At 45.9% G+C, this 121,896-nt stretch overlaps 2 protein-coding genes and 1 pseudogene across 7 annotated transcripts; 1 reads left to right on the forward strand and 2 right to left on the reverse strand.

Annotated features, from left to right (window-relative positions):
- The first annotated feature begins 41,526 nt into the window (after window positions 1–41,526).
- PDIA6 (protein disulfide isomerase family A member 6) lies at window positions 41,527–63,734 on the forward strand. Its single transcript, XM_033124605.1, has 13 exons — window positions 41,527–41,662; window positions 47,126–47,267; window positions 50,449–50,506; window positions 50,960–51,086; window positions 53,572–53,678; window positions 54,898–55,028; window positions 55,575–55,689; window positions 56,194–56,334; window positions 57,098–57,182; window positions 57,316–57,388; window positions 58,417–58,575; window positions 62,127–62,223; window positions 62,811–63,734. Exons 1-13 carry the CDS (start codon window positions 41,644–41,646, stop codon window positions 62,877–62,879), a joined length of 1,323 nt encoding a protein of 440 aa, XP_032980496.1. The 5' UTR covers window positions 41,527–41,643; the 3' UTR covers window positions 62,880–63,734.
- ATP6V1C2 (ATPase H+ transporting V1 subunit C2) lies at window positions 63,733–109,872 on the reverse strand. Of its 6 annotated transcripts, XM_033124608.1 has the most exons (15): window positions 109,495–109,865; window positions 109,244–109,392; window positions 108,143–108,297; window positions 106,317–106,384; window positions 86,238–86,323; window positions 81,390–81,484; window positions 76,952–77,043; window positions 74,448–74,546; window positions 73,844–73,912; window positions 71,752–71,844; window positions 71,575–71,668; window positions 68,997–69,134; window positions 68,046–68,143; window positions 64,262–64,394; window positions 63,866–64,007 (listed from the first exon to the last, which is right to left on the reverse strand). In XM_033124608.1, the coding sequence occupies exons 3-15, from the start codon at window positions 108,269–108,271 to the stop codon at window positions 63,918–63,920; spliced, it is 1,284 nt and encodes a 427-aa protein (XP_032980499.1). In that variant the 5' UTR covers window positions 108,272–108,297; window positions 109,244–109,392; window positions 109,495–109,865; the 3' UTR covers window positions 63,866–63,917. The 6 variants fall into 6 exon arrangements, with proteins under 6 accessions (XP_032980500.1, XP_032980499.1, XP_032980497.1 ...); XM_033124606.1 differs by lacking the exon at window positions 109,244–109,392 and having other exon boundaries at window positions 109,495–109,862; XM_033124607.1 differs by lacking the exon at window positions 109,495–109,865 and having other exon boundaries at window positions 109,244–109,481.
- LOC117033486 (uncharacterized) lies at window positions 89,446–89,557 on the reverse strand (annotated as a pseudogene).
- Window positions 109,873–121,896: the final 12,024 nt, after the last annotated feature.

Genomic DNA, 121,896 nt, shown 5'->3' on the forward strand with positions numbered 1-121,896 from the left:
GATTGAGAACTTGGAGCGGTGGTCCCAGCCTGTGGCCTGGGGACTCGGGGGGACAAAGACTGCTGGCAGGACTCTTTATGTAGGATGCTGATCACTTTATCCACCCATCTGCCCACTCATCACAGCTCCACCAAACATCTCACAAGCCCCTCCCACAACCACCTCATAACTGTGCTAGATGCTATCGTCCTGGCTCTGATGGGTACACACACACACACACACACACACACACACACACACACAACTAATGTAACCCCCACAAAGCAGTCTGTTGGAAACTTGTGGCTGGACCACTGGCTCCGAAGCCTATGATGTCAGACAGACCCGGGTTCAAAGACGAGCTCTGCCACTCACTGGCTTTTCCCCCTGAGCCTCAGGTTTCTCCCTGGCAAACTTCCAAGTCAAGTAAACGAAACTGAGCACTGTCCTGTGTATGAAGTCTCTGAGTACACAGCAGGTACTCAGTAAATGTTAGTTCCCATTCTCCTTCCTGTTAGATGATTACTGCGAGCCTAATACTGGCCTACAGGAGATGCGCACATAACAAACCATGACGAAAATTGGGAAGACCTTGGATGCCGTACCTAAGGATTTCGTTCTCCTACTGTGTACAAGGGGCCGCGGACCCGCTCCTGCGCAAAGCACTCAGCTTCCTGTTCTCCGCGGAGTCTTGGCCATGTATCCCCAGGACCCAGACACATAGCGGGCATCAGTAGGGTGTCGTCAAATAAGGTTCTGCTGGCATTTCCCGTCCATTCTGGGAACTATATGGCTGTGTTTCTCGGCCATCCCCATGTATTATTTAGCATATAGACTCAGCTGCTATAAACATGAAGGAAATAAACTTCCATCATGTAGACCGTCCAGGGAAGCTGTGATCTTTTATGGGGGACCTAGTTTCCCCATGGCCTCGTGCTAACAGTTGTATGCAGTATCTAATTTAATGCTCCTCATAACAACAGAACATATGACACTATGGGCTCAATGTTTGCATCATCCCAAAATTCATATGTTAAAACCCTAACTTACGTGGCTGCATTTGAATATGGGGCTTGTAAGGAAGTGATTAAGGTTAAATGATGTCATAGGGTGAAGCTCTGACCCGATACAATTAGTGTCCTTAGAAGAGGAGACACCAGAGGCTTCTCTCTCTCTCCCCCCACTGCCCACGCACGCGCACACACGTGCGCGCTTCACCACATGGGAACACAGTGAGAAAGCCTCAGATTGCAAGCCAGGAAGAGAGCCTTCAGCAGAAATCAAACCAGCTAGCTCCTTGATCTTGGACTTACAGCCTCCAGAACTGGGAGAAAATAAATTTCTGTTGTTTAAGCCACCAGATGGTATTTTGTTAAGGCAGCCTGAGCAGACAAAGACAGATGACAATTATTCTAGTATTACAGGTAATAAAAATAAGTTCAGAAAGGTGACATGACGTGCCCAAGGTCACACGGCGACTACGTGGTAAAGCCAGGATTTGGGCCCGAGTTTGCCAGATCCCCCTAGGTCAGTGCTGCTTGCACTGTTCCACAGCTGCCTCTTTTGATGGCTACATGTGGTGTGGTGAGTATGTGGACAGAACCCGCAGTCCTGTCTCTAGGGCAGCGTTTCCCAAAGAGTGTCCTGGGGAACCCTAACTCTTTGGGATGTGTGATGGACCAAATTGTGTCCTCCAGATAAGATATGCTGACGTCCTAAACCCAATACCTTAGAATATTCAGAAGCAGGTCTTTACAGGCACGAAAAAGCTACTGTATGATTTCATTTGTATGCCACTCAGAAAAGGGAAAAAACATATGGACAGAAATCCAGTCTGAGGTTGCCAGAGCCTGAGGGTGGGCGGAGGGACTGATTCCAAAAGGGGCAAGAGGGAACTTTGGGGGAAGATGCGAATGGTCTGCCTTGATCAGGATGGTGTTTACACAGCTACGCACATCTGGCAAATCGCACAAAACTGTACACCTAAATCTTACGAGTTCCATTACACCTTAATAAACCTGATTTAACAATTTTTTTATTATTATTACCATACTCAGAGAGTGTGTTTCCTTTTTTCTGCAAAAGTTTGTCATTAAAAGAAAGAAAGGAAGCATGATTTATGTTAATTCTTCCGACTAGTACATGACTAAATGCCATATTTTGTATAGAAAGAGCTATAAATAAAGTACATATCACACTCACATGATCCCTTATATACATGGCACCTGACAAGGAACTTTCAGAGTCGCTGCTTCCGTACTAGAGGCTGAAACAGAATGAAGAGGAAGAAAGTGGTAGTTAGCATTCTGTTCTGCTTCTCAGCACAGCCAGGGGAGGCAGGCAGGGCCAGCTGTTAGTATTGTTTCCATTTTATAAGTGCACAGATGAAGTTACAGAGCTGCCGAAGGTCATACAGCAGCTTGGGGGCAAGCCCTGCACTTGAGTCCATGTCTCTTCACAACCAGAGATAATCATGTTTTCCCTAATCTTCTCCCCAGAAGCAACAAAGTGAAAAGAATGAGGCAGGAACTAGTACATAATTGTAACCCCAGTTGAGGAGAAAAATCCATGAGCAGAAAGAAAACTTGTTTACAGACCTGTGGTCTATTTTGGGTGCTTTCCACAAGCCAGCTGGGTAGCCATGAAAACACCGCCCACGTCCCAGTACTGGGAGCCTGTGAGGTGGCGCCGGCCCAGGTGTGACAGGAGCTGGGCCACACCAGATGCCGCATTTATACAGCTTCTTTGCTGTGATGGGTTATGCAGTGGGAAAAGCTCCTCTGGAGACAGATGACGTGGACCCAAAGTCTGTTCCATCCCACAGTCGCTGGGGTGTCTCAGCCAGTCAGGTGAGCTTAGTGGGGTATAGGGGGATCCCAAGACAGCATGCACTTGGCTCCTGGGACAGCCGGGAGCCCCTTCCACCCCTAGGGCAGACCTGAAGAATCTCCTCTTGTGCAGCCCTGGGGAACACTGACTCCTGTGTCCCCATCTTGTGGCCCTTCCTTTTCCTCCCAGAGTATCAGAGGGGCATCGGCCTGCGAGGCCTTCTCTGTGGTTAGCTCTCCCTTATGTTGGCCCCATCTTGTCCATCCCAAAGTGAGTGCTCTCACCACCGAGGGATTATCAGAGGACATTTTCAAAAGAGTTCTGGGTGGGCGGGGGGGCGGAAAGTGCTGTGGAAATTCTGGGCTAAACTAAGAGTCATGGGTTGAATTGTGTCCTCCACCACAATATATGTCAAAGTCCTAACGCCCAGGACCTCAGAACATGACCGTATTTAGACGCGGGCTTGCTGTAGATGTAAGTAGTTAAGGTGAGATCATACTGGAGTGGGACGGGTCATTAATCCAATAGGACTGAGTGGTGTCCTTATACGAAGCGGACGGCTGCCATGTGACAATGCCACGAGGCAGAGACTGAGGTGTGGCGGCTGTGAACCAGAGCACCTAAGGACTGCCGGCAACGCCAGAGGTTGGAAGAGGCCGGAACACATCCTCCCCCGGATTTCACCAGGAGTACAGCCCAGCTGACCCCTAGATGTTGGCTTCCAACCTTCAGCTCTGTGAGAGGACAAATTTCTGTTTTTTAAACCACCCAGTTTGTGGCACTTGGTTACGGCAGCCTTGGGAAACTAATACACAAAGTTAAAAAATAATTCTTCACCTCTCAGAAACTTTACTAAGCTAACCTGTAACAATTTCCAGGAAGGAGGAAATAAGCTCCATTTCCTCAATTTATTTTACCAAATTCTTTTCCTCAAAAAAAAAAAAAAAAAAAAAAAAAAAAAATCAGTCTTCCATGAAAGGATCTTTGGGAAATGGGGCTTTTCAGGACTCATCTGTGGTACCCCAGGGGGATGAGAGAATGAGGGGCCCATCAGGGTCCATACGGCCTGGGTGCCCCTCCCTGGAGGGTGCTCCCTCCCACCGGCCCACCTTCAGGCCCCACAGAGAGCCCCACTCCTGTTCAGTGAAAGAACGAATGATCGGCAGTGATGCCATCCCATTGACAGATGACTGACCCACTGCCCTCAGGGGCTCATCCCAAAGGGAGGCTCCACAGGACAATTGCTAGCCTCTCTGGCCTCCCCTCCCACCCGTCTCTCACGCTTTGCACACACAGAACTTTAGTCACGTCTAACTAAGGTGTGCCATGCTTCCTCTCCTCTGGGCTTTGCACATGCTGCCCCTGCTTTCCACAGTAAGCCCCACTTCCACCCCACCCATACTTTCTCCTCTTTGTTGATTACCACTCATTCTTTTTTTTTTTTTTTATTTTAAGGAGGGTGCAGCTCATAGTGGCCCATGCAGGGATCGAACCAGCAACCTTGGTGTTATTAGCACCACGCTATAACCAGCTGAGCTAACCAGCCACCCCTACCACTCATTCTTTAAGGCCAAGTTCAAAGCGTACGGAAGCCCCTTGCAGACCACAGCCTTTCCCCTAGGACCGTACAGAGGACCCTATTACAGGGCTCACACCTGTTCTCCAGCCAGGACGGCCCCAACTGCAGACATAGTAAAGAGAGATGGGCCTCAGTGGCCAGCTTAGTCAGGCCTCCTCACTGACCTTGGGCAGTTTGCTTTGCCTTTTCCAGTTTCCGTTTGCTCCTCTATAAACTATCTATTTAAAAGATATTTGTGAAAATAAAATAATGTATAAAAGGTGCCAGACATCTAATATTATAGATGTAAATAAAATTGTGTCATTAGTACTGTTTTTATTATGGCATTTGTTTAGGGGCATATCTTGCCAGCTGGACTGTGAACCCCTTGAGGGCAGGGCCGGTTTGTGTCCTTCCTCTCGAAGTCCCAGCCCCCAGCACAACACGGAATCACAGAAGTGTTTGCTGACTGAACCAGAGAGGCTCCCCTGGGGCACAACAGGCTGCCCGTGTGCTGTCAGCCCTTCCTCCTTGTGTTTCACAACCTTCCCCATGACTCAGGTACCCTGGCAGCATTACTGCTCCCACAATGCTCTGGCTCTGCCAGTTCCTCAGCCATCTTTTTCACCTTTCCCCACTGCCTGAGCATGACAGCTCAGGATGATGGTGAGTCACGGGGAATCATCATGCAGGGGTCTCCCCCAAGCACTCCATTTAATACCCACACCCACCTCAGCACTTAACAGCACGGCAGACAGCATTTCCTACCTCAGAAAGTCCTTGTCAATTACTGAAGCAAGCTGAAAACTGCTGTAGCCAATCCCACTCAAAGGAAGTACCTGGGGAGTAGGTGGGTTAAGAAGCTGCGTAATCACTTCAGGGTTCCACGCTGTGGGGGAAGAGGTTCCCTCCCTTTGTGTGCTGTAACTCCTTCTGTTTTCCAAATTTATTGATTCTGGATGTCCTAATACACTGATAAAAACCATACGCAAAGACATACATTCATTAAACAGATATTGAGCATCTTCTAATCAGCAAGCTCTATGGAGATAATGGAGACAACATAAAAAATAAAAATTTCTACATTTAAGAAATATATTCATTAAGGTACAAGCTAAATGGCTAAAACAGAAACTCCCCAATTACAATAGCTCAAACTATAAAAGAGTTTATCTTTCTCTTTTGCAACAGTCCGGGGTGAATTCTACTCCACAAGGTCATTCAGGAAACCAGGTTCCTTCTACCTTTTTTTTTCTTTTTGTGGTATAACATGTATATAATAAAGTACAGAAATATTAAGAGGGTAGCTCAATTAATTTTTATGTACTGAGGGTGCCGAAAAATGTATATACATTTTAAGAAAGGAAAACACTGTATTAAAATGGTAATACTCAATATATACCGATAACAAAAGCTGAATACAAGTCATGTGTATACATTTTTTTGGCAGCCCCAGTATGTATACACCTGTATAATCACCACCCAGATCAAGGTACAGAACATTTCCAGCACCCAAGGACCTCCTGTCTTATTGCTCTGTCATACCCTAGGATGTTATCTTCATACCATGGTCAAAATTCACTCATCATCTCTATGTTCCAGCCCACAGGAGGAAGGTGGGAGAGGCATGTGATTTCCTAATAAAAAATGTGTTCTGGAATTGTACACATCACTCCCCTCCACCCCTCCACTGACTAACACTTAATCATATGGCCATATGGGCTGCAAGGGTAGCTGAGGGAAATTGCCTCTAGTGGAGCAACCACATGTGCCAAAAAACAAACAACAACAACAACAAAAAACCCTCATGAGGTTCTACACCCAAAAGGAAGAAGCATAGGATGGATCTCAGGGAAGTCAGATAAGCAGGGCGAATAGCCAGACAGCACACATAGTCGTTCCTCTGGAGCCTGTTTATTGAGGAGATTCATGGAGCAGTGGCGGGTAGGCATCAGAGTCTGGGAGAGACATGGACTCTAGCCCTTTGGCCACGAGGCTTTTTAACTGCATAATTAGAGGGTCTTCAGCTCCTCCCTTAGCCTGATCAGTGGCTAGGATCCGACATCAGTGTGACATGGTGGGTTTTGACTCCAACTCAGCCCTGCCATCTCAGCATCCATGGTTAGGAGACCACCAGCCCCTCCCATATTGTTATTGGGCTGGAGTTGGAGCCCTGCTATTACAGCTTGTATGACCATGCCATGATGTGGCCACCTCAGGAATCTACCAGAATTGATTGCCTCAAGCTCTTGGCTTTAGCCAGTCTCCATGGAACTTTGAAGGAGACCAAGTTATAGGGAATCAGGTTTGGACAAATTCACCATTACCTGTAAATGGGACAATTGGTAGTGAGGGTCACAATAGGCTCACACTATAGCAGTGATACCAACCAGCTATAGCAAATTCAGTGTGATAGATGCTCTAATAGAAATCCAGAAGGAGTGCTCTCTAGGGAAGGCCATCAACACAGAGAGAAAACACTTAAATTGAGTCAAAGGCAAAAAGGGGCTCTTCAGTGCATAGGAGTAAAGGACACAGATGGCAACGAAATAGCATGGGCCGGGCACCAAGGGGTGTGACAGTAGATGCAATGAGTCCCTTAACAAACAAACAAACAAACAAAATTAAATATACACAGGGAAGAAACACAATAACAAGAAACCTATGGCAATGTAAGCTTATTATAGTAAGCACTAAATATGCCTGGCCCTAACTTTCCTGGAAGTCAAAGAAGAAAGGAAACACATCAGAGTATATAATTTTCACTGCCTAATATAAATAAGTACTAAAGTTTGTCAAGACTGATATCTTCCCAAAGTGCTACCTGGCATATACTTGGTTTTAAAATGAAAGGACTTCAAAACTTTTTAAAAATTCAAAATTATAAGCAAGATTGGTAAAATATGTCTACTATAATATCCTAGAAAGTCTTAGCAACCTATGTAATATTAAAGGTAGCAGAAAATAACATAATTCTAAATAGAATCCAGCATAGAATCATAGTACAGACAACCAGATACCTAACCACACCTTATGTCTGCTAACATACCATTACTTAGGATTTAGGCTAAACTGCTGTGTCAGAGGCCCCCAAATACAATGACTTAAAATACAAATGTGTTTCTCTTGCACATAACAACCTGAATGTATGCAGTGGGCCAAGGCTGGCAGGTGTCTCCGCTCGATGGGGTCACTTAGGGACCCAAGTTCCTTCTCTTTGTTGCTTTGCTATCCCCTACGCTGTCATCACTGTCCACATGGTGGACACTGGCTCCTCAAAACCACTTCCACATCCCAGCCCAGGAAAAGTGGAAAGAGGAAGCAGGGCAAGCATTTTATGTACTTAAAAAAATAATTTGGAAATTGCATGTCCCACTTCCTCTCACACCCTATTCGCCAAAAGTTAGTCATATGGACAGTTAGCTGCAAGGGAGGCTGCGCAATGTGGCCGATAGTAGTTGATTATGTGCCTGGCTAGAGCTCAGGGGCTCCTATTGCCATAAGGAAGAAGGGCAGTGAGACGTCTCTGTCTCACCATCTAAATAGAGCTCTTCTTCACACAGATGAACCAACTGAACGTCAAAGGCCTAAGGAGTCAATAAGGCACTGAGCTCACCAGGCAAGGCTTTACATTTCTTTTTTTAAAAATTCCATTTGCTGCTGACTCTCAATTACTGGTAAAGAGCAGAGAGTATTAGAACAATTTAGGAACGCCTTTGATAAACTCTCCAGGCAACAGGTTCGGATTTCTACTCCATTAAACCCTCTGCCAAGATAAAGGTCCACTTAAGCAGGTAGTTAAGATGACAAGCTGATGTTCCCTCTTCTAACTTCTGCTAAATCTGGGTGATATTTAAACCCAGTCAGGCCGCCTCACACCACCTAACCCACTGCATGCATTTTTCAGGTTATGAAACACTCAATACCACTGACAGGGCAGACACTTGCCTGCACCAGCCAGCAAATCCCCAGCAAAGCTGGGCCAGAATGGAGGAGAGCAGCAGACCCAGGGCCCGGTCCAGAGTACCTGTAATCACTGTGCAGAGATAGTATCAACAAATGAAGCGACCAGATTCCTGGGAACTTGTCTGTTCTAAATGGAATTCTCTTCCCCCCACGAGCAGGACCAGGGGTTAAGAAGTGGTGCTCTGACTCATGGAGACTGTGAGTGGTTGCCTGAGGACACCAAAACAGGAGATGGTTGAGAGGGAGTGCATAGCTGCAAGCTGAGCTGGCGTTTGATGAGGTGCCATGGACTTAGGGCAGGAATTCCAGCACTCTCCCACACGGGGCACCTCTCCCACAGGCCATGAGCTTGTGAGGCCTAAGGGAGGCCCCTCCTGAGGACCCCTTCCATGCAGCAGCAGGAGGCCCCAGTCATGTGGGCGTGAACCCAAGGCCACAGAACATGAGCCTTCATAATATTCTAACTAATGTCTCCCTTCTCCCAAAAGACTTGAAGTGTCCTTGACTGTTCTATCCCTAGTACCTGCCACACAGTAGGTGTTCAATAAATCTTTATTGACTGACATCCTCCCAACTCAGGCCTAGTCTGGAGCCATGGTACAAGAACGTTTCTTGAGCATCACTACCCGCCAAGATGTGAATCAGGTATTTCCCCATATGTGGTGCCTTAGTTCATCTTAATAACTTTGACAATTAGGTATTATTATCCTCGTTGGGGCCAAGGACAGAGCCCAGTGGCCTCTCTTAGACACTATGCTCTCGTCTCAAGATTAAGACTTCCAGGATGGAGGAGCAGACCCTAAAGACAGCTGAAACTCCTCAGCATGCAAAGAGCAAAATTCCAAGGGCTTGCATCTCAAGAGAGGGCAGAAAAGGAAGGGATTGACTCTCACTGAGCACTGCAAAGCAACAGGTGGAGTTCTCGGTACCTTACATTCTCTCACCTAATCCTTATACAACCCTGGGAGCTGTGATCATGTTATCCCCATTTTACAGAAGAGGCTAAAAACTTGCCCAAGTCCCTCAGCTGTAGGTAGCAGAGCAGGCTTTGAACCCAGGTCAGCCTGATGGCTAAGCCCCAGCTCCTTCCATTTCTGCGGACTCAACACTTGAGGTTTGCTGTAGACTACACTGTGTCTCCCAAATATCCATGTTTTGAAGCCCTAACCCCCATGTGACTGTACTGGAGATGGGGGTCTTTAAGGAAGCGATTAAGGTTAAATGAGGTCATAAGACCGGTGCCCTTGTAAGAAGAGGAAGAGACACCAACATACTGTCTCCATGACGTGAGGACACAGTGAGACGGCAGCCATGTCTTCACCAGAAACTGACCATGCTGATCTTGGACTTCCAGCCTCTAGAACTGTGAGTAAATAAAATCCCTGTTGTTGAAGCCCCCCAGTTGATGGGATTTTGTGATGGCAGCCCAAGCAGACTCATAGAAGACTTTTCAAATACCCAATAGCTCAGCATTAAGTGAAACAACCTCTAAGGACTCCTTTCCTTGTTGTTCAATATTTTAGGGGGGAAAATAGCTTGAATATCTCCCAAGAGGAACTGGGAATTGCCATAGGGCTGGGGCCTGCTGGTTCAACTTCCTCAAAAGAATTCAGGGGCACAAGGACTTCCCCAGAACTCCAGAATCCCTTAAAGCAGTTCTTCGCAGTGTGAAGATCCTGCCTTACGAGTCCCTGGCCCTCATCACCCCTCCCTGGAGGGCAACTGCCTGTTCTCTTCAGAAGGCATCTGTTCTGCAAAGAATCCTGCATGCCTTCCTGGTTAACACAGAGCGTTCACACACATGGCAGCTGTGCCAGAACACTTGAGGAAGGACTTGTCATCTCCCCAACTTCCCAGATAGGGAAAATGGGGCTCAGGGGGGTCCCCTGACTTGCTGAGTAACAGCAGTCTTTGAACTCCAACCCTCGTCTTCCAATGTGAAAACCAAGGTTCCCGTGTCAAAGTACAAGGTAAGGAAGTAAATCTGAATACATTTTGTTCAATAAGTGAGTCAATTCATGGCAAACAATTGGGATGACAATGAAATGATTCGAGCTGTTTGAACATCTCGCCAGCCAGGGAGAAAAATTACACAAAAACAAGGAGAAGGAGGAGTGGGAGAGGGAAAGGGGGGAGGGAGAAAGAGAGGAGTGCATTTTCCTCTTTCTTGTTCACCTAGGCTCCTACCGACCACCACCCAATCCATTCTGTCTGGCAGCCAGACATCAGCCTGACAGAGACCATCAGCCAGGCACCGGGCGAGGCGCTGACACTCAGAGGGGACTGGGCAAAGCCCCCTTGAAGCTCACTCCCCCTTGTCACATCTCCGCCAAATTATGCTGAGCAAAGCAGACCCAGGATGGAAGGCGTATTTGTCTCCAGGCCAAGCCAATGGTTCTGTCACCGTGAACACCTGACATGACCTCAGGGTCCTCTAATGCTCTGATCACACACTCCCTGGGACACACTGGGTTTGCTGGTAAATTCAAATTAGTGCGTTTACAGGACGTTTCCTCATTTACAAAGAGATTCCAAGCTCCACATTTCACGTATGCCTCACAATACCCTTGAGAAGAAGGTAGTGTAACCAACTCCATTAGACTGAAAAAGAAAATGAGGCTCAAAGAGGCTAATTCACTGGCCCACGGTCAGTGACTAGTAAGTGACCAAGCCAAGGTTTGAACTCAGATCTTCCTGGCTCCAAACCCAGTGCTCTTTCCACCCTTCCAAGTTGCCTCCTGGCCCTGTGCCCAGCTCCTCGTTTATATACACATATGTGCACCTAACCTGGTGCAGAGAGTCTAGACAGATTTGGAGCTGGGCACAACTCAAATTCACCTTGACTCTGAGTGTGCAAGTGATATGTGCCCTTTCAAGGAAACTATTTGCACCTATTTCCAAGAGGGATCTGAAGCCAGTGAAGTAATGCCTGCCATGAGCCTTGTAAATCCCTGAGCCATACCCATGTGGGTTGGTGCCAAGGTTAAGGTTACTTACTGTAAATCTGCAGGCAGGAGATAGGCCTGGGAGCCCAAGTTCATGCCACAAGGCCTCCGTGCGCTCTCTCCAGACTCCACCCAGCTGAGTCCCCCACCCCTGTCCCTTCCACATCCTCACCATATCTTAAAGCATCCACTTCTCCATCGATAAGACTATAACTTAAAATATATTTGAAGATTCACCACAAAGAACAGACTGGCACCCCAGCATCTTAGCAGGTATGAGTTTGGCCAAAGCAAATCCTCATGGCTTTCAGCAGCATCACACGCTTTTTCAAAAGTGAAAAGTGATTCTAGCCTTCTGGGTGATGTGAAACCAGAACCAGAGTTTCAGATCTACATTCCAAAGTGTTTTGTACAGCATTCTACTGGAAATAGAAATGCTTTTGCTTTTCACCAAAACACATGAAGTAGCTCATTTCTGAGTGCTTTGAGTGATCCTTTTTTATCCCCAGGGGTGTGGTACAAAGGGGTGATACACGAGATTAGCATGTAATTCTCTTACAAATGTTTTCCCTCTAATATCTAATTATCCCATTCAAATCCAAGCACATTGTCTTCTAAATTTCTAAGTGACTTAATCATAGAACTGCTTCATTAACTTGGATACATGCTTGGGAATCAAGCAAAAAAAATTCAAGAAGAGCTAGAAAAGCCAGCGATGTCAGACATGGGTATTCCTGAGTTCTAAACACTTGTGGACTTGGGAGCTGAGGTGCTTCTATGTAAAAGCCACTAGTGGAGTCTTTTGGCTCTGGCAGGTCACCCAGAAGGATTGTCCTAAAGTCTCTGCTCCTCCCAAGCCAGTCCCCTCACTTCCTTACAGAGAGGGAGGCCATCTTGTCATTGCCATCGTTCTCTCCTGCTCTCTTTGCACCGTGAGTGGGAAGTGGGGTCCCTCCTGCTGTTTCAAACATTGCCATCTCCTGGCTCATATGAGGGACTTCCACTTATCTCCCAGCGACAGCTCTAGCCTCACCTCACTTTACTCCTCCTTCCTTCTGGAGAAGATCTGTGAAGACCCCAACCCATAGAGTTAGCCCTGCTTCCAGATGGTATGCACTCCACAGGAGGAAAGCACCACCTTCACCGACCACGTCCCAGTCAGCTAACACAGGCCAAGGAGCAGGTCCTTCCTCGCACCCCTCTTGCTGAAATGTCCCCCGATCTTGCTGGCGAGCGGTCTCCCTCCTTGTGAGGTTGTGAACCCAGTGTGGCTCAGCCTGGCGGTCTTTGGCTGGACGGCATTGACTACACACAGGTTTATTTACTGAAGGGGCTCCATGGCACACCTGCTACAGGGTAATCAGGTTTCTCCCCACCCTACGATAGTAAGATTCTTCTCATGTCCTTTAGTTGTAACCACTCCACCCCCCACGATCTCCTCTCCTGGCTCCTGTCACGCTCACTGAGCTGCCCCTCCCTCTATAGCTCCTGCACGTTCTCATCTTGTTCTGGATGCTTCTTCCTTCATCCCTGGATTAGAGATGCAGTCGAAGGGGACCCAACAAGATGCTACCAGATGGGGGGGGGCCGATTCCGAGGGAGAGGTGGCCTCTCAGAGCTGGATCCAAGGGTTTGACCCGTCCACTCAGCCATCATCAACAACGTACCCCCTTGTGGCCATCAGGCCATCAAACAGGCTCTGTCACATGCAAAGGGAAGCCAGTCGTGGGGTGGGTGGGGGGAGTTCCTCTTGGTAATTCTTTCCTTAGAGAGAAACGCTTTCCCAGAACTACTGCCCCTGAAGACTCACCCACTTCCAAGGGCCAGGATTGGATCTCATTCCACATTTAAACCATCACTAACAAGGGGAATAGAACTGTCACAGCTAGTCAACCTTTACCCTCTGGGGTATGGGGGGCCCAAGAAGCAAAGAGCCCCACATAACTGAATAAAAATGGGGTTCTGTGGGCAAGGAAGAAGGGGGGCAGTGGCAGTATCAGCTACTAACCCCAACACACTGAAACCTTCTAGCTGACTGCTGACCGGCACACCCTCTCCTGTGACGTAACAAAACGTTAGCAGTGAGGCAGTGTCTGGGCATAGGGAGGGTGCTCATCAATGGCCTCCCCAGAGCTGGGTTTTCCATTCAGTGCTGATACCTGTGAGTCATCTGGCTTCAGGCAAGTCACTTAACATCTCCCAGCCTGTTTTCTCATCTGAAAAACGGGTGTTACCTTCACCCAGGTACGGTAAAGATGAGATGAGGAATGGTCGTGCTCTGTGTAACCTTATTCCATGTAAAGGGGCCTACTTGTCTTCTCAAAACAGTGTAAAAGATGATCATGATATAGGAGCAGTTTGCTGGCTTGGCACCAATGGAGGCTATTTTGGGAGGAGTGGTTACTAAGAAACCCGAGGCTCTGGTAACCTTGACAACCATAGGTAAGGCAGAATGATGGTGCATCCACTTTCTGCATTCCATTCTTACTTCCTCCTCACAAAGCTTGGTATCTGGTGATTTATTTGTCAAATGAGGCATCTCCTAGCGCCGAGCAGGGCCTGGAATTGGCCTTGCTAAACTACTCTTAGACAAAGTGGTCCAGATGGACTCTAGAAGGACACAGACGACTCCCTGCCTCTGACGTCACTGTGGAAAGTGCAGAGCGCCCTCCTGGAGAGCCCATTTTCTGCCTCCCTCCTTTTGTGGTCTTTGGCACCACTCCAGCCTCACTCCAGCTGGCCAGGGTACCCCAAACACTGTGTGCAGTAGTCAGGATTGTATATAGTAGACCCTCATTAGCAATTACAAGGATGCAGAGCAGCTATCAGGTACAGGCAGGGCTACCCATAGAGATGCAACAGTTATGCTGCCTTGTAAACCCAAAGTGTGTGAACCATCGTTTTTGAGTAGATGTAGAAGATGTTAGTAGATGCAAGTAAATATAGGAGGATATTTATAACCAGTATGTAGGGTATAAAGACTACCAGTGCTACAAATACCCACATACCCACAACCCAGTTTAAGAACCAGAACTCGGCTGGCACCTTTGTAGCCACGGGCATGCTTCCCCATCACACCCCCTCCCCCACATAGAGGTGCCTCTACCATGAACTGTGTGTTTACATTTCCCTGCTGTGCATACATAGTTTTACCACGTTTGTATCCCTTAAAATGCATTTAGTTCTGCATATTTTTGAACTTTACATAAATGGAATAATGTAGGCTCATTTTCTTACGGCCTTTTTTTTCTTGTCCCATCATATATTCCTGAAATCCATCTTTTTTTTCCTTTTCTTTCTTTTTTTTTTTTTTTTTTTAGTGGTTAGACATTTATATAATTTACAAAGTGGAGAGCCCACTTTCTGCCTCCCTGACTAGTACCCACCTGGCACTATACATACCGTGTTGCTCCGAAAAAAAAACCTAGCCGGAAATCAGTTCTAATGCGACTTTTGGAGCAAAAATTAATATAAGATCCAGTATTATATTATATTTATTATATTATATTATATTATATTATATTATATTATATTATATTATATTATATTATATTATATTACATTATAAAGACCAGGTCTCATATTATAGTAAAATAAGACAGGGTCTTACATTAATTTTTGCTCCAAAAGATGCATTAGAGCTGATTGTCTGGCTAGGTCCTATTTTCGGGAAAACACGGTAGTTACTACCATATCATTGACTATATTCCCTATGCTTTACTTTACAATCCCTGTGACTATTTTGTGACTACCAATACATATTTCTTAATCCCTTCACCTTTCTCACCCTACCCCCCAACCCCCTCCCACCTATCACCCCATAGATCTAATGCCCATCTGACACTATACATAGTTATTTCAATATTATTGACTCTATTCCTTATGCTATACCCTACATCCCCATGACTACTGTGTAACAGTCAATTTGTACTTCTTAATCCCTTCCCCTTTTTCACTCACCCCCAACCCCCCTTCCATCTGACAACCATCAAAATGTTTTCTGTATCTATGAGTTTGTTTCTGTTTCATTTGTTTGTTTACTTTGTTCCTTAGATTCCACGTATAAGTGAAACCATATGACATTTGTCTTTTGCTGTCTGACTCACTACACTCAGCACAATATCCTATAGGTCCATCCTTCTTGTCGCAGATGGAAAGACTTCATTCTTTTTTATGGCTGAGTAATATTCCATTGTATATATGCACCACCTCTTCTTTATCCAGTCATCCAGTCAGGGACACCCAAGTTGCCTTCGTATCTTGGCCATTTTAAGTAATGCTGCAATGAACATATGGATGAGCACATCCTCTCAAAGTAGCATTTTTGGTTTGTTCGGTTGAATACCCAGAAGTGGGATTCTTAGGTGCTTCTTTGTCTCTTGTTTAGTCTTTGTTTTAAAGTCTATTTTATCTGGTACAAGTACTGCTACCTCAGTTTTTTGTTTGTTTGTTTCCATTTTCATGAAATATCTTTTCCCACCCCTTATTTTCAGTCTGTGTGTGTCTTTCAATCTGCAGTAAGTCTCTTGTAAGCAGCATATGTAAGGGTCTTGTTTTATTATACATTATCCCCACTATGTTTTGATTAGAACATTTAATTCATTTACATTGAAAGTAATTGTTGGTATGTAATTGTTGCCATTTTATTATTCATAGTTTTGATTTATTTTTCATCTTAAAGAAGTCTCTCTAAGACTCCTTGTAATATTGTTTTGGTGGTGATAAACTCCTTTAGCTTTTTCTCATCTGAGAAGCTCTTTATCTGTCCTTAGATTCTAAATGATAGCTTTGCTGGGTAGAGTAATCTTAATTGTAGATCCTTGCTTTTCATCACTTTGAATATTTCCTACCAATCCCTTCTGGCCTGCAAAGTTTCTATTGGAAAATCAGCTTATAGTCATGTGGGAGCTCCCTTGTAGGTAACTAACTGCTCTTCTCTTGCTGCTTTTAAGATTCTCTATTTGTGTTTAACCTTTGGCATTTTAATTATGACGTGTCTTGGTGTGGGCATCTTTGGGCTCATCTTGTTTGGGACTCTCTGTGCTTCCTGGGCTTGTATATCTATTTCCTTCACCAGGTTAGGAAAGTTTTCAGTCATTATTTCTTCAAATAGGTTTTCAATTCCTTGTTTTCTCTCTTCTTCTTCTGGTACCCCTATAATGCGAATGTTGGTATGCTTGATGTCGTCCCAGAGGCCCCTTAAACTCTTCTCATTTTTTTGGATTCTTTTTTCTTGTTGCTGTTCTGGTTGGGTGTTTCCTGCTACCTTATCTTCCACATCGCTGATTCAATCCTCTGTTTCATCTAATCTACTCTTGATTCCCTCTAATGTATTCTTTATTTCAGTTATTGTAGTCTTCATTTCTGACCGGTTCTTTTTTATGTTTTCTATCTCCATTTTTATGTTTCCTATCTCTTTGTTGAAGTTCTCCCTGAGATCACTGAGCATACTTATAACCAGTGTTTTAAACTCTGAGTCTGGCAGATTGCTTGTCTCCATTTTGTTTAGTTCTTTTTCTGGAGCTTTGTTCTGTTTTTTTATTTGGGACCTGTATCTCTGTCTCCCCATTTTGGCTGCCTCCCTGTGTTTGTTTCTATGTGTTAGGTAGGGCTGGTATGTCTACTGGTTTCAGTAGAGTGGCTTTATGTAGTAGGTGTGCTATGGGGCCGAGTGGCACCGTCTTCCTGGTCACCTGAGCTGCACACTCCAGGTATATCTTTTGTGTGAGTTGTGTGTGCACTCCTGTTGTAGTTGAGGCTTGGTTGCTGTTTGCACATCAATGGTAGGATTTGACCCTTGGGCTCATTACAAAGAATAGCCATGACTACAGTGGAGGAGCTGTGGTGCAAGGGCTGACCCTACAGAGCAGGAGCTGCCTCAACAGGGCTCTAGTGCCTGCCCAACCTGCCCCTTGGGTGTGTGTCATCCTTGGAGGAAGCTGGGTAATGCTCCAGCTCGTTTCAAAGCTGGCTACTGGGCATGACAACCCCAGGCCACCTGGAAGGGAACCCACTGCAGGTCAAGTTCAGCCACAGCCCATGCGCCACTTGGGGCCACCTGGCAGGAGTCACAAAACAATCTGCAGATGGCGGCCACCTGTGCTGTGCTTGGAAATGCCTCGAGAGGCCAAGCTGCAAACTCAGGCAGCTGCTGCTAGTGCCAGGCTTAGGATTGCTCAGCCAGAGGTACAGAATATGTTAAGCCAGATGCTGCTTATCTGGGTTCCATGAACCTTTGAGAGACTTTAGGAAAGTCTGTAGCATGAGCCAAGGCAGGCAGTTGGTATGAAAAAGCCACTGGAAGTGGTTTGGCTGTGCCCAAAATTTAGGCTGGGTCTCAGAATCACCAGGGCATGGTGAACAAATGGTGTCAGCCAGCTTGGTGGAGACTCAGATATTGCGGCCACCTGTGTCTTCACACAGGGAGGGGGCGGGCTCAACAAAGAAACAACGGCCTCCGCCAGCTCTTCCGTCTGGGAGAAAGCTGCCGCTCCAGACCTTGTGCTAAAGCTAGAAAACTTAGTTTCCCCTCCCTCCATATGTCCCTGTCACCTCTCCAGCTGCTGCCCCAGCCCTGGAGCTCAGAGCCAGGGATTCTGTAGGTAAGTCCACGTGTGGGCTCTTTAAGAGGAGCTGCTGGGACTTCAGATTCCCTCTGTCTCAGCCACAATTTCCGCTGGTTTTCACAACCAGAAATTATGGGGACTTCTCTCCCTGGCACTGGAACCCTGGGCTAGGGAGCCTGGTGGGCTGGGACACTGCTCCTTTGGGGGGGACCTCTGCAGCTGAGATATCCCTCCCAATTTTTAATGGTCACACACAGGTGTGGGACCAGCCCATTCCGTGTCTCTGCCCCTCCTACCAGTCTTGAGGTGGCTTCTTCTGTGTGTCCTTAGTTGTAGGACTTCGGTTCCACCAGACTTCAGACGGTTCTCAATGATGGTTGTTTTGTAGTTCAGTTGTGATTTTTGATGTGGTTGTGAGAGAAGGGAAGCACAGCGTTTACCTACTGCGCCATCTTCACCGGAACTCTGAAATTCATCCTTTTTAATGCACACATTTGTAGCGCATTTGTTTTTGCTTCTGTAGAGCATTTCGTTGTGTAAATATACCAGGAACTTGGGCCAGCCCAGTGGCTCAGGAGGTTGGAGCTCCCTGCTCCTAAAGCCAAGGTCACCAGTTCATTTTCCACATGGGCCAGGGAGCTGCGCCCTCTACAGCTAAGATTGTGAACAACAGCTCTCCCTGGAGCTGGGCTGCTGTGAGCAGCCAGAGGTTGGCGTGTGCTGCTGCGGGCTACAGTGTGCTGCTATGGGCGACCATGTGATGCCATGAGCGGCCAGCAGCCTGTGAGAGTTGCCGACCGATGACCAGCAACAGACTGCCTCAGCCGGGGGGAACACAAGGCTCATAGAACCAGCATGGGCCAGGGACTTGTGTCCTACACAACTAGACTGAGAAACAACAGCTTGAACCTGTGTGGGGCGGGGAGGAGGGGGAAGAAGGGGGAAAAACAGAAAACAGGGATTTATTTATCCCTCCTCCAGTCAATGGACTCCAGTCAATGAACACTTAGGCTATTTCCAATTTTATGCCACTAAGAACAATGCTGCTGTGAGCATTCTTGGTAAGACTTTCTCTAGATACGGCCTAGGAGTGTAACTCTGCTTGGTACTAAGGTGTAGGCATTTTCAGCTTTACTAGGTAAAGCCAACTTGGTTTCCCAAGTACTTGTGCCAATTTACATTCCCACCAGCAATGGACAGGTTCATGAATTATCTTCGGGTCTCTTTAATGAACAGAAATTCTTAATTTCAATGTTACCAAAATCTATCTATCCATTTTTACCTTTATGATCTATACTTCTTTGTATCTTGTTTAAGCAATTCTTACTTAACTACAGGCCATAAAGATAAATAGTATCATCTTAAAGGGTTATAATTTTGACTTTCATAGCTGGGTCTTTAATCTGTCTGGAATTGATTTTTGTAAATGGCATCAGGAAGAATTCTATTTCCTTTTTTTTCTATATGGTTATTTTTATCTCAGCACCATTAATGAAAAGTACATCTCCCCACTAGTCTACACTGCTTTGTTTTAAGTCAGGCTTCTGTGTTTGCCTGATCTGTTTCTGGACCTACATTTTGTTCCATTGGTTTATTTTTATATTTAGAGTATGCGTCGTCAATACGTACACCTTTATTTTTATAAATTTTATAAGTGATAATATGACTCAACTACCACATTGTACACACTCTAACCAGTAAACCAAAAATAGAACATTAGAACAGATAAAAAATAAATATAAATAGGGGTTCTAATATTTGTCCCAGTCCCCAATGGACCATCTTATGCACTCCCACTTTAGAGACTGTGACCTTGAACCCCACAAGCCCATGTGACGCTGCAGGAGAGTACTGCATGAGAAGTCTAAGGATATCGGGGTGGGTGCTGTGTGAACTCAGGGCCTAGGAAGAAGAAGCATCACTGTTGGGGGAGCAGCAGCCTGGCCGGGCATCTCTTCCAAGGGACAGGACTGCAAGGTGGTGGTCCTAGGTCAGAGTTCTCTCTCCTAGGCAATGCCTCCCCCTTACCTGCAGTTCTAAACTTTTTTGCCAAGCTCCTCCTTTGACTAGGTCCACATGGATCCCTCCCACATTAACACACAGTGACACTCAGGCTGTGCCCTTCCTGCTGGGCTAAGGACATTTTTTCTCTTTTTAAGGACTAGAAGTGATCCATATTCAAATTCCACCAACTTTTCCCCATCGTGGTCTCTTTTTTTTTTTTTTTTTTTTAACGAACCAATGCCCTTCCTTCTGTTTTGAAGGATCTGTTCAGCTTTGTATATATGGGATAAGCTGGGGGAGGAAAGACACCCAACTTGGTGGTGTAGAGTTTGATATGGTAACTCCGAAAATCTAAAAGGACATCCACTTCAGACAAGCAAAGAACAATAGCCAACATTGCCCTGACAATCCTAGGAGACAAATATTTTCATTACATCTGAGGAACCCAAGAATCAGGAAGGTCACAGCCTTGATCTACACCACACCTCGTGAGTGATGCGGGCAGGACTTGAATGCAGGTCTGTCTGGCTTCACATCCACGTGTGCTCTTCTCACTGCACTCATTGTCTTTCCCCATTGTCAGGGGCGACTAAGTGAAGACAGGAGCTTTGTAGGAGTGGCATCAGCAGTGCTATCGCACTCAGTAATTATAAGCTGACTTCAATGCCATATTTAATTTTTGTAAATACTTGGATTTTTTATTATAGATGAATAAAAATGCCCATTACACTAACCAGATACCTAGAATTAGAAAATAAGAAATGATTAAACCACTGAAATATCTACCGGTATATAATTATTCACTGCCAAGAGACTTTATATTTTTAAAATAGTCACAAAGAGCAGGAATAATTAAGCTGGCATTGTTCCTCCATTATTAGATCACCACTGTGTTGTAGTCACACAATTAACAAATTTCCTTCCTGATTGAAACTGAAATGCCGATGAAGATTAGTTGGACTTCGGGGTCAATCATGGGAAACCATAAAATGTCGTGGGAGTTTTCACTCAACAAACCCAGAAACTGGCAGTGCACGATGTAAGAAGCTGGCATGCTGTCCTGGACAAACTGCCCGGTAACAATGTGACTTCCCTTTGATGCAATTGATTTGATGCAATTGGAAGAAAGTCATGTCGAGGTGACAAGCTGTGACTGCTGACGCTTCTTCCCCTAAAATTGACCTGGACAAATGACAGAGCCAGAGGAACACAGATCAGAGGAACGAACTACAAGAACAAGGAGAGCCAAAAAATCTAGAAAATCAAAGACTGGCTTAAGTGGTGCCTGGTGTTGAAAGCTGGCTCCCAAACATTACCCACAGAGCCTGTTGAGACGAAGTTGAGTGTCTTGCTCACCGAGGTAAAGGGGAACGTCACCTCCCAAAGGTTTGCAGCATCTCAGAGGGGAGAAGGCACCATCAAATTTTACTGAACACAAGACCCTACTGTGCCTATAACCTGAGCGCCCCTGGGAAGATGCACGTTTCCCCTGGAAGGTCTGCCTCAGGCCCTGGGACTACAGGGATGGACCATTGACCGAGAAGAGGTACCAGAGAACTTTGGGAACTGGTGAAAATGTTAAATATCTGATTGTGGTAATGTACAAGAATGTCTACACTTGTCTAAATGCATCAAAAGGTACATTTAGGAGCATTATTTGTCTGCAAATTATACCTTAATAAAGTTGGCATTTTTAAAGGGGATGGATGAAACAAGATTGGCCAAATGCGTTAAGTGGTGATGAGTACACGGAAAATTATTATTTTATTCTATTTTCATTGGTATTTCAAAATTACCATAATAAAAAGATTTTTTTTTTTTAATCTAAAGATACATCATTCAACTTCCCACACCACCATCCACAAAGACCCGCCCCCGTGGGATTGAAAAGTAAGGGCAGGAACCCCTGACATTTGCATGTTATTTACAAAATATGTTTCATAAGTGTTAACGCTTATTCCCACCAGAACCCTGGGCAACCATAGGTTGTCATCCACTCTCAGATGGGAAGTCTATGGGATCTATGGGAAGTGACTTGCCCAAGACCACACAGGTGGGGCACAGGCTGGGACCCGAGCCCAAGGCTCCTGACAGAAGGCAAGTGTTCCTCCCACAGCACTTGCCTCGAGGTCTCAGGGCCACAGGCACAGCCCCCACGTGGCCAGACTTCTGCCTGGCCCAGCACCTTTCCAGGCTCTCCAGACCTTCTAGCAGGGCAATTCTAACCCAGTGCTTAGCAACTGGGGCTGGAGTGAGTTGCCTGTTAGTTCCCATGGTTATGTCTTACTCAGTTCCCCTTGAGCCCCAACCAAGAAGCTAACAGAGAGAGGTGAAGTCCAGGGTCAGAAATGCCCGGCTGCTCGCAGAACATGACGATTGTCTCCAGTTTCTGAGAAGGACTTTACTCGGACATGGTTAGCTACCTATGTGTCAAAGGAACACCGTTTTCTGGCGTCCTGAGCCCCAGCCACGTGTCTCAAGGTGTCGCTCTTTAAGAAAGAAACCAGCAGCTGTCTGGCCATCTCTCCAGCTGGATCTCATGAAGTGGCTACAAGGATGACACGATGTGCCTTCAATAAGCATAGTAGCGAGTTCCTGCCATCCCATAGGACAAACCAAAAGCATAAAACAAAGAAACTGATAAAAACAAAGAAACTCATCAGAAAAAACCTGGGCTTGACCCCACCCAATGCCATTTTGTATTAATTTGTACACCTAATAAGAGAACCTGAGGAACGGTCCTGTCACCCCCCTTCCATCCTCAAGGACCTCTGAGAATGAGAGGTCCTTGTTCTAAACTTTCCTAAAGCTCTCCCAGGCCCCAGGGCTGAGCCTCTCCATGTCCTTCAATGCTCTCATCCCACAGCCAGGCTGAGAGGCCACATTCTGTAATCACCAGGGACATGGGGACTGACGTGACAGGATGATACCATTGCACTTCACACGGATTTGCTCAGGAACCCCCTCCCCCCACCCTTGCCTGAAGGAAGTCCTGGTCCCTGTCATGTTGTTCTTTATGGCACAGCAATTGCTAGGTCTCCCCTGTGCCAGGTGCAATGGCAGGGGTACTGTATTTCTAGACTTTCAGCCCCAGCATTGCCAAAACACTGTACTTGTCGTTCCCCAAACATGCTGTGTTTGCAGAAGCTGCTTCAAGGGTCAGAAACATGTTTCCACAGCTTCCAGAAGGCTGACTCCTTGTGAAACACGACCTGGCTCAGACATCTCCTCCTCCAGGAAGTCTCTGCTGATTGCCCAGCGCTGGGTTAGGCAGCCCTCAATCTGGCTTCTTCCCTCTAGTTTGGTGCACTTCCCCCAAGGAAACTGTTTGCTAGGTTATCTCCTCCGCTCAAGCATGAGAGCACAGAGGAGCAGACTGGAACCTTACTCATCCTTGCATCTCCGAAGCCTGGCACACAGTAGTCCCTCAGTACTTACCCAGAGAAGAGAATTCCACAAAGAGAGGCCTACCAGCAACCTCTGCCTCAGAGACAGCTCACCATTTATCTACTGGAAGCGGGTGTTAGTAGAACTAAATCATGCAGCAGGTGGGCTAAGAGCTCTCCCTGAGGCATGTGAGGTGCCAGGAGGCAGTGCCCAACAAGGGATGGCAGCCTTGGAGGTCTAATACCTTCCCCCATTTTCTGTACGTCATTAAAAGCTGCTGAAAGTGAGCTACAGGTCGAACCAGCCAACACTGATGCGGGAGCCGCAGGGGGAGGGAAAGGAAGGCACTGGCAGTGTTCTCTTGGGAGAACATATGACCCCGCAGTGATGTCTTAAGAACATTTAGTGATGTTTGATTTAAAAGGTAGCAAAGTACAATTTCCAGCTCATTTTCCCTGCTGGGAACCCGCTCTTACCCTGTTCCCCTCCAGTTAACTCTGAATTCCGGGAGGTGACCCCGGCAAAGCGTTTCAGTTCTTTTACTGTAATAAAAGCCTTTTATTGACTACCTGGAAATTTAGAGAAAAAGGAGGTAATTTTTACCAATCTCCTGAGTAGCTTTAAGTAGGAAATTGGCTGACAAAACCCTGCAGACATTCTAGAACACCGTGTTCCTGTATAATTTGGTCTCCTGTTCTAGAACACTTACCTCTGTTGAAAAGACGCTGTTGCTAGGATACGACCAATGAGTAAACACCCTGATTTCTATTATTGTTTCATAGAATCCCAGCCTCTGTCGTGTAAGTAAAACAGCTCCACTAAGGGTGCCTCCGACCTCCTAATCAGTTTATCTAAAGGACACTCTCGTCCCTCCGCAGACCTGTCACGCACTAACTCAGGAGTTTATCTCTGTGGCCTCTAGAATATTCCTTGTCTCTTTGCTCCTTCCCGTGTGCCTCTCCCCTCAGCCTACCCCTTGAATACGGCTCACCCCCAGGTTTCTCCCCCAGGGCTGGGATAAGGTGAGGCAAGGAGAGAACCAGGCAGCTACATTAGGGAGGCCCTAACCCTCAAGACAGGCCCGTGCTTAGAGGGAGGGCCTCCTGCAGTTCTGCATCTCGGGCCCCTGGCTTGTGTCTTCCCTCCATGCTATCTCCCCAGGCAGAGCAGCTCAGGCCGCCCCATTAGCTCACAGGCCTTCCCTCCTACACACATGGGGCTCCCCCTAGAGCTTCTCCCCAGCCGCGGGCCCATGTGGCCACCTTCCTTCTGGATGTCTCCACTTGGATGCCCCAAGCTCCTCCACAGCAAAACCCACGTATCTTCCCAGCAAACTGCATCCCCTACCTCAGTTAATAAGGTCACCTTCATCCCTCAGTTACCCAAGGCAGATAAGTGGTGTTACCCCCCCCACACCTGATCAGGCTGACTTTACCTCCTAAGATATTGCTCTCTATCATCGCTTCCTTGCCACCTCCACCGTGACCGCCTGCCATTAGACCCTCGTATCTCTCCTGGACTGCTGCAATCATCACCTGTTCCCTCTCCCTGCCTCCAGTTGCATAACCCACCGGGGCCATTCACTAGGACTCGCGTTCCTCCTGCGGTTAAACTCCACGTGCACGGGAATCTGTGCGTAGAATGGGTTCTCTTCCATGGAGGACGACTTGGAAATACTGATAACATTATAAACGTATATGCCCTTTGACTCAACAATTCCACGTCAGGAAACTCCTCCTACGTACACATTTCTATCAATTGCAGCATCATTTGGAATGGCAAGAAATTGGAAGCAACCACAGTGCCATCCAACAGGGCAAATGTTGAAAACAACATGCTGCACCATGGAATGTCTTAAAGCCAACAAAAGGCCTGCGGCTGCTCTCTGTGTACTAATTAGGATGACTTACAAGCATAGAAATAAAAAGCCAGGGCCCCCCCAGTTGTATCATGTGCTGCCGCTGTGCCAACAGGGAAAGGTGTACATACACGTCTTATCTTCAGACTCTCCGGAGGAAAACACTAAAATGGGGAAGAGTGACTGCTCTCCAGAAGAGGAACTCAGGGTAAGGGCAAGGGGGACTTACTTGTCACTGTATACTTTTTGTACCATCTGATTTCTTTACGTTGAGCGTGTTTGATGTTTTCAAATAAAAATATGTTCCACCTGTCTTGGGTACCGCAGCCAAGTGGTACTTTCTGAAGTGTAAATGTGATCACGTCACACCCTGTACTTGAAATTCTTCAGGGCTCTCTAGGACAGGGTATCTGGGACAGTCACCGTTTATGCTCGTTATAGAGCAATTAACACCTGGTAATTATTTTTAGCATCTGTTCACTCTCAAAAATATCCTGGGATGGACCATAAATCGTATCCAGTGACCCTAGAGATACAGTCTACTCTAAGCTTCATTTAAAACTTCAGAGTCTGAAACCCAGTTTTACTCTAGACAAGGATGCTGTAGGTCCAATGTCACGAGTGTCCACAGCTCGGGTGTAGGACAAGCGTGCCTGACAGGCTTGTGACCGTCTGTAATTGAACTACAGACGCCTTGGTTTATATTTGCTCCCTGGGAGAGACCATTGGAAAAAGAAGAGGGTTAGCTCCCCTCTCTCATTCCATGACTGATAAAAGTAATTTGAATTTGTCAAAGAGAGAGAAAACAGTCTGGTTTAATGAGTTCTTAGTGCTAGGAAAGAGCCTAGTATTTGGTTACCAAAAAAGATGAAACTTGACCTGCCCGGAGGTCAGCAGATGTAGGTGCGTCTTCAGCTGAGCTGGGTACATGTGCCCTTTCAGGCCCTAATTGGAATCCCTGGGACAGAGGATGAACTTTTAAATCATCTCCTCTCAAACACTGGTGAGAGCAACTACAACGCCTGCTCCCGGCAGCCCCACAGCACATGGTCGTTGCCCCGCCTCCACCCCCTTCTCCCACACTGGAGGATTTGGGTTTCTGGGGCAGAAAGCTGACCCTCAGGCCCGGGACGCCACTGCTATTCAGAGTGGTCTGCTGAATTCAGCCTGGTTGGTTTTGGTGGGTATGGTGTCCATCTAAAAAAGAGTCCCTCAGAAGCATCCTCAGTGGCAATACTGCCTGGTGGTGGTGGTGGGGAGGGACCTGAGCTTGGCACCCAGTGGTGTTGAGTGCAGATGAGGGGCATGGAGAGGAGAAGGGGTGTGGATTTGGAACTCACCTTGAGCCTTCTTTACCTACAAGGGGTTTGAATTTTAGGGCCTCATAAGTTCTTTTTACAGTAAAAGAAGATGATTTCTCCATCCCCATATACCAGAAAGGTTGGGTTTGAGAACCTGAGGACTTCCTCCTATTCTAGGCTAACTTCTCGTCCGGGGACCTCAGTCCTAGATTTAAAGTTGGTTAAAGCGACAGGTCGTTCTCTTCTACCCCTGTGCCCTGAGGGCAAGGTTACACCAACAGTGATGAGAGTCTCCACATCTTGGATGTGGACACATCCTAAGGGACTGCTAGTGTCAATATGGCCCCAGGACATTGTTCCTGTTTGTTAGTCCCTGGGCCACCTTAACAAAGTACCATAGACTGAGTGGCTTAAACAACAGAGGTAATTGTCTCACAGTTCTGGAGGCTGGAAGTCGCAGATCATGGTGTTGGTAGGGTTGGTTCTTTCTGAGGGTCCCTTTTTATGAGGACAACAGTCATATTGGATTAGGGGCCCACTTCCTGCAGTATGACCTCATCTTAACTAATTACATCTGCAATGACCCTATTTCCAAATAAGTTCATATTTATCTCTCCTCTCTATGGCAACTGGAACAAAGGGGGAGACCCTGTTCCCTTCATGGGGAAAAGTCTCAGGATTGTTCATAATGGGGAGCACCTCCCCAAATGCCAGATTTTTGGATGCTGCTTCTTGATCTGACCCTAATGGGGAGAATTAGGCAAGGTGAGGTCTAAAGCAAGATTTTGTCTTCAGCTATTGCTGTCATTGTCCATATTGACAAATAGCCATTGTCATTTATTGCAGAACCCTAAGAAGTTCTGTCACAGAGAATCAGTCACAGGGAGAGGAAACAGGACAGGGCTCAAATAACACATTTACCTCAGTTGGCACCTGGCTTAGCAGGATCATCTCAGGTGTGAGCAGCACCTTAGTTTCCAAGAGGGACTGTGGCCATTGCTTCATCTGAGGGCTGAAGAAAGGTGAACCTCAGAGGTAGAACCAAGGCCTGCGCTTTGCACCAATTCCTCCTGGGCCAAGATTCCTTTAGGAACACACCGTCTTGATTTCGCTCACAGAAACGCACGCGTATTTCAACGCACGCAGGAGTCCTACTTCCCGTTCCCCACCTGCTGCTGGGGCCTCCAGGGCCTCCGCACTAACTTCCGCCTCGTCTGCAGCGACACCTGGTGGATATTGCCGGCCTCGCCAGCGCCCCCCCTGGCAACTTCCATCAGCCATACCGAGCCATGAGCTTCTGGTGAAGGCTGAGAAAGCGGGACCGAAGGAAATAAGCGCAAGAATGAAGCCAGATAGTGACAGGGCGGAAATGGACTCCCGTTGAATCATTAAGGGCCAGTATCGGCAGCAACACAGGCCCTGGAGTCCCACGGAGTTGGCTATGTCGCTCACCTCAGTCACCTTCCAGTCCTCAGACCCTGGTGGAGTCCCAGAACCTCTACGCCATCTCATGTCTAAAAGAAAAATAACTCTTCTTGGCTCACAGACTGAGGGTTACGTAAGATAATTCAGATAAAGTGTGAAGTGGTGGCTGATCAAAATAAGCATTCAGTAAACACAGAAGTATTGATAATTTCTTTGTTGTTGCCTCACTCCAATCCCAGATACTCATAAACACACACTATAAAATTCATTCATGCAACGAACATTTTCTGAATGTCCACTGTGTGCCAGGCACTAAATGTCCAAAGGGAAGGGAAGAGACCTACCTCTCTGTGTTTATAACAAAGAAGGACTGGGACTCTCCTAGGCCACAGGAGTTCAGCACCTGTTTACTGAGCACCTAGTCAGTCCAGACCCAACAAGACGCCACCTGTCAGAGTACCAATCTGGAGGAATGAGCGAGTGCATGGGGCAGAACCACAGGGTGGCCCCTGCCAAAGGTCTGTACCTGGCCCCGGGGAGGGAGGGAAGCCTTTCAGAGGAGGAGCCTCACAATCTAGAAGGTTCCAGAATGTTCCCTTTCCATTGAGAGTTTTTTTTCTCTCCAAAGCACATTGCTGCAGGCAGCATCCATGGCCCACATAGAAATAGAACTTCCCTTTGATTTAGCTTAAGATTTTTACCATTTTAATCTCTGCTCAGAAGTGGAGCCTGAATGGAGATGAGACTGTTCCCCCTCCTTTTGAAATTGTGTAGCAGCTGCCACCAGAGAAAAGATAAAAATTCACTGGGGATTTTTCTTCAGATCTGCATTGTGCTCACTGGATAAGCTGTTGGCATTTTGCAACCGAATTTAGAAAATTTGTAATATCAGATTTAAATCTTCAAAAGTTTCAGGGAGTAGGGTAGGGAGAGGAATTTATTTTAGAATTCCATTTTCCTGTGGCATCATCAAACAATAAGTGTGAAACATAGAGAAGCACTGGTGAGGACTGGGAGAAAAGAAAGATTTTCCACGAGGAGTGCCCACAACTTCTGATAACCAGATGCTGGCTGCCGCTTCCAACATCCTGCTGCCCATAGTTCAGCTTCCAGACACTTTGTAGCTTCTAGCCCTGGGGACATCATTAAATCTTTTCAGCCTTGATTTCTATATCCACTTACTTTGTAAATATCACTGGAGAGTCTGATGTGTGCCAGGCACTTTGTCTGGGGAACACACGTAGGCCGGAGTCCCCTGCCCTGCCCTTTGGGAGCTCCAATCTGTCGTCAGGGTGAGGATTTAAGGGACTTAAAAGGCTTGTACCAAGTACACTGGCATACAGGAACCTTCTCAGAAGGGGCTCAGAAATGTTCTGGGCAGACTTCCGCCTGTTTAAGTGGCAGAAATCAGGGAACAAGTTCCCTAAGGGTTCATGAGGTTCCAGGGCTACTCCCCTTTTCTGTGTTGTTTATCACCCACCTGTAGGACTGACTGGAAACCCCCCAGTGATGGTGGGGTTGATGCGAACCCAGAGAAATAGCTGCAGAGAAGGAGCTCTGAGAACCAGCCTCCCAGCTATCCTGGTCCCAGGAAGTGCAAAGAGGGAGAAGATGGTGGTAGCTGTGATGAGAAAGGGGAGAGAGTAGGCAGTACAGGGAAGGAGACCGTAAATATCAGGGTCCTTTCCTCAGGCAGGAGCCAGCCTGGGCCAGTTTGGGTCTACAGGCCAAACTAACGAATGCCCCTTCTGGAAAGTTGTTCTGACCACCAGAGGTTGTGCTGGGTGGACTGCAGCCTCAAGTGTGATCAGAAGGATGCTTATTGTAACTGAATCAGTACCTGGTGACACGTCCCATCCAGGCCATGGAGAGGCTTGGCAAGGATCTATGCTTGCCCAGCGTATAGGGCTGTCAGATAAAACACAGTATTTGCAGCTAGAAGTGGAGAGGCTGTAGAAGTGGAGAAAAAGCTTCAGTCTGGGAGGAATTGAGCGCTTTGTGCCCAGGCAGCATGACCAATGCAGTGTACTCAGCAAGCTGAGTAACTGCAGAGGTGGAATGGCCCTTGGAGATCAAGTCAAGAGGGTGCCATTTACATAGACGACAATCAACAGGGCCCTTGGAGTTAGGCAAAGCTGTGATCCTGGCCACAAGCATCCAGGAAAGGCTAATGTGTGTGTGTGGGGGGGGGGGGTGGCATGGAGGGCGAGTGGTCACAGAGCCAATTAACACGAAGCCTGTCTGTCCAGCTTCAAATCTAATACTCATTCCATTGCAGTAAATTCATCTATGGCTCCAAGTAGGAAGTATGAAACTAACTCAAGTTGACTGTGAGTAAAAGGAATCCCAGGAAGAAAGAAACTGAGGAGCGGGATTGTTCCAGTGGGGACCTGAAGCAGAGTGAAGTGTTCTCCACCTCTCCAAGGGTCCTCCGACTTGAGCAAGGTGGGAAGGACCACCTTGTAGCTCAGGGCAGTGAGAGGCTGGCGCCTGTATACAAAGGAGCTATTATTGACTAGAAGAAGGGGGCCCAGAGCTAGTTGGGGCAAAGGGAATGAGATATTCTCCTGAAGAGCTGCTCTGAGGGGCTGTGCCCAGAGACCATGTCAGTGTATCCATTTGCCTCTCAAACAACCAGCAGACATGGATAACGCTGGTTGGACCTGGCTTCTAGTCTGTTCTGAGAAGGCAGATTCCAGATGTGTTCACAGGCACAGCCACTCCCTCTCTTGAGGCGTCGGCCGCTGAAGCACGGGGTAACTAGAGGACCCAAAAGGGCAGTGCAGCTAAGCTGTAGCCTCTAAATTGAGGCAATATTCTGAATATTTCCTTGTACTAATTTCTCCCATTAACTGAATTTAGATACCTTTTACAAAATTTCTTCCCTCCATTGGGCTGGATTTGGGATTTTAGAATGAGCTCGTGGATGCTCCTCAGAGAAAACAATCTAGAGTAACCTGCAGTCTCTTGAAATATGCTCCCTCGGCCCTGCAAAAGGGAAAATGGATTGTAACGGTCCAGAGCGGGGACTTGGCGCCACCTGGTGGTCCTTCTGATTCCACTCCGAGCCGTAACCACGCCCCCCAGGAAAGATTAAGTGGACTTCGGCCTTGAACCGGAACTTGTCCGTGGCAGTCTTGTAAATCTACCATGTTACACCAATTCAAACAAAATTATCCAGGCCAAAACAAACGGAGAACTGCTAGGCATAGAGCTCTGTGGCATTTCATTCAGTTATACGTTTATTTATTGGAATGTGCATTCACTCATTTCCCAGGTCCTTGCTAGGAGCTGGGAATGGAGACCTGACTGAGTCATGGCGCTTCCGGATGAAGGGAAGTCAGAGAAGGTTAGGATGGGGAACGGGCATTCTAGGAAGTGACAGCCAATGAGCGAAGGCTTCCTGCAAGACAACCCCGGGGGAGAGTGGGGCTAAGGCATTTGGACTTCACAGTCCAAATGTATACAGACCCTGGAAACACTGACGTTTGATTTGTGCCACTGTAGGAGGCTGGAAGGACCATTTGGCTAGCTTCTAATTCTCAAAGGAATCCGAAGTTGGATTTTAGAGGTTATCTCCAAATGAGATTCAATATTTCATCACAGGGTAGAAAAAAACAATGCGATATTCATGAAACTAATTTGAACTTGTGTCCCATTACCAGATTATATTACTGGAATGTACTATATTAATTTTTTTTTAATTCTACAATTATCTTATGACTAGTACAACTGGATAGCATTACATTTTTTAAATTATTAATTCTGTTAAAAATCAATGTGTAAAATTTATCATAACCTTGTAATCCTGCTTTGACATGTCTGCTTTTTAGTATGTCAAAAAATAAAATAAGAAAGGGGCCTGGGCCTCTCTCAACCTTTGGAAAATTCTGGAAAGCTCTAGACAGTTCTGAGGAAGGATAGAATAGAAGAGAACCAAAGGAGGTGAAGCAAGGAGATTCTTAAAATAGTTCAGATAAGATGCTGAAATCTGAGCTAGGCCAGGATCTGTGTGAATGGAGAGGAGAAATGCCATTTAGGTGTCAAATTTGATAGGATTTGGTGATCGATTGTATGGAAGGAAAAAAAATTGTTTATAATCCCCCGTGCCTGCAAATGACGGCACATCCTGGTAACTATAGGATCTCTTGTTTGGAGAGCAGAAAGTCAACATCTTTTGCTTTATGGCTTTTGGCAAAGTTATGGGCAGCGTCAGGCACAGCAGGTGTGGGGATGAGAGCTTGTAGGAGCAGGATGGAGTCAAACTGCTCCACGAAGAAAGGGAAGAGTGATATGGAGCATGGACATTCCAGAGGCTGCAGGAGTCAGTGATCCTGGGTGCTGCCCAAGGATTCCCACAGGATGGGCCTCTGGGTGCCAGGTGGCCAAGAAGATACCTGGGAGAGGTTTGGTTCAGTCAAATGAAAAGCTGTGGGGAGTGTGGAGACCTGCTGAGGTGGAAACTGCCCGTGGGCATGGCCCCAGGAGACACGAGCAGGGGAGATCCAGGATGAGGCCCCAGTTTCTGTGTCTGATGACCTGGTCCCTGAAGACAGAATTCCTGAGGAGGAGCCAGCTTGTAGGGGAGATGATACAACCAAATGTCCCCAGGCCACACCAACCTGTGGCTTTGAATGGAGTTATAGTAATAGGCCAGAGGAGTAAGTCCCATTTCACTGATCGTGGTACATGGAGCTCAGCACAGCGCCCCTTAAAATTTCCCCAGGGATACACACGTGCTGGGGGACCAATACCCTGGCCCCCACAGAGCCAGAGCTAGAGGTCATTTTGCCTTTGTGCTCCCTTTCAAAGGAGGGGTTTCCTAGGAGAGCGCCTGTGCCTGTGCCCCAGATTTTCACAGAGGTGCTTTACAGCCCCTGTCCTCATGGGAATCAGACATGAGTCCAGAGGGGGCTGGTGGTGGGAGCACAGAGAAAGCAAAACCCAACCAGGCTCAACATGACCCGGGGCAACGACCAAGTGCAGAGGCAGCATTTTGCCTGTCTGTTCTCCTGGCAGATGCCACCTGGATTACGGAGAGCATCCTATGTCCTAGTGCATGCTGGGAGGAGGGGAGACAGATCTTGAGCAGTTGTGTCACTGGGATAGGAGGGGCACCTGCTAGACCTGGGTGCTCAAGCCCGTGGCCCGGACTTCTTCAAGGGAGGTACTTGACAAAGTGCACTTTACTTGTAGCAACTCCCCTCACCTTCTGTGACTGCTTCCAGCCCAGCGAATTTCTGACACATTTTTATAGGCAAAGCACAAAGGATTTTTAGGGCAGGGAAAGTATTCTGTATGATACTCTAAGGGTGGATACTGGCATTATATATTTGTCCAAACCCATAGAATGCTCAACACCAAGAGTAAACCCCAGTGTAAATGGTGGGCTTTGGTTGACAATGTGTCAGTGTAGGTCTCATTGTAACAAATGTACCACTCTGGTTGGGGAAGTTGATGGGGGCGGGGGGCAGGGGTATATGGGAACTCTGTACTTTACACTCAATTTTGCCGTGAACCTAAAACTAATCTGAAAAATGAAGTGTATTAATTTTTTAATTGCAGTAAAAATTTTAAAATAAAGTAAAAATAAAAGAAATTGAACTTTTGTAAACATTATCTTTATATTTTAGATCTAAATTACAAGAAAATATAAAACTTTTTCCTGTAATTCTTTAGAAAGTCTACAGTTGCACAAAAATTTCTATCAATAACAAACATCTGTTAAGTATGTGCAAGACACTGTTTTAGGATGAGAATTCATCAGTGCACAAAATGGCCTGGCTCCTTCCTCATGGAGCTTCCGTTCTAGTGAAAGAGACAGGCAATACATAAACAAATATGTAAATAATTGAGTTCATTACAAATTGTGATCAGTTCCACAGAGAAGAAACACAGTATTTGAGAGAGTGCTCAACTGGGGGCACTCCCACTTCAGATCGGGGGTCTGAGAAGAGCCTAAGGACGGGACATATCAGCTGAGACTGTAGTGAGAAGAAGGAGCTGTTGGTGGAAAGGCCCTGAGGCTGGGAACCAGTCTGTAGGGTTTGAGGAAGAAAAGAACACCAGTGTGACTGGAGAGGAATGAGGAGAGATGGGTTTGAGGTGACATCAGAGGCAGGACCTTGTAGGTCATGAGGGTGGATCTTTCTTCTGTGTTTTATGGGAAGCCACTGTAGAGTTGTTGGGTTTATTTTTTTTTAACAACCTTATTGAGATATAATTCACATACCACACAGTTAACCCAATTAAAGTAAATAGTTCTATTTTTTAGTATATTCACAGAGATGTGCAACCATCACCACAGTGAATTATAGAACATTTTCATCACCTTCAAAAGAAGCCCCATACCTTTCGACATCATCTAGTCTTCCATCTGCCCAACACCCCAGCCCTAAGTAATTACTAATCCACTTTCTGTCTCTATAGGTTTCCTCGTCCTGGACTTTCATATGAATGTAATGGTGTATGTGGTCTTTTGTGATTGGCTTTTTTGACTTGCATGTTTTTAAGCTTGGTCCATGTATCTTGGGCAAGACAGCTCTTTTCAGCCAAAGGAGGGACACAGCTGGAAGCCACAGCGTCCAAGATTCCTAGCAACTGCAGGAGTGAGTGATTTGTCTTGAGGTGGGTTCTGGGTGTCATCCACTGCAATAGGACACCAACAATGTCTGCTCTAAGAGGTGACTGCAAAAGTCCAGATAAGCGCTGGAACCAGGGCAGGAGTAGTTTCCTTTCCTTATTATCAAGGGGTTTTCATTGTCATCAGAATAAAATAATAAGAGTGCATACATTTGGGGAAGACACTGAGCATGACAGAGTATCAGCCACCATCCAGGCGACATGGAGGACACAGAGGAGTAAGCTGAGCCTCTGTCCTCGGGGAGCGCATGAGTCATCGCAGGAGACCCCTGAGCAAGGACTCCTTACTGGACTTTGGAGTTGGAGAAGCTCGGTTAGAATCCGTGGTGGATTATATAAATTTTCTGCCAAGTATTGCACTTTCCCTCCATGATGTTTTTCCTGTGGGAAAATGACATATTGCTGTTGCTAACTGAACTGTGTCTCCCCTGAAATCCATATGTTGAAGCCCTAACCCCCCAATGTATTTGGAGACAGGACATTTAAGGAGGTGATTGAGGATAAATGAGGTCATAATGGTGGGGCCCTCACCCAATAGGACTGGTGTCCCTATGAGATGAGGAAGAGACACCAGGAACATGTACACAGAGAAAAGACCCTGTGAGGACACAGCGAAAAAGCAGCAGTCAACAAGCCAAGGACAGAGGCTTCAGGAGAAACCAATCCCGCCGGCACATTGATCTTGGACTTCCAGCCTCCACAACCGTGAGACATTAAATTTCTCTTGTTTAAGCAGCCTGGTGTTATGTTATGGTAGCCTTAGCAAACTAACATCATCCCCACTAGTTGAACTTATGTGTCCTGCTTGGTCCAATAAATGCGAGTGGAAGTGAGGGAGGTGCGTCACTTCCAAACAGAAGATTTAAGAGCCTGTGTGTGGTTGTGCCAGGGGCTCCCTTCCCCTCTGCCACGAGAACAGCAATGTTCCAGGTGGAGTCTGCTCCATCACCTGAGTCCCAAAGTGAAGCTGATGTAGCGCAAAGCTGTAGACAACCCAGGACAGACAGGGAGCATGGGAAAAATAAACCCTTATTGTTGTAAGCCACTGAGATGAGGGCTGTTTGTTACTGCAGCATAAGACAGCCCATCCTGATTTTTACACACTCTACCATCCATGGCTCTGAGAGCTTGGGTGAGCTTTTTCACCTCTATGAACCTTATGTATAAAAAGGCATGATAATACTTGCCTTTTAGGGTCATTCATTCCTTTACCCAACACTTATTCGTTAAGGGTCTGCTGGGGGTCAGCCCTGGGCCAGGCACTGCAACATAGAGGAAGCAGCCAAGATACAGAGCCTGCCCTCACGGACTTCACAAATCAGACCAAAGGAAGCGAACAAATAAATAACTATAAATTGTGATGATTACTGCGGTAGGCAGAATAATGGGCCCCCAAAGATGTCCATGTCCCAACCCCAGAACGAATGAATGTGCTTTATTACGTGGCAAAGGGGAATTCAGTTTGCAGGTAGACTTAGGGTCCGCTCCTTAAAATGGGGTGATTATCCTGGATTAGCTAGATCGGGCTTGTAATCACAAGTGTCCTTCCAAGTGGAAGAGAGAGGCAGGAGAGGGAGAGCAGAGAGATGTGACATGAGAAGGCCTCAGCCTGACATTGTTGGCTTTGAAGATGGAGGGAGGGGGCCATGAGGCAAGGAATGCAGGCGTCTCTAGAAGCTGGAAAAACCAAGGAGACAGGCTCTCTGCTCGAGCCTTCAGGGAGGTATGCAGCCCTGCAACACCTTGATTGTAGCCCAGTGACATCTGTGTTGGACTTCTAACCTACAAAACTGGGAGGTAATACATTTGAGTTGTTTTAAGCCACTAAGTTTGTGGTAATTTGTTACAACAGCCACAAGAAACTAATACTGTTGCTAAGAAGGAAAGAAAGCAAGGGGATTCAATAGAAAATTGTGGGGGCCAGGGAAGGGGTGCTAACTTTAGAGGGTGTGGTCAGGGAAGGCCTCTGAAGACTTGAAATTTAAGCAGAGCCCTAAAGGATGGAAAGCGGGGAGTCAGTTTTTGTGCAGATTTGGTAAGTTACTGAAGGTAATGAGTTTAGCATCATGCTTGACACACAGGAAGCAACCAACGTGTAGTAAGTGTGATGCTAAGATATATGTAGTACAGTTTTAAGGAAAAAAATCCAGCAGCTGACAGATAAGGCCATGGACTTTCCTGCCTCTGTAGCTCTGCTCCTGCCATGCCCTCTACCTGGAACACCTTTCTTCTTTTTTCCAGATGGGAAAAATCCTCCGTTGATGTCAGGAGAAGCAAAGTCACGTGACATGGCAGTTCCTTCCTCAGGGCTGTGATTTCATTCACTTCTGAGCAAATGTGACAAACATGAGGCTGTCCCCCAGAGGTATTTCTAGTCCAGCCCCAGCTGCCTTCCTCTCCTCTCCTTTCAGGATGGAAGGGGTGCTATAGGAAGTCGGGGTGAGGGACAATGGGAGACAAGCAGCAACCTCTGTAACAGAACTTGGGGTGGAGGTAGAAATTATACGGAAATAGAGGGAAAAGAAGCACCTGGCTCATTCATCAACATCCCACCTCAACCCTTAACGCGTAGAAATATTCTGGGGGAAGCACAAAGTTATCATATAGTATTCATTTTATATTGTTGTTGTTATTAACTATGTGAAATGCAGGAATTTGAGTTATCAATTCTGTTCATTGTCCTAGAAAATAATCAAGTTTTCTGGACTGTCCTTTGCTCCTCCTTAAATCATCTGGTTTATTCTTTTCTGTTTGGTGATCCAGCCTTTGAGGGCAGAACAGGAACTGGAGTCTGCTGTACTTCAGAAAATATTATTGTCGTCCTTTCTGCTTTTTTCCTGGAATAATGGCCTGGAGCTGGTGTGTGATCGGCCCCAAATTCCAGCCCAAGGCCAAGGGGACTCTCTGAAATGGTCTCAAGTCACCCAACTCTGGAACCCTCCATTCTCATTTACTGAGCACCCAAAGAGCCATGCTAAATATAAGCTGAGTGTTCTAGAATTCAAGAAATTTAGTCACGTAAAAAGTTTTAATCTTCTGTTCTTAAAACTTACAGGAGTGTGGAAAGGAAGGTGAGTGGCCGTGGTCGCTGTCTCTGCGCTCAGTGTAGTTGCTGAGGCTGATTCCAATAGAACTGTTCCAGAGGGGCTGCTGGGGATTCACCAAGCACACGCCCTGCACCATGCCCTTCTCCACTTCTGTGCCTTTGCTCATGAGCCATCCTTGCCTGGAACGCCCCCCTTCTGCCTCCCTGCCATCCCAGGAACCCTCTTCAATATCAGACTCCCTCAAGCAGAGTGAGTTGCTTGCTTACTCCGTGATCTCATAGAACTTTCCGTACATACTACCTTCATTGCAGCTTTTTACTGACCCGCCTCCCACATTAGACTATGAGTTGCTACAGGCAGGGAATGTTTCTTAATCGTTTTAGTACCCCACAGCCAGCGCCGGCCTGAAATAAGTGGATATTCAGCAAATATTTGTCAAATGAATAAGTGAAGGAAGGAATGACAGAGTGAACAGCGACCCCCTTCCTTTGTTTGCATCTATAGCCAAAGCCCCCTTTATACTTCACCTTTCGAATTCAGAGCCTTTAAGAAGAGCCAGAATATTCTAGGTTCTCGCCAAGTGTACTGATAAACCTACCTTTTCATGGCTGAAACCATGTTCTCCGTATTTCTTTTGTTCTCCCCACAGCAGGTAGGACACACAGGTCTTCACTGTATAACTGTTGAGGGAAACATCAACATACCCAACTGAAGCCTAGCCAATTCTTTTTGTTATAATTTAACATCATTCTTTTGTATTGAGTAACATATATTAGATGACCTCAGGCCTTCTAAATAGTTTGGGGTGGTGAGGTGTTTGTTGGAGCTGAGATTTAAACTGTAATACAAACAGGCCGTTATACACTTGGCAGCACCTTGAAAATAGCCTGCAGTACTGACAACAAGGTATGTGTCTGGTCTTTGAGGTATCGCACTGCACCAACCCATCGATGCAATGTGGAAACTACCCACAGGTCCATCAAGAGGAGAACACATCGACCGTGGTCCATTTATACAATTGTGCGCAACCAGCAATTATACGAATGAGCCGTGGACTTGTACTTCAGTGAGAGAGTCAGATATAGAAAAGTACATACTGATGGATTCTATTTTTATAAAGTGCCCAATTAGCCTATTGGATTATGACCTCATTTAACCTTAATTACCTCTTTAAAGGCCCTATTTCCAAGTATGGTCATTTGGAGATAAAGGCTTCAGCACTACGGATTTGGGGGAAACACAATTCAGTCCATGATAGTGCTATATTTCAGTAAAAAGTTACTTAAAGCAACACAGAAGGCAAAAACACAAAACAAAAAAGCCCTTGGACTCCCAATCTTCCACAGGCAAAAGGAATGCTTTGAAGTCTGGGCAGCCCCCAGGGAAACAGGCTTCTCCCCTCCCACTTTAGATGTGGGTAGGAGACCAATCACCAGGGGACACCTCCTAGAGGGAGGGGGCGGTCACAGAGTTCCTCCCAAGCCTCAGAACCCCACTCTGATCAAGGCACTGCCTCTCCCCACTGTAGAAGCCTTACAATATCACACATCAGGATTTCAGAATTGCTGACCCAGGGACTGCTGTGTATCTCTCACTTTTCTCTTTTCTGAAAGGCAGTGTTTATTATGAGTCTCCTGTCCTGCCCTAATATGGTGTTATACATTGGGAGTTTGGAGGTGGAAAAGATAGCTCATCTTTTCAGCTCATGAGCTCTACCCTAGGGGGCCTCACACCCTGACCTGAAGGGTCAACACATCCCCCAGATCTCTAGGACTTTGAGTTGGGCGCAGGGATGAATGTTGCTGTGGAGCCCCCTTGGGGAGGGACTAAGTGTGTTCCATGTGTTGAAGAAAAATAACATGGCTACCTGGAGGCCAGAGGGTGGACTATAGCAGGAACTGTCTTGATCCTAACCAACCCAATTTCTCCTCTTGGCCACAAAAGACTATTTCCCAGCCTCCCTTTGCAGTTAAGTTGGGGCCACATGGCTGGCTTCTGGCCAACGGAATGTCAGTGGAACCCTTGCAAACTTAGTTGTTCTCTTTGTTCTTCAGTTAGTCCAATGGTGAAGAACCAATCAAGGACCCTAAGGAGGTTCTAGAACTGTGCTGTCCAATAGAACAGCCTGTAGCTATACGTGGCTATTGAGCACTTAAAATGTGGCCATTGTGTGATGTGCTGTAAGTGCCGAATAGACACTGGTTTTCAAAGACTTAGTATAAAAAAAAGAATGTAAAATAGCTCATTAATCATTTTTATGGGATTACATATTGAAATAACACTTGGGATATCTTGGGTTAAACTGTATTTTTTAAATTAATCTCTACTTTTTTAATGTGGCTACTAGAAATATTTTAATTTCATATGTGGTTTTGGCTCACACTATATTTCTATTGGACAGCCCTGTTCTAGAACAGTATTTCTTGGCCTTTTTTTTCATCATGCCCTTAGGAGCCTTTTTAGACATTTTTTCCCTAATTTCCTCTCTCCCATGAAATCTGAAAAACACAGATATACTACGTATCTGTTTATGTACTGTGGCCCTTGTGAGATCTAAGATGTTTTTTTCACCCCTCTCCTCCAAGAACCAATTTTTGCCTCCTTGGGGCAATACCTCTCATGTTGAGAGTGCATGTTTTAGAAGATAGTGGCATTGTAAGGTGGGAAGAGCCAGAGTGCTTGAGTTACCACATGGGAACCTGCTCCCCAATGAGAGCAAGAAACAAACCTTTATGGCATAGGCCACTGACATTTTAGGATTGTTTTAGAGGCCACTATTCATTACCCTGACACACCAAATCCTGTTATTTTATAACAACATCAATAAACCCAAAGAGATCTTAGAGAATCAAAAATCAGGGGCCCCTGGGGCCTAGCCTACAAACGCTCTGAATGTCTCACCATGTCACAGAGTCCTCCAGCACCACCCCACCATCTGGCTTTGGCTGCCACTTTCCTCTTCATGGTCTCAGTTCAACCCCAGCTGTGCCTTCTTCACTTCCTTTGCTCCTCTGGAATGACTTTCTCCCGGTATAGTCTGGCCAATCTTCCAGACTCAGCTCCAGTGGCACTTTCTCCAGGAAGCTCTACCAGTCACCACCACTGCTGGGCCCCATTGGGCTCCTAAATGCTTTTGTCATAATCAGAGCTGTTTTACGCATAAGGTACTACAGAGAAATAAACTACTACCAATGCATTACTAATACAAAAACAAAATGTTCAAGTCCACTCCAAACATAGGAGGGGAAATCAGAGTGAAAAGATACCATAGTCTTAGCCTATTATACTTTAAATAGTTTACTTTTGCAAATTTTACAAGACACATGACCACGTGAACGCATTGCTAGGGCCCCTCCTAGGGCGAGGAAGGAAACCCTGCAAAGGAGCCCTGAAGCATAAGCCTCACGGGGTTCTACGGAAAACCCAGTCCTATCTATGAAAAGCTTTGCACGGTCAGGTGCCCGGACATGGGAACTTTTAAAGTAATTCAACAACAACAAAAAACTTGGTGAATTATGTTACATATAGCATGTGCTTAGCAAGTGTTTTTTGACTGAATACTCATCCGGGAACAAGAAAAATTAATGTTATTTAATAAGGTCCTAGATGCACTGAGGGCTCAAAGAAAGTTATCCTCCAGGGACACAAAGAGGAGAAGGGATGGAGTGAAGCAAGGGATGAATGCGGGCTGGATGGGTAATGGTTAGAGGCAAGGTGGTGGTAAAGAGAGAATAAGGACCCAAGAGGTAAGAAAAACCAAATACTGGACTCTAAGGTAAACAGTACCGAAAGCCCAGAAGGGGTTGTCCAGGGTAGAGAGCCACGGGGGAAGGAAAGAGGTTGGTGAGCCCGCCCCCATCAAGTCCCACCTACCGCCGCTCGCTCCGCCCCCGTTAAAAAAAAAACCAAACCGGTAACCTCTACTCGGCCGCCACCCATTGGCTAAAAGAATCAGCGAAGCCTTCAGGGACCAATGAGGCGCGGCCACGGCTTGGCGAGCGCCTTCCGGCCCGCCCCCGCCGCGCCGCCCCGCGCCTGCCTAGCGAGCCGAGGGCGGGACGTGGAGCGACGGGGGCGCGGCGCGGCGCGGCAGACTGAGGCGGCGGCGGGACTGCGCGGCGACCTGGGCGCTCGGCATGGCTCATCTGGTGCTCGGTAGGCGCGGCCCTCCTCGTCCCGCGGGGAGACCAGCAAGGCCCCGAGCCCCCGCGGCGGTCCGCACCTCGGGGAGCTGACGGGCGCGTGGCCTTAGCCGGGCCCGCGCTGGGAGGGGGGGGTCTCAGGCCTGGCCCACGAGGGGACGCGAGAAGGAAAGTCTTCGGAGCCCGGGGGACAATGGGAGAGCCCCGGGGCGGTGGGGAAACACTGGGGGGCTGTAAGGGGCGTCCTGGGGGCGGGGGTGCCCTTGGCCGGAAGCCCCCGCGCGGGCGCTGGGACAGAGGTGCGAGGCCCTACGGGACTTGGGGCGCGTGGGGAAGTGAGGCGCCTTTGGCGGGGGCTTCTGCAGCTCACCCCGAGGGGAGCGTGTGCGCGAGCACGGCAGGGTGGAGAGAGCCCTGGACCTGTGCTCGAACCCAGGGCGCGGGGGACTCCGGGGGCAGCCGCGAGCCCCGTCCGAGAGCCGGGTGCCGAGCTCCTGGTGGAGGGCGGCTTGGGGCTTGCCCCGCGACAGCGAAGGCCGGGAGTCGCGTTTGGGCCGCGGAGGCCAGCCTGGCTTGAGCCCTGGTGGAGGCTGGGTATTGGAATGCGACCTAACAGGGCACCTCGTCTGGTTCAGAGTCGAGTGTGACAGGAGAGTCACGGGCTCCTCGTACTGCATCTTGTCCTTACCGCCTGTTTTATGGAATTCCTACTTTAAGAAAAACTGGATTATCAAAAACCAGCCCTGGCAGTTGCCTTAGAAAGGGAACAGTGCCTCCCAAAAGCGGGTCTGAAAACGATGAGAGAGCACTTTTCAGTGTGGTTCAACTTTCCACAACTAAGTGGAACCCAGGCTTTCCTGAATTCTGTGAATGTCTGTTTTAGAGACTACAGTGAGCCGCCGTGGAGGATCCCGTCCTTCTCGGGGCTCCTGAAGGTCCCAGCCATGGCGCTCGGAGTCTTCACCCCAACTCTGGATCCAGACGCCAGGGTTTGAGCCCCAGCCTGTCGCCCCAACATGACTAGCTGTGTGACTGGGAGCGTTACTTAACCACGCTGGGCCACTACTCCATAGAGTTGTTCCGAGGATTAATGAACTAATAATATACGTCTAACGAGAGTAAACAAGATATAAATATTTGCTGTATTATTGCAGAGGGAATAGGTGTGGGGGGAAAAGATTTTAGTCGGTTTAAAAGTTGCCCACAAGTGAATTCAGACTAAGCTCTGAAAGAGTCTGTGATTCTGTCAATTAACTCATTTTAATCAATGTAACCAGCCGTTTTGGGAGCCCGCTTGGTTTCCAGATGACTGCTTTGGGACCATGCACTCTTGCTAGCAGGTGTGGGACTGCGATGTTACTGATGTGGATTTATAGCGTCTTTACCTACTGTGGGGGAATCGTGGCAAGCCACAGATGGCAAAACCATCTGCTCACATGGATTGCAGACTCTCAGATGTTCCAGCCCCCTTTGTACTCATTATCAGGGAGTGGACTGGTGATGTCAGTTTTAGGAACAGAGAACGTTATTGGTCAGCATTGACCTAGTTTATCTTAAGTGGGCCCAGGATTTTTTGTTTTCTTGAGGGTATTTGTGGGGTAGGTACTGCCTGTATTTTTGCTGTTGGAATGATACACCTTTTAATCTGTTTTTCTGAGTATTATGTTTGATTCCTGCTAACTTGACTAAGTCACACTGCCTTTTAAGGAATTTAGGTCTCAAACTTTTATCATCAAGACATTTCCATTGGATGGCCATTGATAAGGAGGGAAGGCTCTTGTGAGTACCAGGCAAAATTTAAAGACAAAAGTCCAACGCTATTACTAGAAAAAGAAATAGCTCAAGTCCATGTTATACTGAGTCTCAGTAATCACGACCATGTTGGTATGGAAAGGAAGCACATTCCTGAAGTAAAAACCCTGGCCCTTCTCTTTGGTGACTCCAGACTGAAGAGGAGAGTACATTCTTTATTGCTGTTCTGATTGGCGAGACAAGGAAAGGCACCTAATTCTCCCGCCCCATTGATCTACCTAATGACCCTCCTTGGCATTAGACTTCTGCAGTCTCCAGACCGTGGCTTAAAAATTTGGGTTACGTAACCATGTTCTATCTCTTTTCTAATTCTGAGGCGTTAGGCAGGTTCTGTGTCTCCATTTTCTGACCTAAAAATGGGCGTGATAGCATATACCACACAGAGTTCTCAAATGAGTTAATGTATGTTAAATATTTAGAGCAATGCCTGGTACATAGTGTCATAGAAGTGATATTCTTAGTGAAGATGTCAGTTTCTGGAGGGTAGTTGGACAAGTAAATACATCAAAATGTTAGCCATAACCCTAGCACCCCTTGTAAGATTTTCTCTTAAATAATCATATTCATTTGGTGGGGGGGAGTAATAAGAATTTTTAGAATTAGCCTGTTAATAGTGAGAAATGGGAAACAATCAGATTGAGTCAGTAGTGGATTTGGCTACATGGTATAGCCACTAAAAATGATTACCTGGGGGTAATAAATAATCCATAATTACTTGTGTAGAAAATGTCTGTAACTTATTTTGAGTGACGAAAATTACAGAAGGGAGTGTATAGCAAGAATCATATAAAATTTTAGACCTCTGTTGCATGGAGATGTCAGTAAGAATATTCACCCAAATATGAATAGTTCTACTTGGGACTCTTGATGGCTTTTCTTTCGCTTTGCCTTTTTTGAAAATTTCACAATGAACTCAATGTATTGAACAAGCATTGGTGCATGTTGATTTTTACAAAAAAACAAAAAGGCAAACTCCTTTAAATGTAGCAGATCTCCATAGAGGATTATCCAGGACCAATCTTACTTTCGTGCTTATTCAGAATTAGGACTGTCTCTGCTTAGGTTCTTAATTTACTTGCTTCTTTAAATATATCAAACTCTATTTAACTTTTCCTACAGCAATGAAAAGATTATTGAGGCGTATCATACACTAAAAATGTAATGCAAATTTAGGTAATTTGATTTTTCTAGTAGCCATATTTAAAAAGGCAAAAAGAAGTGAGTGAAATTCATTTTAATATATATTTATTTACTCAGTATATCTAAAAATACCATTTCAGCATGTAATCAATATCAAAAATATTAATGAGATAGTTTACTTTTTCTTTCCTACCAAGTTTGAAATTCAGTGCGCTTTTCACACCTACAGCACATGTCAGTGTGGGGTAGCCACCTGTGGCTAATGGCTACCGTGTTGGGTAGAAGTTATCGAGGGAGCCCCACTTTGGTTGGCCTGACCTCCATCCACACGCACCCTTTCCCACTTCTTGAAATGGAAGAGGAGGTCATCGTATCACGGCTCCCCCCTCACTGGCTCTGGGTTCCTCCCCTCCTCGTGACTCGGGGCATTTTATTTTGTTCCCTGATTCCCTATACTTCATCTTTTGCCTCTCCCACTCCACACATTTCTTCCCTTCATGCTCAGTTCATTCCCATCTTTAAAAAGAAACCATCTTTCTACCCCACATTGCTTGCGTTCTCCTGCCTTTTATAATGAGACTTGTTTAAAGAGTTGTCTGTATTGTTTTCACCAACTGGTTCCCTTCTGTAGACCGTCTGCTGCTGCTTTTCACTACTGCTCCACAGCCGCCGAGGGCCCCCAATGATCTCGTCATTATTTCCAGTGCACAGTTTTCGGTCTCTCCAACCTGACCTCCCAGTAGCATTTGTTACTGTTGCCTATCCCATCTTTCCCTTGGTGTATGTGACACTGTTATCCTGATCAGTCCCCCGTGCACTGTCCACACTGCAGCCAGAATACTCTTTCTAGGAAGCAGATCTGATCATACCCGCCCCACACCCACATGATCACCCTCTAGTGGCTTCACATCACCATTAGTAAAGCCTGCAGTTTTATTTCAGAAATTCCCACGTTAGCATTCTCTCTAATTCAAATGCAGTATTCTTAAACAATGTAATTGTTTATTCGTGCCCTGGCACACTGAACCTTTTTATCTTGAGCACTAAAAAGACAACATGGTTTAATGGGAAAAGCTTGGAATACAAGTCAGAGCTGCTCTGCCGCTTACACGGGTGGCCATAGATGGGCCGCTGGATCTCACTCTGCCTTTGCTTCCTTATTTACAAAAGGGGACTGATTCCTGCTCTCTAGTTAGTAACGCTGTGAAAAATCAAGTGATCTAATGTATTTGAAGGTGCTTTGAAAATTGAAAGCACTGTGTAAGTCTCAGGTAGAATATTTAGCAATAAAACGGTTAACATTGGTGTGCATTCCTTCCAGAAGAAATTTACCATTGGGTTATTCAAAGACAGTTCCATTTGAAATCTTTCAAATGCTGTTTACAAAGTAAGCGTATGAAAATGTGACAAAGATGACATATACACACACACTACCTTACGATACAGGTCATTCTTATAATTTGTTGTATCGATAGATTAAAGCAAAGAAATTACGTGATCATCTTCATGGATGCTGAAAAGACAGTAATGGAAATTTGTTTAACATCATAAAATTTATCTGTTTCAACCCACAAGCCAGCATCATGCAAGTGGAAAGATATTCCTGGTAGTCAAGAACATTTCATTATTTAGCATTGTTCTAGTGGAATTAGGCAATGCAATTAAAAAAACATAAAGAAATACATAAACTTAAATGGAGGAGGTGAAATTTTGATAGCATTACCAATTCAAAGGGCTTTTGAATTCTTAAAATATTCATAAGTTAATTTAGAACTTGTTTTCCTATATAGTTGTTATAAACTGCATTTAAGTTCCCAGAGTGGCCAACAGAAGTGTACTTGGTCCACAGTGCAGCTAAACTGTGTCATTAATAATACAATAGACAGTCTTCCCTTTATAACCTTATTCACATGAAAACTGTAAGCTCATCCAGCATTGTGAGTGCCTGCTGACGTACCATTGCAGTGTGAGCAGAAATAAAAATATTTGTAAAAGGAATCGTTGCCCTTGAGAGAGTCCCAGTCTAGTAGGAGAGACAAATAATGATGTTTCCCTTCAATAAAAAGCTTTAATAAAGATATGTGCTAATATTGTAACTGAATAACACAAGAAATAAATACTGTAGGGATTACCCAATGTCACAAGGCTAGACATAACTTCCCAAGTTTTCAATGTCCTTGCCCATAAAATGGCAATAATAATAGTACTACCTCATAGTATGGTTGTAGAGAAGGAAGGTATTAATACATGAAAAACACTAAGAATAATATTTAAATCTTTTTCCAGTGCAGCTCAAGAGATGAGAGCGTGGACTGTCTGTCCCCTTGCTCGGCACTGCACCAGTGGGAGTAAAATTTCAGGGGCTCCAACAGCAGCAAGGAGCGCAGGGGCCCTGGGACCTGACCCAGGCCGTCCCCCTGTATTGTTTGAAGGGCCTCGGTCAGTTGAAGAAATCTCTGGTCACCTGGGTTTCTGGTCAACATGAACCCTGCCATTAATGATGTGGTTTTGGTGGTTCCTCCAGGTCTGGTGAGCTGTACGTTCCTTCTAGCAGTGAATGGTCTGTATTCCTCCAGTGACGATGTAATCGAATTAACTCCATCAAATTTCAACCAAGAAGTTATTCAGAGTGATAGTTTGTGGCTTGTAGAATTCTTTGCTCCATGGTAAGTATTATAAAACAGTTGTAGGTTATTTGTGGTACTTTATAAGGAAAGATACTATATAAAAATGTGATTTTATTCAGCCAAGTTTACTGTTTGTTCAAAAGAAGTAGAGAGGGAAATGGAAGCCCCCACAAAGTGTGGTCTGTTAAAGGCCATGGAAATTGAGTCGATTGAAAAAAAATCCTTGAATTAACTAAGCAGGAAAAAAGAAAGAAAAAACTCTTACAATTTTAAGATGATGTAAGTAAGATGGGGATGGATGGGAAACTGATTTTACGAAGAAAGAAGATTGGGCACAGGAAAGGGACGAACCAGTGATCGACTCCATTCTGTTTGTTGAAAAGGATTGCTTCCAGAAATATGTAATTAGAAAAGCTGGTTTCATTTAAAAATTCTTCTCTTGTTTTACATTCATTGTTGGAAAAAACCCTTGTGGGGTAAAGATGTAATTACCATTAAAATTAATGGTGTACAATTGTATAATATATGGTCAGAACGCAGTATGTAGTTAAACATTTAATGCAAACAAAACAAAACAGAAACTCAACAATCAGACTTATATAGAGACAGATCAATGGAAATGGTGCAAAATAAGCACGAGACTGTCAGTGCAGTACACGAACAGGCACAGGTACCCTGCGAGGAGACTCGAGCCCCCGCCAGCTGTGATCTGTGCGGATGAACTGTGGGGTGACCTGAGCTCCAGGTCGTCCTTTTAGGCGTGAGCTGTGCCTTCGAAGCATGTAGGGCAGTCAGTCAACTTCTTACCTGAGTGGGTGCATTTTAGGGTATTCCTGCTGAAAGGTTTTCCTTTATTGCTTTAATTTTCCTTCCTGGAAGATCATGAAACTGAGTTTTGGAAACAATGCCAGGCTCATGGATTATTTCACTTAATGTTCATTGTAGCAAATTAAGACAAAACCCCTCTATTTTAAAAGTTGATGTTGCCACGTGGGAATACTGTTCATTTTAATTAATGCCTTTGTTATTTTTTTTAAAAACTCCTGTGTGTTTTTTGGGTGTTAAATCCAAATGAGAATTCTGTATGGCTTAGTTCATTCGTATTAGTAAACGCACAGATAGTAATTGTACAGACTGTTACATTGTTGAATGCTTTTGTGTGCAGTTTTTACAAGTTTGATCTTTACCGTTTATGGCATCAGTGATTTGCCTTGTTTCTGGGAGCTGTGATATACGAGTGTGCCTCATTGCTAAACAACCAGACTGCAATCTAGAAGGCAGGGTCTGGATCCGGTCGTTAACTGACTGTCGCACTGGCGGAGCTGTGCTTCATGGCGCTCTGGGTCCCAGAATGTCAGATTAGAGCAGGCGCTTTTACCCTCTTTGTGCTTGGATGTTGGCAGCTTGGTGAAGGCTGTGAATCCCTTCCTAGAATAAAGGTTTTAGGTATCAAAGCACAGGATCACAAAGGAAACCTAAAATATTAAAATAACAATGAAAACATTCAAATAAATCATCTGTCGTTGTGTAGTCCTCCTCCTCTAGGACCGTAAAAACAGGCTCCAGCCGCAGATCCATCCGCCGGCTACTTGAGTTCTCAGGTCTGATGAGCCCGGATGATGTTTGCAGATGTCTGTAGCACTGTAGTGGTGGTAGGACAAAGTCACAAGTAACTAACCAGCTGTGGTGGGTTGTTCATGTTCATAACTGAAGAAAATCCTGAATTTCAGTTACAGATTAGTGAAAATAGCGGGGGTGGTTGCCATCAAAGTTCACAGAGGCCCTAAAGTTTTATCCACAACCCTTTGGGGGGTGAGAAGGGGGGATCTGTGGACCTCAGGTAAAGAACCCTTGGGTTAGAGGGTATGCTGTATTTATATTTATGTGGCATTTTGATCTGTCTTTACACTGCTTAACATTGAAATTGAAGGGGGTTTATACTCTGATAATCTCTGATTTGTGTCCTTTCATGATAAACTGAAATTAAAGAGGCACAATGTCCTGTAAAAGTTTGACTCCTGGACTTCTAAGTAGCTCACCTAAACACCAAAACATAGTCTCTATAAGTATGTAGAAGCAGCATTTCAGGACATTTCCTTGAAAGATTTTTGAATTACTGGATTAAGGTGATGTTCCATAGAGCTTCCAAATGTGGACTCGGGAGTAATCGATCAGTCAGCGCCGCCACAGAATGATTGTGATATTGGGCCGATTTCTTCACATCTCAGCCTCTGCGTCGCCATCTGTAAGATGAAAAGAACAAGGCCTGCCTTCAGCGTGGCTGTGCTGATGGAATGAAATCCTGTGTGAAAGGTGCTTGTCAGGGTGCTGGCACGTGGCATCCGCTCCTGTGGTCCTGAGAGACCTAATTAGAAGAGAATTTACTTGGTTTTTAAAAAGGATAGACTAACTGTGGTACCTTCATATAAAACAATGAAAATGAATACTATAGTTGCCTCTAATGGCACAAACATCACAGGCTTGTGTGTGTATCATTATTTTTTAAAAGCAGTTTTCTAGGTATATTATAATTCACAACTTCTTCAAATACTAGCCCCTAAAAGATTAGGTGGTTTTTCCTCATGGTCTTGTTTCTCTCTGTTTGCCTCGCTCCTGCTTTTTTACCACCACCCTGTGTCCCGTGCTTTCCCACTTGTTAGGTGTACTAATTTGGAATTGTGTGTGCATTTGTAACTCCATAAGCTGCCTCCGGAGCCAAAGCACATTGAAATTCAGGCTCTGACACAGTTATCTCGTCTGTAAAATGAAACGGTTGGTCTAGATGAGGGAATATCAAACCATAATAGGTTTAAGAATCACTAGCAGAATTTAAACTATAGGTTCCTGAACCCCTTCCCTAGGAGCTCTGATTGCTTACGGCCCAAGAATCTGCATTTTTGCCCAGCCTTACAACTCGAACCACATGTTGAGGCACAACTTGACCAGATACTCACTAAGCTCGTGCTTAGGTATAGAGTTTAGAATGAGCGTTTGTTTACACTCTCTGAATATAATGTAGTTGAGTCGTAATGTGGAAACGTTTTTAGATTACAAGATGAAAAGAGGTAAGCTCCTTCAGGTCTCAGAGTGTGTTTTATTGATGCCCATACTTAAGTCCCTGCAAGCCTGTACCCCCCTCAGTGACTGCTGCTGGCTGATTTTTGAATTGGGGACCAAAGACGTTAACTATTGCCTTATTTGTGTTTTTGTCCCCTAAAAGGTGTGGCCACTGCCAAAGGTTAACACCAGAATGGAAGAAAGTAGCAACTGCATTAAAAGTAAGTTTTTAAGATGTCCACATTCACCCTTGTATGTTTAAATAAGTATACAAATGGATGTAATGTACAATAGTAAGCCAATTGCCTATCAAATATCAAAGCTCAAAACCCTTGTTCTGGAGCCAAAATCATATAGGGAGCAAAGGGATAATACACGGTTTACTTTTTACGTTGTCTTTTTTGGTCAGTTCTGTTTCTCAGATAAATGACATAATTACTCCTCAGTCATGCTAGTTCTTGAGAGCTGCAGCGTTCCCCTCCAGGGGCTAACTTGCGTTTTACCCATCATTCCCCTTGGGAACGGTTTCCCAGACTGAACCCTCATTCGTTCTGTTTGTAAGCCTAGTCCTGCCCTTCGTTATCTTGTCTCTGAGTCCATGAATCAGATGATAGGTTCTTGTGGCATCTGCTCCAGTTGAAAGAAAAGTAGATATTTCTTTCCTGTTCCCACAGGGTGTTGTCAAAGTGGCTGCAGTTGACGCAGATAAACACCAGTCCCTCGGAGGTCAGTATGGGGTGCAAGGATTCCCTACCATCAAGATTTTTGGAGCCAACAAAAACAGACCAGAAGATTATCAGGGTAAGGACTTTGCTAACTACTCCTTCCCCTAGTTACACTTTTCATTTGAGCAGGTAGGGAAAAATTAGATGAGAACTAAGATCCTATAACTTACTAGCCCTGCTACCAGCAAGTTTCCCAGCCTCTTGGTGCCTGAATTTCCTTAGCTTTAAAATGGCACAGAGCGATTCCTATACGGGTACAAGTTCTTTATCATTCATACTAGTTTAGGCCTACATGGCCTTAGCAGTGATAGAGTGCTCATGTTTTGTGCTTCTTTCTCAAAATTAAAAAAAAAAAGCTAGTTAATTAATATTTAATAAAGATTTACAAATGTTTTCTTGCTGTGATTTCTCTTCCCTGTACTGTAGGAAAAGGGTCTAGCATAGCAGTGTGGAAAAAAGAAGGCCCTGTAATTTGAAAGTCAATTGAAACTGTGTTGCTATTCCTGTGGAGTATTTCACCCATGAATCTTTATGCCTTGTAACATACAGTATGAAAGCTGTTATTTAGTGTCCCAAACTACTGATAATAAGTACTACAAGTTCTCCCTGTTTTGTAGACAAGTACTTCAGTTGTATCTGCTGTTAGTCACTGAGGCAACTGAATAGCGAATTCTGGCTCCAGATGCTCAGGGCTAAATGTTATCCTAGTCTCTCTTTTCTTTTATGGACTAGCCCTATTACTTAATTTAAGATATCACAAACAGGTCATCGTATTTAAGATAATCAGAATTGCTAGGTTGAGGCATATTCACGGTCCTGATAGAAAGTATTGGGTATAATATATTTAAAGTTTAAATTATGGTTCATTTGATAAATTCTATTTTAAGATTTTGTTACATGGGATATAGAGGTGACTAAACGTAGAGTCAAACATCTTAGGTTTTGCTTTATGTGAGAAAAACAAGCTTGTGGAGTAATGGGGTTGGGGGAGAGAATCAGCCTCAGGGTAAAACAAAGTGTTATTGTATTATGTGTTCGTGGTGGCTTCATTGTATCCAGCTGATGGAAAACACATTCTCAGAAGAGGGAACGCAAAGGGATTGCAGAATCTATAGAGTGTGAATTTTGATGACAGCCAGCCTGGCTTTAATTGCTGGCCTCATCACACTCTGGCTTCATAGCTAAATGGAATACTTAACTCTCTGGACCTGCTGCTTCTCCGTAAAATGGGAATGCGAAAACCTACTTTAGGCTACTAGAAGATTCATTGAAATAGCACATGTAAAATGTGTCACTTGTTAAATACCAGTGTACTTGTTACATCACCCAGCCGGGGGTCAAGATACTGGAGATAACCTTTCTTCTAGGCTCCCCAACTCTGAGGTTCTGTGAAATGATCATTTTTCTGAGAATACTAATTTGTCCTGCTAACTTAATAAATATTGAATGTTTAGAATAGAGGTTGGCATTTGGCCTGTTGCCTGTTTTTGTAAATACAGTAGTAATTTGCTGACCCGTGGTCTAGAGTGAGGAAATCCTCTCTGTTTTTTTTGCTAGTGTATTCTTTAACTTGGTATATTTCCAGGTAAAGAGTGGTGGAAGGGGCACTGGCTCAGAAGACAGAGACACCTGCTGTAGATAAGGAGCGGAAGCCTGTTTTTATGTCGCACTTCTGTATGAGGAAGTAACACACTTGGTACCGTTAGCCAGGGTGGCAGTACCAGCTGATCTGAACATACTCTGAACGTTGCTGTACTGTCTTTTGTTTCTAATGTCAGGTCTGAGGTGTTCTCAGTTTTTCTCTCTTCCTAGGTAGTTTGATTAGAAAACTTTCTTAAAAAGTGAAACTTTCTGAAGAGATTTTTATTAGAGTTTTGCATTTGAACTCTGAAGATCACCTCATGGCATATGTAATCCTTATACTCGTGAGTCAGTTAATAGCCCCCCGACTTTTTCTTGAGCATATAGGTTTCGGTAAACTTCGAAAGGCTATTGTCATTATTGAGTCTTAACACAGGGTTTGCTGTTTATATTAGGAGTAGGTTCAGCTACGGAGCCTAAGCACTCAAAATCACAGCGTTTTAAGCAAGATTGCAATAAGAAGCCTGGATTGCTTTCCAGTCACTAGGCTTTAGACGCCTTGTATCCTACTTTTTACACAGCCTTTTCTGTCCAGTATCTCATAGAAATAGCTTCTTCTATTTTCTCATTTGGTGCTTTGTATTTAGAAATTTCCCTTGCTTTCTTAACTAGATAATAAGCTTATCCATCTCTGTACATATTATTTGTTCGGCAAACAGTTTGAATATTTATAGTAAATGCACAGGAAGTGCTTGTTACTAATAGCCTAAAACTGAACAAGAGGAATTGGTTTTCCAAGTGTCAAGAGCAGTGCAGCATAGAGAGGAATTGTCTCGATCTTAAACATGCAGTGACAGACCTGTTAGAACATCAGATGAAGCTGACAAATATGCGAAGGTCAGGTCTTCAGTCGGTCAGTGTCTGATAGGCACTCAGCCCAGCCACCACCATTCAGCTGCTTGTCCTCTGTCGGCCTGTAGGTGGCAGAACTGCCGAAGCCATCGTCGATGCTGCCCTGAGTGCTGTGCGCCAGCTTGTGAAAGACCGCCTTGCCGGGAGGACTGGGGGATACAGTTCTGGAAAACAAGTAAGGCTTCGTAGTGTCGGCTTGTAGTGCGTGATGACTGGGAAGCCCGAGGGTGGAGCCCTTGTGGAGATAGTTGTGGAATTTTTGTCTGTTTGTTTTTTAAGTATTTTAAATGGGTGAGCTTTCTATTTAAAAATACTAGAAGGTTGGGTCACCTGATGCCAGAGGGAGTCGGCCATCCTGCTCATTTGGCCTACTCAGAATCACCGTCATCGTAGCCAGTCATTCCCAGGGTATCTCGCCACAACTGCAGGCCAAGCCCAGGCCCCAGAAAAGCTTCCTTGGCCCAGGGCTGAAACAAGAGTTTGGACTGCAGAGGGAGAAGGAGTTCCAGGCTGTGTTCCAAAGTGCAGAGAAAGAGGCCAGCTCTCCTGCAGATCAGCTTTGGGATGACCTCTTGGCCTGTGTCTGTGGCAGCCAGCCCAAAACCCATGGAAAGTTCTACATAAATGCATAGGGCAGAAGAGAAAGAAGTTCCTGTTCTATGGATTGGTATATTAGATGCCCGCCTATGAAATGTGATGTTTAACCGTTATATGCTTATGTTCTTGTGAAGAGGCATTAAATTCTTAGATAAAATAGCCCTTCACTCTTCTGCGAGACCAGTCAAACTAGCTTTTTTATGCAGATTGAGAGATTACCCAGAGATTTCGTGCTCTTGCCTTTTATTTCAAACTTAGACATTTAATGAGCATGGTTGTCTCGCCTACCTTCATGGCTTTTGGCCCAGGCAACAGAAAGCAATACAGCAATACTGACTATTTCTTTGGCTTAGTAACTGAAGAAAATTATTTGTAGAAGGAGAAGGATTAAATGTTATTTTTAGCTTTCTTGAATGTGTAGAGGCTATGAAAAGGTAGTAACTGTCGTTATGCATAACATTCTGGGATAAACCACCAGCTGTGCTTAAGTCTGAATTAGAACAGTGTTTACTAAGGTGATTCTTTAAGCCACGTTGAAGCTTCTCTTACAAATAGTGACAGAATTCAGATACATGTTATGTGTTATACTGAATGCACTGGTAATTGTTTGAAAGTAAATACTGTTTACCAAGCACAAATAATACTATTGCACCATGTCCCCAATTTGCATAAAGTAGTTTTCATTTGAAAGAAAAACTTTGTTAAAATGTAGAAGCGATTTTTGTTTTATGTATATTTAGAAAGGGAACCGTGTTCTTTTTGGCCACGTAGTTTAATGGCTAATGTCACAATGACAGGGTAGAAGTGAAAGTTCAAGTAAGAAAGACGTGATTGAGCTGACTGACGACAGCTTTGATAAGAACGTCCTTGACAGTGAAGATGTTTGGATGGTTGAGTTTTATGCTCCTTGGTGTGGACACTGCAAAAAGTAAGTGCTTTGTAGAAAGTACTTTTTAAAATCATGGTGGTTTTAATACATTCATCTAGCTCTCTTTGAGCTTTGTGGGGTTTTTATTTGTGGTTTTTTTTGACCCCCGTCACCCATTTTGCCCACCCCTACCCCTGCCTCTGGCAATCCGCAATTTGTCCTCTGTATCTAGGAGCTTGGTTGGTTTGGGGGGAGGTTTTTTTGTTTGTTTCTTAAGATTCCACATATAAGTGAGGTCCCTTTGAAAGAAGTGATCCAGATCATAGATGTCGCCAATGTCTCCTCCCAAGAAGCTCTGACTCTGAATCAGTGTTAAACATTGGCATTAGTGCCAGGAGTTTCCTCCGTCATATTTTCAAAGATGAACAGGGAGCTAGCAAATTTGGGAGGAGTGACAAAGGACCGGGAAGCAAAAGTGAAGGGTAGTATCATGTCCTTCATAAAGCTGCACTGAAAATGTTCTCCAAGTGTGATGTAATTGGGATGGGCAGAAATGCACACATCAGTTAAAGTGTTTGTGCTGAGAGGTAAAATGTTTTCCTGTAGCCTGGAGCCAGAATGGGCCGCTGCAGCGACAGAGGTAAAAGAACAAACAAAAGGAAAAGTGAAGCTTGCGGCTGTGGACGCTACGTTGAATCAGATGCTAGCCAGTCGATATGGCGTGAGTATGTTTACGAGGCTCTTTTCTTCGTGAAACACACAGATTTTTCAGCTGTTACTTCATCCAGTACGCCAGGCCTCCCTGTGAAATAGGAGGGGAGGTGTTGAGCCTTTTTGTAATGAAGAAATTAAGTCACTTTATTACAACTAACAACAAATAAGTCTGGAAGTCATGACTATGTTTGTTTGCTTTTTTCCAGTATTTCACTCTTTCTGTGTGCTTAATGTGATCCTTTAGCTTTTACAATTTATTCGTAAGGCTTTTGAAGTTGGTCCATTTGTCCTGGAGCAGATATATTAAGTGTATATCCAGGGTTTGAATGAGATTTGGCCAAGCCTGGCAGTGAGGCTGTTAAAACCTCCTGACTGACAGACCTCTGTGTGTCGTCCCTTTGACGTCCGTGTAGGCTGGGGAACACTTTTGTTACACTGAATTACCTAGAGGTAGTTTTAGAAACCATAAAGATCACCTTCTTATAAATGTTAATTTGATTTTTAAAAATAGATTAGGGGATTTCCTACAATCAAGATATTTCAGAAAGGCGAGTCTCCTCTGGATTATGACGGGGGACGGACAAGATCCGACATCGTCTCCCGGGCCCTCGATTTGTTTTCTGATAACGCCCCACCTCCTGAGCTGCTTGAGGTAAACCACTTCAGTCATTCGAAGTGAGGAAAATGTTTCCAGTTGGGATATTCAAGCAGTAATGACACTTTATCTTTTCAAATTAAGCTCTTTTTAAATGCTCTTTAAAGTGTTGTATTTTCAAATGGACAGAATCTGTCTGATAAATGGCTGCTTTTTGTAACTTTTAGCACTAAAGTAATTGCACTCTGAACAAAAGTGTACCTAAGCTTCTTAAAAATAGAACGTTCTTTCATTTTTTCATTCTCAAAATACTAGCTAACATTTACTGAGCACCTAACCACATAACAGGCACTCTTCTGGTGCTTTCATGTGGATTTTCTCATTTAATTACCATGTAAACACGTACAGGGAAATACTGTTTTTAATCTCCATTTTACATATGGAGAAACTGAGGCCTAGGGAGCCTCAAATTCATATAAATACGTAACGCTTATAAACATGCCTGTCTGTCTACGTATCTAAACGAGTAAGTGTCAGAGCCAGGCTGCGCCGGCGTTCTAATTTCAGAGACTGTGTATATGCAAGTGCCTCACCACCACAGGTAGATGGCTCAGGAATGAATAACGGAGATCTTACAGGGTATCACTGGCGATGTTTCTAGAACTCAAATGAGGAAATGTTCTTTGGGAGAAGTCTTACCCATCTCTGAAATTGCTTTACTCGTTAAGGAAAGTGGTGGTACTAAGTGTTTGTTTCAAGCATACCTTTGGTCTTGGGTCACGTGGCCTTCCAACTGTCCCTTGTCTTCTGGGTCCCACAGATCATCAACGAGGACGTTGCCAAGAAGACGTGTGAGGAACACCAGCTCTGTGTCGTGGCGGTGCTGCCCCATATTCTCGATACCGGTACGATGGACAGAAAGAAACTCACTTTCCATTCGTTGTTCTGGGCTGCCTGCCCTGGCAGCCACTTTCTAAATCAGTTAATGCTACAGATTCCTTTATTTTTATCTTTAAAAATTGTTTCTGTTTAAATCAGGAGCTGCAGGCAGAAATTCTTATTTGGAAGTTCTTCTGAAATTGGCAGAAAAATACAAAAAGAAAATGTGGGGGTAAGTTATTGAACTTACTGTCTCAGTATCATTTGGGTAGGAAGGTATAGTACTTCTTGAAAGTGTCTAGTTCCCTCTGTTTTCTGTAGAATGTGTGGCCCCTGTGTTCGCTTTGGCATTTGTGTGTGTGTGTGTGTGTTGTGTGTTTTTTAAGATATAAAAATAATTATCACCTAGGAAGAAAAGAAACAGGTCTCTTGTTTATAAAGCACTTATTTGTACAGCATGCTTTTACTCAGGAATTGTATTTTAAATGATGGTTGGGGTCCCAGGCTAGCAAGCAAAAACTTAATTGTCACAGCTGAATTCCTGTAGGACCTTGAAGGCTAGATAAAGAAAGAAGAAATAGAGGCATGTTTCTTTACCTTCTTCTGAGTGAGTGACAGTTCTAGGCAAATTTTTAGGCAACATGTGCCTGTGTCTCCTTCCCATTTACCTTTTTGTTTCTCATCCTCAACATTCATTGCGGTCCCAGGTATCTCATGTTCCCTGCTTCCCTCTCATTGACTTTGTACCTCCACTGTTAGTTCAGCACATACTGATTGTGTGCCTACAGATGCTGCATTCTGAAGTTCTTCATTTTCACCTTTGCAGAAGTTAAGAAATTAGGTTGAGCATTTTTATATGTATTGAATAACGACATAGCCATTACTTTTAAAAAAAATAGTTATTACACTTTTTAAAGAATAACAACCTAAACGATATTGGTAACAAAGATAGAAAATTTATGAGGTTTAGTGGACAATATTTTGGAGACTGCGGGCAAACTGTCTTATAGGTAGAGCCATCCATTTCGGGGACTCCTGGAGTTAGGGTTTAGGGAGAGGAACTGTAGTTACTTAACAGATGTAGAATACATTATTTTTTAAAACTTACCTTTGTTTTTATTTCATTTCATAAAATATTTGAAGTGTTTTATTTCATTCCGTAAAATATTTGAAGTGAATCTTTTGTTCTTAAATTAAAATCTACTATTTAGATTCTAATTTGAAAGGGATCTTTGCCTGAAAATAAATGTGCTTTTCCAGGTGGCTGTGGACAGAAGCTGGAGCCCAGTCTGAACTTGAGAACGCGCTGGGCATTGGAGGATTCGGGTACCCCGCCATGGCAGCCATTAACGCACGCAAGATGAAATTTGCTCTTCTAAAAGGATCTTTCAGTGAGCAAGGCATTAACGAGTTTCTCAGGTAACTTTTTGCTCTTTTGACTTGTTTTGTTTGGTCTGTTTGGTTCTGTTGGTGGTTTTTGGTTTGAAACTAGGTTTATATAGAACAGGCAAAAAATGGAATGATTTTGCATTTGACATTCTGGAGAATTAGATGTTTATAAAATTGAGCTTTTAAATAATCTTCCTGTGCTTTTTTTCTCCTTTTCATGGAAGTGTTCTTCATAGAGAATGATGCTAATACTTTCCTGTTCTTGGGTTACTGTCACTCTGTGCAGTTGGCATTGGGCTCTTCCTAATTCTCATAAAGATCTAATGGGCGTGAAGCAGTCCTGTCTCCCCCATTCCCACCTGAGCATGCTTTGTACCCTTGACTGATGCCATGGTTTCCATTGCTGGGCACTGGCTTGAGAATGTAGTTGTTTAAAAATAGGTGTACTTACTAAGTGACTGTAGTAACGGCAGCCACACGATAGGGTCTCAAACTCAGAATCCAATTTATAGAGCTCTCTATGCTGCCCTGCTCTTCAGCTCATCCTAAAACTGACTTAATCATCTTTTAGGCGAACACAAGGCATTGACTTTGTACTTTTTCTCAAATGTGTGATGATTTGATTAATTCCGCTTCCCCATAACTGAGTTCCACGAGCGTGAATCTCTTTTACACAGAACTTTATCTCTAGTCACTACTGTAAAGCCTGGCTGATGATAAGCTCTTGGTACGTATTTTATGAATGAATGGTTGAATTCTCTCTGGAACAGTTTTAATTCAGAAAGACTTCTCTGCCCTCAGGAAGCTTCCTGTTGAACAGGACGTGGCATATTGGTGGGAACACTACTTATAAAATGAATTTCATCCATTTTCACCCGCTAATTCTAATGCTGAAAGCCTTAGGAAATGTGTGAGGATAAGTAACAGTGAGATTGTGCCTTTGGGCTCACTTCTTGGAAATTACAAGTTCTAACCCCAGCTTTCATTTTATTCACATTTATTTTCAACCAGTTTTCCTTTTCCAGTTGGTTTGTTTTTAGTTCAGAGGAGGTAAATACTTCATGGAAAAGGTACAGGGAACAATAGCATGTTGTAAACCTGAGACAGTTAACTTTTGTGCTTGAGATTATACAGGCCCCTGGTTCTTAACCTTTGTGTCTTGTGGGTAGTGGAAAACGTCCAACCCACCCGGTTACCATGTGGTGATGAATGGGAAGGAAACATAGTGACAGTATACTTGTTTTTGGGTACCCGGGAATCTTGTCTAAGACTAAGCGTGTGCCCTGCACCTTGCCCAAGAGGACTGCTTCCAACGGGCCATGCGTGGGCCTGGAGAGAGCTAGGTGGCATCCGCTGTGTGCGTACTCGAGAGAAGCTCAGACGTGCCGCAGTCGGACTGCTGCACACAGTCCATACGGGTTTTAACAATTTATAAGTGTAGTAGCAGCAATTAAAAACTGTGGTCAACCCAAGACAACATTAGTGATTCCTGCTTCTTCCATTGAAAGTATCATCTTGTGTGCCTCTTGAAGTAGCGGCTAGAAAAATAAAAGTATGTACTTGTGCATGTGCTCCCGAAAGTGAAGAAAGGACTTGGATTTCGTATCAGTTCATGGCTGTTCGATTTCTTTGAAAGCAGCAGCCATGTTTCTCCAGGTTCCTTTAATTAGAAGAGATATGTTAGCGTTTAGCCCAAAGAAGAAAATGGTGGCGGAGGGGAGGAACAGAAATGAACTATTAAAAAACTTGTTTTTAAATTATTGAATTCTGCCCCATGGACACAGTTCCCTCAGCACTTTGTTCCTATTTAAGGGAGGTTTGGCATATTCCGCCCACCCCCGTTTTTTTTTAATTAAAGTTTATTGGAGTGACAGTTATTAGTAAAATTACATAGATTTCAGGTGTACAATTCTGTATCACATCATCTATACATCACATTGTGTGTTCACCACCCAGAGTCAGTTCTCCTTCCATCACCATATATTTGATCCCCTTTACCCTCATCTCCCACCTCCTGCCCCCCTTACCTTCTGGTAACCACTAAACTATTGTCTGTGTCTATGAGTTTTTGTTTCTTCGTTTATTTGTCTTGTTCTTGTGTTTTCAGTTTTATATCCCATTGTTTGGCATCTTTCCGTTCATCGTTCTGTTTGCTCGTACTGCTGACATGAAGTAGGAAGCTAGGAAGCTTTTTGTTTTTATGCAACGTCCCCGTCCACCAAATGTCCCAATAGCAGATAACATCCTGGTGTTTTACCAATGAAGAGGCTGATGTCAGAGATGGTAAATAACCTGATTAAGGACACAAAACTAGTGAGAAGTAGAACCACTGGCTTTCTTGTTATTGTTCACGTGGGTGTGTATTTCCCACATAAGCCAGAGCTTGGATTGGTCTGGGCCCCTTCCTAGTAAAATGAGCCATCCTAGCATAGCTTTTAGACAGACTGCGTGAGACACTTTCTGTGCCAAATACTTGTTAATCCTGCCCAGACACCAGCCGGTCGTCAGCATCCTGTCCTGTGTTACACTAAGTGATAATTCCGTGAATGGCAGTGAAGTGGGTTTTGCAAACATATTTGTCCTGTTTTCTGAACGTAACTGATACATTCACATCAAAGTTTTTCCACCTGGCAATCTTGGCGTTTGGGGCAACATCATTCTTTGCTGCTCAACATCCTACAATGCACAGGACAAAGGCACTGTTGGGTGTTTAGCAGCACCCCTGGCCTCTACCCCCCAGATCCCAGGAGACCGCCACACACAGAGTGTGTGACAATCACAAAGGTCTCTGGATGTTGCCAAATGTCCCCTGGGGCAAAAATTGCCCCCATTTAAGAACCACTGACATACATTGTCGGAAATGCAAAGTAGCCATATTACCCAGTTTTCCCACCATGCAAATAACTTGTTAAACACACAGGAAACTTGATATCCTGCTTGGGTTGTTGTCCTCTTTTACTCATGTTCCAAGCAACCTTTACCAGAGGGTATTTGGAGGCTCCTTGAAGGAGGCCTTGTTCTCAGGCTAGTGAGTGCCTCGGCATCTTTCCAGTGAATGTTCTCTGTCAGTACCTGCCAAAGGCAAAACCTAACACACTGCTCCGCGGAATAACATGTCTGCCCTCCAGCTTGAGGTGTGCGAGAAGGGCCACCATCCCCTGTGGATCATGGAGAAGCCTGTAGTGTCTGGTTTGAAGTGCCGTTCGCTGTTTGGTTTCTGAGAAGAGGAATGGAATTTTAGTGGTTAAGATACCGTCTTTCAGAAAGCGTCGCTCGGGTCGTAAGCTATTGACTTTGATAGTTTTCACATAATTAATTTGCATTTTAGCAAAATGAATTTGCAATTTTTAAATATTATTGGTAGTAACTGGCTTTACCTGATGCCAAGGCCTTAGGAATTTTGTGCCTGGTTGTATTATTGTCCCTGATTGAAAAGGTAATAACTGTTCATGAGGTTTTTCAGGAGCAAGCGGCGAGAAAGGCCTCCACATAAACGTGGGGAGCCGGTCATTCTTTTACAAGTTCTTTCTTCACCCGCACCAGCAGTCTGATGCAAACCTTGTTTTGCTATTTCCCCCAAGGGAGCTGTCTTTTGGGCGTGGGTCGACGGCACCTGTGGGAGGTGGGGCTTTCCCGGCCATCAGCACCAGAGAGCCTTGGGACGGCAAGGACGGCGAGGTGAGTCCGGGCCCCAGGCTGTGCGCGGGACTCAGCCGGGCTCCCATCATCCTTTCTATCTTCCCGAGCTCTGGGCACTTCGCTACTTGTAAACCAAATCCTTTCCTGTGGACCTAACCTTGGCATGACGCCAGAAATAACAACCTTGTGGGCCTTCCAGGAAGTTCTTTTTCTCAGTACTTTTCATCCCATCCTCCCCATTAGTAAGTGCTTCATGGCATTTGGTATTCCTGACAGAGACAGCCAAGATAAAGGTCAATAATGAAGTCACTTTCCTGGTTGTTACCCCAAAGTGAACATTTAACCTGGGATTCTTTCCTTCACCTTGCAGAAATGGAACATTGTGACTTTGCAATTAGCATTTATCCCAGTACACTTCCGCCCCATAGCTGTCAGTAAAATGTTTCGTTTAAGTGCTCAACTTTTCAAACATCTAGACCATAGACCTGCCTTGGGCAGAAACTGGTCTGTAATCTGGGGTCCCTCAAGAAATTCAGGCGTCTGTGAAGTGAGCGGCTGAACTTGCAGGGCCCTGTCTGGGTCTGCGATAACCTGCCTGCAAGGCCTAATGGCCGTTCTGTTCACAGCTTCCTGTGGAAGACGACATTGATCTCAGTGACGTGGAGCTGGACGACTTAGAGAAGGACGAGCTGTGAGAGGCTTGGCAGGTGCCACTTTTCTTGGGAGCGGATTTTTCCAGCAGTGAAGGAACATTCTTTACAATCAAATGAATGTACCAGTGGCCTTGTGAACCAAGAAGCACTTGATCGGTCATTTGAAAACACTGCAACAGTGAACTTTTGCATCTCAAGAAAACAATGAAAAATTCTATGAATTGTAGCCAGTGAATTGGGTTGTATTCTGTCAAGTAATATTTTGAAGAAAAGTGATGGGCTGTCAACGCTTTTCCTTCCCGCTGACTGCTGCTTGAGTGTTCTTGGAGGCTGTTTCTTAGATATGTTTTTTATGTGATTCTTTCTTTTGAATATTAATGGCTTTTTTCCATTAAAGAATAAAACAATATTTTGGATAATGCCAACAAATGTATGAAATTAGTGTCCACATCCTAAATTCAGTCTGATGTTTAGCCAGTAAGTTAATGTTATGAAGGGATGACCCTGATGTCTTCCTTTCTGTAAATTTGTGATTCTCATGACGCTGTCTGGATGCCTGCCACAGCACAGATTTTAAAATGTGTCGTGACAGAGGTTCCAGCTGCATGTATGAAAAGCAAAGCAAGATTATACAGAAGGATGAAAAACAATGGGTTGTCAATTGAGAACTGCATTTTATGCCCAATATGTTGTCTTTGGGCCATCAGATTATTAGGAAATATAACTGGTTATGCAATTAGCTCAAGGTTTTTAGTGTTGTTTCTAAGTCCTCACAAAATGTCCATTAAGACATGAAATATAGCAGCAGGCTACCAATTTTTGGGCAGTCCCCATTTATGTAAAACATTCAGAAAAATGAAGTTTTGAATTAAGTTAGAATATGAGTGAAGACACAATTCAAAGGACTGAGAGTATTTCTTTATTGTAACTTACAAAAAAATAAATACAACTGTAACTAACTTTTGTGAGCAGTTTCTCTAAAAAAAAATCTAAATTCTGGAGGACACTTAAACTGTTCTGGCTGAGGGAAAGAAGCGTGTGGAGTCGTCTGCGTGAAATGAAAGCGTCATGCCGCCCATTCTAGTCGAGGAGACTGAGATCAATGTGGAAATAGACGTAAGGGAAGTAGTCTTGGTTATTGAGTTGCAATCCAGGGATCTCCACAGATGCCTACAAAAGAAGACAAGGTCACGCTCCAAGTGCATAAACTGGTTTCCGGTGTTGATGTTTTGGAGGACGCTCTCTAGGCACTGACCATGTTTTCTGCCCTGCACAGCCCCCACCCACACACACAACCTCTTATACTTTCATATTTGTGAAATGTAGATTTTCACAGTGGTCTGGCAAGTAGCATTTTGCAAAGGTATCTCCCATGTGGAGCGACTGACCCGAGAAAGGCCGCTGTTTCTGGGTCATATACCTACATCCAATAGACTTGCAGCTGCTACTTCATCCAGATGTCTGAAGACGGAGTTCAGAACCTCTCTTAAACGCTTGGTGGATGACTTCTTATGAGGCTGGAGGAGCACAGCCTGAAAATTCACTGGCAGTCCATACCTTCTCAGACAAAATACATAAATACGTTACTCCAAGTGCAACTACCGTGTTTCCCCGAAAATAAGACCTAGCTGGACAATCAGCTCTAATGCATTTTTTGGAGCAAAAATTAGTATAAGACCCGGTCTTATTTTACTTATGTAATATAAGTACATTATAAATATACTTATATTTACTTATGTAATATAAGACCGGGTCCTATACTAATTTTTGCTCCGAAAGACACATTAGAGCTGATTGTCCAGCTAGGTCTTATTTTCGGGGAAACAGTATGAGTAAAACGAACTGGATGAGAAATAAAAGAGTAGGTTCTAATAACAATGAAAAGCTTTAGCCAACGTAGCTTGAGAAAATAAAACTCAGCTGAGGAAAAAGTGTAGGGCCAGGGGTGAAACGAATTACTGGATCTTTCTGGGTAGACTCTCTAGAACATGCTTACCCACTCCTGACAGTGATAGTTCTTGACTGGAGCCGAGGGTCTTCCCTGGCCGTGTGTGGTCATTACATGGTGAGTGCGCAGGGTGAATGGAGGCGATTGGACTGATGGTTCTGACCCAAAGCCTTTGTCTAAAACCCAGCTCAGCTGAGTTTTCTCCAGTAAAAGAGCAACAACAACAAAATGATTCATCAAGCTTGTTAATTCCTTTTGTTGAGTTTGGGTGGACAGAGAAGATTTTAAGTGGACTTTGTATATCTGAGTACATTTAAAATCACTTGCTGGCAGCTATCCCTGTGGTGTTATCCAAAGATAATTGAGTACTGTATAAATAATAAACATGCATTTTTGTGACTCAGCGTTTATTTTTAAATATACTGTCAGCAAATGCTTAGATGTTCCATCCTTATCACCTACGTGTCTTCATGGTCTTCGAGCCAGGTGTGTGAAAGCAGTCCTTAAGATAACACCCATTGACTGGCCTGCAGGGAAATGATTCACAGGGGCAGACCCGTGAGTATGACTTAGTTTTGATTTCCCAGTCAACGTCCATAAATGACCCCCTGGCTCCCAAACTTTCCCAGTCCTCCTTTCTGGCTGGTGATGGTGCAGTGTTCAGTGAAATACCGAGATCTATGCGATGTAAGAAAGGTAAAGGAAACGTAAATTCCTCTTGTAATTACTGTCCCTCTCACCAAGCCTCAGGCCTCCCTCACCCTGCACCCCACTCTGAGAACACTGGCGCCGCCTCACTGCTGCAGGAGTTCAGTCCACGTACGGTCCCCCCTTCTCTTTACCATAACACCATCTTGCCCTGTTTAAAATAAAAACTTCAACTCCCCAGAGCTCTCGTTCCAAACTTTAGTATCCAGTGTCCTATGTCACCCAGTTGCCCGGCACCACTACACTCGAGCTCCCGCCACCAAGTGCCTCACCGCCCAACCCCAGGGACATCAAGCACCTTACCCTTCCATTTCTGACTCTTCCCTCCTGCCTCTGACTTCCTCGCGGGCTTCTCTGCCTCCACTGCTTAAATGTTGGGGTTCCCTGAGGTGCCCCTTTGGTTCCTTCCCTCTGTATGACACCCCCTGCGTGAGCGCAGGCACACACATCAATCATAGCTGGGTCCCTCATATCTGCTCCCCACCAAAGACCACCCAAGATCCAGGCCAGTGAGCCCCGTGGCCGCCTTCTCCAGTCTCACCACTGCTGCACCGCTCACCCGGGCCCATTCCCATTTTCCATTTTCATCTTGGCTGATGTAACCCTGGCTCACTTCACCCTGAGGTTGAACTAACGCTTCACTTTGAGGTCAGTCCACAGACATTCAGCATCTACTCTGTCCGAGTGTGGGCCAGATGATCGAGGAAGAGAGGTGAGGCCACCCAGCCCTCCCCTGCAGCTCCCGTGGAGGCGAAGGGTCAAACACAGGCTGAGAGAAGGAAGACGGAGCAACAAGCACTAACTGGGGCAAAGACCAACAGGAGGTCAGAGGACGCAGGTGAACGTTACCTGTCTGTCTGCTCTAATGCGCTTGTGCAACATGTATTTTCCGAGATTATGATCTCGCCATAGGATGGAATGTGAAAAAATCTTTAAAAGGATCAAGTAGCTCTACACATACTGATGAGACTATAACACAAAGCAGATGAGAAAAGCAAGTTGCAGGATATTACATGTAAATGAGCCCATTTAGCGGATGAGAAGAGTCTTAAAACCATCGTGATTATTACGGGCAGTGGGACCACGGAGAACTCTTCCCACAGCATACACTCCTGAACTTAATTTCTTTTACACCGTTCATGTGTTTATTATACAGCTGTATTCAGGGCACTGATTTTCGAGGCAAGCAGGGCTGGTCTACACCATGGATGGCTAACACTCCAGATTAGCTTTAGAACATACGCCCTTCAACCCAGCCCTGCAACCCTTGCCATTACAGGCCTCTGAGATGGGTGGGGGGCAGGACAAGGAGCCACAGTCAGCTCTGATCTGTGTTTGGACAAAACCACACTGACAGCCACGTGGAGAGTGAACCGGAGGCAGGGACCCAAGTAGGAGCCTATGGCACCAGCCCGGCAAGCTGAGGCGGGAGACGAATGGAAGAGAAAAAGCAAAGGTGGGCTGGACCGTGTGGTGGAGTGGGGAGCGAGTGGGGTTAGGAGGTGAGGACGAGGGAGCTGAGGTGTCCACGCGGGCCCTGAGGTTTGTGGGAAAACTTGAAGCCACTGGCAGGAACAAGGAAGCTGGAGGAAAGGGCCGGAAGCAAAGATGAGCCCGATCTCCAGGAGAAATCTACATCGGGAGTCTGGCAGGACCGGGAGACAGAAACGAAGCATGGGCAGGAAAGGGAGAGCAGGGACAGACGGCCAGCTGAATAGCTAGGAGAGGAGCATGGAGCAACCTGCAGTGCAGGCAGGGGAAGGGGCCAGGGAGACCACCAGGCAGCATCCGAGGGCTGGAGGAGCATCTGAGCCTGCTGGACAGAAGCTTCCAGAAGAAGGGTGCAGCCCACCATATGTGTGTGACAGCACATGTTCAAAGCATGGCTGAAAAGCAGGCTTCAGAAAAATACTTCCTGTTTGATTCCCTTTCCATAAAAGTTTAGTAAAAATTATGCATATCTGTAAATTTAAAAAGCCGAAAGAAAAGTCTGAAGGAGTACACACCAGCATGTTAGCAGTATTTTCACTTGGTGTTAACATTTCAGGTGATTTTTATTCATTCTTTGTGCTTATCTATAGTTTCCAAATTTTCCACAGTGAACCTATTTTGCTTTTTTTTTTTTAAAAAAAAAAAAAGGTAAAACAAGTTTTGTTGGTGGTGGTTTGGGTTGGTTTTACTTTCTGTGCTGCCTTGGGTTTGGGCCTTACAGGTCATGATCCAAATGCTGGTAATTCTCCCAGGAGTCCCCAGGCCCTGGCCAGTTGTGAGGAGGGGTGCACAGAGGGACCAGCTGGGATGAGTAGGAGACCCTTGCCCCAAGTCTGGCAGGAAAGAGAGCAGCAGACAGCAGGGGCCCAGGGGCCCAGGGAAGGTTTACTGGGCTCAGGGAATCCTAACACGTTGCCAAGAGCCAGAAGGAGCAGAGGGTGGTGTCCTGAGGAGGATGGAGGGGCCAGAACGGGGAAGGGTAACTCAGGTGGCCCCAGAGCTGGCTCCTCAGCGGCCACCTCACTGCAGGACAGCCTGGGCCAGGCACCTCGTCCACCTACCTGAGCACGGACTCCACGAACACTCTCAGTGCCTTGATGTGGATCCAGGCAATGAAGGCTTCGCTGAAGTTCACCTTCAGCCAGCGCAGCAGGGGGCCCTGCAAAGACAGGAGAGCCATGACCCCGCCTGGCCACTCCGCCCAACGCCGAGCCAAGAAAGGACATAGGATTGCCAGAGCGAGCCCTGAGCTGAGAAGAAACGCCCAGGGGCCAGCAGAAGCAGCGAGTCGGTCGGACAAGGCCTGGGCGAGGCCCAGGACCATGTTCTCCAGGGAGCCTGTTGCCAGGGTAGCTCAGCGGGCCAGCCACCTGGCAAATGCGTGGGGCCACCTCAGACTGGGCTACGCGGGCTGGGCAGCCCCTGACCTCCAGGCTTTCAGCAGGCGGCTGACAGGCTTCTGTCTGACACTGCGCTGCCGAGGGGCCCGCTTCCTCAGAAGGCTCTGGCCCAGTCCCCGCATCATCCACCACCTGCCATTTCCAGGGCGCCTAGCGGCCCCATGTCACATGAGCACAGCCCCACAGGGCCATGGCAGCTGTCACTAATGCTGGTGTGGCCGGTCGTCTGAGGCAGTATGGGAGCAAAGGCTCTGACCTCCCACCTGATACCTCCAGCTACCCAAAGGTCAGGGCTGGGTCCAGCCAGGGCAGGACAGCAGAGCTGCCTGACCACCCCCGCCCCCAGCCAGGGCCTGCCCCCGTCACCAGCCCCAGCCACCTCCAGGCAGGGCAGAGCACCCTGGCCCACAAGCACCAACCACTGCTGAAGAGGCTGAGGCAGCACCAAAGAGGCCCTACAGATAAAGAGGGAGGCACCGTTCTGGACTCCTTGAAGATGTCAAAAGCCATGTTAGAGAACAGAAAATGCAAGGATTGGTTTTCTCAGAAGATGCCTGTGCTGGCGAGGACAAGCGAGCCAGGGAACCCCAGGGCTCCCAGGGGGTTGCTTACCTCACCCTCGCCCTCACACTCTCTCTCTCTGTCGGTGTGCCCCGCAGCGGGCCTATCAGGGTTACCTAGCGGGGTTACCTTAACCTTGTGGTCCGGGAAGGTAGATGGTCCCTTTTTAAGAGCAACACAGGAAGTTTGCTAAAGGCACAGAAATGATTTATTAATCTTTCAGGAAACATGCATCACAAACACAGATATAATTCTCATTGCCTGAACAGCACGGGAAGGCAAGCTCAAGGAGGCCGGCCCACCCTCAGGACTCGGGTGTCGGGTGGAAGGGACATCTGACGTGTGACCGTCGCCCCCCGGGCGGGTGTTAGAAGTGTCTGGTTCCATATTCCATGGAAAGAGCCAATTGCTGGCAGAGGGGTCAGTTCCCACATTCCCTCCCTCTGCTTGGTCTCCGTCAGGACCTTCCCCCATCAGCAGACAAGGACAGGGGCAGCTGGGAGGCGTCAGTGCAAAAGGCTCTGCCTGTGGATCTGTCTGTCTGTCTCGGCTCGGTCAAGGAGTCTCCATCAAATCCAGCACACGCTAACCTCCTTAGTGATCAGGGTGCACTTAAATATGCTACTTGAGGAAAAACAGTCAGGCAGCTGTTAGGACGTGTCACCCTTTATCATCTTTCTCTCAGATAAGTGGCAAGCTCAGGAAAATCCCACCCTGTGCTCTCAAAGGGGATTGATGACACCCAGGACCCAACCAGTCCCCTCCGGTTGACAAGCAACCAAAAGGATGCAGGACGTGGGTCATAGTCACCTACAAACAGGCTAAGGGCTAAGAGTCTCAAGAAGCTGGGGCGGGGCTTACCCCAGCTGTCCCCTGTCACTGGCACACAGTGAGAACATCGCAAGGGACTAAATGTTTCCGAGTTACTGTGTCTCCTGCCGAGCTCCAGTTCCCCACCCCGGAGAGACCGTGGCACAGCTCCCCGGGGCAGTGTGGGGATACAGAAGTCTACACCATGTAAAAAAGCACCAGCTGGCAACCTGAGACCCAGGTGGCAGGTGTCGGGCTCATGTGTCACCTCGATCCTCAGGGGGGGTCTGTGCCAGCGCACAGGTGGGTGCCAAAGGTCCAACCTGACCACCTGTCCTTCGGGCAGGGCCTAACTGCCTGGACACTTGTGGAAGCTGCCGCTCTCTGGCTTTTATCCAGACACTGCGGGAGCTTGGGGACAGGACTGAGAACAGGGAAAAGAGACAGCTGGAGCGTTCCCAGGTATCAGGGCTTCAGGCTGCGGGTCAGGAGGAAATCTTTTGGATTTCAGTTCTGATTGGTGAACACCTTTCCTGCCCGGGTGGGTGGGCCTGAGTCCTCGGGGCCCAGGGCTCCGGCTCAGCCTTTTGTCTCAGAGGAGCTGAGAAGTACGTGTGTTCGTCTTGGTGTTCACATATGTCCATACACGTATGTGTGTGTGTATGCTTGGGGGCAGGAAGGCTGAAGTTCCCCACAGTCATTTTTATGTGTCAGTTCCCGTTTCCTCTCAAAAGGGACAGGCCCGTCAAATGGGCCTCTGAGAACCCCATTTCAGGGGCCCCGTGCTCACTCCTGAGGGGCGACTTGTCTGGCGACTTGTCTGAAAAGGCCATTGACCCAGAAAGGTCAGGTGGGACGTGCAGAATGCCCCAGCCGGAAGTCGGGGAAGGCTCAGGGCAAACACTTGGCCACAGGGGAAGCGCTCTTGCTCTTCACCCAAGCACGTACTTACAGCTTTATGTTTATACACGGATTTTTCCTCCGAGAGGCCTGGAGTACATTCTACTCATTCTTTCCCTCCTTTTTGCACTAGAGGTAGGTGCTCCCAGAACGCTACCTGGTGGGGCTGTGGGAGGGGGCCTGAAAACACCCCACCCAGACAGGAGCCATGTAGCTTAGCCACCACCACCACCCACGCCCCCACCCCCTCTGCAGCTCACCACGTCTGGAATGTGCCCACTTTACAGAGCAGTAGAGTGCCTTTCCCTAGGCTACACTGTTCACATTTCAAAAACGAAAGTCTGGTTTCCTCCCTCCTGAGCTCAGCTGCCCTCACACGTGACAAGTTTCTGAGTGGCTATTGTCGGAAGTCTCAAGGATAAGCACCCACTCTTTGCTAAAAGCACAGGGCAGGTAGTGTAGGTTGTCACATCACACCCAGAAATCACACCACCAAAGACAGCAGGGTGACCGCTGGCCTCCCTCTCCGAGCCGGTGGCACTGTCCGGAGCCCTGCCTGCTTTGCCCGACCTCAGGGCCATTAGGCCGGGTCCCTTTCCCTGGGGCCATGCTCATCACCTCTCAGAGCCTCCATTTCTCATCTGCAAAACTGAGCTAAGGGTCCCTTCCTGGAAGGGCGGTGCCAGGGAGATCTAGCACGGAAGGCACCCAGGGCCTCGGCTCACGGCTCAGGAGCAACCGCCACAATTATTTGCGCCTGTCACCTCTTCCCAGACCCTGCTCTGGCAAGCCCAGGAGAGCACATGTTCCTGGGTGGTATGTGCCCAGCGGAGTGGGGACAACGGAGGCCTTTGGTGGGTTGCGAGGTGGCCCCCCAAGATCTTGCCAGAAAATCCGCCGGCCGCTATCATATACTCACATATTGTTGCTTCTTATCAGACAGCAATCTGGTCATCTCTTCCCTTTCCCTTTTAATTTCTTTTTCATCATAGTAAAATTCACGGACAGTGAACCTTAAACCAAGCAAACGAGAGGCTTTCACTACGAAGCATAGCGTCAGAGCAGACACCCCGGAGAAGCCCACCCAGGCCCTTACTTGTTTTCTTTGGCTTTGGTTTTGAAATCGTCAATCACTTTTCGAAACAAGGTCACCGTGAAGAGGCCGCCCTCTTTGTCCTCAGTGATCAGCCTGTTGGAGAGAAGCGTCTGCTCGCTGGACTCATTCCCAGGTCCCTACGCTGTCCTTTCCCTCGGAAGGCAGGTCACCGCAGAGGTGGCCTCTGTCCCCTCAGCCCGGTGGCCCATGCACAGGGGCCCTGCCAGCATCGAGGACGGGGGGACCAGGACATCCCTCACTACTTCTAACTGTGCTCTTGGCTGCCTGCTCTTCCCCTTCCTCTCCTGCCCCTTTCGTTCGTGCTCCAAGCTGAGGCCTCCGGCCAGCAGGCCACCGAAATGCAGGCCCCCTGAGGAGAGAAAAGGACTGGAATCCAGCTGTGCAGCAACCTGGGGTTTGGCTCCTGTCCACCAAACGCCTGAGAGATAAAGCCACTCCTGGTCTTAGTCACCTCATGTGCGCACAGGTGCCCCTGGCTCTGACGTGTGATGGTTGCAATGAAGCAGAGCGGATGGAGTTCCAGTTGGTGGAAACCATTTCACAAAGGCCATTTCACATCCAATGTCACAGTGTTCTAATTAGACACAGCTAATAAGACGACACACCTCAATGTGAAACCACTGTGGCCACTGTCACCAATGGTATGGGGGTTCTTGGGGCCAGTGGTCTAAGTTCTCTGAGTCCCGCTGGCCAGATGACCTGATAACAGGAGCCCTTGGGCCAGGCAGGTTGTCGTGGGCATGCTGGCTAGATCACGTTTCCTGTTTCTCAGAGTCCACACCCATAGGGGCTGACCCTGGGCTGCAGAGACCTTTCCAGAGTGACTTCTGCAGACTCTCAGGTGCCCTCTGACAGCACAGGGCCTGCGGGCTCTGGTCTGAGAAGCCAAGCCTCTTTCCCAGCTGGGGTCCCTGGCACTTGGCAGAGGGGCAGCATTGGAGAGCAGGGAATGCTCCTGCCAATCCAGCCAGCTTCAAGGGCCAGCTCCTCTGCCCGTCTGTGCCCCCTCCGCCTCCCCTGCAGACATGGCTGCCCCGGGCTCATTCCTCCAGCCTTCTGTGTGAGTTCAGGCTGTGACTGTCCTGTTCCCTGCACCCCTCAGTTTAGGTCCTGATTACTATCTGCTGTGAATCTGTGACCCTGGGAGACACAGCCTTGCGGCAGACGCCTCAGGCCAGAAGCCTCCAGGCTGGGAGAGGAGTGGGCAGGGCTGCCCTCAGGCTAAGCTCTGTGTGGCGGGAGGCGGATGAGTCAGCAGGGCTGCCCAAGCCTCACTGTCAAGTCTTTTAAACTTACAAGCTATTTCAGACATAACAAAAAGGCATAAAGAATGATACATACCTATGTATCTGCCACCCAGCTAAAGACATCAAACAACTGTCATACAGTAGAAACCAAACCCCGTGTCCTTTTTCCCCAACTGCGTTCTGCTGTCTGCCCCCAGGTCACCACTGTGCTGACCTTGGTGTTTCTCATCCCCAAACACCCCCATAATTCTGTGCACTCGCATATGCCCAAGTCACATGTGGTTTCGTTTCGTCCATTTCTGATGTTAAATAAAGGACTTCATGCTGTGCGTATCGTCTGCAGCTTGCTTTTGCCACTCAACACCATATAGTGAGATCGACCCTTGCTGCTGTATGCAACTCTAAATTGTTGGTTTTCCCCAGTTGTGTGGTGTTCAGGGTGTTCAGGGTATATTCCTTTATCCTTTCCGTCACTTTTCCAGCCCTCACAGGCCACACGCTGAGACTGGTTTCCGCCCTTGCCCCACTCCACGGCCATCATGGCCAGGCCCTTGCTTCACCCTCAGGTGGGGAGAATAGACACCGAGCTGACAAGGCAGAGTGAAGGGCAGCCAAGGAGGGCAGGCAGGGAGGGCTTCCCGGAGGCAGGGGCAGGGAATCAGGGTTCTGAAAGATGAAAGGAGTCTGGCATGTGGCTTGGTGTGTGCCCGTGAAGAAACTCCAGGCCACGGGACTCTTTGGGGCACAAATGTTTGGTGGTTGGGTACCTGAGAGCATCCACACGCGTCCCAGGGGCCCTGGGGTCAGGCTGGGATCTCACTTACTTGGTTGACCGAGGCACCACCATGTCTGAGAGGGATTCGTAGGTTTTTTGCCATTGTACGTAGCTTGGTCTGTGAGAACACAGAATCATTCAGTGAGTTCTGCAGAAAAGGCTGGGGGGTGTCTTCAGTGTTTAGGAAACTGCACACTTCTCCCAAGGGATTGAGGTGAGTAGGACTGGGGCTAGAGAGAGCCCCAAACCTCCCCTGGCATTTCCGAGAGGCCCTGAGCACCACGGAAGGGCCTGTGTGAAGGACTCAGCCAGTGGGACCTGCTGGGAGCTTTCTAACCTGGCCCTGTGTGGCCTTGGGCCAGACAACTGACCACAGCCACCCCCACCTGCCAGGCTTGTTGTGAGTGAAATGAGCCTGTCTTTGGCATCTGGCACATAGTAGGTGCTCAAGAAATGGCTGCTTCTGTCACTGCTATTACCAGCACAAGCACTGTCACCCTGCTTCTGTTACCACCACACAGCTGCCACTTAGGGCCCCGGGATCCGGGCCGTGGGGGGCCCCTCCTTCCTCTCCGTTGGGCAGGGCCAGTTTCCTTCCATGATCAGCAACACAGGCTGAGACCACACACCGCCCACCTTCCCAGGCCACTTACTTGGGGACAATGACCAGCAGTGTGATCAGATACTCGGACCCCAACACAAAGTCGTCTTTGTTCACGATATCGCTCAGTGTCCGAGTGAAGAGGTTCTCCCTGAATCCATGTGGGACAAAGGGGGTGTGATCAGCAGAAAGACACATGGTGGCAGCCACAGCACACAGGGCCTGAGACAGGAGGGGCAGCAGGAAGTGGGGGAGGCTCAGCGTGTTCCCTGGGGAGGGGCAGAGACTTGTGGCTCCGTCTTCTGGGCGCGGGAACTGCTGTGGCTGGCAGGGCCTCAGGTGTTATCACCCGTTACCTGAGGGGCTGCTGAATCCAACACCTCAGTCACCTGTGCTGCCCCACTGCTCCGGTGCAAGCAGGGGAGGGGCCCGCTGGGGGCAGGCAGCTTAAGTTACTGAAGCGTCAACACAGTGGCTGGCAAAGCCACCTGGGCCCTCCTGGGCAGAGACAGGCCCAGGTAGAGCTCCGCTTCATTTTACACGCCTTGCGGGCCCAGCAGCCAGGGGACACTCACCTGGAATAGCTTTCTACATGCCCAGTGGAACCTGGTCTGCATCAAGGTCATGGTATTTTTAGCACATGGATCAAAGCTGCTATATCAGCAAGTGACCCAAGATATAGCTGATGAGTCTGTCCCATTAGCACACGGGCCCTGATACTAGCTAACATACTAGCACGTGGCGCTTCCCTAATAAATGGTTCTTCAAGCACTTGCCTGAGGCCAAAACTTTAGGGCAAGTGCCATCCCCCAGAGGCTCTCCTGCCTGCCCAGGTTGCCTGCACTTCTCTCCTTCCCCTCCTGTGCCATCACTGGTGAGTCCCTTAGGGTCCCGCTACAAGGGCACGACGCATGGGCCTCCCTGTCACAGCACTTCCATGCTATCCTTACACTATCAGAGCTCACCTGTTGGCTTCCACCTGTACCCCCTGCACAAAACAAATATTTTTGATAAATGAATGACTGTATGAGCTCTCGAAGGGCAGAAGTTATATCTTGTTCTGCTTTGTATCTTTAGGGCCTAGCATAAGGCCTGAGAGTATAGTAGGTGCATCGTAAACATTTAGCGAAAGAAGAAAAGAGTAACAGAAGAGAGAGGTAGAGACGGTTTCACCCTCTTGACTCGCTCCTCCCTCACTCAGTGTGTATGTTCAATCGATCAGTCAGCGTTACCGGGAATCAATGAATGGACTTCACCAGTTGACTGAAGAGGTTGGACCAGATGTTTGTTCAAGTCCCAAACAATTTTAAGACGTCCATAATCTGGGGGTGCAAGGGATGGCCCACCAGGTGAATGGCCCCATGGCCCATTGGTCAATGTCATGACGAATCTATGCCAAGGTCACCATTTAGGGCTCTCTGCCATTGGCGCCCTGCCATTTTCCCATCCTCACCCGTCTTGGTAGGGCCAAGTGGGGAGGCAAAACTCAGCTGGCGCGGATTTAGTTCCGATACAAAGTCAGGCAACCAAGGACAGTTTCTAGTTGAAGTGCCTCTTTCCCTCTTTGGTTTTAAATTTCCCACGAATGTCCTATTTGCTTTTTTCACGAGAAGACAGCTGGCCCAGTGACTATCAGAAGAGAGAAGCAGAAGCAGGAGGAACCTCCCTGGTGACTTTTTCCTTTGCTCACAGAAGTGAGCCAATCAGAGGGATGGCTGTCCAAGGGAACAGCTGGTTCTGAGCTCTCCTAGGCCACTTCCCTTCTCTGGAGTATCTTCAGAGAATCGCCAGCGGAAACAGATCCAGAATCTGGGGACACTGGGAGGATCCTCCGTGCCAACTCAGCCCTGTTCATGAGCCGCTTCCAGCCTCCCCCGCAGAAGCTCAACTGGCTTCTTCTTACATGCCTCCAATAACAGGGAGCTCACTGCTTCACAAGACAGTTAAAGCATCATGACACTGGGCTTCTGTTTTTCTCTGGATACCTCCTCACCACTTTGGTGACTGGTTGTGTCTGCTGGGCCAAGCAGTCTGCTCCCTCTCCCATATGGTGTTCGTTCAGGTGGGGAGAGAAGGCACCTGAGTCCCAGAGGCTGCTCAGCTCAGGGAGTCTCTACGGGGCCACTGCCCTCTGCTAGTCCTCACAAAGGCCAGGCTCTGACAGCCCTGCCTCCTGCTGCCTATGCTAGGAGGCGCCTCTGTAAAGCCTCCAGGGGAAGGATCTTGGGAGGCTCCAGGTGTTCTCAATGACCTGGGAGAGGTTGGGAGAGGGAAGGAAACACCTTCCAGCATTGTGTTTCTCTCTGGGCATAGGCAGGGAGGCGCCATCAACCCCAGCTTGGGCCTTAACTCCCGGTCCTCTGCTCCAGGTCTTCCTCTCCACACAGTTCCTGGGGAGGCAGGAGTGCCTCTGTGTCTGTCTGTCTGTCTCGCTCGCTCTCAGACACACACCCAGGCTTGGGTCACCCAGTGATCTGAAGAGCTCGCACGTGCATCAGCCCTGCCAGGATCCTGTTCCAGCCAGGCTCGGAGGTGCGAGTGGAACACGGCACTCACCTGGATTTCTTCTCAAGATTCTCCAGGTTGGTCTTCAGAGTGTTGTAGGCGGCCGTGCGGGATTTCAGGTCAGTCTCGATCTGTGCCAGTTGCTATTTGGAGAAACAAAAGAGTTTATAGAATTGGTCGAACTTGTCAAAATTGCCACACATGGCTCCTGGTGCCCCTAAGGAAAAAAGAAATGAACCCTGCCCATTTGCCAGGGATGGGTTACGTTTGTCCCCCTCTGCTCTCTGAGACGTTCCACACTTGGCATAAGGCCAAGGGAGGCAGCAAACGGGAATACCCCCCTTTGCAAATATGGAGGCCCAAGGCATGAATGGCTCTTCTAGGATGACTCAAGGAGCTCAATCTTCTCCTGACTTCAAGCCCATCTGTCTGTCAGGGCTCCCACCGCCCTCCATACCATTTGTTCTCAGGCTTTGCCAGAGGTCAGCTCAAGCCGACCCCCATCCTGGCTTCTATGGGGACTTGCAATGGCTCGGCATTGAGCGCGCCCAGGTCTCCAGGCTCAGCTGTGTTCCACAGTGGCCCCTTCCGGCTCTGCACAAGGGAGAAGGCTCCTTTGAGCTCAGAGGTAGTCACCAGCCTGACTTAATGTCAGAAGATCCCCTTGTTGTAGAAGTTGCAGGAGCATGCCCCAGACCCCCTCCTGCGATAGGCAGGGAATGAGACAAGCGGAGGCCCAAGACCCAGCTCTCCTGCCTCAGGTGCCCCACTGGCTCAGCCGGGCTGATGTCTCCCCACAAGGGCTCGAAACAGTGAAAGAAAAATGCTTGCCTGAGCCCAATTCACTGGAAGCCCTCAAAACACAGTAGCTGTTAAGACAGTTTCAAAAGAATGCTCTGAGGTCACTGACAGCAGCAGTCCAGGGCCACAGTGAGCCCCTAGCCTCTGGAAATTTAAAGAAAGCCCACCAGCTCCTCTCCTGCAGGGCCCACACTGCATCAGCAGAGCCCACGAACACAGTATTGGGTCCACAAATCTGGCACCCATGTTACGGTGGGGAATACTGTACACAAAGGAGGTTCCTACGCCCTGACCCACGTGGGGGTAGGGCCCGTTCCCAGGCTCCTGAGACACACTGTGACCTTCTCCTCCCATTTCTCTCTCCTCAGCCCACGGTCAGTGACATGTCACTGGTGGCTTGCAGTCGCCATGGGGGAAGTTTTCCCCCTACGTCAGCAAACGCAGCAGATCAGCACATGCTGACATGGGGACGTCTCCAGAACCCTTATATGAAGGAAGGGGGCAACCTATGGGAGATGGACAATTTTGAGTTGAAATATATATAGTTTTTATGTAGATGGAAGGATCTACATTCAACGTTTAAACATGGGCTACCTTTGGGGAGGTTAAAGGGAGCAGGAACGGAGGAGGATGTCACAGGAGGTCTCTTCACGTTTTTTCTTTACATTTGGGTATGTTTGTTTTTGGGGGGTTAAGAGTTACAATTTGTTTACAATTTCGAAAAATTTCTTACTTTGAAATGATTGTAGGTTCTCTGGAAATTGTAAAAATAGTATACAGAGATCCCATGTTCCAGTTTTCTCCATTGGTAATATCTTATATAACAACAAACAGCACAGTATCATAACCAGGAAACTGACATGGGTACAATCCACGATCTTAGATTTTAAAATAAAATGTATTGCTTTTTTTCGAAAAGGAAAAAAAAAATCAAACAAGCAAGGAAATCCTGCAATGTCCTCATTTTTCTGATTTCACCACAAGCCAGTGAAAAACTACAGCGGGTGTTTGGGAACCAGTGAAACAGTGCTAGGAGCGAGGGCTTTGGGACCCAGTCAGGCCCAAACCTGAATGCCAGCTCCAGCTCTGACCGGCTGTGTGACCTGCTGTCAGCTCCTGAACCTCCCTGAGCTCAGCGCCACGGAATCACTGTGCACAGTTCCAGCCCACGGAGCAGGTCACTCAGAAAGGCGAGTCCTTTCCTCCACGAGACCGAGCTCCTTGAGGGCGGCTGGGTCGTGGTCATCTCTGCACCTCCAGGCAGAGCGGTCAATACAGGGCGGTGCTCTGCCAGGCGTGTTCAGCAGAACCAAACAGCCCTGCCCTGCTCCTTCTAGACTCATCCCACCACCCAAGGCAGGCAGAGACCTTCAGGGCCTCGTGTAACGCCCCCGGCAGCACCCAGAGATGTTTCCGGGTGGCAGAGATGTTTCCGGGTGGCAGAGATGTTTCCGGGTGGCAGAGATGCCAGCAGCCAGCGTCCCCAGTGGGTCGGCAAGGAGCAGGCCCCCGGCCAACCACAGTGGACCTGCTCCTGGTGGAGGAATACACCTTTTGCTGTTACACCGGTGAGATTTTAGGGGCTTTTTTGAAACTACAGCATGCCCCCGCCTGTGGAGACTGACAGAGCCATGCTGGGTGGCTCCCTGACCCGGTGACACGCTGCATGCGGGTGTGCAGGGCCGGCAGTGGGAGGAAGCCCTCCCTTATGCTCACGCCACTTCATTTAAGTGGGGGCAGGCGGCTCAGTCCCCAGCTGTTGGGAGGGCCCAGGGCCTCCCTTGACTGTGTCAACACCGGGCTCCTCCCAGGGTGAGACCTGCTTGGTCACCCAGAAGACGCTACTCAACACCCAGCTACACAGCGACTTTTGTCTCCCCGTGGCTCTCCCAGCAAAGGGAGTTCCTTGACTAGGACCAGTCCAGTTAACAGATTTAGACCTCCCACTGGGGGAACAGGCCTGGGCCGGGGCTGAGGACACCACACATGTGCTCCTGGGGCAGGACGAGGTGAAGGAACCCCACCGGCCTCAGAGAGGCTCTTTGGCAAGGGCGCCACGCATACAGGAAACCAAGACCTGCATTCCCACCCCAGAGTGATGCCTCAACCCTGCAGGAACTGGGGCAGGCTCCCTAGGCTCAGCCAGCCTCCCATCTGAAATAGGAGGATGGTGACACCGACCTCCCAGGGGTGACATGAAGAGTAAAAGAAATGAAAGACCCCGCGTGGTTCCAGGTCTGCAGCAGTGCCATCAAAACTGCCCTCCTCCCCATCCCTGCTTTCCTGCCAAAGTCACTCTCTGGATTGCTCTGGACTAGACAGAAGCCGGGTTTTGCCCTCTACCCCCCTCAGCTGATACCCCGATGTGCTCTGGGGCCTTCATCACTGGGTCTGGGGACCCGGGACAGCCACGCCCATGAGCACTGTCCCAGGGGACTCAGAGAACAGCGCTGACCATCCTGCCTGGTTCATTAGCACAGGACAGGGCGCCAGGCCGTCCCCACAAACTACCATGTGCTTCTAGGTTGGTGGTGAAGGTGCACAGGTGCTCCAGGCAGCCCCTCCTTGAAGGGCCTTTCAGAATCACTGCCCAGTTGTCCCAGGAGGTGCTAGGACCTCTGTGATGAAAGAGGAGGTGCGCCGATTCCTGTTTGCTCAGAGACACAGCCGGGCACCAGCCTGCCATGAGGAGATCGGCCAGACTGCCCAGGGACGGGTCCATCTCCCTCACCTGGCCCGCCCAGCCACACCCAGGTGGCTCTGTCACTCTGAGCAGACAACAGGAAGGCTTTGTTCCTGGCCTGGCTGAGACTCTCTCCCAGACACCTGGGCCAGCAGGAGACATGACATATGAGGGGCTTGGTGTATCGTAGAGGGAGAGGGGAACAGGAAGTCACTAACTGTTAGCGCTCATCCTCAGTGAGACAAACAGGAGTCAACATGGCTGTGAGATGGCCACAGTGTCCCCAAAGACCTATGCCGCAGTGCTTTTATTCATGAAGCAAAAGCTGGAGGCCACTGCTTACCAAGATGATGGAACCATGGGGTCAGCACTTACTGGCCTCCCTTTTGTCACTTTCACTTCAGATCAGGGGCAAGAACCCCAGCAGACATGTCTCAAGAGTTAGGGCTCCTAATCCAAACTCTCTACGAAGCAGACAGTTCTTGTCAAGAAACAATCACCCAGGTAGTGGGGGGTGTCAGGTTCTAAGAGGAGGTCAGGGTGGGGTTGACTCTCCAACAGCACTTTTTAAAAAGAAAAGAGGTGGTGGGGGAGCTCAGTGAATGGGCACAGGATTGGGGTCAGACATCGGTAGCTCAGAGAACCCATCGGTCTAGGGGACTGTCCTGTGAGACGCAGTCACCCAGTCAGGTAACAGGGCTAGAAGAGACTGAGGGTGGACACGTGGTCACCTCTTCTGTTCCCAGGGCTGTCCTGACACCCATAGGTTTCTGACCTTGCCAAGGGCATGGAAGACCACTCCTCAGAAACCCACCGGGGCCCGGTGAGGGCTGGCAAGAGGCAGATGGGCAGGGGACCCAACAGGGCTAGAACCCAACCTCCTGCCTCTGGCCTCTTGGAAAGTCCCTCTCTGCTTCGCCAGGGTCCGAGTGCCACATAGATCTACCTCAGATGTCCCCAGTCACAGAAGTTTAAGTATGCACAGAGAGAAGGCCCTTCTCTTACCTTTGCTAGAGTGTCCACCACACTCACCAGTGGCTGCTTCGCAGGGTATTTGGCCATGTCCCATTCAAAATGGGTCACGAAGGACGTTAGATCAACTGGAAGAACACAAACACATTTCAACAAATGAGTGGCACTCTACAGACAGAGGTGGCCTGAGCTCGAGCCATGTAGAGAGATCAGAGGACAGACTCAGGGCTCTGAGACGGCAAACACCGCCCAGGGGAGCAGAGGACTGAGCCAACTGGCTGGCCGGCGGCCGTATCCGAAACCCCTCTGAGAAACATACTCCCAGCCCTAGGGACACTGTCACAGGTGCACTGCCGTGCCTCAGAATCTTACTCAGACGACCCCAGAGACTGGCATTTGGGAGATCCTGCAAAGTCGGGAGATTTTTCTGAGGGCACCAGGCTAATTCCCTGCCTTTTCCAGTTGCTTCGGCCACATGCCCCTGCTGGGTTATCATTCTGATTTGAAGTACCCTGAAGGCACACCAGAGAGCCCCCAGCCAACCCCCGAAGACTACCCAGCCAGTCGTGGGTGCCACCTGCTCGCAAGACAAGCCATCTTCCTGTCTCCTGCAACGAAGCACTAGACAGAGGTGATTTCAACACAACGTGATCTGTTTTAAAGAAGGCATTTTAAACATAATCAAAATGCTGGAGTTTGTGAATGTGGTTTTCAGTATCTGGCATGGACGTGCATTTTCAGTGTAGGTCCTTTATTTTATTTAAAGTGTCCTTATAAGAAGAGACACCCCATGTGCTCACACAGGCCATGTACAGACACAACTAAGGACGTGGTTCTCGCCCGAAAGCAAACCTGCCGGCACCTTGAACTTGATCCAGCCTCAAGAACAGTGAGAGATGAATGTCTGTTGTTTAAGCCCCCAAATCTGTGGTGTTTTGTTATGGCAGCCTGAGTAGATTAATACAGATTTGGGTATTAATTTGGTATTAATACAGATTTGGGTATTGCCACACTGCTGCAGGGAAATGACTTTGGAGGCAGGATCCAGACCTGGGAGGAACTGCATTAATGTCTGGATGAAAGCAGGGGGTGCGGTCAGAGGTGGAACTAGAAGGTTGCCAAGGACTCCTCCTATGGCAGCAAGAGTCCCTGATCCCATTTACTGAACCCTGCTGTGGGCCAGGCCCTGGGCAAGCTCGCTTATCACACACCTCTCCTGCTGGTAACACACTGATAGGTAGGAACCATCACCTATCCCGCAGGCCAGGGAACAGCCAGCCCCAAGCAGGAGACATGGGGCAGGCTTTGGGATCTCTCCCCCATCCCGCCTCCCTTCTCCCACCTCCAGCACACCATGGGAACCCAAGCCCAGACACCCTCAACGCCTGATGCTGTCTCTCACTGCTGCTGTCTGGTCCTTTAACATCAGGATGGAGACCCACTCCTCCTGAAAGCCTGCCCAGTCGTCCGTCCCCTGCTGGCCTGAGCACATGGATGCTTGCCGATCCATCACACTGATGACGCGGCCTGATCACCCCTCATTCTCTTGCTCTTATGGGATCCTTGTGTCCCCAGAGCCTGTCACAGTGCCCAGCTCAGAGCAAGGACTCCACACACACAGACCTTCCTAATAACCCTGGTGATTGTTCTCACTCACTACCCAGGTTGCTCAGAAGAGATACATTTCAGACCAAGCTCTTATCTCCATGGATTTTCACAAACTCCAAGTCCTTTGTGGTATTTAGACCAAAAAGAATGAGTTGTCTGTTTCCACGACGATTATAATCCCTTTGCGGCTCAGCCCCTCTCCTCGTGGTGTCTCCCTAGCTCTCGGTCTCCATTTCCATCACAGCATGTATGGCGCTGTGGGTCTGCACCCCAGGCGAGCAGCCCAGGAGGACGATCCTTTCTGAATGCCCAGCATTCAGCACAGCGCCTGGTACTCGACAACTGAGCAGGAGTGTCCGGTGAATGAAGGAGGAGAGAAGGGCGACTAAGGAGACCATGGCAGACCTCCTGCAGCGGCCTGGGACTGTGGCCTCCTCCAACACCTCCTCCCGCATATCCGAATGCCAGATCCAGCTCCAGACGCTGACCATTGCCCCAGATCACTCATCCAAGGGCGGCCTTGCCCCGTCCACGCACGTGGCCATTGGTGAGAACGTGTTTGGGGAGGGTCCTCCACCTCTACCTTCCAGTGCATCCACTACTGCAGCTGTCGCTGTGCCTGCTCAGGAAAGAGCCAGCCTGCCTCCCTCTCCCCTCCCCTGGCTGAAGTTGGCAAAGCCTGATCTCTAAGGGTGCAGCGCAGGGCTTGAACAGGCGGCCTGTGCGTTTAAACCATGACCCAGACAGGCTTGCTCCACATCAAAATATGCTGCATACAGCTCTTCAGCAGCAACGATCACATGTGAGAAGCAAAGCCAGGCCTTCCCGCAGGCAGTACAACAAAGGACCTGTGACCAGGACCTGTGACCACGCGGACTACAGCCCGGAATGGGGCCTTCCGGTGTTCACGACTTCTGTGCACATTCTAGGGACCGGGCCAGACAACGCTGTGTTTGCTCAGCTTCTGGTGACATCAAACGTACCTGTGCCCTTCCACGCCTAGCTCAGCTAGGGGCAAAGAGAAAACAAAAACAAAAGGTGCCCAGGCAAAGCTAAGTGCCTATAAAGGGATGAAGCCCACTGACAGGTGAGAAAACCAAGACCCAAGGTCACACAGTGCATTACACAGCAGGACCAGATCTGACGCTTCCAAGGTTGGGGCTGCTGGCCCTCCATGCAACCCAAATTCCCGGGTATGCTCTGGAGGAGATCGGATTAAAACCCCACCTGCCAGGGCTCCCCTGAGTCCCTCCAGTTAGTTCCGTCAATCACCAGTTCTATGCTCTGAAGAAGAAAAAGATTTCCCCATCCAAATGCTATCAGGAAGCGTGAACCAAACTAAGTTTGGTAAGGTCGCTGGACTGGGGTACTTTCCAGAGCCTTTACTATGCCCTAGCATCCTTGACCTTTGTTGGAACAGGCCTGGGGTATAGAACAAGTCTTGGAAGTCACAGGGACCCGACGCACAGGACGCCTAGAGATAAGGAAACATATTAAACAAACAAAGCTGAATGTCCTCCTCCTGAAAAGAGGCAGCGTCTCTTAGAGTCTGTGCCATCTGGAGTGCGGATGGACGTGACAGAATCCTAACATCTGATATTAAGTAATGTGACTGCTGAGTAGAATGTAAGCCCTTTGATCACTATTTTAATGTAAACTTGAATCCTCGTGCCTTAAAGACCAGGTTTTTATGTAGAAAAGCAGCTCTCAATCGTAAGTCAGCTCTTCCTTCCAGGGCCCTAGGAGTTACCTGCTGGAAAATGAGATCAACTGATCTTTTTAACAAAATAGTTTTTTTTTTCTTTTTTACTAGCATTAGCTAGAAATCTCAGTGTAGCAAACAGATTGCATTCCAATCTGTAAAGATTTGTATTCGTCCTAAAAGGATTTGTGGGCTCCAGTTCTACCAGCTTGAGAAGGTAGGAGAAAACGGAAGGCAAATGGAAACCAGGAGTGGTTTGTGTGGACACAGGGGCTCCCTCAGGAGGCTCGAGAGAAGCGGGCTGTTTGTACACGTGAGCCCCATCCAGGTAGCACAAAGCTAAGCCTGGCACTTGAGCTGCCAGGACACACAAAACAGCCAGCCTCCGTGAGCAGGCAGGAGGACGCTGGGAACAGCCATCAGGGAAAGAAGTGCACTGCAAGACCAAGATGCAGATGTGCACCTGGAACATCAGAGTCAAAGCATCCCCACTCCAGGACGCATGCAAAGCTCCTGGAGCGGCAGCGGAGACACGAGGAGGAGGGGAAAGAAGTAAAACAGTTGCCGTCTGTGTCATATGGATATCGAGACCAAGCTACGAACTTATGTCGTAACCTGATCACCGTACCCCTATAACCAGACCACGCGTCCACCTTCCCAGAGACATGCGGGGACCACACTGAACACAACACGGCAAGCAATGCATAACCTACTCTTTAAACATTTCATTTTTTCCTTCAAACCTGCAATGTATTAAGGTGGCGTTACTCAACCTCGTTCGCATACAAAGCCAAGTTCAGGACTATGAACATTTCCATTTGTCAATTTAAACAAGCAAATAAAAAGCTCTTGAAGGTTGCCAGGAGGTGACAAAATATAAATTTCTGGGTAACAAATGATATGAATGGTGAATATAGAATCTATATTCTCATTTTCAGTACACATACATGCATAAAATCACAGGTTTAATTAACTCTACAGATATTAAACACCTAATTCTAAAGTTTCTAAAGTCGCAGACTTTTTGTCTTGCACATTTTAAGCGCATTTAAATTACATGTACGTAACTAATGGACCAAAACACTTTTGGTCTAACTCTCATTTACTGAGCACAACCTAAGATGTCAGCCTGAGGCATTCCTCAGTATGTGAAGGCATTTTTCAGCCTCATTTGGGGAAAGGGATAAATCTGTTGGGGGGTGGGGAACAGGCTGGAACTTTCCATGCAGGATAGAGACGAGGCTGATAGACAAGGGAAGGACCAAACAACCATGAGACCCCACTGAACCCATTTCCACTTCAAATTTCATTGAGGACTTTAGCTACATGGTAAGAAATGCTGAACGTTTTAGAAAGGAGACAACGGGACGATACACTGGCCCAGGGTCACGTCTTTAAAACATTGGTGCTGTTGAGCTGAAAGTGGGGTGTATGGCCTCTGTCAATTCAGAGGCTCGGGGGTTGGGGACGGGCGTGTCACTTCAGTCATCACCGTGTGGTCACAGCTAGGGCTACCGATGGGCCAGCATGAGCTGAGAAGGCACAGAAATGAGCTCCCTCGAGCGACCTACCTCCGTTGGCCAGGAGGTTCTCCTGAACTTTCCCTTTGGCGTCTTCCATCACTTCCACCACGCTCTGGGCCATTCTCTTTATGAGGCTTTGGGAACAAAACAAAAGGCCGGTTAGGGTAGGAAACTCCCCTCAGAACATTCTCAAGCTCTGCTGGCAGGAGAAGGAATGGGTGCCACACTTTGGGGGAATAATTTGGCAACATGAGAAAGAGACTTAAAATGCTAGTAGCCCTTGAACCAGTATTTCTACTTCTGGGAAACTAGCTTAAGGAAATAGGGCAAACAGAAAAAGCTTTCTGAACAAAACGATGTTCTTTGCAGCACTGAGGCTGACAGCGAAAAATTGGAAACTACTGGAAGGTCAACAACAGGAGATTGTTCAAGTAAATAATGGAATATCCAGCTGAGGGTTTATTGGGCAGCCATTGAAAATAAGAATTTCTAAAATGGTGGAACAAGGCATGTATTATAATGTTACGTGGAAAACAAACAAGATACAAACTTATATAGAAAGTACGGATGCAACTATGTGAAAATGTTCTTCCTAGTTTACCTATTTTCTACTATAACCAGGTATTGCTTTTATAATTAGATAATTAACCCTTTTTCAGTCTCCAGAAAGTATCCTGAATGCTTCAGAAAGTATGAGAAAGGAAAAGTACGGGATTTGGAGGCAGAAGGACTCAAATTTGCAAGGCTCTGCCAATTACCAAGTATATGATTTTGTCCAAATTTATTTAATCTTTTTGAGCTTCAGTTATCTGTAAAATGGGGATGATACCCATTTTGCAGGATTATTATAAATACTAATATAACTAATCAGGCACTGAGCATCTAGTAACAAAGAGTGTACTCTGCTCCTGGAAGCTGATCAATTAAAAGCCAATTGGAAAACATGACAATCTAGGATCAAAGTCAAAAAGTTCTGATGATCCAAACAATTGCCTCAGTCCATTTGTCCAAATTCTCCTGGCTCCTAGGAAGGAGGTGGTGTTTGCAGGGAGGATGGATCAGGTCATTGATTTCCAAATGGAGAACATGGTCTTCTGCTGTTACAGGCACTGGCCATGTTGGCCACACCGAGCGTGGAGGCCAGAGGCGAGGGCAGGGAGGGCACTGAAAGACCCCAGATAAGGAAGAGAGCGAGGGAGGGAGGGAAGCCACTTGTTTTCCTATTATGGCATATTTCCAGACATTAACACTTCCACTGTATGTGATTGAGATTTTCTTTTAATAACACCTATCATTTAGTGGAGTCTACCAAGTGCCAAACAATCTATAATCATTATCTCATTTAATCCTCACCAAAATTCTCAAGATGTCTATTATGCCATTTTACAGATGGAGAGACTGAGGCCCAGAGAAGTAAGTTGCCCCTCCATCTAGTCCCACCCATCAGGTTCATGGGTGGACTCCAAAGCTATTGGCCACCAGGCCACACTGCTATCTTTACAGTCACTATGGCCCATCCTCGGCTTAAATCTCAACACATGTGTTGGCATTTCTTAGAATAGTAGTTCTGCGTCTTACTAATTATAACTTGAGCAAGTTACCTAACTAATCCCATTTATTTCCCCAGCTGTAAAACGGGGGTGATACTGCTCATCTCACGTGGTTATTTGTGGAGTTTGGTGCGATGCATGTAAAGTGCCAGGCCTGGGAGTTTGGGGCAGAAATCTTCAGATGTGCTCTTGGCAGCCTGGTGGAGGAGAACACCATCCTGGCTCTCTACCCTCCGGCTCATGGGTAGATTAGGCAGGAGATGGGGTGGGTTGGGGGAGAGTGAGTGTGGTTCCCTTCCAGTTCCTGTAACCCAACTCCTCTCATCCCCTCTGGCCCTCCAGCCTAGGGGTGTGACACCACCTGTCCACCTGCCTGAGTTCTGGTACCACCCCCCTGTGGTTCTCCTACAGCCCCACACAACAGTCTGGCCCTCCTCAAATTATCCTAATGAGTGGGTCTTCTGTTATCTGCTAGAACCCTGACTTGATAGATAAATTCATTCATTCATTCACTTATTCTTTTAGCAAATTCCATATAGGAGGCACCTGTGTGCCAAGCAGGATTCAGTGTTGAGAACAGAACCAAGTCCCTGCTCTCAGAGTGTTTATTGTACTGCTGTCAGTGGCTCCTCTTTATCAATATTATAGTGACACATGCAAGTCACTGTCTCCTATTGCCATACCCCCTGTAATACTTTGAGTAATTATTTGTTTACATGAAGGTAGTAGTAAGTCCAGCCCCTACCACAATGCCTGATGTACAACTGCTGCTCAGGAAATGTTTGTTGAATGAATAAATGAACTCTGGTGCTCCACCTAAAATAACACACATGCTTCCTTCCTAACTGATCTAAAAACAGAACTCCTTGCTTTGTTAATGAAATGACTCTGCTGCTTCCAACTTTAGCCTTGATAGAGTTTTTAACTATAACAAGTATGGCCGCATGCCTGCCCTTAGGCATGTCCACCACTCCGAAACAACTCAGAATAATGTGGTCTGATGAGGCTTAACTGCTCGAAAAATCCCTTATTGCACAAAGCAAAAGTGGCCCTGACTTAGCTGTGATCACAGACTACAGTCACCAGCAAATTGTGATGTCACCGAATCACAACATCTTTGTCATTGGAAGCAAACTAAAAGTCCAAATGCTATTTTAAATTTACTTTTTTCACTTCATACGTCATTGTGAACACCTTTTCATGTCATCAGAATAGAGCTTCCTCACTGCTTTCATTTTCCTGTGTAGTATTTCCGTGCATGGCTGTATCATAACCAATTCCCTGTTGTTGGACATTTGGGTTGTTTCCGCTTTGACATGGTGTTGCAGTGATACACATATTTTGCCCACTTGTGCAGGTACATATGCAGAATAAGTTACTAAAGAGTAACTACTAGAATAAGGGTATAAACATGTACAATTTTAGCAAATAGGCCAAACTACCCTCCAGAGCCAGTGTACACTCCCACGAATGGTGGGTGTGAGTGTGCCCTTCTCCAAACCCTCAGCAACACCAGGCATCATCACCCTGTAATCTCTGCCAACCTGGTAGCTGAAAATGTATCTCGTGGTTGCTCTGACTTGCATCTCTTTGCTCATCAGTGAGGCTGGACGTCTTTTCATAGGTTTATTGACTCCACAAATGGCTGTTTCCTTCTGTGAATGGTGTGTTCATATCTTTTGCCAGTTTCTCTAACGATCTGTTCATTTTTTAAAAAAAAATTTACTTGTAACAGTTCTTAGGCGTCCCATTTTTAATTAGCAATAATTGCTCCTTGGATAAACCTCATTGGCTACGATACTGCCACCGCACAAAGCTAAGCTTCCCATTTTAAAGATGAAAACAATAAGATTTAGAGAGCCAAAAATCACTCTACCCAGGGTAACAAGTGTCAGAGCAGAAATCGATCCCCGAATCTATGTGACTCCAAATGCCACGCTCCTCAAAGCTCGTCTAAACTCTGGCACCTTCCTCTAAAACACTTGACAAAAACACCAGCCCATATGGGAAGATATATAAATCATATTTTTAATTAAAAAAGCAAATTGCAAACAGTATGTAATCTTGATAGGGGTGTTGATTATACTGATGTACCCAACAAAATTCATCAACCTGTTCATGTAAGATTGTACATTTCGCTGGATGTAAATTTTACATGAAAAAAAAATGTTTTACAGTAGATATGATCTTAATCAAGTGGCCAAAGGTAACATCATCAGTAATGGGAAAGATGACTGACGTGTGTTTCTGATGATGCACTGAGAAGAACATGGCCTCTCTCCTGTGGTATTTCTGCCAACGTGGGTAACCTGAATCTTATCACGAGGAAACATCAGATGAGTTGAAATTAAAAAGCATTTTACATAATAACAGACCTGTACTCTTCAAAAAGCACGATGTCATAAAAGTCAAAGAAAGCCCAAATAACTGTTCTAGTTTAAACAAGACGAAAGAGACATGACAATTAATTGTAAAAAACAGGGAGTCATCTCCATGTTTATCATCTGAGAAAATAGGAGATTTTCTTTGTTATTTATAAAGAAACCTGTTGAAATAATTGGTGACATCCAACTAAAATTGGTAGATTAAATAACAATTCTGTATTCCTGATTTTGATCATTGTACTAAGGTTGTATGAGAGAATGCCCTTGTTTTTAGATAATATACATAAAGGGACATCACATCTGCAATTCACTGTCAGAAGACAAGAAAAAGTGAGAGAGAGAGACAGAGAGAGAGAGAGAGACAGAGAGAGAGAAAGAAAGAGAGATTAAAGTAGACATGGTAACGGGAATATGGGAATTCTTTTCATAGTTTTGCAACTTTTCTTGAACTTTGAAATTAACTCAAAATAAAATGTTTAAAAATATTTAAGCATGTACAGTATATAATCCAACTTTAAAAAATTACGTCAGTATATACATAAATGAAAATCCTGACAGAAAGACACCAAACTTTTAACACTCCTTATCGTCACACATACAAGAATGCGGACTTTCCCTTTCTATGTATTTCTGTAATGTCATGTTTGAATTAATTAAGACATATTAGTACTTTTGTAGGTAAAAAGAAAAGAACAGGAACAAATAAATAATAAAAATAACATAATAAAATAATGAACAAAAAAACAAACAGCAGCATTATTTACAAGAGCCAAAAGGTGGAGGCCATCCAAGTGTCCATTGATGGATGAATGGAAAAACTAAATGTCGTACATTCATACAATGGACTATTATGCAGCCTTAAAAAGGAAGGAAAATTCTGGCACATGTTACAACACGAATGAACCTTGAAGTCATTATGCTAAGTGAAATAAATTAGTCACCAAGAAGAAAAATACTGACTGTACACAAAAAACAAACAAACAAAAAACAGGTTCTGTGGAAAGCAACCTCACGGGTGATCTGACCAGAATTTCCTAACTGGACAGTTCACCACGTGTGGTCATGCCCCAGGCACATAACTTTTTAGTAAAAAGTTTATCTCTGCCTTAAGCAAGTCCTGTCCATTGTTTTTGTGCATGTAGGTTAAGACACGTTTGAAATAAGCAGTAATCACCCTCAAGAGAATACATAATCTTAACTCCCTTTTAATCCAATCTCCACCCCCAAGAAAGCACATCATCTTAACTGTGGTGTAATCCCATCCCACATTGCTTCCTCCCACCTTCAGCTAATCTTCCTTATATTTCTTCCTTAATTTCATATGCATAAAAGAAACAGCAAAACTGCCATTCTCCAGAGCATTTGAGATCTTGCTCCCCACATGCGTCTTCAGTTTGGCTCAAATAAACTCTTACAGAAATTCTCAACAGGTTTGGACATTGCCTATGCCGACAGTATGATTCCATTTATATGTGGCATCTAGAGTCAAATTCTTAGAAACAAATACAGTGGTGGTTTCCAGGAGGTGGGGAAAGGAGGGAGAGCAGAGGTGGGATTTGAATTTTTAAAATAACCAGCATGTATTAATAATAATTTTTAAAAACAATGGTATTGCAAATAAACAAAGTAATAAGTAAATAAAAGAATAAGTCAAGAGTGTGTTACCTTGGGTCAGTCCATTAAGGTTTCTTTCAAGTTAATCTCCTTTATCTTGGCAGTCAAATGGGAAACTGAGTAAGATGGGGGCAGCTGGGTCTCCTACACCCAGTTGTTTTGTAGAGTGTGGTTATCAGGTTCCAAGTTTCTTAGTGCAAGTCTGTGACGCAACAGGAAAGAGATTTTCCCTCTTCCCTGGGTTTTCTGGATAATTCAGACAAAAGCAGGCTGAGGTAGGTCTCTTTTTTCAGAAGTTACCCCAAGTCAGGGAAGAGAGGGCCAACAGGTGACAGCTGGACTTTCCACAGGGTTTTAAAGCAAGAATAACAATAGTGTTTATCTAGTGAGCTGTTCTCAGAAAGGCACTTTGCATAATGTATCTGAATTCTCTTCACTAACAAGGGGAGGCCCCCAAGAACTGAGAAAACAGAGGATCAGAGAGGCCAAGAAACTTGACCAATATCCCTCCGCCGGTGGCCATGACATCAGCTAGTTCTGACCACTACCTTGCCTCTAAAGCAAGCCTCTGCCCACCACACCAGCTGCTCTCGGCCCACCAGGGGATAAGATATCCTGCTCTGGATAACCAAAACTCCAGGCACGGTTCTGTCCTCAGCATCTCAACGGAGGAGCCTGAACAGGCCCAGCCTCTTTCTGCAGTCACAGGAAAGAACCCTGAGCCCATGTGAGGCCCAGATACAGCCACCAGCTGGTAACTCAGGGAGCCCCTGGGCACTTCACCCTGTTCCTTTGTCTCTGTTTCCTCCTCACCAAGGGACAATGAAATCATCTCAAAATGCTTTGAAGCAAAGTCATCAGGAAAGTGACTGGAGAGCAATTCAGGCCACAGAGATACCATGCTTTAAATTTGGTCTTGCTTCTGGGAAACTGGAAGTTGCAATGGCTGATGTTTCCACCTTCAGAGGGGTTTCCCCCTGCATATTGTTTGTAGAGCCACTCAGCAAAATTACCCTTCTCACGCAAAACACAATTCGCTTTGTCAAGTTGGCATTATTCAGCTTGATTCACCCACATCATGGCATAGTATTTCTTGGCCCTCTTCAAAAGCCAGCTTATCCTCAGAGGAAAAGTGCCCGTAGGGGGCATGGACAGGGCAGGTTCCTTGTTCCGATGTGTTGCTTAAATGCTCTAGGGTCCTGTAGTCTTTTGGGGAAAACTAGGCAGTCCCCTAAGTGTCCAGCTTGGAAATGAAAAGGAGTAGCTCACATTCGTTTAAGTTTTGGAGAGTTGGCCAGAAAGTCAATCCACCTATCAGCCACTGGTCACTGTGCCCAATTGCAGAAGCTCCACTCACATGGAGCCCCGCCCCACTCACATGGAGCCCCGCCCCACTCACAGTGCATTTGCCGCCCCAGTGCACACAAGGTGAAGAGGGACCTCAGAGTTATGCAACCTGTAGCCTGCCCTCGGGGGATGAATGGGCAAAGGCCAGAACAAGCAAGTCCAAGTCACAAAAGTGGAACTACAAATGGCTGATAACACCAGAAAATATGTGTATACCCTTGCTGGTAATCCAAGAAATACACATTAAAACAATCACACACCATTTTCACTGTCAGGTAAATAAACAAAGTTTTTTCAAGGCACTAAACTGACCAGGGTATGATGAAATGGCACTTCCTTGAAACTTCATTGGAAAACAATTTAGCAATATGTACAAACAGTTTTAAATGTGTCCGTATCCTTTGAACCAGTAAATCCACTTGAGGAAATGCAACTTTAGGAGATAACCAAAAATGTAGACATAAAAAGAAAAAGAAATAGAAGATAAAGGGGGGAAAAAATAAAAACCAGAAAGAAAACAAACAAAAAAAGACAAAACTGTAGACAGATTTGTGCAAAGATGTTAACTGGATGTGCATTATAATAAAATGAAGTAGGTATTTTATTACCTTAAAAAATAAAATGAAAGTTCTCTCCCCCCCCATTTAAAAGACCCTTAACATTACTTTAGGGTTATGCCCAGGAAGTGCAACCATCATGGCATCTGCCCCCAGAATCATCGCAAGGGTCGCAGATGGAAGGGCCATTAGAGACCGAGGAGAGGTGGGGACTTGCTGCAGGTCACAAGGCCCCTTCGTAGCTGACCAGGGCTAAAACAAGGCCTCAGTATTTCCTGCCTCAATTTTAGAGCAATACATTGGATGTAATAGCGTACTGTTTTTCCATAAGACCTCTCCTCATGTAAATTCCTTGTCTGTTTCTGCTAAGAGAGTTCTTGTGAAATAAGAAAGCAACAGACTGCGCAGGCAAACATTTTCTCCACACTGTGAAAAAAGCTGGGACTTCACACCTGGTCGGTCCCCTCTAGGGCTCCATTAACACACATGTCATGGCAAATCTGTGTTTCTTTTCCTGGTTTATCTTAAAATGCCTGGCTTTACTTTTGCATGCAATGGCCACTCTAGGCAAATTCATAGAGTGTCTAATGACCAGGGGGATGGGAAGTGGGAGGCAACTGTTAATCGGTACAGGTTTTCTTTTTGAGATGACAGAGACGTTCTAGAAAGACTGGTGGTGGTGGTTGCATTACTTTATAAATATACTGGAGACCCATGAATTGCACATGTCAAAGGCGTGACTGTTATGCTGTGTGCAAGATATCTCAAGTAAAAAAACATATCCTGTGATAAGACAGGGGATTGCCTAATGGTGGCACTAAACCTTCTATTTTGAGATTTGGATCTTTGGTATAATTCCATTTAACAAGTGCTGGGACTTTTAACAAGGCTTGGGACGTTCAGAAAGTTTTTTCTCTTTTCTTTGCTTCTCTCCCCTCCCGCCGAAACTTAATAATTCTGTTTACTACACATTTACTATATATAACCAGTTTCAATGATTCTGTTACTTCAGCCATTCAGGCCTTGTGGCTTCGGAGAGGTTTTGCAGTTGTATGGGATCCACTCCTGGCTCCAACTTAAATCTACATATGCAAAGGTTGCCATAATAAACCATACTTTCCCCCACCCCAACAGACAAAGCTGAACACCATAGAAGATGCCCATTACAGACTGAAGCAATTTACATCCCTAGTTAGAAAATATAAAACTTCATTCAGAAGAAACAAAGACTCAGGGCAGTAGTTTCCAGCAGGCTCTGCCCAGCCGATCCTCCTCTTACTTTAATAAATCTTCCTTCTGTATTTCTACCTGCTTCGTGGATGCTTTCACACACAACATCCTGGCCTTACTCTCAGCTTCAAGGTGAAGACTCAGCCTGGAGGAGAATGTCAAGAGCAAGTCTGGCCCTTTATGCTAGATGTCATCCTCTTCTCCAAAGTCCCTTGACCCTGCTCCCTTCTTCTCCATTACCACCATATTTTATAGTTACAATAAGTTTACCCAAGCCCTTCCCTGGGCTCTGTCCCAGACCGGTCACGCCATCTTTCTCCAGTTTCCCTTCAACAGTCTCCTCTCTGCTTTGCCTGCCTCTTCCAATCTAGCCTCCTCCTGTCCATCCCTCCCACAGCAGCCAGAGGGATCGCTAAAAATACACATCTTAGCACGCCATTGTACTGTTTAAGCTATGCCAGTCATTTCCCAAGGTGTTCAAATATTGATGTTCAAATTCCTTAGCAGAGTTTACAAGGAACATCCCAGCCTGTCATTCTTCCTCTTTCTCCAGCCCCTCACCCCACCTTTTCTGTCCCACACCAGCCATCCAGAGCCACCTGGAATATCCCAAGCTACCTGGATGCTATTCACCCTTTATAAGAAGCCAAGTACCTCTGCCTCAAGGCAAGTCACCCCTAACGAATACAATAGTGTTGGATAACACCCCCACTCGATACATGTGGCTTCTTGCATTCAACATAAACATACTGAGTGCCCAGTACATATCAGGCAATGTTATGGGGAGACCAGAGCGAACAAAGCTGGACAAGGGCCTTAAAACGTGAAACAGGACATCAGTCTGCTGCTCCTGCTTCACTCAGTGTCACCCAGTATTGATTGCCTCATCTACCTCAACTCCCAGAATGTGAACTTTTCAAAGAATGAACATTTGCTTTTTTTAAAAAAAAAAAATCTCAGTGTTCCCTATGTCTTCAAAATAGTCAGTATTCAACGCAGCTATGATATCAGGCTTAGTCCATGGCAAGGGGCGAGGCCTGCGACCCCATACTTTAGAGGGTCCTAACTGTGGCCCTCCCCCAAGCCACGTCCATCCCATAGGATCAGGAAGCAATCCACAGGTTTGAGGGTCGAAGGGGATATGTGAACTAACACTTTGGGTACCCAGGATCTTAGCTGCATTTACCTGAGAGAAATGAAAACATATATCAAAACAAAGAGTGTACATGAGTATTCAGCTTTATTTTTCATAGTACAAAACTACAAACCATCTAAATGTCCCCCAACAGGTGAATGGAGAAGCAAACTGAGGCTTACATGTAAAATGGAATACTACTCAGCAGGAAAAAAATGACTATTAATATATATACACCACAACATGGATAAATCTCAAATAATGATGGAAAAAAAAGGGTGCATACTATGTCATTCCATTTACATAAAAGTTCTAAAAATGCAATCTGATAGTAACAGAAGCAGATCAGTGTTGAAGGAGGTGCAGGAAGAAATTCATTACAAAAAGGTAGAAGGGAATTTGGGGGTAATGAATACGGTCACTATGTTGACTATGCTGGTAAGTTCATGTATATATGTCAAAACTCACCAATCAAATTGTACCCCTTCAAATTTTGCCATTTATTGCATGTCATTTATGTTTAAATAAAGCAATTTTTTAAGAAAAGCTTACACTACAATGAGGTAGCATTTCTTACCTATTGAGTTGGTAAAATCCTCCAAATTTGACAACACTCTTCATTAGAAAGGTTATAGGAAATGCAGACTCTCCTTCATTGTTGATGTAAATGCAAAATGGTCAAGCCAGAGAAATCTGGCAAACATCCATCAACATTACAAAGGCATATAACTCCTAGACCCAGCAATTTGCTTCTGAGAATTCATCCTGCAACTACACCACACTTACTCTTACACGTGCAAAGTGACCATGGAGGTGCAAGATTACACGTGCAGCATGGTTGGTAACACCTCCCTGTCGCGTAAAAATAAATAAGCCAAGTGTACGTCTCCGGGGCTGCTTAATGAACTATGGTAGTTCCCCACGTGGGACGCAAGGTAGCTAAAAGGCCAGAAAGCTCTTTATGTACCCCAATGGAAGAAATCTCCCAGGATATAGTATTAAGTGAAAAAGAAGCAAGATGCTCAAGAGCACCTGTGGATTACTACTTTGTGTTTAAAAGGGGAAAAAACAAAAACATATACTGGAATTGTCTTGTGTTTGCATTAAGAAGCACCAGAAATGTATCCAAGCAACTCATAAAAGAAGTTTGCTATGGGGAGGGAGTCGGATGTGGGGAGACTTCTCATCGTACAGCCTTTTATATTGCTCTGCCCTTTGATGCATGTGAACGTATTACCTGTTCAAAAGGAAAAACACTTTATTATAAGCTTTTTAATTTAGAATCCCTGGCCTTGAAATTGATTTCTTAGACGTATGTTAGGATTAAATGGCACATGGCTGTGTAAAGCGCTTATCGAATGATAACAATGTGCCTCAAAGTCTCAACCCCACTGCCTCAGGCTCACCCTGAGCCCCCACTGAAATGCCAACGAGCAGACCCTACCCCAATTAGTCACCCTGGAGGTGGAACCCAAGGACCTGTACTTTTCTTAAAGTTCCCCAGGAGATCGTATGGACGCTAAAAGAGAAGGCCCACTGATGTGAGATGATGCACATGTATTCAGAAATTATTTCTTCAGCACCCACTATGAGCCAGGTCCTATTCTAGGAGTTGGGCATAGAAATACGGACCCTGTTTTCTTGGGGCTTATTGTCTACAAGACACAGACAAAGGCAAACAAGGAAAGTATTAAATAGTGGCATGTGGAACACAGAGAATCAAAACAGGGTGCCCTAGAGGGACCAGGCTGGCTAGTCTGGAGAGGTCTCTGGAGGAGGTGACATTTAAACTGAGATTGGGATGACACAAAGGAGCTCACCCTGCAAGGGTGGGGTGTGGGCGGGGCCTTTGGGAGCTCGAGCTGTGCACAGCCCAGGACAGATGGAGCCAGGGTAGTGGGAGGTGAGTGGGCCAGGGCTCAGTGAAGGAGGACACCTGTGGCCCGACCAGTGAGGGATCTGGATGCCACGGTCAAGAGTATGAGCTTTACACTGAAGCACTGAGAAGCCACGGGAGGGTTGCAAGCAAGAAACTCATGGGATTTTTAAGAACTCTGACTGCTGTGTGGAGAGTAGGGGAACAGAAGATGGATTAGGAGTCTATTGTAAAAATACAGGAACGTGATGAAGCTGGCAAGGAAGAAGGCAGAGTGCTGAGAAGAGGGCAGATACAGAGTGAGTTTTAGAGGTGGATCCCACAGGGCTTGATTCTTACTGGAGTGTCAAGGGGACAGTCAGGACGAAGGTGCCCAGACTGTTTGCTTGAGCACCGAGTGCGTGGGCTAAGGGAGCCTTTGCTGAGATGGGAAAGACCATGTAAAAGGAGAATGTACCCATGCAAGCAGTCAGTTGAAAATGATATTAATTTAGGACATGAAGCTATGCAAAGAAGGACCATGTAAGCTCTTGGAAAGCAGAACAGTCTAGACTGCTGCCATCGACTTCAGAGCCAATACAGAGTACGGAGCCAGCATGACTGGGCTGAGGTCTGGAGAGCAGTGGAGTTGGCCAAAGCCTACGATGGACTTGCCTTCAATGAAATCCAAGGAATTATTTTGTGAATTTCACAATGTTGCCTCAGGCTGGCCCTTACCCCATGCCTGCTGCACAGAAGCAGCCAGCTGACATTCCTTCCTTCCCTGCTTGCTGGACTTCTGGTTTGGTGAGAGCTGCTGGGAGTTTGGGCGGTGAGGTGGGGGTGGGGAGGGGGCCTGTCAGGTGCTGAGTCACCTAAGGCAAAGCAGAGACTGTCCCAGCAGGGCCTGAAAGAAGGGGTGAAGGCAAGGCAGGTGGGGGAGAAGCTAACTGCCATCTGCCAAGGACTTGTGACCAAGGAAGGGAGAGAAGCAGGTCGACCGGGTTAAGGCCTGACACGCATCAGCTATGTGACCTTGTACAAATGACTTAACTTTGTAAACGTGAGTATTCTCATTTATAACATGTGAACATTCACTCAGCAAACAGGGCAGTGGTAAAGATGTTATGAGGAAATGAAGAAACGGGTAGCACCTAATCCAGTGCCTGGCACACAATATGTGATTAATAAATAGCAGTTACCCAAACAGGAAAGTGACACCCATCACAGAGTATGGAACTCAAGACAGAAAACAATAAAAACAGAGGCACTAGAGAACATCAAGGAGGTCATAGAGCTTGACACATCCGATAGTAGCAGCAAAGCGCACACAGTATAAAAACATGGACATAACAGATGTGAAAACCATTGATAATGTCACTCCAGTGGACAAATCAGCTCTATACAATGAAAGGGAGTACACCCATCCCAGGTACCATGTGCCACTTAGACAAAGCAGCACTATATTAGGTCACAAAGAAAACCTCAAATACCCAAGGAAGAAATAGCACTTAGTTCATTCTCTAACAACAAAGCAATACAATTAGAAATGAAAAACAAAAACAGAAACAACCACCGAAAAAACTCAACCTTCCAGAAATTAAGAAAAAAACAACACTAAAAATTTGCAGAATATCTAGAAAACACTGATCATAAAAATTCCACATGTCAAAAGTTATATAATACTCAGAGAAAAGTTCATTGCTTTGAGCATTACAGAACAAAACTAACTTACTAAATAAATAAAGTAAGCAAGCAAGTATATAGCTCAGTATGTTTTATAGAGAAGAGCAAGAAAATAAACTCAAAGCAAGAGAAAGGAAATTGGGATAAATGCAGAAATTAAAAAATTTGCAATCAGAGAAGTCATCAAACTGATTTTAAAAACTTGAGAAAGAAGCTGCTTCTTTTAAACAAAGAATGAAATAGATTGGGTAGCCTAATCAAAGGAAATGAAACACCAAAAAAATGATAAATTAGCAGTGACAATTATAAAACCCACACAAATACATGTTGGTAAACTGTAGACAAATAATTTGGAAAAGTTGATGAAATGGAATATTTTCTAGGAAAATGAAATTTACCGAAATCAGCACTCTTCTTTGCCCCAAAGGAAAACTAAGAGACCAACAATACTGGAAAAGTTGTGAACAGAACTGCTCTGAAAAAAACTGCAAGTCCCAATACATCACGATGACTTATATTAAACTCTCCAGAACAGACATTCCATTGCCATATAAAGCAGCTATGCTCAGTTACAGTGCCAGGACCAGCACCTGGGGACTTGTAGAAATGCAGACTCCCAGGCCCCAGCTCAGACCTACTAAATCAGAAACTCTGGAGGTGGAGCCCAGTAATCCATGTTTTAACAAACCTTCCAGATGATTCTGAGGCACACTATAATTTGAGAGCCACTGATTTAAAGTGTTGGGAGATGCTATGCCAAGTGTGGTCTGCTGACCAGCAACACTAGAATCCCTGGGGAGCTTGTAAGAAATGCAGATTCCCAGGCTCGGCCCAGACCCAGAGTCAGAATCTGAATTTTATCAAGATCCCCAGGGGGATTCATGTGTGTTTGGGAAGCACTGTCTAGAGCTCTAGCCCAGTGTTATCCAATAGCAATGTAATAGAGCCACATATGTAATTAAAAATTTCTTGTAGCTACGCTGAAAAAAGTAAAAAGAGTAAAATTAATTTTAATAAGGTATTTTACATAGACCAATGTCCAAAATATTATTTCAACAGGTAATCAACATAAAAAATTTATTAATGAGATTTTACTTTTTTTTGTATAAAGCATTCGAAATCTGATAGGTGTTTTATACTCGTACACATCTTGATTCAAGCTAGCCATGTCAAGTGCTCAGAAGTCTATGTGGCTAGTGGATGCCATGTTGAACAGTGTAGAGAGCATAGAGAAAGAAGGAAAGCTTCCAAATCCTTTTGCAAAGCCATCATCTTTCTTACATTATTATGGCTTTTCTAATTTTGTGCTGTCACACAATAGACCACAATATTCATATTGTGGTTAAGAATGAGCACTCCAGAGCCCAACTCTCTGGTCTCTAACCTTAGCTTCATCATCAGTGCACATCTATGGGAGGTCACAGAGTGAGCCCTCAACAATGTTAACTAGCATTACGTTATGACGATCACATTATGATGTCAGTATTGTTATTCATGCATACTGAATGCAATATCTTAAAATATTAGCAAAAAGAGTTCAACACTCCAAGTAGGGTTTCTCCTTGGAATGCAAGGATGGTTCAGTAATTATATTTATTAATAAATACACCATATTAAGGCCAAAGGAAAAATAAAACATAGGAACAATTCATTACATGCCACAAAAGGAGTCTGAAAAAAAAATGCAATACTCATTCTAGATAAACTCCTAGTAAAACAGAAACAGATACTTCCTTAATGTGATAATATATATTTCAAAACAAGAGCCAAAATAATATTTAATGGCAAGACACTAGAATTATTCGACTTAAAGTCAGGAACAAGACTAAGAGGTCCAAGACCACCACTGATAAATTAAACATTTTTGGGGGGAAATATTAGCTGATACAATTCAGCAAGGGAAAGAAATGAGAGAAAATAGGGAGAAAGTATTGCTTATAGACAATATAATCACATGCCTAGAAAACCTTAGGATATAAGCTGAAGCACCATTAGAAATAATAAGGACATTCAGTAAGTTGGCAGATCATGAAGTTAATACATGAAAAGTTCTATTTACAAACAAAAAGCATTTAAAGAAAAGATCTCATTTATAATAGCAACAAAATAAAAAATGTAATACTTAGGGAAAAATCAATAAGATATTGTGCTGGACCTTTAGTGAATAAAACATTAAAGCTCTACTAGAGGAACAAAGAAAAAATTTAAGTCAATTGAAAAATGAGATGTGCTCATGGAAACACTCAGAATTATAACGATGTCAATACTCCCTAATTTTAGTGTAATCCCAAATGAATTATCAGTAGTATCTTTGCTCCAACTATGCGCCGGGTTCTGCCCTAGATACTTGGGATATATATTTACAAAAAAACTTGTGCTTAATGGAGTTCTCAAAATAAGGTAAATATTTGGACTGCATCATGAATGTATATGAGTGTATGTGTATCTTTTGTTTTGTTTTACCAGAGAAGGAACCATATGATACCCTAATAATGGTTCCCTTTAGGGAAAGGAATTGGGAGTAAAGTGGAACTATTTTCTTTTTTGTACCTTTTTATACCATTTGATATTTTTTAAATGTGTAAATATATTACTTTTTTTTAAATGTCAACAGTAATTATCTGAGCAATGAGTAACACATTTTCAAACGTCTGTATTTAAAAATACTATTAAGTGTTATCATAAATAATAGCAGTGATTGATGGTAGAGGCTGGGAGGGTGAAAGGAAGGAGGAAAAGGCCATTTGCTGGTTCATATAAAGCCCAGGACCCAAGTCCTGCTGGGCTGGTGGGAACCAGTTAGAGGCAGGGAGCTGCAGACAGACAGTCAATCCATTAACAGGCAAGTTGGTGAATCTGAATCAAGGGTCGATTCCCCCTCTGTCACCCCCAGCCCGTCCAGCTCTTTCTAGCAGCTTCTTTCTGGGCAGGTTTCTTCGTTTGGAACATGAAGGGGTTACATTAAATTTCTAAAGGCCTGTGCATCTCTAATATTCCAGAAATCTTTCTTCCATTCATTCATTCTGCTGGTCATTGAGGGCCTATAATGTTATAGGTTCTGGGTATCTCATTGTGCAAAAGACTGGCCTTTTGGAACTTACAGTTTGGTTGGGGAGACAGCTAAATAATCCCATAAGAAAATGTAAAAGTCCACTGTGGTGAGTGCTGTGAAGAAGGGGTCATACTCAGTTGTATCAGGAGAGGGTAAACCAGAAGATCTGAAGGCAGGGGAGTGGGAGGAGAGTCTGGGTGGGTGGGGGTAGATGATAATGGGGGTAAATGGGACATGAGGAAAGCCTGAAGCAGTCTTCAGAGAGAGCAGGAGAACAGCGAACACACAGTAGGACTACGAAGCAGTTTTGAGGAATCAAGAAATCACACAGCATACACAGGCATGCAACTGATATTTGTCTAATTAATCGCAGAAATGTCACACAGATAATCTCCACCTGATATTCTTGCAGGAACAGAGAAGTTTGGGTAATTTTTTAAAATTACACTTAGCTTCTCTTTAGAATGCCCTTAGGTGAACGGACTCCCTAAGATCTGCATGCCTGAGCAGACATCCACGCTCAGCTGTGTAATCTTTGATCGGCCAACCCTCAGTCAACTGCATGGAACCACGTGGGTTAAGAAAAGCTAACAGCTATTCCACAAGCCAGGGAATGCACTCAGGCACAAGTGACAGTCACCAATGTACCATAGAAGCCCATGAGGTGAACCTGAATGCCCGAGAGCCTGGTAATATTTCAACCAGCACCACAAAACTGGCTAAGATACAGTGAAGGACACCAATCACTGGGGGGAAAAGGTGTTGCCTTTTTAAAAGAGAAAGTCGTGTGTTTTCTCAAATATTACAGTGTAAATACAGACTAAATTAACAAAGACAGCATGGGAGAATAAATCAAAAATAAAGGTAAGTCTCCAGTAAGCAAACCCTGCCTTCCAGCTAACATGGAAAAACACTCTACTGCCCTGAGTAAATAAATAATAAAAGGATATGGAAACGATACACCTTGAAAACTCTTGTCCCTTCTCTATTCTCCTGGCCAGAAGCAGAGCTGACAGGTTTATGCTGCCCGGGTTACATAGTCAGCTAGCATTTATTTATCTAATAACACTTGAGTACTTTCCGAGAATCAGGTAGGGCATTTCAAAAACCTGAAGCCGGTCTCCTGATGTTATTAGTATATCCCATTATTTTACCCCAAGCTCCAGTATTAACTCCTAAGACTAGGTACCCTGACTCCTGAATTACATAAATAAACACTTGAAATAAGAATTGTGGGGCTCTCAGATCGCACCATTTTTCTCACTCCATCCCCACAGGAAGGCTTCCGAGAATATACATACAAGGAAAAATGAAACAATACACAGTAATTTTCATTCTTACCACACCTAGCCTATTAAAAAAAAAACCACTTTAATTCAAATAGGTCATATCTGTTTCACAATTATAGCCTTAACTTATTTGCTCACACATTTTCATATTATGTCTCAAGCAGGTGCTATCCCACCATCACAAGCAACTTATACAACAAACAGGTACAGAACAAAACACTAATGCTTACTGAAAAAAAAAAAAAACACAAAAGAAACAAAAGCGGAAGCAATAATCCAGGATCACAGAATTTTAGAGCTAGAGACTTTGCTGGATAAGAAAGAGGTTAAAGGACTTGTACTAGGGAAGAAAGTGGGTAGCAAAGAAAGGTCTAAAAAAGTCAGGAAAAATAAAATGCTAAGTAGCTGTCCTTTCTGCAGCAGGCCTAGGAATAATTCACACTTCTTATGCCAGCATGGTCACACCTCACTGCACAGCCTCATGCTGTGGTTTGTCTGGCTGAAAGCCCTCGTCAGCCTAGGGCAGTGGGCTGGCTTCCATGGTATCTGTCAGACCCACCTCCCCAGGGGGCACAACAGCCCAACAAACTAGCTATTTCGGGATCGAGCCGCTTTTTCGTGGACATTAATTTTTCACAGAGCACGTCCTGTGATAATACTGGATTTAAGATGATTTTATCCCCCTTCATTCTTCCCTGAAAGCACAGAGATGATCACTATTACCCCATTTTACAGATGAGAAAGCCATAGGTTAGTTCTCTTTCTGAAAGACTGTGAGCTGCAAACTACCTGGTGACGAGGACTGCCTTTATGCCGTTAGCCCAACATCCCACATAGAGCAAAACATTACTAACAAAGGATGATTTTTAGTCTTAGGCAACTGCACACAGAAAACCTAATTCCTGGCCCACGGGGCCCATCTGCGGGTCAGAAATCCTCAAAGTATGACCACTAGAACTCCTAATTATCCATTTTCCATAAAAAGGCATTTAAAAGGGCGGTAACAGCCATATCACCATTCCACTGACAAGAAAAAGTAGCACATGTCCACAGGCCCTGAAAATCTGAAACCCTGTACGAAAGCAGCGAAATCAAGCAGTTATTTCAGCAGGTGTATGATCTGATCCTTGAAGACTGTTTCCTCATCTATCTCATCAGCATTTTTTCAAAATCACTTGTTATACAACAGATTTTCATTTTCACGAAAATAAGGGATTATTATTATTTAAAAACTGCCTAATAAATTATGGCAAATCCATATGGAAAAATATTACAGTGAAATGGTTAATGGTGAGATGGAAAGAACAAGACATGAAGGGAAAAAAGCAAGTTACAAAACATGCATAACATGTTATCACCTTTGTTAATATACGTATGCATAAATAATATTTATGTGTAGGAAAATTGGATATACACAGTACAAATATAACAAGCAGTTATCTCTAGGTGGCACAATTATGGGAGATTTGTATTTGCTTTTCCATGCTTTTCTATGATCTATAAATATTTGCAATGATTTTGTACCAGATTTGTAGTAATTTTTTAAAAAAAGATTTTCATACTCTAAAATATCCTCATACATTTTAGGTGGGATTGTAAATAAGGCCAGCTTCTGGGAGGGTAATTTGGACAGCTCTGTAACATTTCACATGCAAATACTCTTTCACTTAGCATTTGGACTTTTAATTATCCCACTCCTACATATGCACAAAGAAGTAAGGAAAAGGACTGTAATTATAGAGTGTCTGCAATAGCAAAAGACTAGAAAACTTAAATGTTTATCAATAGGGAAATTCAAATAAATGAAGGCAACATCTATTCAAGGTAATGCAGCCAGTAAAAAGAATGAGCAATTATGGACTGACATGAAACTATATCTAAGATACGTGACTAAGTGAAAAAAGCAAGAAGCAGAACACACATTATCATTTGTATAAAATGATTTCTAAGAACATATTCATCTCTACCTGTATGTGTACTGGCTGTCTCTGGAAGGCTCTCCTAGAAAATTATAATAATGTTGCCTCAAAAGAGGAGACATGAGGGAAGAGGAAAGAGGAACACAGATCAGAGGAGAACAGTTTTCGCTGCAGAGCCTTCCTTTTGCACTTTGAATTTGTTTCTGACGTGCATCTGTTACTCCAAAAACAAAAGCAAACAAAAAGCCTCGAAGGAAAACTGCACCAATTGATATTCAAAGTGTTTCAGCACCTTATGCAACAGTCCTCTTGGTTTGGAAAAATGCTGCCTCCAGCAAATAAAACTATGCAATGGACCCCGCATGTGGCTGTTTACCCAGTGTCCTCACAGGGACCAACCCTGTGGACCGAGTTTAGACAAGAATGTGCTCAGCCAAAGCAAGAGCTCTGTGTCATCTGACAACAGCGTCAAATTCTCACTTGTATGTAGTAAATAAGAAATATTTTACCTTTCAGCAAACGTATCGAGTTTCCCCAACTCATCAGAGAGGCCAACCAGGGAATCCAAGGTCCCCACCTAGAAAGATCATAAAGAAGTTAGAGGCTCACGTTTCGTGGCAGAGAAGTAAGGGTGCCTTTTCAACAACAGTACAAGGAATTCTGGAACTTCCATCTTGAGTTAGTTGTCCGTGGTCAATAGTCAAACTGGAAACTGGGAAGAGCTCTTAAGGGAAACCAGTGGATTGGGGATTTGTGTGTGTGTGTGTGTGTGTGTGTACTGGAGAAGCTGTCATATTTCTGTCTTTGGAAGAAGTGAGTACTATGTTGTGACCTGCCCGCAGATCATTTTTCTCTTTGAATGGTGGTCTGTTAGTCATGGATTAATCCCCATAGCCTAGGAGATATACCAGAAAGTAAGTTAAGGAAGTTATTTCTAAAAGCCTTTCTTCTCCAAGAGAGTCCCCAATCCCTTTCTCTGTTCTTTGAAGTCACTAACGATAACCTTGCTGGGGCAGAGGGCAGCGTTTTTCCCCTCCCATTTCATTTCATCATTCATGGAAGTCCTTTTCAGATTACTTACAAGGATCTGTTTCTTGGTGTGGAAATTATTACAGAGTCCAAAACTGTATTTAAAGGTCTATTCACAGAATCAGAAGGAAAACCTTGGTCCTCATGTTACTACCCACCAATCAGATATTAAAAAGAAATTAGGAAATTAGGAAACTTGGATATGTCTAGTAGGTGAAGTTGCTTCCTTTTAAGCAACTTGATTTTCAGCAACTTTGGGCAGGGGTGTCTTTTGTATCTTCGTACCCTCTAGTCTAGTGCACTGCCTCACACAGAGTAAACGATGAGTGGATGCTGACTGTCATGGCGTCCGTCACTGGACAGGGGCCCATGTGAAAAGTCAGCAAGATATGGGTTCAGAACCCAAGGCTGCCACTTACTGGTTCTACAGCCCTGGGCTCCTTTCTCAGGCCGTCCTGATCTATAATGTGGGACTTGTCGAAGATTCAAGATGATGTCTTTAAAGTGACTGACCATCAGCATAGTGCTTGATAAACGCTAACAACTCTAGTAGCATCACCAAGAACTGGGGCAGCTGACAGGGCAGCTTTTTAGGCAGAAGGGCAAACTGAGGTTTATATGGCAATTTGCTACAAGAGCTACCTCTGGGTGGTTAATGCCATCCCTCCAGCCCCACAACGCTTCCTCCCCTTGGAAACCTACAATCTTAGGAAGCACCACAAAAAGTCCATTCTGTTTGAAGTAAGAAGTTTGTGCCTTTCTGGCTCCTCTTTCATGTCTGTTTCATTTGAACTTTGTTCTCCACGGCAAGAGCCCTTAGACACTCATGCACTGTCAAATCTCTTTCTGCCATCTGCCCAGTTACCACTACGTCCCCTTCCTTCCTCTCTGTCAAAATCAGAAGGATCCTGGATTTCCTGCCCTGCTCCCCGTTCAAAAACACAATCAAGGCTGAAGCTCTCCAAGTCTGCACATGTAAACTATATCGTTGGTCTTCTTAGATGATGAAGACAAAACAGGAAGAATCCAAGAAACTCACAAGGACCCAAGTGCGTAAGATGCTCTTCGCACTTTTTGAAGACACTGCTACCCGCACCCTTCTCTCCCTGTTCATTCTGTCCTGTGGCTCTAGCTCCACAGGCGCCATGAGTAATTTGGGGCTGTGGCGTGAAGTCCCCCCGACCATCATTATCCCCACACTGATTCTCAGTGTTGCTGCCTTTGCCCTGTTCTTTTCTCCTTGGCTTCCCAGAAGGCACCACCCCCCTCAATCTGTCACCTCCTTCGTCCTCCCCATGAACTTTACCTTGAAGTCAGGAATCGCAAATTTGGTGTTATTAGACAGGTTGGACTTGGAGGTCACTGTGTTCATCCTCTCTAGAGCTTGTAAATTTTCCTTATCGCCAGGGGCAGAAATTAACCAAAACTCCGACATGTTTCCAGTCTTCTTTTATCCAGTTACTGACCAGAAGCACAGCCACACACACAAACAGAAACAGAAGTGTCAAATATCTTTACTTCTTCACCACGCCCGTCCCTCAGAATTAATCCTCTCCAGGATCTGTCACTTTTCCCAGTTCCCATTCTTGGCCCCTTTGACCTTCCAGTTCAGATTCCATAATTCCAAGGACACCCATTTGCACAAAGCTGATGGGTAATGTTATCTGCACTAGACCAGCCCTCGGGTCTTCACAAAGACTCCCAAACGTCCTCCTTCTGTGGGTTGTTCTGAGTGATTTTCAGGAAGAGAGGGGGTGGAGGAGAGAGCCTGCTTCCTTCTCCTTCCACTCTCCCACTCCAGAGAAAGACCCACACCCAACATCATAAAATGGGGGGGGGTAACAGTCTGCTAGGCGTGGGTGCCTTCTGGAATGATATTTTCCTCCCTCCCACGTTGCATCTTCTGGGATGCAGGATGGGGTGGAGGCAGGAAGGAGACAAGGGGGTGTTTTCATAATAGGCCGCCTGGGCAAACCCCAGCTCTTAATTTACCCACCTTGAGATGGGTGATAGCTTTAAAAATAGATTTCAGAAGATTCCTCTTTTTATAAAGTAAGAAGTAAAAAAAAGGGGGGGTGTTGGGAAGGGGGACAACTAAAGTCGCTTTTCCACAAGACTAGGTGTCCACTCTCCAGAGTGGGTCACTTGCTGGGCCCGTCAGGCAGTTTCTGTCCAGCATCTGCGGCCTCTAAAGTCGATCAATACCGCCCATTCAAACGTGTACACACGCACACCTTTCTTCCCTCCGCCTGTTTCTCCCTTCCCATTGCCTCCTCCAAAGTGTCTCCGGATAGCTAGGGGAAAAACTCAGGACAACAGCTAGAGACCCATCATGGAAGCTTTTCTTTTTGACTCCCATCTTACTCCAGTCTGAAATAATCTTAGTCCCTCCTAACCCCGCACGCACCGAACGCAGTTCCTTTCTGTCTTGTGGCCGGGGGAGAAACTGGCCCTGCGCACAACCTGGGGAGATGCCACCTGTCTGGCTCCGGGGAGGGCGCAGCGGAGGCGCCGGTTCCCTGGTTCCCACGGAGAAAGCGCAGATCAGGACGGCGCCTGAGTGGACCGAGAGGACGCGGGCGGCTCGCGATGGGCCCCTGGTCGCGGCGCGCGCGTGTCCCCCGGCCGCCTCGGGTCCCTGATCCCGCGCGTCCTTACCCGGAGCCAGGGAGCCAGGCGAGCAAGCTGCGGGTGGGCGCGGGGCCGGAGCGCACGGCCGGCTCCCGGGAGGCAGCGGCTTCTGCGCGGCGCCCCGCCCAGAGCTTTTATCTGAGCGGGAGGTGGCCCCCGCCCGCCAGGTATTTGCATACCGGCCGCCCGCCTCCCGCCGTCGCCGGACTGGGGGGCCTCCGGCCGTCCTGGGGGACAGCGGAAAGCGGACGCTGCCCCTCGGGTCTTGACAAAGACCCCAAAGACCCTCCCCGCGGAGCCCTGGTCCTGGCTGGGTGCTGGGGAGATCCGACGGAGTCTCCAGCCCCACCACGTTGCAGAGCAGACGGCACAGAAGACGACCGAGAGTAGCGGGAGAGGTGAAGTTCTTGGGACCCGGACACCCGCCTGCTGCCACGCTGCGTCGCCCTACCCCCCACCCCCACCCCACAGTGACAGGGGATGGAGGTCTCAGCAGAATCACCGAGAGACCGGACTGACCTATGGAAAACGACGCAACAGCTGCACAGGGTTTGGAACACACCTGGGCACAGGAACAGATCTTTCCGGCGACGTGGGCGTGTGCTGCCCTTGTTGTCCTGGAAACTCCCCGCTGCCGGAGGCGCCCACCTCACCTTTACCTCCTTCCAAGTTGCCCTGTATGGAGGGACTTAAAGCTTATTGTTGCCCTGTATGTACAGGAGGGACTTAAAGCTTATTGTCTAGTACCATGATGTGAGTTCATGATCCGTGCTCTTTGAAACACCCCAGAAACTAATGTGCAAATGTTAAAAAATAAAAAAAAAAGAAAACTCTTGAGAATTTATTTTCCCTGGAGAAAAGGAGGAAATGTTAGTACCTCCTTCTCTGTGGACAATGCTTGCAGTGCTTTCTGGGAGAAGAAAAAAAAAAATCTCAGAATTACTACTTGGGAGGGTGTTGAAGAAAGTGTGGTTGCTTCCTTGAGAATGGGCTCCCCCTTACTGCCAGATCTTTGGAAAGCGAGTAAGGCCAAGGCATAACCCCATACGCTGGGATGCTGGGCTGAGAAGGTGACTTTTAAGGTCACGCCACCGTGAGCGTGAGCACATTGCAATCCCATTGTGGATTTGGAACTGGCAGTTTGAAACTCCCATCACCTACGCTCCGCATCATCCTTATTGGGACACTCGTGTGCATTAGTCAGTCCTTGCAACACCTTCCTGAGGGAGGACACCTGAAACTGAGGGATGTGGAAACCTGGTGTGTACAATGAGCCTAAGTGGCAATTCCAGGGAAGGAGTAGCCTGCTTGGACATTGATGTGGAGTCCCCAATTCTGGACTTTCCCCAGCGACACCACTTTCCAGCCAGGGAAAGCAGATCCCTAGAGGTGGGAGCACAGCTCATTTATGAACGAGTATGGGGATGCCCACAAGTTGCATGAACTGCCTGTGTCATACAACGGGTCAGTGACAGAGCTGTGAGTGGAACTCAGGCCTCTCACCCACAGCTCGTCTCATGTCTGTCCCACTGCTCCTTCCAAGTCTGCAGGACTGGGTCATGAGTCTGAGAGAGAGCCCACGGTTTCCATTTCGGTCAATGATTTTTCAGTCTTCAATACGCAGGACCATTGTTCTGGCTTCTCGGAAGTCGGGCAACAAACACATTTAGAAATGCCCCTGAATTTGTTTATGGCACCATGCTTTCTATAAATGTGGTTTTCTCTAACCAGCTTGTTTCATGAAGTAAAAGAGTCAGACACAAAATAACTCCTAGACAAATGACTCTGAGTGGTAAACACACAATGTGATATATATATATATATGATGTGTTACAGAATTGTACACCTGAAATCTATGTAACTTTACTAACAATTGTCACTCCAATAAACTTTAATTGAAGAAAAAAAAACTCCTAGACATCTGATTAAGAAAATTATAAGGACCTACAGTATTCCTTGTCTTAGTTAAAAATCTTACTCAAAATCTACACTCTTTCTGGTCTTTCACATCTTAAGCTTCATGTTACATATTGGCATTTATAATAATTGATGACTACTACTAGCTTGCCTTTTTTCAGATACCTTTTTTTTCTGCTTATAAAGGTAATTCTATGCTTCTTATAGAGGATTTGGAAAACACAGAAAAGTATAAAGAAGAAAGTAAAAAAAAAAAAAGAAGAAGAAAGTAAAAATATTGCCTGTGTTTCCATGATCCAAAAATAACTACTGTTAACATTCAAATTCTCTTTGTTACTTTTTAATGAATATTCATATAAACAGATATGGACTTTTTGGCATGATTGAGATTATGGGTGTATTATACATAAAGTTTGGCATTCTGCTGTTGGTTGCTTTTTAAAGATCAAAAAATTTATCAAATATATCTTATCAGTAGAGTTTAACCCAATGTCATCAGCAATTTACCACAGCTCAGAACAGAGTCAGAGACATTTGATTTCAAAGGCAAATAAGAGATCTTGCTGTACAACTTACATCTTGAAGAGAGAGAGAGAGAGAGAGAGAGAGAGAGAGAGAGAGATGAAAACTGCACTAACTTGCCCAAGGGTTATTTGATTTGCAATTTTCAAAGGCAGCCACATAGGTACTCAACAGTTTTGAGGTGACTTGTGTTAGTCTCTCAAGTTTCCCTATACAGTGAGATCAGCCTTCAACACAGAGAAATAGGGAGAAATCAGCAAAAGTTTGTGAAGCCTCATCCTTTGGTATAAGGAGAATATCAAATAGTATTCCCACTCATGTATCAGCCTGAAGCAGCATTTTATCAACCTATTTTCCACCTCTCCCAACTCCTTCTACACTCCCAAAGTCTCTAAACTCTGTAGCTAAATGACTGCAAGGCTATGTGTCTTGACCACTGCTTTTAAAATACCCCCAGGTAATGAAAAGTGCTTCATATACACAGCCCAGAAGAATCCATGTCATAAAGAATACTATATGTTCCTGAAAATAAAGGCTGAGGAGGAAATGCCAGAGTCCTTGAGTCATCACTAGCTCATTATGAATTTGGTTTTGGCTGGATAGGCTTGAAATGTCTCCACAGTTGGCACTGGTTACACACTGAGCCAGCTGACATCTGTGCAAGATCCAACAGTCCTGTCAGGTTTGGGAACCAGAAGAACAAGGCTGGCCTCGTTGGTCGGCTGTTCTGTGGCCTCTCCCAGGTGGCGCCCTTTTGGAGCTCTTTAACCATTTTTCATGGAGACAGCCCTCAGAGGACGCTCTGTCCAAATTAGTACAGATACGTAATTCCTCCTACAACTGGCTCAGGTGAATTTTTCTAGGCTTTACTGAGAAAAACCCAGGGAAATTTTTAGGGACAGCTCTCTAGAGGAGGAAAATGTAAGCGGAATTGTCCCCCGAGAGTCACTATGGTGCTGTAGAAACAGATGAGGCTTTGGAATCAGACCCTCAGTAAAAGCTGCAGATTTCCCATCCAAAAACAAGGAGGGCAATTGTACCCACCTTTCAGGCGTGTTCTGAGGATGAGAGCGACTAGCATTAGAGGCAACTAAGACAGGGCTGGGGTTGGGTCATGCAGCATAAACGTTCCCTTCACTTCTCTCTCCCTCTCCTTTCTTAGATGGGCTTTCAGGTTTTTACCCAGTAAGTGTGGCACATTATAATAATGCCTTGATAGCATCAGAATTTTTTTTCAAGGGTCCAAAGTACTTTGATTTGTGTTTTCTCATTCAGCCAATGCCATGTGACTTAAGGCTAGCCATGGTGATGGTTTTCACTTCTTTGTTGGAGAAACTAAGGCCGGAGAAGTCTCATGATTTATTTCCCCGGGTGAATACTGGTAAGGAGATACCCTCTGTTTACATTTGCTCATTTAACAAGTTTTTGTTAAATGGTAGGTTTCTTTTTGTGTGTGTGTTTTTTTTTTTTCAGTATCTGCAAGGTAGTGTGGGGTATGCAAAAATCAATCAGGGTTTTCAGACTAGTGGTAGAGCAAAGCCATTATGGTAAACAGAAATTGGAGCAATCTCAACTCACTAAGGTAGGACTACAAAATACCGAGCAAGGTGTGATGCAGGCATAAAAGGAGGCCTGAGCATTCAAGAAATACCATGATCCTCATTTCACAGATGAGGAAACAGGCCCAGGGAGATTAAGTGATCTGATCAAGAGCACAGTTAATGGTAGACCTGGGACTTGAACTTCATCCTTCTACGTCTGAGTGCATATTGCACAATAAAATCTAAACTCCTCCTCTGCGGCCCTGTCTAAAGGACTAGTTACTAGCACTCTGTGTTAGTTAAAATCCTGACTCATTCACTCATCAGCTGAGGGAACTTGCACAAGTTACATGTACAGCACAGCGACCAGGCCATGCTAAGTAGTTAGTCAAGGTGTGCTATGAGTATTAGCTACCTCAAAATCTCCACTTTCCCTCCTTGTTTCGTGTTTCCAAGTTCCTTTTCCCTCTCAAAGGGTTCTTTTGGAAGACACTGGTTCTATCCTGTTGTGAACATACGACCCATTTGTCATTCATGCATTCACTCATTTCAAACATGTCTTTGATGTAGTTGACCTGCTAGGAAGTAGAATGGAGCGAGGGCTTCAGGAAAAGTTTTTGGGGTATAGCAAAGAGTTCTGGCTTTGGAGTTGAGAGGAGCTGACCTCAAGTTGCAGTTTTGTCATTTATTAGCTGTGCTCTTCCAAGCACCCAATCTCTCTGTTCCCCAGTTTCCTCACCTATAAAATAAGGATGTCAAGATCTAGTTAGAGGGTTATGCTGAAAATGGAAAGAGATAACATACGCTAAAAGTCTAAATGTGCCTGATCCTGGTATGCTCGTCCTTTCACTCTAGATTACAGGTATCAGGAAGGCAGAGACCACGTCTGCTTCATTCGCTGTCAAATGCTTAATGCTGAGTAGATGCTCAGTGAATATTTTTTGGATCACCTAAAGCAAGGGCCTTAAATGCTGGAGAATCAGGGGAAGCTGAGTGAGAATTATTTTTGCTCCTCCTAAATCTATTCTGTTTTAAAAGATTTAAATGATTTGAAAAGGTCATGAAGACATAACACTGTATATATAAGTGTTAGGTATGTATGTTAAACATGAGTGACATCCATTGTCATTCAGTTATGTTTATAAGACTGAAAATTGGAGACAACATATATGCCCAGCAAAAGAGGATTGGACAAATTAATAATGATGTAATCATGGTCTGGGCATTTCTTTTGGTCTTCACTCTCTTGTGAAAGCTCCCATGTAATGTAAAAATTTAATACAATCTTTATGCTTTTCTTTTATTAACCTGTCTCATATCAGTTTAATTTTTAGGCCCAGCCAGAGACCCAAATAGGGTGGAGGAGAATTTTTCCTCCCCTACAGTTCCACTTTGAATTTATGACCAAGAACTTAAGTTGAGCCCTTGATATGGTCCAGTAACTTACTATATTTCCCTGATCCGTTCTCTCTCCGACTCTCTGAGATAACTATTTCAAACTCTTCTCTCCTCATACGTCCAATTTCCCTTCTCCCCTCTCCACTCTCAGCAAAGGATTTTGCTAATTCTCTGAGAAAACTAAAATAACCAAAAGAGAACTTCCATAAGCCCATATCACCATATACAAAAATTAACAGAAATAGATCATAAGCCTAAATGAAAGACCTGAAATTGAAATTCTTAGAAGAAAACATAGGAATAAAGCTTTGTGATCTTGGGTTAGGAAAAATTTTCTTGGATATGACACCAAAATCACAAACAACAAAATGAAAATAGATAAATAGAACTTCATTGAAATGAAAAACTTTTGTGCTTCAAAGGACATCATTAAGAAAGTGTAGAGACAACCCACAGAATGGGAGAAAATATTTGCAAATCATATATCTGTTAAAGGACTTGTATCCAGAATTTATAAAGAACTCTTACAACTCAATAATAAAAAGACAACTAACCAATTAAAAATTGAGTAATGGATCTAAATAGACAATCTCCAAAGAAGATATGCATATGGTCAATAAGCAGGTGTTCAATATCATTAGTCATTAGAGAAATACAAATAAAAATAATTAGCACTTTATATTCACTGAAATGACTATAATTTAAATAAAAAAGGAAAACAAGGTTGACAAAGATGTGGACAAACCGAAACCCTCATACATTGTATGTGGGAATGTAAAATGATGCAGCCACTTTGGAAAGCAGTGTGGCAAATCTTTAAATGTTAAACAGCGTTGCCAGTTGACCCAGCGATTCCAGTCCTAAGTATACACCGTAAGAAATGAACCACAAAATCTTGGACACAAATGTTAACAACAGAACGGTTCATAATAGCCAAATGTTCCCAAATGTTCATCAGATGATGAATCGGTAAACAAAATGTGGCATATCCATACAATGGAATATTATTTGGCAACAAAAAGGAATGGGATGCTGATACGTGCTTCAATATAGGTGAATCTTGAAAACATTCTGCTAAGTGAAGAAAGACAGTCACTAAACACCATTCATTGTATGATTCTCTTTATATGAAATATCCAGAATAGGCCAATTAATCCATCGAAGCAGAAAGCAGATTAGTAATTGCCTAAAGTTGGGGGGAGAGCAGGGAATGGGGTGGGAAGAGCTAGAAAAAAATGGAAAGTGACAACTAATGGATGTAGAGTTTCTTTTTGGGGTGATGAAAATGTGAAATTGATTGTGGTGATGATTGTACAACTCTATGAATATACTAAAGAAAACAATGAATGGTACAGTTTAATTGGTGAATTGTATGGTATGTGAATTATATCTCAATAAAGCTGTTAAAAAAAAAAGAAAGCTACCACCAATACCACCTACTAAAAAAAGAAACCTAATAATAATAATAATAATAATGTCAGCTCAAGCATGGGAAACCGTTCCAGATCTTTGAATTTCTGTGCCACCCGGTGTCTCCCATCCCTCCATTACAGCCCTCAGTGCACAGCGCTGGAACTCTGGGTTACTGGTCTGAGCCCATCACTGGACTGTGCGCGTTACTTAGAGAACAGGAATTATACCTCAGTCTTCTCTGAGTCACCAATACCCAGCACAGTGCCTGGCACGGGGGTAGGTTGCCAGTAAATGTTTGTGTAATAAGTGAATTCTGTAACTTATCATGGTAACTATTATGATATTGAATACATATGTCAAGCAGACATTTATTTGATAACTATATATTGTTCACCGCCATGAATAATATTTCCTTGCTATATACACAGCTGATAAACTGCTGAAACTAAGATTCTGAGACCCACGCTGTGCTTTATGACATCAGAGGTCAAGAATGTCAGATTCTCTGACTACTTGACCTCTATTTTGATCGCAACACTGCGCAGAGCAAGCCACTGTGCAGGTGGCTGGAGGGGCGGGGCCTTGCCCTCAACCTCGCTAATGATCCAGGTCATGCTGATCCTGTTTCTGAATCATAGCCATGCCCCTGGTGTGGGCACAGTGTCCCCCATACCGTGGGTCTTTAGGAAAGGCTTGGGCTAGGGGCTGTTCCACCTGGCCTGAGAGAGGAGACGCGAGCTTAGCCAGCAGGCCAGAGCGGGGAGGTTTGCAGGCAGAGGCAGGAGGCACAGGGGACAATGGTGGAGGAAATGCCTGGTCCTGTCATCCTCTTCCTCTCACTTCACTGAGAGCTGAGGGGAGAGTCCACACTCCTTTGCCCCAGCATCTTGGGAGGACAGTGTAGGTGGGTCCCTAGGGTGCAAATGAGGCTCCTGTCCGTTTAAGAGGTTTGACAAATGCCTTTTAGAATGGCTGGCGGCATCTATGAACATTTATACTGATCTGTATGACCTCCTTCTCCCTCCCTGTGGATTTATTTGGTAGGAGTGACACACTGATAGATGAAATGAAACAGAATGGACTAACACGGCCTCTTTTTCTAGCACACCATTATTTTTAAGGTGTGTCCATTTGGAAAATGAGCACTTCATTCATAGGGATTTTGAACAGGAACACTGTAAAGGAACAATGTTTCCCAACACACACAAAAGCCATGAAGAGCAGCATGAATTTTCTGTGAGTCTCTGCTTATGAAAGCCTGTGGAATCGTCAGCAGAGGGAAGCAGTTCTTACACAACAACGTATCAATTGGGGCTTGCGAGGTGTTAGGGAAACTCAGAGCTCAGATCTCTTGGGGAGTGCTTGCAGGTCCAGCTTGGGTATGACCCTGAGCCATGGACCAGGAGTTTGGAGAGGCCCTTGGGGTGTTTCATTTCTTCCACAGCCCATCCCACCCTGGGCACTTCCTGGTCATCCCTGCTTTTCCCCATCCTGCTGTCCTCACTCTGGTTCTTCCCAGAGTGCTCTGTGTCCTCTCCCTGATCCCAGAGCCTCAGGGCGCCCTTCTAGGGCAAGCAGACGTGCTGCAGGTCAGCTTTTTCTTGCTTCTTGCTAGGGCCTTCCCCTGAGGACACCCATGGGAAACAGCTGGTACAAAACCAGATGCCTCCACTTCTGAGGGGAAGAACTGCCCCTCAGGCTTCTGCCACCTAGCCGACTGGTCACCCTCTGCTCCTCCTGGGAAGGGACAGAAAAAGCAGAGAAGTGTGTCCTCAATGACAGGTCCTCAAAAATGACAAGACCCATCAGGGAAAGACCTGTGTCTGCCTGGTTCACCGTGGAGTCAAGCTAATCAACAATAAGTATTTCCTGAATGAATGATGAATGAGTGGAATGACGTCAACCGGTCACTCCCCCTTTCTCAGTGAAGACTCGGGCATCTGACATGGATGCAGCATTTCTCTCCAGCCCCACAAGGGGTGGCTTGAATGTCCCCACGGACAACAGCCCCCTCTGCCTCTCGGCTCCTGGACCTCCTCCACTCCAAGGACCTTCCCTTTCTTGTCCTTTCAGCTGCCCACTGCTGTGGCCACACCTGGACTTTGTCATCACCTGAAACTGCCCCACCTCTGAAAGCTGAAATACCAATATCCCACTCTCTCACCACAGCCTGCCAGCCTTCCCACTCTCATGCTTCACTCCCACTGCACATCCCTCAGCGGGCGTGTGTGCAAACACACACACACTCACCCCTTCGCTTTCTCCCCTTCTGCTGCCTCCTCCTGATCTGGCTTCTTTTCCTGCCGGGCCTGACTGTCTGAACTTCCCGCTCAGCAGCACCTTGGCTGTCTCGTGCCCGACTCTTTCCACAAACCACACCCACCATGTTTCAGCAAATCCCCACCCTAGATTAACTTCATCATGTCTTCTCCGTCAACATCTTGGCAGCTAAGCAGTGCCAGAAAGGGCCCCACAAGTGCTAACCGGCACCGGCTTTGGCGTACAACCTCCTTTCTCTAGAGGTCCCTTTCCCTCACTTGCTGGTCGATCCATTCAACAAATATGCATTGAGCACCCACCATGGGCCAGGACTGTTCAAGGAGCTAGGGACTGAGTCATCAACAAGAAAAGGCAGGCCCCTGCTCTCCAGGAACCTACCTGCTGGTGGGAGACAGCACACAGATAAACACCGTAAGGAGATTTAGTCAGCTTAGCCTTGCTCTTTTGCTGGAGTTCCTTCCTTGGGCTTTGCAGTCTTCATTCTGCAGATGACTTTGCCTCCTATTTCAGGAAAAGTGATGTCCTCATATTCCTTCTAATTCCGCCAATCTATGAACTCACCACCCTTCACACCCCTTATCTCCACTGCCGCCTTTTTCTTCTTGCCTCAGGGGATGTGACGGCTCCTCCCCTTAGAGGCCAGCATCGGCCTCCTGCCTTCACCAGGAATGCTCCCATCTTCCCCATCAGTTACCGCCTCACTTTCCTTTAGCTTCACACCGGCATCTTCCCATCCTTCCCCTCAGCATGCAAACACGCTCAGTCTTCTTCTATCCTAAAACCACCCTCCTTGGGCCCTAACTCCTATCCTAGTCACCACCCAACCTCTCTCCTTCCCTCTAAACTTTTCAAAAGGAGGCCTCCAGCACAGTCTTCACATCCTTACTGCCTTGCACACGTGCTCTCCTGAGAGTGGAGGACCTACTGTGTGCTTGTGTCTACACTCATTGCTGGGGTAACAATGGGGGGAGGCGGCACGACGGGCAAGGTCACCGACCTCAGGAAGCTTACTTTCTGATGTGGAAGGCAGGTCATATGCAAACATGGGGTTCAAATAGGTCACCCCAAGATATGCCTCAGTGGTATGCGGATTATTTTGAGCTTAAGGCAAGTAAGACCCTGTGGGCTCAAGAGAAACTTTTACCCCTGCCCCCTTAACTATTAAGTTGGTGCAAAAGTAATTGGGGTTTTTGCAATTATTTTTAACCTTTTAAACTGCAGTTACTTTTGTTCCAACCTACTATCTAGAAAAATTTGAATAAGGAGCCTATTATAAGACATTATCAGAGATGACTTTTTTTGACCTATCCATAGTGCAGGGCAAACTACTAATTACTAAACGTCTGCTTTTTATCATCTTGCAATGATCCTTTGAAGCCCCCAAGGCACCTTACCTCATTCCTAGCTCAGAATGTCATATATACCCCATTTTCCTTTCTTTCTTAGATGTGGTTATCTCTCTCTGATGTCTGTGGGGTTCCCATGTGCACAAAATTAAATTTGATTTTCTCTTGTCAATCTGTCTCTTGTCGATTTGATTATTCAGCCAGCCAAAATAACCAGAAGAGAGAAAGGGGAATTTTCCCCCTTCCCTGCACAAGTAAACAGGTAAATAAAAATGAGAAAGTCACATATTTTTTACAGTTCTATGAAGAAAGGGGAAATGAGACTGAGAGCAACTGGGGAAATCCACTTTAAATAGGGTTCTCTCTGAAGAACTGACAGGCCTCATAGTTTAGAATGACCCAGATACCTGAAGAGCAGAGGGAAGAACACGTGGGACTTGGGAACAGGAAGTGCAAAGCCTGGTGGCAGGAAACTACATGGCTTAGGCGGAGAAGGTGTGTGTAGGTGGGACATCCCCTTCTCAGTCCACCGTGATCTGGCTCTACCCTCACCTCCCCATTGGAATCCATCCTCTCTCACTTTTAAGCCCCATGAACAGGCGCAGTCAGTATGTATCAGCGCTCCCTGCTCCCTGTGACCTCGTTTATCATCCTCTTCCGGAACCACCCCTTCTTGAGACTTTCAGCCTCCAGACTCTCCTGTAATCATTCATTTCCTGCCTCCTTCCTACATGTCCTTTTTCTGACCTCCCTCTATTTTTGCTGTCCCCAAGACCATTCTTTGCCCACATCTCTCTCACTTTACACCAGAGGTTCATGACTTTTGGGGATGGGGGGGACGGTCACAGATCCCTTCGATTCTCCGCTGGTCTCTCTTCCCAGAAAAAAAACCCGTGCACATTATACGTACATATGATCTTTTTGCATGTACTATAATCAAGGGCTTTGTGGGTCCCCCCAGTGCCATGAACTCCAGATTAAGAAGCCTTGTCTATACACTTTCCCAGAGTTTTCATCCACTCTCACAGTACTATGTGTTCTTTGTAACTTTAAAAAATTGAAGTATAGTAAGGAAGGAGGGATGAATAAGCAGAGCACAGAGGATTTTTAGGGCAATAAAACCACTCTGTATGATACTGTGACGGTAGATACATGGAATTACACGTTTGTCCAACCCCACAGAATGTACACCACCTAGAGTGACTCTAATGTCGCTGGATGGTAACGCGTGGCAATGTAGGGCCATCAACCATAACAAACGCACCGCTGTGCTGGGGACGCTGATAGAGAAGGAGGCTGTGTGGGGACAGGGGTGTATGACAATCCTGTCCTTTCTGCTCAATTATGCTGTGAACCTCAAACTTAACTCTAAAAGTTAACATCTTAACTCTAAATAATTAACATTATTTTTAAAAATGAACTGTAACATTGAACTGTAACAATGAACTGTACAAGAAAGAGAACAAGTTACAGGTATCCGGCTCAATGCATCACTGCTGGGAACGGCCACGGACTCTTCACCCAGATCAAGACATAGAGCGTGAATGATGGATGCATCGGAATCTCCCTTTGCCCTCTCGCAGCAGTGTCCGCTCCTCCCTCCCCGTAATGAAATGACCATCCTGACCTCAAATACCACTGGTTAGTTTTGCCAATTATAAACAGAAACAGACGTACACTATCTGCTCTTCGGTGTCTGGCTTCTTAAGTCCTATATCACGCTTGGGAGACTCTGTCCTTGGCTGCAGCAATGGTTCATTTAAATTGGCATACAGTATTGTCGGGTGCCATACAGTATACTTTGATGGACCCCTGTTTCAAGTTTGGGATTATTATGAATAACGCTGCTGTGGACTTCCTTGTACATGTCTTTTGTGAACACATTGCTGTTGAGTATGTATTTACGTAGGAGAAAAATTGCTGGGTCCTAGGGTTTTTGCATGTTCGACTTTTGTAGATAATTGTAAATGGTTTTCCGAAGTGATCGCACTGATTCACACCCCACCAGCAAT

This window comes from Rhinolophus ferrumequinum, chromosome 13 (genome assembly GCF_004115265.2).
Source record: "Rhinolophus ferrumequinum isolate MPI-CBG mRhiFer1 chromosome 13, mRhiFer1_v1.p, whole genome shotgun sequence".
Taxonomy (NCBI): domain Eukaryota; kingdom Metazoa; phylum Chordata; class Mammalia; order Chiroptera; family Rhinolophidae; genus Rhinolophus; species Rhinolophus ferrumequinum.

Bases quoted from the DNA above. Each gene is read 5' to 3' on its own strand.
- PDIA6 (XM_033124605.1), top strand. The intron at 50,507-50,959 runs GTAAGTTTTTAA...CTGTTCCCACAG, and splicing joins AAGTAGCAACTGCATTAAAA to GGTGTTGTCAAAGTGGCTGC. The intron at 55,690-56,193 runs GTGAGTATGTTT...TTTTAAAAATAG, and splicing joins TGCTAGCCAGTCGATATGGC to ATTAGGGGATTTCCTACAAT.
- ATP6V1C2 (XM_033124608.1), bottom strand. From the start codon at position 108,271: ATGTCGGAGTTTTGGTTAATTTCTGCCCCTGGCGATAAGGAAAATTTA. The intron at 64,395-68,045 runs GTAGGTGGACGA...TTGTCTGAGAAG, and splicing joins TTCGTGGAGTCCGTGCTCAG to GTATGGACTGCCAGTGAATT. The intron at 64,008-64,261 runs GTAGGTATATGA...CTTCTTTTGTAG, and splicing joins CAGCTGCAAGTCTATTGGAT to GCATCTGTGGAGATCCCTGG.